General features: G+C 37.6%; 4 protein-coding genes across 9 annotated transcripts; all 4 read right to left on the reverse strand.

Moving 5' to 3' along the window:
• Positions 1–5,488: 5,488 nt before the first annotated feature.
• Positions 5,489–7,777, reverse strand: LOC129347284 (DELTA-sagatoxin-Srs1a-like). The gene is made up of 3 exons (XM_055005396.1): positions 7,667–7,777; positions 7,220–7,298; positions 5,489–6,225 (listed from the first exon to the last, which is right to left on the reverse strand). The coding sequence occupies exons 2-3, from the start codon at positions 7,291–7,293 to the stop codon at positions 5,766–5,768; spliced, it is 534 nt and encodes a 177-aa protein (XP_054861371.1). The 5' UTR covers positions 7,294–7,298; positions 7,667–7,777; the 3' UTR covers positions 5,489–5,765.
• Positions 7,778–8,422: 645 nt separating this feature from the next.
• On the reverse strand, positions 8,423–14,516 carry LOC111582746 (DELTA-sagatoxin-Srs1a-like). Of its 2 annotated transcripts, XR_008599837.1 has the most exons (3): positions 12,352–14,516; positions 11,234–11,312; positions 8,423–10,154 (listed from the first exon to the last, which is right to left on the reverse strand). XR_008599837.1 is itself a non-coding variant. In XM_055005417.1 (2 exons), exons 1-2 carry the CDS (start codon positions 11,305–11,307, stop codon positions 9,734–9,736), a joined length of 495 nt encoding a protein of 164 aa, XP_054861392.1. In that variant the 5' UTR covers positions 11,308–11,909; the 3' UTR covers positions 8,423–9,733. The 2 variants fall into 2 exon arrangements, 1 of the variants encoding a protein (XP_054861392.1); XM_055005417.1 differs by lacking the exon at positions 12,352–14,516 and having other exon boundaries at positions 11,234–11,909.
• Positions 14,517–19,542: 5,026 nt separating this feature from the next.
• Positions 19,543–44,284, reverse strand: mvp (major vault protein). Of its 5 annotated transcripts, XM_055005042.1 has the most exons (18): positions 44,130–44,284; positions 41,153–41,377; positions 40,880–41,075; positions 39,955–40,078; positions 38,066–38,197; positions 36,776–36,870; positions 35,843–36,079; positions 33,187–33,312; positions 27,657–27,869; positions 26,865–27,100; positions 26,588–26,785; positions 26,325–26,469; positions 24,599–24,810; positions 23,427–23,543; positions 22,374–22,500; positions 21,896–22,084; positions 20,185–20,330; positions 19,543–19,962 (listed from the first exon to the last, which is right to left on the reverse strand). In XM_055005042.1, the coding sequence occupies exons 2-17, from the start codon at positions 41,311–41,313 to the stop codon at positions 20,211–20,213; spliced, it is 2,628 nt and encodes an 875-aa protein (XP_054861017.1). In that variant the 5' UTR covers positions 41,314–41,377; positions 44,130–44,284; the 3' UTR covers positions 19,543–19,962; positions 20,185–20,210. The 5 variants fall into 5 exon arrangements, with proteins under 5 accessions (XP_054861017.1, XP_054861020.1, XP_054861016.1 ...); XM_055005045.1 differs by having other exon boundaries at positions 19,543–20,330; positions 27,657–27,866; XM_055005041.1 differs by having other exon boundaries at positions 19,543–20,330.
• Positions 44,285–46,401: 2,117 nt separating this feature from the next.
• Positions 46,402–110,870, reverse strand: LOC111579305 (caskin-2-like). The gene is given in 22 exon segments (XM_023286546.3): positions 46,402–48,505; positions 49,854–50,124; positions 50,940–51,489; positions 51,491–52,620; positions 52,709–52,847; positions 52,939–53,040; positions 53,296–53,406; positions 54,452–54,549; positions 54,834–54,900; positions 55,921–56,051; positions 61,187–61,360; positions 62,558–62,675; positions 65,585–65,679; positions 67,242–67,350; positions 68,582–68,690; positions 70,773–70,903; positions 73,046–73,141; positions 73,956–74,101; positions 75,047–75,144; positions 87,951–88,002; positions 104,946–105,255; positions 110,554–110,870. Coding segments are annotated over 21 exon segments (3,918 nt in total). The 5' UTR covers positions 105,040–105,255; positions 110,554–110,870; the 3' UTR covers positions 46,402–48,408.
• Between the last annotated feature and the right edge of the window lie 3,845 nt (positions 110,871–114,715).

Raw genomic sequence — 114,715 nt, forward strand, 5'->3', positions numbered from 1 at the left:
CAATATTTTCATAATTATAAACACGATTTTGTCATTTTGTGTCCCTTTGTGATGACTTTTGTTTTTTTAAATCAAATTTTGGCCATTTTGCATCTTAACTTTGCTGTTTTGTGCCTTTTGTTGGGTTATTTTAAACATTTTTGTGGTTGTTTTTTGTTGCACTTTAGTTGTTTTGTATCTCTGGTTGTTTCTTGCACCATTCTGTTCTCTTTGTTAATGTTTTGAGTCTCTTGTGGTTATTTTTTTGTCGAAATTTTGATGAGACATCAGCATCAATACCAAAGTTTCACAGTAAATTTATCTGAAATATTTCCTGTTGTTTAAACAAAACCCAACAAGCTGTTTTTTATTTGCATGTGGAAAGTCTGTTATGAATAAAGCTGTACTTTTGTATTGAGGATTATTGTGCATGTTTAAGCTGCTGTAAAACAGAAATAAAGGAATCTCTCAGCTCACCTGGTGTCACCTACAGAGTATCTGCTGCCACCTACTGACTGACATCTCACTCAGCAACAATCCTTCATCAGGATCCTGCAGTGTACATCTACCTGGCTAAATCACATATTACAGTTTTTCTCAGTCGCTTTGGTACGTTTCTCGAATCATCCTCGACATTTGCAAAACAGTAAGTGCATTTCTCAAAATAATTTGTACAAATAGCAAAACACCATGAATTACCTGCAAAAGCCAGTCTCTTGCTCAAAATACTTAGTTTATCAAGTAAATATCTGTGTCAGTGAACATGTCAGTGGCATCAGAATAAGTCCTTGTGTCATTGTGTGTAGATAAGAGTCAAATTGTTTAGTCATGTTGTCGTTATAAATGTTCTCTGGAGGGATGTTCTGATGTAAACTATGGCTGAAGTTTTGATGACAATGATTGTAAATTGTAAATTACACCTTAGTGAATGTGGGAGATTGATTGCAAGAGACTGGACAAGATTCACATTTATGCTTTTACTCTTGTAATCAGTTGACAGACCATGTTATTGCGATACAGAAAGGAAAACAGCTCTGCATAGCTCAAAGAAAAGACAAAAGTAGAAATGTGAACATAGGACAGTCTCCTTAAGGAAAACTGTACATGCAGTGCTGTAGGAATTACAGTACAGTCTTCCTACACCTCCTGACGTTCCTGTCTGTTGGACCACAAATTCTCATCCATGTCACAAATATCTTCTCTTGTGTCTTTGAGTGATTTCAGAAAACTCTAAACCTTCACATATTTCCCTTCGTAGAAAAAGTCAAGTCAAGATTCACATGGGAGCAATTTACCAATTCAGGGCAGATTTAGAAAAAAGTCTAATGGCAATGCATAGAAATATCCTTGACATATTATGACAACTTGTTCAACCATTTTGCATGTAAAGACTTATGCGATGAACTAATGCCTAAATGTTGTGGAGGGTGAGACTCTTCAACAGAGACCCATTACAATATATTTTGATCAACATGACATAAGCAGCTGATAATGTAGGAAACAGCAGAGAATTGTACACAATCATTTGCATGGATGTACCAAAGCATTTGCAACTTGTTCAAAGAAATGAGAAATTGATTGTAGATGTGCACAAGTGACACAATGATGTGAAGATTGAACAAGTAGTTTTGAGAATTTCAATTCTGATCTGAGAAATGTACCAAAGCGACTGAGAGAAACTGTAATTCTCTGTGTCGGAGTTCTGCCCTTCAGCTGAAATACTCATTTCTTTATATGGACATTTGTAGAGACATCTTTCAAATTTCACATCAATAAATAAAATACTTTCTGAGCTGAACATTTTCCCTTAGGGACTCTGACTCCAGATTTTTAGATGGCCACCATTGGCTCTCCTGAGCCGCCACCCTTTGGTAGATCTTATTTTTAGTTCCACCATGGTGTCTAGCCACCGTCCTCACCACTTCTCCTGCAAGAACTGGTGGGGGACCTGGTTTCATCGCCGACAAACCAGCCCTGGGGCAGGTAGTACTGGGTTACAGGTTACCAGTAGCAGGTCCATTTGGACCTGACCTGACTTCATCTTAACTGGTGGAGACATGAATTCTGCCCTCTATTAGAAAATCCTCCAGAAGAATATCCACCATTAGTTCATGAGCTACAGCTCAACACTAATGGAACCAAAGAACACAAGCAAGTCCACCTCTGAGTGGCTCAAAAAGAACTAAATGAACATTTTGGAGTGGCTAAGTCAAAGTCTGGACTTCAATCCAATTGAGATCCTGTGACACCTTAAAAGGCCGCTCATGTTCTAAAACCATGCAATGTGGTCGAATTAAAATTGTTCTGCAGAGAAGAGTGGACCAATATTACTCCATGGTGATGTAAAAGATGGATCACAAGCTGTAACAAACAAAGGTTCAGGGGGGAATTACTTTTTCACAGGGGTGATAGAGGTTTTCAATAAATCTTTGTTAAATCATAATTTAAAAACTGCATTTTGTATTTTGTTTTTTCTGTATAATATTAAATAAATATAAATATTAGCTTTATAGTGTTGAGAAATATGCAAAGAAAAAGACAAATGCATTTTCACAGCACTGTAAAAATGTTTTTGCAATTTGTGAACAAACTATTAATTTTTATTTCAAATTTTTGGCTTTTCCGCTAAATTCACAGAAGACTTTGTGGCTCATGTGCTGCAGATTTTATTTCTGTGTTTTGATCAGTGCCAGACATTTTTTGTAACTCTTCAGTTGCATTTGAGCTTACTGTGTAAAAGTCTCAGTCAGACTCTCATCAGTAGCAAGGTTGTGTAATGGTAACTACAGTTTACTAGTTTGCACCTAAAATATCCTGATTTCACCACCTCCAACCCACTCTACAATAACACCCCAGCATTAACTTCAAATTTTGTTTACTCCCTGCGCCCTCAAACAATGAAAATAAAAACACATCTTAATGCATTGTTTCTCTGATTCCACAACTTTGGATGAAATGACATTAAGAGAACTGAATTTACGCTAACAATCTGCTAGTGGTAACTTGATGTTGCTAACTGAACCCAGCATTACAGCCTGATCTGATTTGATATCTTCTATTTCTGCATATTTGTCACACTGAAATGTTTCAGATCATCAAACTAATTTTAACCCAAGATAACACAAAATGCAGTTTTCAAATCATGATTTTATTTACTGAAGGAAAAATATTCCAATAATAATCCAGTTCATTTTGCTCTATGTGAAAAAGTAATCACCCCTTTAGCTATCAATCTACCAAATTATTTTATCAGTTGGGTCCAGTTTCACCAGCAACGCACACATTTGATCACTGCAAAGAAACAAAGAAGGTAAAGAAGAAAAAAAACACACAAAGAGGAATCGAACAAAATAAATCCCAAAACCTATGATGGTACTGAGACCTCCACAAATCTGGGTTTTCAAAGAATAAATACATATAACGTGACGACTACTGGATCAGGTCATTGTAAAAATCATGCAGAACACATTTGACTAGCCGGCTGACAATTAGTGACAAACTTCTATAAAATCAATAAATCTATTGATATTCTTGATGTGAGACTAAAAAGAATCTAAGAGCTTTTGGTTTGTCTTGTTATTCAAGTTTTCCAATATTGTGTTGCCTTTAACTAGAGCTGCACAATTATTGAATTAGTCGTCAACTCTTTAGGTATCAACTTTTAATAATCAATTATTTGGGGACAAAATATCAACAGATGCAACATTTCTCTAAGGAAAAAAGCAACTACACCTTTGTTGTTGTTGTTGTTCTTTGTATTTTTTTTTACAGTTTTTGAACGTTACAGTATTCCACAAGTGTTTTTTTAAATATATTTTTTGTAGCATTCTTGCTGCCCTTTTTTAAGATTTATCTAACATCACATTACAGTCTATCAAATCCTCAGAAAACCTATTCAGACATCGTTAGCTTGATCTGCTGCTGACCTCTTAGTGGTAGAAGAGTGTCAAGAACCATTTGGGGCTCATCATTGTCATGTTTCCTTATCATCATTCTTATCACTATCCTGCCAAGGAACGCGGTGGAGTTATGTGACGATATCGGCGTACGTGGATCCTTCCTTCCTTCTGCTAGCAACATTACTCAAAAACAGACAAATGGATTTGGATGGCACAAGGCACAAGGACCATCGCATTTTGGCAGTGATGCGGCTTGAAGATTGGATCCACGGATTTGTTAAAGATTTCCCATAGCGAGATAGCAGCACAGTGTCACTGTAACCATGACAACAAGTCAACATGACAACAAGCTATGCCAGTTGCCTGCTGACGATCACATGATTGTGATCCTGCTACTGATTTATCCGTTGGAAATGATACAAGAAACAATTGATTAAATTGTGAGGGTGTTTCTGAGTTTTCCTTCCATCTTTACGTGAATTTTCGGACTTTCCGGCTGCTTCTTCGTCATGTCAAGAAACCGCTTCTTAGATAAACACTTCCTGTGCCGTGGAAATGGTGCCAAAAATAAGAGCCTGTAACTTTAAAAACATGGCGTGAACGGTTATTTTAACACTAGCAAAACAAAGCCTTGCAAAAAGTGATGAACTGATCAACAGTAGTTGGGTAAAGGTAATTGATTAAATAGTCAACTAAAAACATTATATAGCTAAAAGTGAACAATTAAATGATTAGGACAACTAACTAGTAGTTCAACGTAAAAAATGTAAGGACTAGAATTGTAATGTAATGAACTGTAATAGCTAGAAGTAATATATAGCTAAAAATAATTGCTTAAGTGATTAGCAAAAAATAAATGAAGAACTATTTATTACTTTCAGTTAAGTATCCTTTAGTGTTAACTAATTATTTATTACAACAACTAAACCATTTGCTATATTTAATTAACAATTTATGATCATTTTTGTTGTTGTCATTGCTAGTGTTGTTACACAGTTACAATAAACTAAAGAATACAGGGTTAAAAATAAGTAAATCAAACATTGTAAATTTCAGGTGTAAAGAGTCAGTGAGGCTGACTTTTAACTCACAACGTCCTGGAGGAACCCCTTTGAGCCAATAAGGGTTCCTCCAGGATAGCTTCCTCTCAGAATCTAGATTTTAAAGGTTCCTCCAGGAACCTCCCAAGTGAGCAGGATTCTCTGAAAATCCCCAGAGTTCCTAAAAGCTCCCCTGATCATAAGAGAGTATGTAGAGTGTACCAGTCTTTACTCTCAAAGTCTTGATCTTGCCTTACCTTTGATACTCTCAGGTCTTGTTCTGAACTCAGTCTCAAGCTCTCAGAGTCCCGGTCTTGTCTCAGTTTTGGTACACTCTGATTTTGGTCCTACCTTAGTAAACTTTGGTCCAGGTCTTGTCACAGTCTCAGTACTCTCTGGTCCTGGTCCTGTCTTAGTCTTGCTACTCTCTGGTCCTGGTCTTGTCTCAGTATGTTCTGGCCCTAGTTTTGCCTTAGTCTTGGTACACTCTGGTCTTGGTTGTGACTTGCGTCTCAGTTTTATACATTCTGACCACAACACTACAGTAAATGAAGCATGGAGGCAGCAGGGTTCCAGTCATACATATATTTATTATCCAGCAAACAATCAGTTCATGTTTCATTTTCAGTGATTATTGATCTGGTTGATATTCTATTAGAAGACAAGTTTATCAGGAGCATGTAGCAGTGGAGAGAAAGACATCTTTCTGGGGAGGTTCAGACCAAACCCAGGACAAAAAATAGGATAAAGTCAATGTCTGTTAATTAAAACACAACAAACTGCACACTTTAATGACTACATGTCTGATTCTAGACAGAAAGATGTGACTCATACTTTGGTTAAATGTTTAAAACTCTGAAACATCCTGTATCATCAGCGTCTGATGATACCCATTTCTGCTGCTGATGCTGACATTAAGCTCGGGCTCACAAGTGTCTGTCATGTTGGCTGAGATGGTCAGACCATCTCTCTCGTGAATCAGATTAGAACCAGCACCACCTCTGACAAACTCTGTCCCTATGTTGTAATACATTTTTTCATACAGACTGTGATCACAGAGTTGTTTCCTGTCAAAGAGTCCCACTGCGTAAAGGTTAGAGTAGAAGTCGAAGTTGTAAGGATTGGAGAACATGACAGCCATCTTCTTGTCGACTCTCTTTGTAGATTCATTGTAGAGGTCGTAGGTGAAGACACCCACAGATCCACAGGCTGTGTCATGAGTCTTTATGAACAAAGCAGAGCCGCTTTCCGATGGTCCAACTGTTGATGGTAAAGCATCTCGACAGCGTCCACTGTAAACGTACACTCTGTCAGAGAAACATGAGACACCTCTGAATATACAGATTCACGTTTGGAACCAGGCAGCATCGTGGCCCAGTGGGTCCACCGTCACCTCACAGCTAGAAGGTCCTGGTTTAAATGTGGTTCTGGGATCTTTCTGTGTGGGATTTGCATGTTCTCCCTGCTGGGTTCCCTCTGGATTCTCTAGCTTCCTCCCACAGTCCAAAAACATGCTGAGGTTAACTGGTAACTTCAAATTGTCCATAGGTGTGAATGTGAGTGTGATTGTTTGTCTCTATATGTAGCCCTGTGATTGACTGGAAACATGTCCAGGGTGTCCCCTGTCTTCACCCTAAGGCAGCTTTGATAGCCCCCATCCCCCATCCATGGATGGATAATATAATATAATGTCCATCCATCCATCCATCCATCATCTATACACCGCTTAATCCTCACTAGGGTCATGGGGGGGGGGGCTGGAGTCTATCCCAGCTGACTCAGGTGAAGGCAGGGGACACCTTAGACAGGTCGCCAGTCTGTCACAGGGCTACATATAAAGACAAACAATCACTCTCACATTCACACCTACGGGCAATTTAGAATAATCAATTAACCTCAGCATATTTTTGGACTGTGGGAGGAAGCCGGAGTACCTGGAAAAAACCCACGCATGCACAGGGAGAACATGCAAACTCCATGCAGAAAGATCGCGGGAAAGCCGGGACGCGAACCAGGGATCTTCTCGCTGCAAGGCGAAAGTGCTAACCACTACACCACTGTGCAGCCCTATAATATAATATAATATAATATAATATAATATAATATAATATAATATAATATAATATAATATAATATAATATAATATAATATAATATAATATAATATAATATAATATAATATAAAACCTTCAGAATAAAAGCCATCCAACCACTTAAACAGTCAAAACTAATTACTTTGATTTTGTATTACACAAAGATTATATTCATTGTGAACATGAACAGATCTCAGGTTTGCACTCACATGGGGCTACAAAGTACGTAGTTGTTGCTTTTATTGTGAATTTGAACTGCACACTGGCGGTGTGTATTTCCCATGATGCCTGCAAACAACAGAACACAGATCAGTTACACAACTGAAATCAGCTTCTCTGATCTGATGTCTGAAACTCTGTAAGTTGAAACATAAGCAGAGAAGTGTTGAAATTAAGTCATCCATGGAAACACAACAAATTCAAAGAACTTACCCTATATATATGTGTGTGTGTGTGTGTGTGTGTGTGTGTGTGTGTGTGTGTGTGTGTGTGTGTGTGTGTGTGTGTGTGTGTGTGTGTGTGTGTGTGTGTGTGTGTGTGTGTGTGTTTATATACATTATTAAAAACACATTAAAAATAAATGATGATAAATTAAAACACAATGTTTTTTAAAATTACTTTTTGCAGTTAGAATCAGGGAAACAGATCAAACTTACAGCAGTGATGAGATGAATCCAGCAGCAGCACTGATCAGGATGAAGAATCCACTGAGTGACCAGAGCAGCTCGTATTTATAGACTCACTGAGCAGCTGATGGATCTGCACAACAAACTAAATAAAGCAACAGAAAGTGAAAGTATGAAGCTGAGATTAAAGTCTAAAGTCTTCGGGTTACTATCTGTGCTCTGTATTCAAACAGTGAAATAAAAAGAGAATTTGCAGTTTATCTGCAGTAATGTCTGCTGACAAACTGGAAACATGGTTTAAGAAATGTTTGCTAATCTATTAAATCTGTAGAAAAGAAATGAGAAAATAGGTCTGACTGTAAATTCTAAACTCATCAAGGATTGTTATTAAAAAACAGCTACAGAAATGATCCATATCGGTGATTCTGCTGCTGAAAAACGATCTTCTGAATGATTGTCTTTATCAACGTTCAGTTTATTTATATATATATATATATATATATATATATATATATATATATATATATATATATATATATATATACATATTCAATTTTTTTTTATTTTCTTCATTGTAGATTAATACTGAAGATTAACACCATTTTGTTTACAACATAATTCCATATGTTTTCTTTTATAGTTTTGATGTCTTCAGTATTCATCTACAATGTATAAAATAATGAAATAAAAACCAGTGAATGAGTTCCATTAAATATCAGCTGTTTCCAGCTAGAATAGTCATGTACCACATTAACAATGTCTAGAGTGTGGTTCTGATCAATTTAATGTTATCCTCATCGAAAAAAGAAATGCTTTACTTTCAAAGATGAGGCCAGTTCAAAGTGACCCCAAACTTTCGAATGGTAGTGTGTGTGTGCGTGTCTGTGTCTATATATATATATATATATATATGTATAGATAGATAGATAGATAGATAGATAGATAGATAGATATTTATATGTATGTATATGTGTGTGTGTGTGTGTTTGTGTGTGTGCGTGTGTGTGTGTGTTTATATATACTATTAAAAACACATTACAAATAAATGATGAGAAATTAAAATGGAGCAATTCGTATTTATAGACTCAATGAGCAGCTGCTGGATCTGCACAACAAACTAAATAAAGCAACAGAAAGTGAAAGTATGAAGCTGAGATTAAAGTCTGAAGTCCTTGGGTTACTGTCTGTGTTCTGTATTCAAACCTCAGTGAAACAAAACAGACAATCTGCAGTATCAAAGGCAGCACTCAAATCCAGCAGAATCAGGAGTGATACTTAACCAGAATCAGTATTCAGCTTAATGTCATTTAACAATTTGACCAGTGCTGTCTCAGTGCTGTGATGTGGTCTGAAGCCTGACGGAAATCTATAAAAGTTGTTAAGCTGGTTAAATACAACTTGTTAAATAATCTTGGATATAAAAGATAGGTTGATAGAGACAGGTCTGTAGTTGTTCATCACGGAGGCGTCCAGAGTCCTCCTTTTTAGGAGGGGCTTAATGGCAGCTACCTTCAGTGACTCGGGAAAAGTGCCTGATGTCAGTGAGCTGTTAACTATTAGTAGGAGATCACTTTTAACTGAGGAAAACACTTTCTTTAAGAAGTCAGTTTGAAACAGGATTACTCCCAATACATATCACATATTCAGAACAATTACTCAGAATTAATAGAACATTTCGACTGGTTCCTTATAATTAACTGTATTTGTGCAGCACTTTCTAAAAGCAACTTTATAAAGTTCTTAACAGGTAAAAAAAAAAAACACTATTATATTTATTACTTTCAGTTAAGTATTCATTAGTGTTAACTAATTATTTATTACAAACATTGATTATTGATCTGGTTGATATTCTATTAGAAGACAAGTTTATCAGGAGCATGTAGCAGTGGAGAGAAAGACATCTTTCTGGGGAGGTTCAGACCAAACCCAGAACAAAAGACAGGATAAAGTCAATGTCTGTTAATTAAAACACAGCAAACTGCACACTTTAATGAAAGATGTGAATCATACTTTGGTTAAATGTTTAAAACTCTAAAACATCCTGTATCATCACCAGCAGCTTCTGAGAAAGGAAAAGATGAAGCACGTTTCCTTCCGTTAGCCGTCTATGCTGCTGATGCTAACATCCAGATCAGGCTCGTAAGTGTCAGTCATGTTGGCTGAGATGATCAGACCATCTCTTTTGTAAGTCAGACTATAACCAGCACCACGTCTTACAAACTCTGTCCCTGTGTCGTAATACATTTTAGAAAACAGACTGTGATCACAGAGTTGTTTCTTGTCAAAGAGTCCCACTGCGTAAAGGTTAGAGTTGATGTTGAAGTCATAAGGATTGGAGAACATGACAGCCATCTTCTTTTCGTGTCTCTTTGTAGATTCATTGTAGAGGTCGTAGGTGAAGACACCCACAGATCCACAGGCTGTGTCATGAGTCTTTATGAACAAAGCAGAGCCGTGCAGAGATGGTCCAATTGTTGATGGTAAAGTATTTAGACAGCGTCCACTGTCAAGGAACACCCTGTCAGAGAAACATGAGACACCTCTGAATAAACAGATTCACTTTTGGAACCAGGCAGCATCGTGGCCCAGTGGGTCCACCGTCACCTCACAGCTAGAAGGTCCTGGTTTAAATCTGGTTCTGGGATCTTTCTGCATGGGGTTTGTATGTTCTCCCTGCTGGGTTCCCTCCAGGTTCTCTAGCTTCCTCCCATAGTCCAAAAACATGCTGAGGTTAATTGGTGATTCTAAATTGTCCGCTGGTATGAATGTGAGTGTGATTGTTTGTCTCTCTTTGTAGCCCTGTGATGGACTGATGACCTGTCCAGGATGTCCCTTGTCTTCACCCTAAGACTCCAGCCCCCTGATACCCTACAGAGGATAAAGCATGTATACAGTGGATATAAAAAGTCTACAAACCCTTGTTAAAATGCCAGGTTTTTGTGATGTAAAAAAAAATGAGACCAAGATAAATAATTTCAGAACTTTTTCCACCTTTAATGTGACCGATAACCTGTACAGCTCAATTAGAAAACAAATTTGGGAAAAGTATTAGTTTAAGGGTGTACATATATATGCAAACATATTATTTTACTTTTTTCAGTTTGTTTTCTAATTGAGTTGTACAGGTTATAGGTGACATTAAAGGTGGAAAAGGCTCTGAAATGATTCATCTTGGTCTCATTTATCGACATGACAAAAACCTGGCATTTTAACAGGGGTGTGCAGACTTTTTAAATCTATTGTAGATAATGGATGAACTTTAGGAACCTTTTCCACTCAGACATCATCAGACTAAATATTACTGGATGTAACGGTAGTTCTGTCAAGGAAAACGAACAATGTAGGTTTGATATGTCAGACTGCAATCAGAGGGAAACTGCAGGCATCAAATGGGATCAAGTAAACTGTACATTCTATTACACTGTACTATATCACTTTATATTGTTATATATATAAAATAATCAAAAGTGTGATTGTTAAATCTTCAGAATAAAAGCCATCCAACCACTTAAACAGTAAAAAATAATTACTTTGATTCTGTATTACACAAAGATTATATTCACTGTGAACATGAACAGATCTCAGGTTTACACTCACATGGGGCTACAAAGTATGTAGTTTTTGCTGTCATTGTGAATTTGAACTGCACACTGGCGGTGTGTATTTCCCATGATGCCTGCAAACAACAGAACACAGATCAGTCACACAATGTCTGACAACTGGAAACAGGGTTTAAAAAATGTTTGCTAATCTATTAAATCTGCAGGAAAGAAATGAGAAAATAGGTCTGAGGTCATTTAGAGACAGAAAACTGATTATTTCTGTAAATTCTAAACTCATCAAGTATCAGGATCATTATTTAAAAACAGCAACAGAAATAATCCATATCTGTGATTATGCTGCTGAAAAATGATCTTCTGACAGATTGTCTATAACAAAGTTCATTTATTTGCTCCCTCTAGAACTCCCATCACAACAATAAACCTCAGTGTGACGCCTGATCAGCTCCTCTGTTAACCCTTTAATGTGCAGTATGGGTCAGGAAATACCTATTTTCCATTGGATTTGGCTCATTGTTGACTCATGTTGCGCATCAAAGGGTTAATATGTTTGTGCATCTCTATAAAAAAAAAATTAAGTCCACAGCCAAGTTTTAACCAAGTCCAAAGCTAAATTCAAAACCAAGTCTAAACACAGTCCACAAACAGGACTAAATTCAGTCTAAAATGAATTTCAAAACCATGTCCAAGTCCAGTCTAAAAACAATCCAAAATTAAATTCAAATCCAGATCTCAACCCAGTCCAAGCCCAATCCAGATTAAGCCCAACTGAAACTAAACCCAGTCTAAACCTTGTCAGAACTAGTCCCAAACCAATCCAAAGCTAAGCCTAAAAAAACAGGTCTAAATCCAGTGAAATTTTCAAAGTTTAAACACCTTTCAAACTCCTTGGTGTGTTTTTCTGTCACTTGAAGCCTCAATAACAACCTGAAAACATTTTATGAAACCTCTGATTCAGCCTGAATATTGTTATTTATGTCCTCACAGAGTCTCTGCAGATGTTTATCACTTTATATTAAAGATTTGTTTGTGTTACTGATGCTGAAAATACAGTAACTTTACATTTTCAGCATCAATGATCAAACTTGAAATTCACTGAAATATCCTGAAGCAGCTGTGAAACAAACAAACTAGAACAGTGTGATTGAATCTTACCTGTTCTGCAGCGTCACAGATGAGTCTGAGGAGAAAACAGAGTCTGAAGCTCAGCGGTCAGTTTTTATCCAGACGCTGTATCCTGTTTATCATTGAATGCTGGTGGAAGAGAAACTACAGAAAGCACCGTGGTGATCACGGGGACGTCGAAAGAAGAAGTCAGTTGTGCAAATGAAAACACCAGCTCACCCCATCATGGTCCCCCAGTCAGCCCTAACTATAAGCTTTGTCAAAAAGGAAGGTTTTAAGCCTGGTCTTAAAAATAGAGAGGGTGTCCGCCTCCCGAACCCAAACTGGGAGCTGGTTCCACAGGAGAGGTGCCTGATAACTGAAGGCTCTGCCTCCCATTCTACTTTTAGAGATTCTAGGAACAACAAGTAAGCCTGCAGTCTGAGAGCGAAGAGTTCTGCTAGGGTAATATGGTACTATCAGGTCTTTAAGATATGATGGAGATTGGTTGTTAAGAGCTTTATATGTCAGAAGAAGGATTTTGAATTCTATTCTAGATTTAACAGGAAGCCAATGAAGAGAATCCAATATAGGAGAAATATGATCTCTCTTGCTAACTCCCGTCAGTACTCTGGCTGCAGCATTTTGGATCAGCTGTAGATGTTTCAGAGAGCTATTGGGACAACCTGATAATAAGGAATTACAGTAGTCAAGCCTAGAAGTAACAAATGCATGGACTAGTTTTTCTGCATCATTCTGAGGCAGGATGTTCCTGATTTTCACAATATTTTTCAGGAGAAAAAGGAAGTCCTACAGATTTGTTTTATGTGTGAGTTAAAGGACATGTCCTGGTCAAAAATAACACCGAGGTTCCTCACAGTAGTACTGGAGGCCAATGTAATGCCATCCAGAGTAACTATATGCTTTGAAAGCAATTTTCTAAGATGTTTGGGGCCAAACACAATGACTTCAGTCTTGTCTGAATTTAGTAGTAAGAAATTATAGGTCATCCAGGTCTTTATGTCCTTAAGACAATCTTGCAGTCTAGCTAGCTGATTAGTTTCATCTGGCTTCATAGATAAATACAACTGAGTGTCGTCAGCATAACAATGGAAATTAATACAGTGCTTCCTAATAATATTGCCTAAAGGCAAATAAAGGCAAAACCCAGTTCAAGCCCAATCCAGATTAAGCCCACAACTGAAACTAAACCCAGTCCAAACCTTGTCAGAACTAGTCCAAAACCAATCCAAAGCTAAGCCTAAAAAATCAGGTCTAAACCCAATCAGGTTTTTAAAAATGTAAACACCTTTCAAACTTCTTGGTGTGTTTTTCTGTCATCTGAAGCCTCAATAACAACCTGAAAACATTTTATGAAACCTCTAATTCAGCCTGAATATTGTTATTTATGCCCTCACAGAGTCTCTGCAGACATTTATCACTTCATATTAAAGATTTGTTTGTGTTACTGATGCTGAAAATAACTGTATGTTTTCAGAATCAATGATGAAACTTGAATTACACTGAAATATCCTGAAGCAGCTGTGAAACAAACAAACTATAACAGTGTGATTGAATCTTCCCGGGTTTGCAGAGTCACAGATGAGTCTGAGGAGAAAACAGTGTGAAGCTCAGCGTTCAGTTTTCTCTGTTAGGGTATTCTGTGATATCGAAAGAAGAATCAGGAGGCAAACTCAGAGACACTCTGGAGACTCAGACGGCTGAGTCATTCTCTGTTTAGGAGAAACAGGGGTCAAGGGCGACATTCTGCAGAACAAATCACTGAATGCTGGTGAAAGAGAAACTACAGAAAGCACCGTGGTGATCACTGGGATTTCCAACAGATTACCTCACACATCTGAAAGCAAAAGTTTGGTGTTTGGGTTTAGTTTTTATCACCATCACCGCTCAAGAATATTAAACTTTATGAGAACAAAATCAGCCTCATGTGTTGTTGAATTTAACATTTAGACAAAATGGAAGCAGCCTGTAGCTCTGCACAGCTGAATACAGTGATATATGAAAACAAGAATATAAAAGTAGTCAACACTCCACAACTCATTCAAAAACAGCTCTAAACCCAGTCCAAGCCCAACCCAATCCCAGCCAAAAAACAGTCAGAATCAGTTCACAACTGAGTCTTGTCCAGTCTAAAACCAACCCCAAACTAATAATGCCAAAACCAAGTTGTAGCAAAACTTGGTCCACAACCAAGTCCAAACAAAGTCCAAAAATAGGTCTAAACCCAGTCTAAATCCTTGTATTCACCAATCCAAAACCAATTCTACAATCAGGTTCAAACCCAGCCCAAACTAAGTCTGCAAGCAAGCCCAACCCCAGTCCAAACCCAACTCAATCCCAATACAACACCAGTCAGAACCAGGCCAAAACCAATACAAAACTTGGTCCACAACCAAGTTGTACCACACCCAGTCCAAACAAAGTCTAAAAACACATCTAAACTCAGTCTAAAATCTTGTCTTAATCAGTCCAAATCTATTTACACAACCAGGTAAAAACCCAGTTTAAACCCAGCCCAATCCCAGTTGAACACACATATATATATACACATATACATATATATATGTGTGTGTGTGTGTGTACACACACACATATATATATACATATACATACATACATACAAACATATACTATTAAAAATACATTAAAAATAAATGGTGATAAATTAAACAATTTTGCATTTAGAATCAACGTACAGATCAAACTTACAGCAGTGATGAGATGATTCCAGCAGCACTGATCAGGAATGAAGATCCACTAAGCAGCTGCTGGATCAGCAAAACAAACTAAACAAAGCAACAGAACTTGACATTAAGTTTTCAGAGTTACTGCACTATTTGAAGTTGACTTTGTGTTTTCAAACATACTTCCGTCTTCAGGTAATAACACTGAAGATCTTATGAAAATATCAAGACAATGACAAGAAACTCTCAACTCTTCAGTTACATTTGAGCTTACTGTGTAGAAAGGTCAGCTGGAAGTAATGAATAACTAGAATGCTATTGGTTCAGGCAAAGGAATTTATTGCTCAGTGGCAAATTGAACATAAAAGTGGTCAAACATAGAAACACAAGACTGGTGGATGTAGCCAAATTAAAGAACAAAATAAAACCAAAGGAAAGCTAACAGTATCTAAATCTAGCTAACACAAACAAAACAACTATTCTCTATAGCCAAACATAAATACAGTAGCAACAGCTTCCACAAGTAACAGAAACTAATACAAGTAGTGCACAGAACTAATGAAGCAAAACTGGTGCATTCCACAAGAAGAACATGATACCAGCAGTGAAACGTGGTGGTGTGATGGTGATGAATGCAGCTGCTCCAAAACGTCTTTCACCATCCTCCCATCACAGCAACTGACTTCTGTCTGATCAGCCAAATTACAAAAAATGACTCAAAATTGGTCCAAAATGTCCCAAGTTCATCTAGAATCAGTTGGAAATGTCCACTAAAGAAGAGTGAAAAAGTACTGAAAGGCTGGTTTAATTTAAAAAAAAAAAAAAAAAAAAAAAACTACAAAGACATGTCAGAGAAATTTTATTGTCTTTTTGGAAAATAAAGGCACATTTTAATTTGATGCAGCATCACAGGATTATAGTACAAACCACAGAATCTGACATATATTTCAGATACCAATTATCTCAAGAGTTTTTAATCAAAGTTTCTGAACAATTTACTATTATATCACAGATATTCCCTGATATGTCCTGGCAAATATATTTAACTGTATTTAAATGAGCAAAACAATAAAAAACAACATGATGCTACAGATATTTTGTCATTAATTTACAGAAAATGTATATATTATCCATTTTTTAATTGTTATTTACAGATTTTTTTTTCTTGTTCAATTACAGATGATAACTACAGCATTAAAATCACGGGAAAAAAGTTTTAATTTACATGTTCATTGCAAAAACAAAACAAATCAGGCCTAAAATGTAAATAATGTTCACATCAGAGCAAAACAACAAAATCTGTATTTTTACAAACGGTAATTTGTTCTTGTATGACTACAAAATTAAACTGCATTTAAATGAGCTGTTTTCACAAATTCTACAGTGTTTTTAAAATATATTTTCGGGTACATTTGCTGCCAGATTTTCACTGTTTTTACTGTATATACTTTTATTTTAATAGTAAAATGAGGCTAAGCAGATGTGATTAAAATCTAATAATTAATGTGTGTCAACATCACTGTCAACTATTTAAAATGCACTGTACATACTAAAATAAACCTTCATTCTTCAACTTCCTGCATTAGGAGGAGTAAGAGATTAAGTCCACTAATGCAAAAATATAGCTTAGACCTTACGTTATTGTTAATTACAGAAGTTAACCTAACTAGTATAAAAATTAAGGCTAAGGTCCTAGAAGAATATTAATTATAGAGCTTAACTCAATAATTCAGAGTGAAACTTTTGATCCTACAAAAATACGCATGAAAACCCAACAAATCCATGTGTCGCCTATGAGCCATCTTGGTTTTTATTTAAGGCTTGGGTAGCTCCACAACCTCCAAAAGATGTAGAAAACCTGCAATCTCTAAATGTCAGTAAATATATGGTAGATGAGCTGTAGTACCTGTTTTTTCAACCAGGTGGAGCCACTTATTGCTTAATACCATAGAGACCAGCGGAGGCATCACTCAGACTGCAGTTCATGTTGGCAAGCAGAGAGCATTGTGGGGGTTTAGCTAGCGATGGGGACCATGATAAAGACTTTTGTAATGCTACATGACCTCCAGCTAGTGCTAATGTGCTAAATCAAACCAAGAATAGCGCTCTTGCTTATGTGAAACCTGCCTCTGTGACCTGTATCATGTCTGTGACTTAAAACAATATCAGTACAGGAAAATAAGCAATGGGGCACCATGACAAAGAATAATAGTGAAAATGTTAGTGTGGAGCTCTGTAAGAAGATAAAATGTGACATTTTATATCTGAAACATCAAAGGTCAACTTCTTTCTTTGTGACTGAGGCTTGAATTAGTAAAAGAAACTCGATAGTAAAATCTCTACTAGACATGGAATCTAAAAACAAACTAAATGTACTATTATTTAACACTGCATTTCTTTCTTCATTACTACTGGATTTCAGCAGCATGTTTTAGATGTTTAAGAAGTCCAAAGAATCTCTTCATAGTTTTGTTTATTTTCAGAGACTTACAGAAATTCCAGATGTTTCTTCATCAGAATGCTGAACATATTTAGTAGATAATCAGCTCAGGAACAGAAATCAAGAGTTAATTCTTCCTTTTTACAATCTGCAGATGAAGAGCACAAAGATTTGAATGTTAAATCAAAACTCAGAATCGTAACATTTTGTAAAACATTTTTCTGTTTTTTCAGCACCATGACTCAGGAACAGATGCTTTTGTATAAAAAAAAAAAAAAAAAAAAAAAAAATCTTCTCAATTCTGATGAATTTTCTGAAGAAGAAAACTAAGATGAAAAATAGTTTTTGATGACAAAACTATAACTGACTAAAAAGTAACATTTAAAAACAAGAATCAAAACTAGTCAAAACTTAATCCAAAACTAACTCCAGGCCCAGCAGAAACAAAGTTCAACAACAGGTTTAAACCCAGTCTAAAACTAAGTCCAAACAGAATCTAAAACCAACCCATAATCAGAACTAGTCAGAATCAGTTCAAAACCATTCCAAAGTGAAGTCTAAAACCAAATCTGAATTCATTCCAAACCCAACCCAATCCCAGACCAAGAACAAGTCCAAACCTGGTCCAATCCAAAACTGATTCAAAAATCAAGTGTCTACCAGTTCACAACCTGTCAGAACCAGTGTAAAACCAAGTCACAACTAAGAAATTGAGCCCACAGTCAAGTTTTAATCCACAAACAGGACTAAACTCAGTCTAAAATGAATTTAAAAACCATGTCCAAATCCAGTCTAAAAACAATCCAAAATTAAATTCAAATCCAGATCTCAACCCAGTCCAAACCCAATCCAGATTAAGCCCACAACTGAAACTAAACCCAGTCTAAACCTTGTCAGAACTAGTCCCAAACCAATCCAAAGCTAAGCCTAAAAAAACAGGTCGAAACCCAGTCAGATTTTTTAAAATTTGAACACCTTTCAAACTCCTTGGTGTTTTTCTGTCATCTGAAGCCTCGATAACAACCTGAAAACATTTTATTAAATCTCTGATTCAGCCTGAATATTGTTGTTTATGTCCTCACAGAGTCTCTGCAGACATTTATCACTTCATATTAAAGATTTGTTTGTGTTACTGATGCTGAGTCAAGGATGAAACTTGAATCTCACTGAAATATCCTGAAGCAGCTGTGAAACAAACTAGAACAGTGTGATTGAATCTTACCTGTTCACAGGTGAGTCTGAGGAGAAAACAGAGTCTGAAGCTCAGCGTTCAGTTTTTATCCTGTTTATCGCTGAATGCTGGTGAAAGAGAAACTACAGAAAGCACCGTGGTGATCACCGGGATTTCCAACAGATAACCTCACACATCTGAAAGCAAAAGTTTGGTGTTTGGGTTTAGTTTTTATCACATCACAGGACAGGAATATTAAACTTTATGAGAACAAAATCAGCATCATGTGTTGTTTAATTTAACATTTAGACAAAATGGAAGCAGCCTGTAGCTCTGCACAGCTGAATACTGTGATATATGAAAACAAGAATATAAAAGTAGTCAACACTCCACAATTCATTCAAAAACAGCTCTAAACAGCCCAACCTAGATTAATACGTAAACCTAGTGCACAAATAGTCCAAACTGGTCCAGAACCAGTCTTCAAGTGGATCCATTCAATCATTCTGACCCACTATAAACTATTCCGTATGAGTCTTCAGCACATTTCATGAGTTTTACTTCTATATATTGAACCACTAAAATGTCTTAGTGTACATTCTGCAAAACTTCAAGCTCTGAAAATACATAAAATTCTCTAAAATCAACCAAAACATCTCACAGAACTTAGCTTCGGGTCTGAAACAACAAATAAATAAACTGTAACAAGTAGCATATTTCCTGAATTTCAAAATCAATCAGATTTAAAAAAAAAAAAAAAGAAAAGCAGAAAATTGTCACATTTCAGGAGCTTGAAAGTGACTTAAATAATGAAGTTTTTGTAATTTTTTTCCTATAATAAAACACATTTTAGAAGCTTTGTATGTGATCTGTGCAGAAATCTTAATTTGTAAAGCTGCCAGATAAATAAAAACACTCCAGGGACGTAGAATTATGTCAGATTTTTAATAGCGCTTCAAAGAGATGTCAGTGTGAAAAGAGCAGCAGCAGCACTTTAAAGGACGTCAGTTCTTCATGTAGGAACAGTCAGACTCCCGTTTAGACTTCATTACCACAGACAGGAAAAGGTTTAACATGTAAACACGACTTTCGCCTTTTTATTTCACGTTTTAGTGCAAAGCAGAGACAGAAACCTTTGGAGGAAAACAGCATTATCGGTTAGAGGCACAAGAATCCTTCAGAGATCCAAAAGTAAACCTCGGAAACTCATTTCTTCAGAAATATTAGTGTTCATTCAGGTATTTCAGATGATCCGAATAATGAAAAAATGACAGTAAAATCTCAAAATCAAAGATGAAAATGACTGAAAACGGGGTTTTACTTGTGGATTTTTGCCTTTCATTGACCTGCAAAGAAAATAAAACAGGATCAGACTCTTTAACTGTTCAGTAAAAACATCATTTCCTTTTTAACAGTTATAAAAAACTAAACCTGCTTTTAGTTCCGACACTGAAATAAGTGAATGAAGGGATGATTCATGCAGGATTCTTTCATTTACTTGGTCTACATTCAGAGTTTGTGCATGAACGTCGATGCTTTTAAAGTCAGAGAAACGAGTGGAGGTTTACTTCTGGATGTTTCTCCTCAGTGCTGCTCACTGGCCCTGAGCCGGCAGCGCCCCCAGCAGGCCGTTAGCGGTGGTGAACAGGTTGATGGGCGACGAGCCGTCAGTGATGAGAGTCGACTTCAGACCGAGAGCCTGAAGCATCTTCAGCTGCAGAACAAAAGAAACAAGATCAGAATAAAGTTCTGCACGAAGTCGAGAACTGTTTTACATAACTGGTGCTCTTTGTACTTTGTATTGGAGAGAAAAATGATTACGTTTACTTAAAAATGTTTGTCTACAACCTGTTTGTCTATAAATGTTAAAATATTAGCTTATGTTCATTAGCATTTAATCTGTTGACCATAGTTTCAATTATTTGATCAGAAAACATTTAAAACTTTAGCTCACAGTTTGACAAAACTCCTAAAGATTCAATTAGAAACTCTAAAAACAAAAATCTCTTTGGGTTTTGGACACTAAAGATGATCAATTAGGTTTCTTATTGATTTTCTGACAATAACTTCTGGACTGTTTACATACATTTCCAATTAAACAGTCAAAACAAATAACCCTGTAGGTCTTAACATTCATATTAACCCTCCTGTTGTCCTCATTTACAGGCACCAAAAAATATTGTTTCCTTGTCTGAAAAAAATCCAAAAATTCAGCAAAAAAAATCCCCCAAATTTATGAAAATTCGAAAAACCTTCAGGAAGAAAATTCCAATAATTCTTTAAAAGTTTCCCTGAAAAGTTTTATTTAAAAAAAATTAAAAATCCCCCAAATTTGGCAAGAAAATTCTGGTAAATATTTTTCAAAAAATGATTAAAAATTTTCCAAAAAAAATTCTAAAAATATCTAAAGTGATTCCATATATATTAGTAAAACTTCTAATATTTTCTTTAAGAACATTCACAAAAAAATCCAGCGAATTTCACTGGATTTTGGTTGATTTTTATGTGAATGTTCCTAAGAAACATTTTTAACATTTCTTTATTTCCACTAAGAAGTGTTCAAAGATTTCCCAAAAATGTTGAAAATGTGGACATCAGAAGTTTCACTGTGAAAATATATTATTTTTCCACATTTTCAGACTTTAAAACGGGTCAATTTGACCCACAGGACAACACAAGGGTTAAATTTTATAGGTCCATTTCTAATATTATTTATCTACTAGAAAGCACTTCTATGTCAACTATGGCTGCTTTAAATGTTCTGTATAAAAACAGTAACTTCTCTTGTTTTAACAGAAATAGTTAATGTGAATATTGTGCCACTAACATGATGTTCTGTTAAAACAGCATTTTGCTGTTTGTTTTTGTAAATAATAATAACTATAATCCTACATAACAGCAGTAATGTAGCATGTTTTTAAATCATGTGCAGCATATACACTTAAAATGTATTAATTATTAAAAGTATTTTAACTTTCTAATCTCAGATCTTCAGAAAAGTAGAACAAACTGTAAGCTTTGTACTAAAATCATCAAATACGCTGAGTGGCGGCTACTTCCTTTCTGCATTTCTTTATTTTTTTGTTCTTATTTTCTCCACTTACCTTTCAGGAAAAGGTACACTTATGGATGTTCAGCTGTGAGATCAGTTAAAAGCCTTTTGCTGTTTTTTTTACTTGTAAATTTCCTCGGTGAGGGATCAGTAAAGTTCATCTGATCTTAAAACTACAGTCCTTTCTAAACGGTGATGTCGTGATGACGTCAGCGATGATGTCGTACCTGCAGCTCTGGTCCGGCTCTGGCGATCTCCTTCAGGGTGTCGCTGCCCAGACTCTCCATCAGCTGACTGAATTTCTGACTCTCGATCTGAGCCAGCTTCTCCTGCTTCTCCACCTCCAGCCGGTCCATCTCCTTCTTGTAGCTCAACTCCTGCTCGCGAGCCTTCATCAGCCGCTGAAGCTCCGCCTCCTAAAGACGCACAGGTTTAATCTGCAGGTAGGAAACTACAAACGGCAGAAAAGTCTCCGATTCTGTGACAGAAAACTGAAGATCTTTGGACTAAACAAGACATTTCAGGAAACTATGATCCACATTTGTCACCATTTTCTGATATTTTAGACCAAACAGCTGATTGATACATTCAGAAAATAATTAAATTTACATGATCGATCAAACCAAACTCCATTTGAAAATGTTCAGCTGAGGTCTTTTTGGTGCACCTGAACTCTGTAAACTAGTTTCTCTGCCTTTAACGTACCGCCTCGATCCTCTGAGCTTCTGTCTTCAGTTTGGCCTCATTAACTGCAGCTTCCCCCTGAATTCGAGCCGCTTCGGCCCGAGACTGAGCCTCGGCCTTCGCAGCTCCGGTGCTTTCAACGGCAGCACTGAAACACAGGCGGTCAGACGGTTAGATGGAAGATTTATACAGAAAACAAAAGAACTCAGTCAACATGCTGAGAAGCTGCGTATCAAGAGCGACTACATGCTTTTAAACGCACATTTAAAGCCCTTATTCACGCTTTTTAAACTCCTTATGAAGCATCCAGACTGTTGAACACAGCTGCACTTAAACATCTTCAGCAGCTTCACATACCTTTACAAAAATATAAACTTCTTCTTATAGTTTAGCATCATTTTCAAATGTTCTGTGTTCTTCAGTGTCTTTCAAAGAAGAAATATCAAGAAATGTTTTAACTGAGTGATTCAAACAGTTTCTGGTCACAAAAAAAAACATTACTTTTGATCCTACAAACCCCAAAATCATGAAAATTAAACCTTTTATCAGCCAGAAACTGAGAAAACACAAAGAATCATTAGATTTTTAACTTTCGGCTGCTCCTTGAATGCATCATTTGCAGTAACATCAGGAGAATTCAGCTCAAATCTAAGCTTAAAATTGTAATTTTTCATTGAACGATGTCATTTTAAAATCTGCCAGAAACAGACCATTTGCTCTGACCATAATAAAAACATAAAAATAGTAGTAAAAATGAAAAATTCTGAGTTGCTCAGTGCAACAGTGAAGTTACGACTGATTCAGCTGTGACCAACAGTCAGGTGACAAAATGTTCTGAGAGTTTTCAGGAGAAGAGGAGATGAGAATGGAAGCAAATTAAAATTGTTAACAGTTGAACATCTACAGAATGTGGAGGAAAAAAACATGTTTTTGACTCCAGGTTTTTATATTTTTGATAAATTAAATAATGAAAGTAATTTATTCGTTGCAGCAATTTTCCAGTCCACCGAGTCCCACAGTCCTTCCAGTCCTTCCAGTCCTCCCAGTCCTCCCAGTCCTCCCAGTCCCCTTCACCTGAGGGCCTCCAGCTCCAGCAGCTCCTTCCTGGCTCTCTCGGCTTCGGCCTGGTCGGTGATCCTCTGCCTCTCCAGTTTCCCCCGGGCCTCCTGCTCTAAACGCTCAGCTTCGTGTCTGAAATCAAATGAAACCTGTTGAACATCGTAGTCAGTAACACAGACTGACATTTCTGTTCTGTTTACTAAAGTCTAAAAATCAGAGCGTGGAGTTTGGAGTTTTGGCTCGACTGAGCTGGACGTGTTGAAAGTAAGGAAGAAGTAACTGAGCGATGTTTTTAACTGAATAAATACATAAAAATGTCCGTTAAAAAGCTGCAATCACAGAATTTAGATTTTTTTTTTTATTTAAAAAGTGACGTAAACTGATAAAGCCATTGTCAAAATAGTTGCCGATTCATTGAGTAGTCAACTACCGATCGATTAATTGATTAATCGTTGGAAGTGAGGTAAAAAAATTGCAAGTAAGAAAAAAGACACATCATCAACACGTCAGACGAGGCTTCTACGGAAGACTGCAGAAATGGTCAGCAAGCTAATTGGTTGGTTAAAAAGAAACGCTAATCTAATATAAAAAGATGACAAAATGAACATAATAGATCTCTTGCAAGTCAAAAGCAATTTGCAAAAAGAAACTAAACGGTATCTGATGTCCGAGGTGTAGGTATGTTTTCTGGTGGTATTTTGCCAACAATTAACTGCAAATCTGTTTTACTCTCATAATCAGCCATGACACCCAACAGATTAATGATTTTATCTGAATTTGTTGCTAAATGTCAATCAGCTAGTTCTGCATTATTTTTAGCAATGAACTGATCCAATGGTTGGTCTGATGAATATCGTCAATTTTAATTCATTTAATTTTTTTCCACTTCCAACTGAAGGATTTTTGCAGGAAGTGAGGTCAAAAACTTGATCAAGTTGTCGTCAGAGATGAAGGAAAATCAATGTCAAAGTGATTTCTGCTAAAAGAGGCAAAACTAGCTTCTGATGCCAAAGTTGTAGTTACTTGTTCCACAGAGGAACATTACGTTTGGTGATATTTGGTTAAACTTGTCAACATTTTGGCAATTATACGTCAACAGACTCTAAGACGGGTATAAACATTTGCATTTTAAAGGCACTTTTCTGCAGTGACATCCAGATGTTTGTAATCTGAAGCCGGCGTCGTACCGAGCGGCCGCCTCCTGGGAGTTGGTGGTGATCTCGATGGCCAGCTGGACGCTCTTCTGCAGAGCGTCTCGAGTCCTCTGGTCGACTGGTTCCACTGACTGGATGTCCACGCTGCTGATCACCAGGTTGTTTTGGCCGAAGCGAAGACTCGGACGCATCACCAGCTTCTCATCAAAGCCGAACACCGCCGAGCAGATGATCCGGTTCGAGTTCTGGAGACGAGAAACTCCTGATGAGGTTCTGTCACTTTAAGTTGATTTTTAAGCTGTGTTGGAGAAGTTTCACTTAGTCCTTTGAAGTTTGCTGTAGTGGGGTGTTTATTGGTATTCTGGCATACGGTGGGCTGACCAACACAGAGCATGAGTCTGTGAAGGTAATCTGTCTTAGAACATTTGCAGAAGACACAATTTATAGTGATGGTCAGAGGGTAGGGAGGGGCCGTATGTAAATACAAGGGTGAATAGTGGTTAATTTGGGTATGGTTGCTAATCAGCAACAGAGAGTAATACAACAAAGAACAAAAGGTGGTTGAATCAAGGGGTCTGGCAGACAACAAAAGGTAAGAGGGGGTTCTGGCACACAGTAACAAAAAAGATCAAAGAATTGTGGATAACTGTGGGAAATGGAATGGAGAAGTGACATTAGAAAGTATCTTTAGCAAAAAGTGTGCTATTTTCTTCATCAGCTGAAACATTTGTTCTGTTAAAGGACAGATTCTACTTGTAGTTGCTTTGTTGTAGTTCTGTATTTGTTTTATATCTACCTGCTCGAGGACAACAGTTAGCTACATGCTAACTGTAAGTACTTTGAATTGTGCGCTGTTCCTGCAAAAATACTATTTTTGTCAACATCTTTAAATCCAACACGCAAAGCTTTTTAGTTTCTGACGGACAAAAAGGTAACAAGAAATGCATTCATAGAGCGCAGTATTCCCCCAAGGCTGCCCAGTCATATGATTTCTGAAAGATAAGTCCTGATAAGTCATAGCTACAGTGATGCCGTGCCGCTATCTCACAATGATACAGAAATCTTAAACAAATCCGTAGATCCAGACTATAAGCCGCATCACTGCCAAAATCTAATCAGTTGGTCCTTGGGTCATTCTTGACCTTCCCTGAGAATTTCATCCAAATCCGTTATTCCGTTTTTGAGTAACGTTGCTAAGAGAAAGACAGAAACATATGCTGATTGTCACATAACTCCTCCTTGGTGGAGTAAAAATCTCAACACTAAACAAGTTGGAAGCAGCACCTACTAAGTACTTTTCTCTTGAGATTATTGAAACATTGATAAGCCCAAAAGTTTTGCAGATTAATTTGGTGCCAGTTGTCATTTTTAGAGAACAAACTCACACATTTTCATCCATTTAAGAAACCCAAGACAGAAATCCAACTGACCAAACCATTGTGAGATTTTCTGCTTGTTCTGTTTCTTTTTCTAAGTAAATTGAAAATCGTTCTGGGTTTTGAACAAAAAGACGTACAAGAAATACGGCTGCTGGAATAACAGAATATTAATCATCATATTGGATTCTCACAACCAAATGAACACAATAAACTGATGTCAAGATGACTGTGAGGCGTTTAGGAAACACCTGCAAATAGTTGCACACACCAATGTGCAGAAAGTCTTTCAAGAACTTTGGTAAATTCTTCTACTGATGCAAGTGAGGTGTTTAGGAATATCGGTAAATCGTAGTGTCTACAGATGCGTGTGAGACACGAACCTTGTGGAAATCGTCAAACTGCACGGACGCGACGGCTCCACGGATCCTCGAAGCGATGGCTTTACAGGCGTCGCCCACAAAGTCTGGAACCGAGAACAGAGCTGCAGCATCGGCAGGATCGGCCCGAGACTTCACCTCAAAGTGCCTGAAGAAGGAGGAGAAGATGGAAGAAGAAGAAGAACTTATTGCATTGATCGTCTTCAGTTGAATCCTTTTTCCTGCTGTGTTCCTCAGTGTTAAATGAAGTCAGCTCTGGGAGTTACCAGTTGTACGAGAGCTGCAGCTTCAGTCTGGCGTGGTCGGCCGTCTCGATGGTGATGATGTCGGTGAAGAAGTCAGGTCCCAGCAGGAGGCAGACGGCCTTGATGACGTTGGCTCTCTTGGGTTTGTCTCCGGACAGCGACAGCACGGTGAACTGCTCATCGGGCCCCAGCATCACCATCTCTGGTCCGAACACCACCCTGCAGGACGACACCACCACTGGGTCAGCCGGTTTGTTTAAACCCTCACCCTCCACACCTCCATGGCCAGAAGTCCCACCTGGCTTTCTTCTCGCGGTAGTCGTACACCTGGACGGCGGCGTTGTGGGGAACCCTGTAGGACACCACCTTGGTCTTGTCTCTCAGTTCGGGCTCCACCGGGACCCTGCGGTCCGAGCGGTCGGCCAGAGGGTCGATGCGAGACGTCAACAAGGCCTCGACCTTCGCAGGAAGCTCCTTCTGCCACAACTCCTCGTCCTGAGTCAGCATGTAGGTGTGACCGATCACCGCTCGCACCTGGCAGTAGGACAGCGTTAGTTCAAACTACTGAGTTTTTGTTCTTTCGTTTTTACTTTTGAAGCAACTATAACATTGTAGCTCACCCAGTTAATTCTAAATGGTCACACTCGGCTAATGAATGCTAAATACTATTATTACATATACACCACTACAGCTGAGAGGCCATATTGGAAATAATCTCAACTTTATTCAGTATCAGAGCTCATTACGCCTCACAGAAGTCTTTGTCATGGTGCCCTTTTACAAGTTAAACCCCCACAGTGCTCACAGAAAGTGATAGCAACGGTTTCTCTACCGGCGCTCTACAGAAGTGGAGTTAGGTCCAGTAAATATGATTTGTTTTTTTTCTACTATGAGCTCACATCAAGGTTAAACTGCTGGATTCATCATGGTTTCCTTTACTAGCTAAAACCCCCTCTGCTTGCCAACATGCAAACGCTACTTCCTGATCGCTACAGTATTAAACAGTAAGATAGCAGTGAAGGTGCTAAAAGGTGCTAAAAGTACAACAAACCAGCGGTATGTCCCTCTAAGAAGAGCCTTGTACTCGTACCTTTCCGGTCTTGATGTCCCGGACGTAGATGCCCTCGTTCTCGTCCAGCGGGATGGCCTGCCGCCTCAGCACCACCTCCACCGCTGCCGGGGGAACGTACTCGATGGGTCCTCGCAGCATCCAGCGGTCTCCGGGGCGACGCAGGACGCCGCTCCTCCGGGAGCGCTTGGCCCTCTCCTCCTGCTGGGCCTCCTCATCCTCCTCTTCCTCCTGCTGGCAGAGAGAGCGTTGGAGAGAGAGGAGGAGGACGGAGAGAAGGGTTAACGTGGTGATGCATCGGAGTGGTGGAGGAGGGAGAGGAGGAGAAGGAGGAGGAGGAGAAGGAGGACAGGGGGATGGAGGGAGACACTGAGTTAAATAAAAACCATCAACAGAAAATACAGTGGTGACGAAATGAAAGGGTGGACGATGTGGGGACGAAGGATGACGGGTAGAGAAGAAGAAAAAGAAGAAGAAGAAGAGTGGGGGTAAGATGGCTTAGCCAGGTTAGGAGGGAAGATGGGGAAGTGAAGGACACAAACCAGTTTTATCTAGACTTCATTCAGACCAGTGCTGGAAAATAACTAAGTACATTTAAAGGCATTTATCAGATCAATAGTAGACAACTTCCCCTGACAACGGTGTCAGGTGTTTACTTTAATCACATCATAACAACTCTAGATAATCAAATTCAGCTAATAAATGTTAAATATACATAATAAATGTTGGCCTGCAGCAGTATTAACGCGTCTAGGGAAGGATGTCAGGACTGCATTGTAAGTATCTGATAAGTGGTGTTACCAAGGGGTAGTCAGACTCAGCTAATAAATGTTAGACACATTAAATAAATGTTTGTTTCTGTTGTGTTAAGCTGTCTGGGGAAGGACGTCAGGACTGCATTTACTCCCCCTTCATCTTTAATCCAACGCCCACAATATATCCTTTCATTTCTATGCAAATGACACACAGATATACCTTCCACTGAGACCTGCTGATCCAGGCTAATGTCTCAATGACATTAACCGTTGGATGGCTCAAAACCTTCTTCAACTAAACAAGTCTGAGGTATTACTTTTCAACCCTCACCGCCAATAACCTCGGTCCATTATCCACCAACGTAAAGCTCGTTGCCAGAAACTTTGGCGTTTTATTTGACCCAGATCTCCATTTTGCTCCCCACATTAAAAAAGTTATCCAGTTTTGCTTCCTCTGAATCAGAACAATCTCCCAGATAAAAATCGATGCGCTCACACCCAGACCTGGAAGAACTTGTACTCAGCTTCTCACGTCTCGATCGTTGTAATTCCCTTCTTTCTGGCATTTCCTGTACAGCTCATCTGTCACCTGAACTTGTCCGAATCGCAGCAGCTAGGCTAGACGACATCACATCCCACCTATCCTGGCTTCCTTCTGCTGGCTCCCTGTTCGTTTTACAATGGATTTTAGGATTTTACTGATCACTTTTAAAGCTTGTCAGGGTCTCGGTTCAAGCTACATTTGCAATCTGTTGACCCCTTACGAGCCTTAGATCTTCAGGTGGATCCTTCTGGTTGTTCCAAATCCAAGACTTAAATCTAAGGATGACTGAATTTTCTCCATCAGGACTTCGACTTTGGAACAACCTGCCTGAAGTGGTGAGACTCAGAGTCTTTAACTTCTTTTAAATCACATCTGAAAACCCACTACTGTAGACTTGCTTTTATGTGAAGTTTAGTTTTAGCTCTAATTAGTTTTAGTGTTTTATTCTGTCTAATGTCCTGTTGATTTCATGTGTTCCCTCGTTTCATTTTAATTTTAGCTGCGTGGTTCTTTGGTGTGATGTCGTCTCTCTAAAGTTTTAATTCTCAATTTTTGACTTTTAATTTTAACCCTCAATCTTGTCCTTTAATTTTCAAACTGCTTAGTGTTGTTTGATTTGCGTGCTAATCTAGCTAATTATTAATTTAATTCATTGTCATTTTTACTATTTATTTTAATTGACTGCTCTGTCTCCTATTGTCTGTTTGCATGTTTTAACTGTCAAAGCACTTTGTGAACGTTGTTCTTAAGGGTGCTATATAAATAAAGTTGTTATTATTATCATTATAAGCGTCTGATAAATGGTGTCTGCAGCTATTATTCTGAAAACTGAACAACAGAGCTGTCATTGTGATTGGTCAGAATGATGTTTTATGAATCTGTGATGTTAATTCCAGCTGCTAAATTCTAAAACTGCAGCTAAACGTGACATTGCAAACACTGAGGACAAGATGGTGAAACCAATTCTATTTCTGCTGCTGGGTGGAAAGCAATGATCTTAATGATGTTTGACCCTTGATTTGTAAATGAATTAATTCCTCTGCACACCTGTGGACACACCTGTGACCTCAGTGCTGCTGTTTCAAGGTGTTTCTGCTACAAACCAGCCTGATAAGCTGCAGGTGTGGTTTCACCTTTACTCCTGAACGTCCAGACACACCTGCAGCCTCATGCCAGCTTTTATTGACCTGCTGGTGGTCTTTCAGCGCAACACGCCTCCATGAAAAGGCAGCGTTTGCTTTTCTAATCTGTCCTCTGTGATGGACCGGTTGCACAGGACGATCTTTACACAAACAGCAGCTCCTCCTTGGACTTCATTCCTGACTGGTTCAGTGGCTTCATTCAGAGAACCTGAAAAACTGTTCTACAGAGCCGCAAAAAAAAAAAAAAAAATCAACTCCGCCCATCAGCCGTAGAAAGATGTTTCCCCATGCTGAATGTATCTCCAACAACTTGCTGCTCTGTTCACTGTGTCTTAGCCATGCTGCATTTATTTCATTTCGTTACATTTACCTCTCAGTCTCATCTAGTCCTTTTGTGTCTCACTTTTACTGTCATTTTGTCTTGTTTTTGTCATTTTTTGTCATATTAGGGTTGTTTTAGGTCTGTTTTTAGCCGCTTGTATTTTTTGTATCTTATTATAGTAATTTTTTGTTGTTTTATGTCTCATTTTAGTTGTTTTTTTGTATCGCGTTTGTGTCATTTTGTGCCTCGTTTTTGTGGCTTTGTGTCTCATTTGTTGGTTTTTTTTGGTCATTTTTTGTCTCATTTGTGTAATTTTGTGTCTCATTTTAGTCATTTTTGACTTGCTGCTCTGTTCACTGTTTTTGAGCCATGCTCCATTTATTTAATTTTGTTATATTCAACTCTCAGTCTAGTCCTTTTGTGTTTCAGTGTTACTGTCATTTTCTCTTGTTTTTTGCCATGTGTGTGTTTTTTTTTGTCTTGTTATTGTCATTTTTTGTTTTATTTGGGTTGTTTTAGGTCTTTTTTAGCCATTTGTATTTTTTTGTGTCCTATTGGAGAAATTTTTTTGTTGTTTTAGGTCTCATTTTTTTGTTGGTTTGTGTCTCATTTGTTGCTTTTTTGTCATTCTTTGTCTCATTTGTGTACTTTTGTGTCTTGTTTTAGTCATTTTCATCTTGTTTGGGTAATTTTGTGTCTCATTTTAGTCATTTTTGTCATTCTGTGTCTCATTTTGTTAATTTAATGCATCTGTGACAGTTTTGTGTCTCTTTGTGGTCATTTCGTCTTCACATACTATATTGCTTTAGGTCTGTTTTTAGCTGTTTAATGGCTCATTTGTATTTTTTGTGTCTTATTAGAGTCATTTTCCTTGTTCTAAGTCCATTTTGTGTCATTTTGTATCTCCTTTGTTATTCGGTGTCTCATTTTTGTTGCTTCGTGTTTCATTTGTTGCTTTTTTGTCATTCTTTATCTTGTTTGGGTAATTTTGTGAGTTGTTTTAGTCATTTTTGTTGTTTTGTGTCTCATTTTGTTCATTTAATGCTTCTTCGTGACAGTTTTGTGACACTTTTCTATCTCCATGTTTTCTCTCCAGACCTTTTCTCGCTACTCTACAGATGTTTCTCTATGCTGAATGTATCTTCAACAACTTGCTGCTGTGTTCACTGTTATTGTACCGAAAACAACTAAGAGTAGAACTGACAAACTGTTAGGAAGCTGCAGCAGGTTTCTGGTTTAATCTAAATGGAAGCTGTGTGGGTGTTGGTTTTAGGTGCAGCAGAACAAAGGGCATGAAGGAAGATAACAAAAAAAATCAGGTCAGTCAACAAAGTGTGGCTTCTTCAGGAAATCACATGCTGCAGACATAAACCACATAAATGCACAAATCTGAAACCACGAGCAGCAAATCGAACTTGAACCAACCTCTGAGCAGTTTCTGTCTCGTTTTTTCTCAGCAACATAAAGTCCTGAACCTCTATGGAAACAGAACCATCATGACTTCTTCCGTTATTCATGTTACAAAGATTAAAAACCAGGAACCAACAGTTGTTACCAACCCTGTAACTATCGTCTCCATATTCTGTAAATATTTAACTAGTTTTACAGCCACTATAAACTGTAATTCAGGTTCTCTCCTCTCCAGTGTTGCTGTGGCTCATTATTGTCTTTCAATGTCCCGTTTTGATCAGTTTATTTGGTCTTGGTCGTTTTTGAGACGATTTTGTCCATTTTTGTGGTCATTTTGTGTCTTGTTTTTCTCCATCTGTGTCCTGTTTTGGACAGTTTATGTCTCATTGTGTTCATCTAATGTGTACATATTGAACTATCTATCTAAAGATGTTTCCCCATGCTTAATGTATCTTCAACAACCTGCTGCTCTGTTCACTGTTTCTGAGCCATGCTGCATTTATTTCATTTTGTTATATTTACCTCTCAGTCCCTCTTGTTGTCTTGTGTTTTAATTTTATGTCTTGTTTTTTTCAGTTTTTCATGTTTTTGTAATTTTGTGTCTCATTTGTGTCTGGTTTTGTTCATTTAATGCATCTTTGTGACAGTTCTGTCTCTCTTTGTGGTCATTTTGACTCCACATACTACAGATGTTTTTGTATCTCCATGTTTCCTCTTCTGACTTTTAGAAAGATGTTTCTCCATGCTGAATGTATCTTCAGTAACTTGCTGCTCTGTTCACTGTTTCTGAGCCATGCTGCATTTATTTATGCAACTAAAGTGACTTTCCTGAAATAGCTCATGAATTTAAAGCTGCATTTAATTATTATTCCCGAAGGAACTGTAGGTCACTCATGAGATTTTCAAGGATGTCCAGAAAGCTGAAAATCTGGAGATTTTTTTCTGTTTTTACAGTTTCTCTAATAAATTATGTAATTTCTGCAAATTTATTTAAATAATGGACTCTTAATGTTTGTTTTTAGTTTGTTTTCTTTTTTATTTTATTCATTATTCTATGTATTTTTTAAATCAAGTCAAATTAAATTTTATTTATTTTTCGTCTTTTAAATGTGCAATGGGATACAATGGCATGTTGTACAATTTCATGTTCTTTTGTTTTGCTAAAATGCAAAAACCAATAAAACTCTGTGTAAAAAAAAAAAACAAAAAAAAAAACCTTCTGTCATTTCTGTGATTTTTTAGGTCAACATGTCTTTTAATCTAAGGTCACTGCTGACATTCGGTGCTGCAGGTTTATGAGACATTCGTGCCGTTTTCAACTATTTACCCTCCAGGAACAATGAAGAGTAAATGTGGAGGTTTGTGTGGAGATTCTCACCTCCTGGGTGTCATTGAACGCCTCGACGGCTCGCAGCACCAAACCCTCCTCCTCCGACAGAACGTAGACGTCCTGGATGCCGTGTTCAAGACGCTCGCCAGGCTGCAGGAAAAATGAGCGCTCGCCCTGACGGAGGGAAGAAGAAGAAGAAGTTAGCTCACAAAGGACCAAGACTTTAAAGAAAAAAGTAGCTGTCTGAGCAGAAAAGACAAGTTTTATTGGAACTATTATTAAAAGCAACAAAACACAATCTCACTCTCAAACTCTGCTGTAAACTTGGTTTGGCTTCATTTTATCTATAAACAGTCAGAAACCCATTATATTTATGCGCCATTCAGTCAAATCTGAATGTTGGTTTTATTTTTGACATCATTATTGATCTAAACAATATTAATTTATAATTTGTTCAGAAGTGAAAGTTAATGTTAGTTCTGAGCCCCGTGATGCTAATAAAGCTAAAGGAGTTGATTAAAAATTAGTTGCGGGAATTTAGAAGTAGTGTATTGCACATTTTTATTTAAAAAGTACTGCTACATGAACAAAAATGCAATCACATTTGGTTTGCAAACACTTTAAACAAATAAAGTGCTTTTTAACAGCAGTGTTCTCTTTAAACAGTAGCGGTTAAAATATTTATTGTGAATCTCAACCTAATATTAATGTAATCAAATTAGTGGTGGGACAAGATAAAGAAAAATCAAATTTATTGTAGGCTTTGTAATTAATCACCATTAGTCACATTTTTGTCAAATTGTAATACTTGACACAATAAGTAAAGTTTTTCCACTTAAATGAATTTGGGTTGACGACTGAATTGATGAATAAACAGATGCTTGAAAATAAACAACAAAAATGTTTCTTTCATTTATATTTATCTGCATTTTTCATCTGTCTACTACATTCACAGGTTACTGCAAACTCTACGTGCAATTATACAATACAATACAATACAATACAATACAATACAATACAATACAATACAATACAATACAATACAATACAATACAATACAATACAATACAACACCTTTATTAATCCCCGAAGGGAAATTCAATTGTTTGGTCTCATGTGTTTACTTTAGAATTAAATAGTCTGATTGCTGATGGCAGGAAAGATTTCCTGAATCTTTCTGTCCTGCAGTGCAGAGATAAGAGCCGTCCACCGATGTTTTGTTGTTCACTGAGGCAGATATGAAGTGGATGATCCATGTTTTTCAGAATGGCCTCCATCTTTCTAAGTGCCTGTCTCTCCTCCTCATCCTCTAATGAGTTCAATCTGATTCCAACCACAGAACCAGCATTTTTAATCAGTTTGTTCAAACGCCTTGCATCCTTGTTTTTCATACTGCCTCCCCAGCAGACTGCAGCATAAAACAGAACACTTGCTACCACAGACTGATAAAACATCTGCAGCATCTTACTGCAGATGTCTAATGATTGAAGTCTTTTGAGGCAAAAAAGTCGGCTCTGACCCTTTTTGTAGATGAAGTCTATGTTTTTAGACCAGTCTAACTTATTATCATGGTGGACACCTAAATATTTATATGATGTCACCACCTCCATGTCCACAAGTGTTCACTGGCTGAAAAGGGGGTTTGGATCTGTGGAAATCTGTGATCATTTCCTTTGTCTTTGAGGCGTTGAGTAGCCGGCAGTTTTTGTGACTCCAGTCACTGAAGGCATTTATCAGATCCCTGTATTCAGCTTCATGTCCATTTCTGATACATACCACGATAGCAGTGTCATCAGAGTATTTCTGGATGTGACAGGGCTCAGTGCTGTATTTGAAGTCTGATGTATACAGTGTGAACAGGAATGGAGCCAGGACTGTTCCTTGTGGAGCCCCAGTACTGCTCATTAATGTCCCAGAAACACAGTTCCTCAGCCTGACAAACTGTGGCCTTCCTGTCAGGTAACCTATGATCCAAGAAACACAGGAAGGATCCACTCCCATCTCTGTGAGCTTGTCTTTGAGTATGGTGGGCTGGATGGAGTTGGATGCATTTGAAAAATCAGAGAACATGATTCTCACATAAACTCCAGGTTCCTCCAGATGAGACAGGACACAGTGAAGCATGAAGAGGATGGAATCATCATCCAATGTGTTCTTTGTATGCAAACTGCAGGGAATTGAGTTTGTCTTTGACTTCAAGCCTCAGTAGGCGTAGAATCAGCCGCTCCAGATTTTTCATGATGTGTGAGGTGAGGGCAATAGGTCTGTAGTCATTTACTTCAGCCGGTATTTGATTTTTGCGTATATTTATTACATATTAATTTTTTTTTGATTCTAGTGATTATATTCAACATTTTAAGACTTGTTGTAAATTCAAGCACTTTGAATGTCTTCTAAAGTGTTCTACTATGGCTACACCATTAGCAGGACAGTCGTAGCTAACGTTAGCTCTGGTGCTAACAGCAACATGTTTTACATTGAGGTGATGCCGTCGGCTTGAAGTGCTGCAGTGATCAGAAAACTCTTTGTTGAACAATCTGCACACAACCACAATTTAAGTTTTGTAAAAGCAAACTTTCCACCAACAAGCTCAATTGAATGACCCTCGTGTGTTTTTTCTGTCTATAATGTGGCTGATGGATTGGTTCTGATGAGTGACGAGTTTTTCCATTTTTAAATGATCCAGCAGGTTTGACGGTCTCACCTTCACCACCCTCTTCTGGCCCAGCTGAGGCTTCCCGTTGGGTCCGACCGGGTCCAGGATGACGCAGTACTGCCGGCTGCTCAGCGTGGTCACGTCCACCACCCCGACCACCTCCTCGGCCACCGACGGGATGTGCGCCTCGCGGTCGGCCATGGTGACCAGCCACTCCTCCCCCGTACGCCGGTCACGTCCGCCGGCGTCCTTGAAGGGCCGCAGGGCGCGAACGTGCAGCGCTTTCTGAGGAAACAGGAAGTGAAGGTAAATAAACTACAAATATGTCTGCTGCTGCCACTCAGGAACCAAAACTAAACCCTAAAATGAATATAGCAGCTTAAAACCAACAAATATGTAAAATGTGACTGTTATAGAGCTGCTGTTGTTCTGCAATAAATAAAAATGTCTGAGTTTATTACAGCCGAGTGTCTCGTGGACATAAAAACTGTTTTCACCTTGAATTTATGCGGTTAAATGTTAAATTGAATCAGATTTTTATTTTCTCCCCTAAAAGATAGGTATTACTTTGTCATATTTTCATGCAGATGCACAATTTATGATGTTTGTTAACTCAGTTTCATTCAGATTAACAAATTATTAATGTCTCCAAGTGTTTTTTCAGCTGAAGCATCAACCATCAACAGTGGTCAACTATCTTGCAGTTTTAAAGCTTCTTCAATGTGAATATTTTCTGGTTTCTTTCCTCCTCTCTGACAACAAACTGAAGATCTTTGGACAAAACAAGACATTTGAGGAAGCTAATTAATTAATCCAGAAAATAATCAACAATGAAAACAAGAGTTAGTTGCTGCTGTGGCGTTGAAAGAAGAAAACTGACCTCGAGATGTTGAAATTAAAAGAAAACCTAAAAAGTGAGATGATAAAACACAGCGTCAGATTTAACTTTACAATCTCTGAAAACAGGAAGTTGTGAGTCACCTTGTCGGTCAGGATGAAGGCGTTGACGATGTCGATGACCTCCTCATGGGCGCCTGGCAGGTAAGCTCCCACCTTACTGACCAGCCACTCCTCACCTGGACACACAGGGCAGCAGGTTCAGCCACATCTAACCTCTAATGTCAGGAAAAGACTTATGCTGCTATTAGAGGAACGACACAAAATGCAGAAGTTGTGATATAGAGTTTAAAAAAATCCATTTCTTGTAGTGCTGTCATTCATTTTAAATTGGAATCACAAAATTCCTGGTTGCCATCAAACGCAACACGTGATGCAGATTTTTTCATTAACTGCTTGAACACAAAATGTGGCAAAAAACACTCAACTTTAACCAACTACTCATCTGTGATTCTGTTGGAAAACCACCAAATCTCAGCTTAAAATCGACACAGAATCACTTTTCTGTACGTGACACTTAAAAATTGGCCAAAAATAAAATGTTTGCTTGAACGAGATTTACCCTTTGATGCACAGTGTGGGTCAGGAGATACACACTTTCCATTGGAATTGGGTCACTATTGATCCATGTTGCGCATCAAAGGGTTAAAATCTACCTAGTGGACCGATATAAGCACAGCTCAGAAACAGTGAACAGAGGAGAGGAAACATGGAGATAGAAAAAATATCTACAGTATGTGGAGACAAAATGACCACAAAGAGACACAAAACTGTCACGACGAAGCATTCAATGAACAAAATGAGACACAAAACAACAAAAATGACAAAAACAAGACACAAAAGTACACAAAAGAGACAAAAAAATGACAGAAACTAGACATAAAATTACACAAACAAGACAAAGAATAACCAACAAAACCCCAAAAATGAGACATAAAATGACAAACGAGATACAAAATGAGACACAAACCAACAAAAATGAGACATAAAACAACAAAAAATTACCCAAGTAAGACACAGAACAGTACAAATAAGTCATTAAACAGCTAAAAACAGACCTAAAACAACATAGGTACAACACAAAAATGACAAAAACATGATTAAAAAAAACACACACACAATGGCCATAAACAAGAGGAAATGACAGTAAAAGTGAAACACAAAACAACAAGACAACAAGTGCGACTGAGAGGTAAATATAATGAAATGAAATAAATGCAGCATGGCTCAGAAACAGTGAACAGAGCAGCAAGTTGTTGGAGATACATTCAGCATGGTGAAACATCTTTAGAGTAGAGAGAACAAGTCTGGAGAGGTTCTAAACTATTCTGAATATATTTATTTATGTGTTTCTGTGGTGTGTTCAGGTGTTACCCGTCACCCGGCGGACTCCTCCTCGGTCTTGACCCTCCTTGCGAGCTCTCAGTCGGATGGCCTGGTTCTCCCGGATCACCGTGGCCTTGATGGTCTCCAGAACCACCACCTCCTTACGGGGGATGTAGGTCCCTGAAACAACACGGCTGAAAGTCACAAATATGAAAAAGCCACAAAATGTGAGCGGGTCAATATATAAATGTGGGACTTTTTGTATCATAGTTGACATTTTTGCTGTTTTCAGGTCTAAAATCAACATGGCCACCTATAACCAAACACCACATGGCATTTTTACAGAAGGATTCTTCTAAATATTCTTTATAAAATAAAGATATTGTGGTAAACCTGTTGACGTGATAAATCCACACTTGACTCACACACTACTTTATATTAAATAACTCAGAAAGCCTTGGAGTCTGGCCAGTCTTTTCTTCAGGAGGAAATGACATCATGTGGAGCAGGTCATGTGATCTGGAATTAACACACTCCCTGGAGAGGTATTTTTGTAATGGGGAACTTAGTTGAAAGTGATTTCTGGGACACAAATACAACTAGTTATTTTCCATATAAACTTTGATATATTGCCAAAAAAGAAATATCTGTCGTGATTATCTCAAGTTAATAATAAGAACACAATCAAAACTATTTTTGAATGAGCTCATTTTATTATTGTTTAGCTAATTAGAAGGTGGTTGTTATTGAATTCAGACTGTTGTTTAGTTGACATTTTAGTGATATCCAGTCATTTTTAACTAATAGGTGACTGTTTTCATAATAAATAATTATGGAATTTGTAAAGACATGATCATAATGAACATAAAAACATTATTTTTTTTGACTTTTAATAAAAATGTATGCAAGATATATCCCATGGACTTCAAAAGTTCCTCAATTATATACTGACCCAAACTAAAGTCATGAAAGAAGACAAACAACGTCATGAAGCCTCCAAGATGCAAACAAGTACAGTCTCTGTTTTTATTTAGAGCAGAAACTAAACTGCTGGAAAAACCTGAAGGGGATGCAGCAGATTTAAGCTCATTTATCAGGAACAAACTCAAATTCAGGACCATGTTTGGATCAACTTTCTGATCAAGTGTTTTAAAAACAATCTGAGTCAGTTGGATGTCATTAACTACCACAGAAGTCTTTGTCATGGTGCCCGTTGCTAGATAAACTCCCACAATGCTCTCTGCTTCCCAACATGAGTGACGTCTCCTCTGGTCTCTACAGTATTAAACAGTAAGAAGCTCCCTGGAGGAACAACCAGGTACTACAGCTGATAGTTTTTCACCATGCATGATCATCTTCTTTTTTCTGCCTCATCGGTTAATATATTTTTAACGGATTTAATTATCAACAGCATTTAAATGATTAACAGTTAATCAATGGCATCAACATTTAATAGTTCAAGGCTCTCAAATGTAAGATTTTACACCTTTTCTTGGTCTGACTTCATTGTAAATGTGATATTTTGTAGTTTTGAACTAGTATCAAGTAAAATCAAAGAAATCTAAAGGCAAATTCATGCCATCTGCATGTCTGTAACAGCCAGGTACTGGAGCTAATCTACAACTGTGAAAAGCCCTACATAAGTATCATTATTATGACTACAACAATAACGCATTTACTGACACGCATGACCTTCTTCTTTTTCTTTATCAGTTAATATATTTTTAATCAATTAAATTATTAATGATAAAAATGATTAATCAGAATGTTTGCATTGAACCTGATCCCTTTAGTATCCATGATAATCAATTATTTATTCTACTGGTCATGTTTAAAACTTAACTACACTCTACTGACAGTGTTATCGGACCATGTGCCAAACTAACATTTTTCTGTAGTGATTTTAATAATTTAGTAATTTGTAAATGTAAACCTACCTGGACCCTCAAACAGCCACTCATCTCCAGCCACCCTCTTCTGTCCGCCGTCCTCCTCAAAGTCCAGCAGAGCCTGAAGACGCAGCGCCGTGTCCGGATAGACGATCTGCAGCGCCGTTACGTCCTGAGACAAAACACCGAGCGTCACAAATCTGACCGACAACACACTGAAGACTTCTCTAACATGAAACAACTTCAGCCTTTTGGGTAAATAAAACACAAAGAGACAAAACACAACCAAAAAAAGACAAAATACAACCAAAAAAAGACAACATTTGACCACAAAGAGACAAAATATAAACAATGAAACAAAATACAATCCCAAAGACAGAAAAACAAAACACAGAGATCCAATACAACAACAAAAAAGACACAAAAATGACCACAAAGACACAAAAACAAAGCACAAGGACGCAATACTACCACAAAAAAGACAACAAATGACCACAAAGACACAATACGAAACCACAAAGACACAAAAACAAAACACAAAGACACAACGCAACCAAAAAAAGACAAAAAATGATGAGTGAGACAAAATACAACCAAAAAGACACAAAAACAAAACACAGTCGCAATATAACCACAAAAAAGACAAAAAATAACCACAAAGACTCAAAAACAAAACACAAAGATGCAACACAACCACAAAAGAGACAAAAGTGATCACAAAGACACAAAATACTGTCAAAAAACACAAAAAAACCCCAAAAACATAAGCAAGCAAATCTCAACCCTAAGAAACAAACTATGACCACAAATACACAAAAAACAACCACAGCACTCAAACATTTCTCTGACGTTAAGTTCATTCTTCGATTTAACCACAAACAAAATTCAACCACAAAGAGAGAAAACACAACTCAGCTACAAAGAGACGAAGTCAAAGAGGCTGTTAGATGATCAACAAAGTTTGACTCCAGACCTGCTGGATCTCCTCTCCGGGGTAGAGGGGAAACGGGTCCTGGGTCAGCCGGATCTCCAGGTCGGCATGGCGGAGCTTCGCCTGCCCCGATTGGTCGAAGAGGACCTGGCCGTTGTCGTCACGGGCAACCGGGTTGGCGATTACACAGTAGTGACGAGGCGGCACCATGATCATTCGCACCGGCGAGAAGAGCACTCTGGGAAATAAAAGTGAAACCTGGGTTTATATTCTGAGCCCGACTCAGTAAAAGCTGCTGTAAGACCCGGTTCTGACCTCTCGTTGTCCTGCCGGATGTAGGTCAGCGGTCCGATCTCCACTCGGGCGATGTTGGTGTTCTGGTCCAGAACGTGGATGTAGTGGTGAGGTGGGATCCGGATGATGGACCCGTCCACCATCTCCATCTCCGGGCCTCGGTTTCCTCCCTTCTTAGACATGATCACAGTGAAATCCTGCAGAGAAACTGTCAGTCGCAGATCAGCAGGAATCAATCCAGAGAACCTACAACAAATACACAAAGATGAAAAAAACCTACAAACACACAAAACCCCCCACAAAATGCAGCAACAAAGATTCAAAAAAGACAACCACAAAGTTGAATAAAACAACCGCAGCGATAAAAACAACCATAAAAAGAATAAAATACAAACAAAGACGCAAAAATAACCACATAAAATGCAATACACATCCACTGGGAACCAAAAACGAGCACAAAAAGACAAAATATAATCAGAAGACCAAGGATGCTACAAACAATGTCCACTTAGAGGCAAAATAAGACAACCAGGACACAAAAGCAACCACAGTAAGCGACCCAAAAATGACCACAAATATACAAAAAAAAACTATAACAAAGAGACTAAATACCACAATAATGATGCAAAAAACCAAGATGCTGAAAAACGATCAAAATCCCAGTGAATACAAACACTGCACTTTGTAAAAAAGACCGCATAAAGACAAAACAGAACAACAAAGATGCAAAAAACAACCATAGATGCCAGTAAGCGACAAATACACAAAAAACGGTTGCAAAGAGACAAAAATACAATGATAAGAAGACAACTAAAAAGATGCAAAAAATGATCAAAGACATCAGCAGCTGCCCAAAAAATGCAAAACACAACCATTAGGTAACAACACCGAAAAGATTAAGTACAAAGTACAACAACAAAGATCCAAACAACCACCACAGACACAAAATACAACAACAAAGATGAATAAAACAACCACAGAGATAAAAACAACCATAAAAAGGCTAAAATACAAACAAAGATGCAAAAATAACCACATAAACTACAAGAAAACACAAACAAAACAACCAGAGAGCTGCAATACACATCCATTAGGAAGCAAAAATGACCACAAAATAGACAAAATATAATCACAAAATCAAAGATGCTTAAAAAAAGACCATTTAAAGACAAGAAAAGACAACCAGGACCCAAAAAAAGGTAAGTAAGTGACCAAAATGACAATATATAAAAAAATTAGAACAAACAGACTAAATGCAACAATAACCACCCAAAAAATGATCAAAATCACAATGAATGATGGTAAAAATCCAAACAACAACAAAGAACAACCACAAAGACACAAAACACTACACTAAGAAAGCCCACAAAGACAAAATAGGACCACAAAGACCCAAAAAACAACCATAGATACAAGTCAGCGATAACAAACGCACAAAAAACGGTTACAAAGAGACAAAATACAACAATAAGGAGATTAAAAACAACCACAAAGATGCAAAAAAATGATTAAAGTCACAAACAACCGCCTAAAAAAAGGAAAACACAACCATTAGGAAACAAAACAGAAAAAATCTGACCACGAAGATGCAAAAAAAAGGATCAAAAACGACAACAATGATCCAAACAAACAACCACACAGACACAAAAACAACTGCAAAGATGCAAAAAAAAGAGACCAAACATGACCAGAAATACACAAAATGTAACATAACAGATGCAAAAAAAACACCACAAAGAGACGAAATATCAACAATGAAACAAAACACAACCACAAAAAAGACAAATAACAACCACAAAGACACAAAACACTACACTTTGTAAAAAAAACGCATAAAGACAAAAAAGGACAAGACCCAAAGAACAACCATAGATGCAAGTAAGCGACAACAAATACACAAAAAACAGTTACAAAGAGACAAAATACAATGATAAGGAGTTTAAAAACAACCACAGAGATGCAAAAAATGATCAAAGACACAAACAACCGCCTTAAAAATGCATAACACAACCATTAGGTAGCAAAACAGAAAAAATGAAGTACAAAGTATGACAACAAAGATCCAAACAACAACCACAGAAACAAAAAAAGCCCCAAAGATGCAAAAAAGAGACCAAACATGACCAGAAATACACAAAATGTGACCAAACAGATGCAAAAAAACACCACAAAGAGACATAACACGACTAAACAAAGCAACATTTTATTGACAGATCAGTGAACTGAAACTAAATCAGATATTTTCAGGAATAAAAACATTTCGTCTGATCTTTAAAAAAGACTCTGCAGGAAAAACTGCTTTTACTCTGCTGTGAGTTCATGTTCCAAACAGGAAGTAGAGTCAGGTGTGTCTCTACCTGCAGAGTCCAAAGTCAACAACATGATCGGTTTATCACCTGATTGACGGATGAACAAGAAGATCATTGATCAGAGTCACACAGTAAATTATCTGAGGAGGAAAACTGGTCAAACTTCTCCTTCACGGACAGAAAATGTTGCTGATTCATGCAGCAGGAATCTGAGGAGGCTCCTCCCTGTTCCATGATGAGCTGTTCTGGAGGAAAACCCCAGAGCTCAGGACCAGAAACTAAACAGCAGAATAAACAAAACCAGTAGGAAGACTGGAACCAGTAGGAGGACCAGCTCCACACCAGATTCCCCTCAGAAACTGTTCGTTTTAAAGCCCTGTCAGTGCTGGTGACTGCAGACAGCAGCTGGAGACTGATTCAATTATTTCTGGGTTCAGATGAGGACATCAGCAGACAGCAAAAAACACACACCAAACTTTTATTAAAGTTGACATTTGGTCAAGTAAAAACTCATAAAAGTGAATCAAATGTGAGCCGAATTAAAATTCATATTGTGTTTGTTCAGAAATCATCTTCACTAATTTTCTATGGAGCAGATTTTATTCCTGATTTATGCATAAGTCTTAAATTGGCAGATTTACGAGCGGAGTTCTGCTGAGGCCGCAGCGGGCTGCAGCTGCGGATCTTACCTGGTCCCAGTGCGGCTCGACGGGCAGCAACAGCTCGGTGTCCGCTCCGGAGAAAGCCGCTGGGACTTTATACAAACCGTGACAAAGAGCAGAGCTGAACGGTAAGTGAGGGGGAGGAACCGTCTGATCCCGGAACAAGCACCGATCACGTGGTTTACCGAGTGTTACTGCTGCAGTGGTGCTGCGTCACAGTGGTCACCTGACCAGGTGGCAAATATATACATATATAGTTATATATATATACACTACCAGTGAAAGGTTTGGACACGCCTTCTCATTCAATGGTTGCTCTTTATTTTTACTACTTTCTACACTGTAGATTCTCACTGAAGGCATCAAATCTATGAATGAACACGTATGAAATTATGTAGTAAACAAACAATTGTGAAATAACTCTATTATGCCTCAGAAATCACAAGTTAACAGCACCTCAGATTAGAGCCCAGATAAATGCCACACGGAGTTCTAGTAGCAGACACATCTCTACATCAACTGTTCAGAGGAGACTGAACCAATCAGGCCTTTATGGTCAAACAGCTGCTAAGAAACCACTAGTAAGGAAAAGCAACAAGCAGAAGAGATTAGTTTGAGCCAAGAAACACCAGGAATGGACATTAGACCAGTGGAAATCTGTGCTTTGGTCTGATGAGTCCAGATTTGAGATCTTTGGTTCCAGAAAAGGTGAGCAGATGGTCTCTACATGCATGGTTCCCACTGTGAAGCATGGAGGAGGAGGTGTGATGGTGTTGGAGTACTTTGCTGGTGACAGTTGGGGATTTATTCCAAATTGAAGGCACACTGAACCAGCATGGCTACCACAGCATCCTGCAGCAACATGCCATCCCATCCAGTTTGCATTTAGTTGGACCATCATTTATTTTTCAACAGGACAATGACCCCAAACACACCTCCAGGCTGTGGAAGGACTATCTGACCAAGAAGGAGAGTGATGGAGTGCTGTGTCAGATGACCTGAACTCCACAGTCACCTGACCTAAACCCAATCCAGATGGTCTGGGATGAGATGGACCACAGAGTGAAGGCAAAAGGACCAACAAGTGCTCAGCATCTCTGGAACTCCTTCAAGACTGTTGGAAAACCATTTCAGGTGACTACCTCATGAAGCTCATCCAGAGAATACCAAGAGTGTCCAAAGCAGTAATCAAAGGGTGGCTATTTTGAAGACTAAAATATAAAACACGTTTTGACTCATTTCGCACTTTGTAGTTTACTACATAATTCCATATGTGTTCATTCATTGTTTTGATGCATTCAGTGAGAATCTACAATGTAAGTAGTCATGGAAATACAGAAAAAACATTAAATGAGAAGGTGTGTCTAAACTTTTGACTGGCAGTGTACACACACACACACACACACATATATATATATATATATATATATATATATCTCATGGGTGAATACCTTAGCTCTGTCATGTTCCCCGGGCCACACCTGAGCTGTTTTTGTGGTGTGTTGGGATTCATTGTTCTGTTGAGGGTAGCAACTGACACCAAGGACTGCTGTTGTCATGGGGGTTGGGGTGGTTTCTTGACCTGCAATGTTTCATTGGGTGGTACATGTCAAACATCCACTTGAATGTCAGGACTCAAGGTTTCCCAACAGAACGTTGCATTTTGATAAGATGATCGATATTATTCACTTCACTGTCAGTGGTCATAATGTGGCTGATTGGTGTTGATGTGTATTTTCAACTAACAGCATATATCTGAGTGTGGTCAAATTGAACAGTAACACAGAACAAGAACAAATTACTTCAGTTTTTAAAAATACTGATTCTTGATGTGGACATTACTTACAGTTTGTTCCTTTTTTTTAACTGGTAGCATGTTAGTTATACCTTTTTTAAAAACTAGATGTGTAATTTAACAAAATAGGTAAAATAAACTTCACTGTTTACACTTACAACACTTAAATATGTAAATAAAAGTGTATTATTATTATTACTATGTAATATATAATAATAATCATAGCTATTTCCTCTAAGGTTTGTTCCATGCTGTGACTTTACTGCAATTCCCAGATATGACCTCAGTCATGGCGCCCTCTGCTGGACAACACACATGTTCATCCCATTTTTCTGTGTTTTAACTTTATTTTTAATCCAGCAGCTCAGTAAATGTTCTTCTTACAGTATATTAAACCATTTTTGTCTGTGTTTAACGTTATAACTCTGCTTGATTTGGTGACAAACAGAGTCCTTTCAACCACAAACACATTGTGAAAATCAGAAACCTCACTGACACAGACACTGCAGGGTTACCAGTCTTTATCACAAACATGTTCAGGAGGAGCTTTATCATGCTAAATACAGAGATTCATCCACACGCTGCAGGCTGAACACAAACATCATCTCATGAACGTCAACAAGAAACACGTTTTAAAGGAAACATCTGAAAATATCTGAGGAGAATCTGTACAGGCCTTTGGTTGAGTATGTGCTCCTGTATATACCTCTAGTGTACAATATACATATTTAGATAACGCTAATTTAAATACTAATTTGACTAAAATGAATATCAAAAAATAATATGTATGTAAGCGTCATGCTGAACATGCTTCTCTTCCCTTTTGTAGAAATTTTACAGGTTTTGTTGTAGCTTCATAAACACATATGAGTAGAAAAGGTCAGTCCTCGACAACACAAACAGAAACCTACACGTGGTTGAAATCGCTCGGTATAAAATAGATTTCTTTAAATATTACAAAGGTAAAATTTGAAATGGTCAGATGCCGAGAATAATGAGCCAAAGAGGAAATTAAGTCGTCCAGATTTTGTTCCAGCAACAAGAAAACAGTAAAAAGTGATAATTAAAAGGTATTCTGACACCTTTAACCAAAAGTTTCGTCAAAAATGCATAAAATTAAATATTTTGACCACCTGAGAGCAGCAGAAACAAGTCAAAGTAGAGAACACAACACTGACGATATTGTTTATGAATCTTTATCTGATCTTTACTCTCTTTTTGCTCTGTTTTTGGTCTCCACCTGCTCCTGGGGAAACATCTGGCTCTTACCTGGAAACACTGAACCAGAAAGGAATTGTTCTTTAAAACAAAACTAGGAGTTAAAAGAGGCTAGAAAAGTTCCAGAGAGCTGTGGATGACAAGTTATTGCTTAAAAATGCACAAATTGATGCGTTTTTGGCCTCTTGAGGGCAGCAAGAACAAGCTGAAGTAGTAAATATGACACTGACAGCAACCAATCTTCACTCTCTTTTAGCTCTGTTTTTGTTCCCCACCAGCTCTAGGGGTGACTATCCAACTGTTCAGGTGCTTTATAAAAACACTTAGCTGGAACCAGTTTTAAAAATTGTCAACTTCTTTCCAAAACTACTGAGTAACTCATCTTTCTCAACACTAAATCCAGGTCGTCTAATAACAGTACTGCTGCTCAGTTTAAAAATTATTGCTCCCTTAATAAAACGTAAAGGCTCATAAAAGGCCTGAAACTCACAGGAAGCTGCTGGTAGTGTTTCAACAGGCCTGCCATGCTAGCACAATGTAGCTAAAGGAGCTAACACGAGCTTGTGTGTGGACCAGTCGGCATTTTGGTACGAGGTAGTGTGGCAAGTTTTCAGAGTGTGAACGCAGACAACCCTGATCTCTTGGTCCAGAAGGTCCTGATTCTAATTTTAAAAGATGTCGACAACCAGAAGCTGCAACTTTCATCCTAAAATCAACATCTTCTTTAACTGAGGTCACAACAAGTGACACCAACTAGGATTGAGCTCTGTAGTAGATCCTCATTTATCAGGAACACTTGACTTCCTCACTAAGATAGAAAAAAAACCCTCTGTGAGATTGTTGAGATTGTTTTGAGGCCGCTGGAACAGAAGCTGGACTGTAGGTGGCAGCAGGACTTCGGCTCTAAATATATATTATAATATAAAAACATAAAACTTCATGTTACAATATTAGTGTTTGACAGTAATATGATAATCTGCTCAGGAGTTTCTCTTCACAGTGGACCGCTCCAACATTTGTGTCCTTGTTTGGTTCGTGTTCGACAGCTAAAATTTTGCGCTGCATCGACTTGGAAACCAGATTCAGCTGCCAGTTAGAAATGTGAGCGAAGGACCTGGTTTGCATTGAGGAAGCACGCTGGACATTAAGTGCTGGTGTTCAGGCGAGTGTTTGACTGCAGCTCCTCCGACTGTGCAGGTTGAAACACTGATGGGGAAAACCCTCCATTAATCCCCTTTTTTTCTTTCCATTCCTGAGGTTGAAGGTGGATAATGTTTATCTCATGGGATGTCTTCAGTCCAACATCGCGTCCAGCTGGTCGGCGAGGTCGTCGAACATGTTGCCGATGTCATCCAGGATGGTCCCTGCAGACTTTACTGTGCTCACGCTGCTAAACGATGAGACACAAGAAACATAAATTACACACAATTCGAAAATATGAACAGAATGCAAATCCAAGAGGAGATTTTGGCCTGGAGGTGGTGCTGCACAATCAGGATGTATCCTCTGGGTACACTAGCCAGCAGGAATAATGGACAGGAAGACCTAGTTTTTCACACCAGTCCTCCCATTGATATGTCGCACTCGATCCTATTTAAGGTCCAAACATAGACCTTGGAATGGCCCCCGCAAACCCTGGGCTGGGGTCATCTGTAACCCACCCTAGGGGTCATGAATACAAACACAAACTCAAATTTGAGATATGGTTGATATCTTGAATTCCTCTCAGAATTTGCATTCGCAGATGACATCACCCTCCTGGAAAACACTCTCAGTGAAGCACAAGACCTTCTGCATCAGGTAGAGCGAGAAACAAGACTGATTGGACTCTTCCTGAATACTGGACAGACGAAGTTCATGCACCTTAACCCAACATCTGAAGAGACACTGCATGCATTAGATGGGGTAGAAATCGAAAAAGTTGACGATTTCCTTTATCTTGGAGGCCACACCAACATAGCACATGATATAGAAACAAAAAAACTGGTAAAGCTTGGGGAGCATTAAACTCTCTGTCAAAAGTATGGGTATCTCCTATTAAAACAACCAAAATGAGAGTATTCTAGGCATCAGTGGAATCCGTCTTACTCTATGGATCTGACTCCTGGTCACTATCGAAGTCTCTCAAAAAGAATTGATGGGATTTATACCAGAATGCTACGGATGGTACAAAACATCTCCTGGAAATCGCACCTCACCAACAAGTCGCTACATGGTCCACATGCACGCTTGTCAACCATCACTAGTCATCGTAGACTAGCCCTGGATGGACATGTGGTGAGACACAACGAAGCAGCTGGTTGAGGACTGTTATGGAACCCTGATGCTGTCAGAAGGGTTGGCAGACCGAGCACAACATTAAGGAAGGTGCTAGAAGAAGACACTGGTCTGGAAGGCAAAGAACTTTTGACTGCAATGTTGGACAAAATGAGCTGGATGAAGAATTTTATTCATGTCACCGATTCCGTCGGATGCAATTGACTGATTGACTGATAGCTTATGGATATATATATATTATTTTTAAGATATTTTTTGGGGCTTTTTTCAGCTTTATTGATAGGACAGCAGTGAGAAAGAGACAGGAAAGTGGGGAGAAGAATAGGGGAACGAACTGTATTCAAATTCAAACTCATGACCGCTGCGTTGAGGACTATAGCCCCTGTTTATCGGTCGCCCACACAACTTGTTGAGCTACTGGGGTTCCCATCTCATGGACATTTTGATCATTTTGGTCTCACCCTTCAGAGCTGTCATCCAGGCTCAGTTTGCTTTCGACGGCCATCAGAGCTGCAGCCAGGGATGTGCTGGTCTGATCCAGTCTCTGCTGGACCACCTCCGACTCCTCATGCAGATGACCCAGACCCACGACGCACACCTGAGGTCTCGCCGCTGCCAGAGAGGGGCTCTGAGGGGCCGAAGCTGAAGCTGGGGGTCTGTGGGCGGGTGAGGACGGAGAGGCGAAGGCCACGCTTTGAACCACACTGATGGTCACAGTAGGAGATGAGGGTCCTACAGAAGGAGAATATAGACAATATGTAAATGTCAGCCAGGGTCAAGTCTTAAATCAAGTCCAGCAACATCCAAAAAACAACTACATCCTAAATTAAAAACAGGACATTCTAAACTAAGACTGCCAAGTTCCAAACCAGGATCACCAAGTCCCAAACCAAGACAAGCAAGTCCCATCCAAGATAAGAAACCCCCTACCCAAGTCAAGTAGGTCTTCTTATGTCCCAAACCAAGACTGTAAAGTCCCAAAGCAAGACCAGCAAGTAGTAAGTTAAGATGATCAGTCCGAATCCTAGACCAGCAAGTCCTAAAACCAAGACTGGCAAATCCCAAAGACAAGCAAAAGCCCAATTCAAGACTAGAGAGTTCCAAACCAAAACAGCCAAGTCCTAAACCAAGACCAGCAAGTCCTAAACCAAGACCAGTAAGGCCTAAGCCAGGACAAGCAAGTCCCTAGTCATACGCAACAAGTACAGATTCATGAGCAACGAATCAACAGCAGACTGGGTCCAAATGTAGATAAACAAGTCCCAAGTCAGAAACAACAGTTAAAGTTCCTACTCTGGGTCAGAAACTCCCTATAAAAGTTGAAATTCAAAACCAAGAAGAACAATTTTTTCAAGACCATGTCACAGTCATGTCCAAGTCAAGGCAACGTTTCCCAAGACAAAAGCAACAAATAACCTCCTTCCAAGTCAAGAGTCCGGTCAAAAGCAATCAGTCCGTAGTCACCAAAAAAGGCAAATTTACAGTTTTTTCTATTTTACAGTGACATACAGTATTTACGGTATAATTGTAAGATGCGAGTATCTTACTCTGTGCAGCCAGCAGACTGTGGCGGACAGGTTTCGGGGCAACAGCAGGTTTGGGGGAAAGTGGAGGTTTGATGGGTGACCCTGTAGCTGGACTGGATGGCCTCTCCAGACTGGCCTCACTGATCCTCAAACTGACCTCCTCCTGGCTCTGGGATGGAGGCCTGCTGCGGCCAGACCCAGACCCGGTGCCCTCTCTGCAGGGGGAGCCCTCACCCTGCTCTTTGTCTTTGGGTTTGTGTCGTCGCTTCACCGTGTCCGACTCCTTCAGGTTAAACTCTGGTACATCCAGGTTCTTGTCTTCTTGTTTGTCGGGAGGCTCCAGCACGGCCTCAGCCCTGGGCGGACCCGGAGCCTTGGGCCTCTGTTTGATGGTCAGGTTGCCTTCCTCGGCAAAGGGGATGCACTCACTGGAGCTGTTCTGAGGGGACGAGGAGCCTTCCAGTCCACGACCTTTAGAATCTTCTTCCTCCGAGTCGGACTTCACCCCTCGGTCCAACTCGGTGCTGCTGCATGTCTGGGTGGGAACACACTCGCTCTGCACCCTCCTCCTCAGCCCCTACCGCCTCTCTGGGCTCTGCAGAGCTGAAGGAATGAGGTTCCTGCTGGACGAGGTCTGGTTTATGTCCTGGGGAGTTGTTCCCCTCAGTGCCACTTTCCAGAGAAGCTGCGATGCTCCTCACACTCCCAGGACTGTCAGTTACCACGCCGCCAGAGGACGATGTGGTGCTACTGTCGCTCAGCTCGCCACTGGTGGTGCTGCTTACTGAGCTCAGTCTCTTTGGAGGAGGAGGTGGGGGACCTTTTTTCCGGGCGCGCACTGCAAACGACTGACTGCGTCCCACGTTGCCGTTCTTCTCTGGGCTGGACTGCAATCGAGCCAGCTGGCTGCGGCCAGGCTTGCGGGTCAAAGTGGCATAGGACGGCACGTTTCCAGGAGGAACTGCAAGCTCCTCGTCATCCTCCTCAGGCTCTCCGTCTGACAGAGCATAGCGAGTCATGTTCTGTGTGCGTTTCTTGGGTGGTGTCAAGGTCATGGTGTGGTTCTCTGACCTGTGAGATGAGCGGAGGTCTGTGGAGCCACAGTGAGAATGCAGGTAGCTGAAACCCTTCAGAGCTGGGGAACCATGAGGGGAGTTGCCACGAGATCCAGACAGCTTGGGCTTGGCTGGGATGGCTGGATATTTGAACACGGTGGCCGTACCAAGAGGCACCTGTTTGGGCAGTGGCTGCTGATGCAGGGGTCTCTGGTCCCAGCCCTCAGGAAGGTTCCTCTCTTTAGCAGGACTGCCTTCCAGGCTCTCCTGGGACCAGCTGTGGGGGTTAATGGAGGCTGTAGGAGGGTCCTGGGAGCGACCGGAGCCTCTGGATCGAGTGTCGATGCTCTCCTGGCTCTGAGACATCCCCACTGCATTCTTGATGGCCAGACCTTCCTCGCAGCCGCTGTAGTGGCTCGACATGGCCGTCTGCAGCTCGGCGCTCAGTTCGCTGTCCTGGAAAGTCAGCATCTTTGGCGTGTGAGGTGAAGAACATTCACCACCAGAGTCAGGTGGCTCAATGGCGACCAGGTGGAGGGCTCCGGGGCCTTTGCGTCGTAGCGTGCCCTGACCTGATTCAGCCTGAAGGATAGCCCTCTGGATGTCACACAGCTTCTTCACCGCCAACATCAGCTTTTTCTGGTGGCCTGGAGGGAAAATTCAACCATCAGACCAAACAACATAAGAGTTGTTCAGAAAATGGTAAAGAAATATCAAGTTCTCACATGTCCTTACCCAGCTTGGTGATGCCAATCTCCTGCAGATCCTCCCATGTGAGGTCTTTGACGATGCTGATGGAGTCGTAGCCGTTCTCTGCGAGTTTCTTGTGGTACTGTGGGAGTCCGATGGCACTGAGCCACTCGCCGAGATCAGACTAAGGGACAAGGACATGAATCAGTTCAGATGGAAGTCAGTATGCTCATCATTCATGCAGCAGCAGATGCATAAACAGCTGTGAGTCTTACTGGGATGTACTCTGGCAGCCACTCAGGGATGTTCAGGTTGTTGATCTCAATAGAGATCTTCTTGCGGTGTCCTGGTTTGGTCACACCAATAGCAGTCAGATCCTGAGCACACAATAAGACACCAGAGAGTCAGGGAGCGCATGAACTGCAGGATAAGACAACTCCACTGGACCCAAATTCATTATGAAATCCAAATTAGGTAACATGTTATTTCAAGGTACAGACTGGCTTTTGATCAGGTCAAAATTTTGAGCATCATATGCTGATGGCAAATGTCTTTCAGTCAGTGTGACTGAATTCAATTCCAGTACTCCTGTATGTTAATACACCACCAGTGTGTGATGACTGTTTGTTCACCTCAGGAGTCATTCTGCTGATGGTCGGTACATCATATCCGGCATTCAGGAAGTTCCCGATGTACTGCTCCAACTGGAACTCGCTGAGCCACTGATAGATGGCTTCTGCATCCTAAAACACACAAGTACCACAAATTTATTACTGATTTCAGCTGCGTCTTTTCAGGTTGTTTTCCTTTCCTACTTGTTGTATGTTTTTATGGTGTGATTCCTCTCTGACTAGTTAAAAACTTATCTGGATTTGGGCTGAGTTTCCAATTGTTGTAGCTGTTATCAGTTCAATTATTTGGAGTCTTTACTGATTGAAAACTGTGATGAAAGGAGATTTGGATGCCTAAATGTTTCAGAATGCATTTGTCCTAATTCACAAAAAAAAGACTTAAATTCTCTAGAAATAAATATGGAACACAACCTGATTAAAGTAGAAAATAACCTGGTTACAGTGATTTAATTTGCTGCTAATGTGAGCTGTTTTTGTTGATTTGGAATTCATTTAAGCTGGACAGACCAGAGGTGGAGTCACAACCAATGGATTGATTAAAGGGTCAGTTTGATTACCGTCCACCAAGACTCTTCTTGGTTGAATACTAACTTCATTTACAGACAGTTTGTTTCAATTCTAAGCTCTTGGAGACTCGTTGCATTTTTATGCAAATCAACACTTCTTGACGTTAGGTCTTCTGGGAGCTTGTTTTTTTTTGAAGGTCAAAATCTCCACCTTCAGACTACTTTCACTGACTCAATCGAACAATTCAATGATTTTAGTGTTAAGAGTTCAAACTGATAAAGATCTGAGCATATTTTAAGACAAATCTAAGTTTCTAGATTGGATTTAAAGAAAGATTTTCTTCAGGTTGACCGCAGCCCTGGGACAAACATGCTTTGCTTATGGAGTTGTCTGAGAATATCTGAGCTGAGCTGTTGTCACACATAAATAAAGGGATGAGTGAAATATCGAAGGATTTGTAAAGAATTGAGGTAGTTTCTATCAGGGCCAGTACCTAAAAACAGTTGTGGATGTAGGAAGTTGTTGAATGAGCCGTTTTTTTCTGACAAGGAAGTAGACACTAGTAGTTTTACATTTACATCTTCTTCCCAACTCAGTGTGTGAATGTAAATTACTGAGATGCAAAACAAGAACACCGGGTTGGCTTTACCTTCCCCTCCAGCAGCTGCTGAGGACGAACAAACTGCTGGGAGAAGCTTTGCTCTGCAGGCCTCTGAACCGTCACCGTCGGCCTCCGTGGAGTCCCACCTGAGAGTAAAAAACACTCCAAAGTAAGAAATATTTCCCTCAAATATCCGATTTTAAGACGTGTGATCGGAAATATAGCTGAGACACAGTTGGAGATGATTGAAGTCCTATATTGTATAAAATATCTAACATGAGACACGTTTTTCTGTGTGTATCCAAACTCTACGACCAACAGTGGAGTAAACACAGGACTGTATTACTGTCTGAAAGTTTCCACATACACTCTGGTTTTCCCTCATTTCACACAGTGTTTACTGATACGATCTGAAGGATCCTGAACGCACCTGCAGGATGATCGGGCTGTTTGTTGAGGTCCGCTGAGTGTCCTGCATCGACAGCAGGGGGCGCCGCCTGCACACGAAACAAAAACAGTGAGTTCACAGGTTTTAACTGAGGAGCAGAAGAAGAAAGAAGCCATACAGCATCATTTAAGGTATTTAAAATAGAAGCCACTTAGACATGTAGAAGATAACATTAAGGAAAAGTATAACTTTAAAGTTGAAAATTTCAGAAAATAAGGGGAAATTTCAGCCATTTTATGTGTTATTTGAGCAAAACGCTGCATGAATTAGCTGGGCCAATATACAATTGAGGGACTTTTGAAGTCCATGGGATATATCTTGCATATATTTTTATTAAAAGTCAAAAAACTAGGGCACCCATATAACTCAACGCGTTAAGCGTGCGACCCATGTACAGGGGCTGGTCCCCGACGCAATGGTCCGGGTTCGATTCCCGCTCGCGGCCCTTTGCTGCATGTCTTCCCCCAACTCTTGTCCCGTTTCCTGTCTCTCTCTCACTAAGCTTAAAAAAGGCCAAAAAAAATTTTCAAAAAAACTAATGTTTTTATGTTCATTATGATCGCATCTTTACAAATTCCATAATTATAATGAAAACAATCACTTAATAAAAAATGACTGGATACCTCTAAAATGTCAACTAAATAACTGTCCCAATTTAATAACAACCACCTTCTAATTAGCTAAACAATAATAAAATGAATTTATTCGAGAATAGTTTTGATTGTGTTCTTTTTATTAGGTTGAGATAATCATGACAGATATTTCTTTTTTGGCAATGTATCAAATTTCGCTGGATTTTGGTTGATTTTTTTGTGAATGTTCCTGAGAAACATTTTTAACATTTCTTTTTTTACATCAAAAAATGTTCAAAGATTTCCCAGAAATGTTGAAAATGTGGACATCAGAAGTTTCACTGTGAAAATATATATTTTTTTCCACATTTTCAAACTTTAAAACGGGTCAATTTTGACCCGCAGGACGACACGAGGGTTAAGTGTGTAAAGTGTAAAGTGTATTAAGTGTCTTAAGCAGATTAATTTGATTCTGTTCTAGCCTGGACTGACCCTACCTTGTTGTCATGGTGACCGGTGTTGTGATGGAGTCCGTTGGCGGCGTGGTTGCTCTCGGTGCTCTGGCCGCTGCCGGCGCTCCGAGTGCTGCCGACGCTGCCGGTGCTGCCGACGCTGTTCCTGTCTCCGGCTGCAAACGAAAAACACAAAGATAAAAATCCCGACACGTCATGAAACGACACGTGAGCGGAGAGGATCGGCGTCGGGAGCAACAAGCCTGCAGGAGCTCAGGTGTGACGACGGGATGCAGAGGAGCAGCTGCAGGTGAGTCCGACCAGGTAGCTGGAGCAGGATTTTAAAGGACGGGGGGAGGTGGCAGCAGCAGGACTAAAGTCTTCTAACCCTCATGTGACCAATTTTGTGTCGTTTTCATGTTCAAATGTTTTGATAAGCTTGGCTGTGTTAATGCATGTGACATCACTTTTGGTAAAGGAATGTGTTTTTTGTGGGAATTTTGACATTTTAACCCTTTAAAAATCAATAAAGTTTCCCAAAAGAACTTAAAGACAAAACTGTCTCTGTCAAACCTGCTATTTTTGATCTCACTGCCATCACAACATGAATAAGTATTTGGTAGCTATAGTTAAAATAACATTAATATAAAATATTTGATGACAATTTTTCGTCAAGGTCCACGTGAGTTTTGAATAATCTGACACTCCATGTTGTTGCTCATCATTAACATATTAAAGGTTGTGATACTAAAGAAAAATCCACCTACCATTTACTATAGCAAATATACACATTTTTTGTGTTTTTAAAAAATAATAACTGTGGTATTATGTAAACAGTCTAGCATTTCAAGGTTTAAAATCCTGAAAATTAATGAAGTTTTAGTAGCTATGATCGGGACTGATGTTATTTTAAAATATGACTCAGTAAAAGTGGGAAATAATATTAATATATAATATTTTTATAACAGCTTTTTGACTAAGACATTTTTTTCTTTCGGGTTCTGAATGTGTTTTGTAAAAATCTGACATAAAAACACATAATAATGCATCACACAAAGTTGCTGCTAATCAGCGATACATTTCAGACTGTGCTAATAACAAAATTCCAGATAGAACTTATTATATATTAATATATAAAGGGTTTATGGCAGTTTTTTGGTGAGGATATTTTTGTCTTTAGGGTCGTCTGTGTAACATTTTTGACATCTGAGGTTGAGGTGAGACTTTCTAAAGAGCACTCTTGCAGACTGTTACCTTTCAGATTTTCCAAAAAGCTGGTGGAAAATTAATTTTTAGACAGATCCTGCACTGAAAACTGTCTTTAAAGTCTCAGTTAATGTAAAAACTCCTCACTGCAGCTGTGATCAACCTGTCAGGTTCAGTAGATTATTACTGATCTGCTTTCATTGATCAGTGCAAGAAATATGCACAAAATCTCCTCAAACTTCCTGCATAATAGAAGACTGTAAAACATGACAAAACACCCTGTGAATCTAGAATGAACGCCATAGTCTCTATCTGAAATAGAACAGGGATGAGCTGGTGTCGCCCTCTGGTGGCAGCAGTGAGGAGAACAGGGATTACTGGTAGCTCTGACCGCGAGTTCAGCCTGAAGCAGATTGTTTGGACCCGACACACCAAGACGACTCACCTGTGACCAGGTGACTAGTTTTATTCAGCTCCTGTAATATGTGGGCTTTGTTTACAGACACCTGTGTGATGTCACCTTACACACCTGGAAGCTCACTAACAGGTGAGTTTGTGTTTTTAACTTCATCGTGAGGCGACAAGGAAATGTGAAGTAGTGTAAGGCGACGAGATAATGTGATATGAAATGATATGAAACGACTTGAGACAATGTGTCGTGACTTGAGATAATATAAAGAAAAGTGAGATAATATGAAGTAAAATGACTAGAGATAATGTGACGAGGTAATGTGAAGCGACTTGAGATAATGTAAATCAACATCAGATAACACAGCAACATAAGACAATATGAAGCGAAATGAGATAATATGGAGTGAAACAACTTGAGATAATGGAATTATATGTGAAGCAACTTGAGATAACGAGAAGCAATTTGAATGTGAAGTGAATTGGAATAATGTGATGAGATAATGTGAAGTGACTTCAGATAATACAAATCAACATTAAATAACACACAGCAACATGAGATAATGGGAAGCGACTTGAGATAATATGAAGCAAAATGAGATAATATGATGTGAAACAATTTCAGATAATGTTGTGATTAGATAATGTGAAGTGACTGAGATAAGCGGTTTGAAATAATGTGAATCGACTTGAGATGATGCTGTGACGAGATAATGTGAAGCAACTTGAGATCATGTAAATTAACATTAGATAACAGCAACTTGAGACAATGTGAAGCGACTTGAAATAATGAGATATTCAGATAGTGTGAAGCAACATCAAATAATGAGATACTCACATGTGAAAAATGTGAAATGTGATTAAAGATAATGTGAAGTGACTAGAGATAAAGTAAAGCAAAATGAGATCATATGAAGTGAAATGACTTGAGACAAACTTGTGATTAGATAATGTGAAGCAACATGAAATAATAGGATGCAATGTAAGATAATGTGAAGCAACTACTTCAATGTGAAGTGACATGAGATAAATCAACATCAGATAACACACAGCAATATGAAATAATGTGAAGCGACTAGAGATAAAGTGAAGCAAAACAAGATAATATGATGTGAAATGACTTGATAATGTTATAATTACATAATGTGAAGTGACTTGAAATCAAGAGAAGCAACATGAGATAATGTGAAGCGATTTGAGATATATTGAAGCGACTAGAGATAAAGTGAAGAAAAATGAGATAATATGACATGAAATGACTTAAGATATATTTAGATAATATGAAGTGACATGAGGTAATGTGAAGCAACTTGAAATAATTTTGTGATGAGATAATATTAAGCAAAATGTGATAATATGAAGTGAAATGACTTGAGATATTATATTTGGATAGACTAGAGACAAAGTGAAGAAAAATGAGATAATATGATGTGAAATGATTTGAGATATTTAGATAATGTGAAGTGACATGAGGTAATGTGAAGCAACTTGAAATAATGTTGTGATGAGATAATATTAAGCAAAATGAGATCATATGAAGTGAAATGACTAGAGATAATGTGACCAGATAATCTGAAGCAATATAGGGTAATGTAAAGTGACTTGAGATAAAGTAAAGCGACATGAAATAAAGCGAAGCAATGTGAGACAACACGAAGCGATTTGTGATAATGAGAAGCAACATGGGATAATGTTAAGTGACTTGACATACTGTGAAGTGACCTGAAGCGACTAGAGATAGTTTGCAGCGACAACATATAATTTTAGTGACATGGAACGATGTGAAGCGACACAAGAAAACTTGAGATAATGTGATTTGACAGGAGGTGAAATGAGATGACAGCAGAAGAAGTGAGGTGATATGAGGTGATATGAGATGAACTGAGGCGACCGGAGGCGACCCGTCATCCCGCCTATCGGACAGTATTTCCGTTTCGGTCTTGGTGTGTGGGGTCCGATGCAGAGCGTTTGCGGGCAGTGATGCAGCCGGGAGGAGAAGCCGACGTTCGGACTCTTACCATGACACGAGTCCCTGAGAACCCAGATGTCCTCGAAGGGACACCCGGACTGAGACCGGCGGCTCGGAGACAAACCTATCAGACACAAAGACTCGGATGGACTTGGTTCTGTCAAGGGGAAGCCTGACTGAGGAGGTGAGTCGTGTTAAGGTCACATGGTAGGGAGGATCTCTGAACTGAGATAGAAACACCTTTGATCTTCATGCAGTTTAGTGAGAATCCTCCTGTTGAAGTGTTAGAGATAAAATCACACCTGTGCAGATCAGCTACCTGCTTTTATTTCACATGAACATGTTGGCTCCTTCATGACCTTGACGTAGTGGGGAAAGGTGTTACCCCTCTTAATATTCATATTTATTTACTAAAATCAAACCAAAGGCCCAGTTACTCAGGAAAGCAAAGTCGACCTGCATGTCTTTGCAAAAATGTTTGGATGTAGAAGTTCTTAGATATATTGAGGACTTACTGCAAACCTCTGGAAAACTTCTAAACTGACCGTTGCTGATCTTAATGAAGACTGATTCAGCAGCTTATTCCTGGCCTTAAACGTTTTTAGAAACACATTTTGATGAACTGTTTTCGTAATCTAGGAACTTCGTTTCCACACAGCTCTGTGTTTGTATACAAATCAACCAGAACTCTGTTTATTCCGATGAGAACCTCTGTGATCTCCGATGTGACTGCAAAACTCAGTCCGTCTCGAGTAAGTTGAAAAATGAACTTTTGTGGTGGATTTACAAAGAGGCCGGACTGTGTGGAAAAAGAAGTTGGAAATGAGACAGCTAACAGGCTAAAAGGCTACTGAGTTGTTTGACCGTGTTGGCAGTCATATTGTTTAAATGTGAAACTACAAAAGAAGCTGGTTTAGCTAGTTTAACACATTCTAGCTGTGCAACACAGATACTACAGAGGTTCATACTAGGAATAGGAACTAAATATTTTCCTGAATTACATGGAAACAAGGTGCGATTCAGCGTAATGGTTCGTGGCCATTTGATCCGTCGCTACAGCGATGCCCATTCATTGCTAGCGTCGCGGTGCGTTATAAGTGATGAGGTATCGTTGCGTCTGTGATTTTATCTGTGTAGTTTCTCTCTGTGACTTTAACGGTGTTGTTAGTTTCTTTCTGTATTTTTAGCTGTGCAGTTAGCTTCTTTCTGTGATTTAGCTGTGTGGTTAGTTTCTTTCTATGATTCTCTCTGTGTAGTTAGCTTCATTTTGTGATTTAGCTGTGTAGTTATCTTCATTTTGTGATTTTAGATGTGTAGTTAGCTTCTTTCCATGACTTTACCTGTGTAGTTAGCTTTGTATATGACATTAGCTCTGTAGTTAGCTATTTTCATTAACTTTGGCTGTGAAGTTACAAGTTCTGGACCAGATAAAAACATAAGGGGGAGTTTCACATAAATATCGAAAATCATGGAGGTTCTCATAGGAATGAATGGAATTCTGGTTGATTCGTACACGAAGAAAGTTGTTTAGATTATGAAAACAGGTTGAGTGGCTTCCAGACGCCCCTGATTTGTATAAAGTAGCCGAGACCTTTAATTTATGTGGACCAGACAGCGTGATGCTACCAGAATGCACTCTTAGACAGTACATGGTCGGCGTTGATCCGGCACAGCGACCCTCTACCTGGACTGATCTGCAGGTGTTAGTGTTACCTGAGTGTGTTATACCTGAGCAGGTAGTGAGGCCGTTGGCCAGCGGCAGCACCAGGTGGGTGGGGGGGGCGTACAGGGCATAGGAGTCGTCGGTCTGGGGGGCGGAGCTGAGGCTGGAGGTCAGGGGGGCTCTGGAGGGCAGCTGCTGGCGCTGGGTGGGCAGGGAGGCGTGGCGGGACAGGGCGCCCCCTACAGGGCGAGACGGGGAGCAGCAGGAGGAGGAGCAGGTTATCAGGCTGGAGGTTAGAGGTGGAGGTCAGTGGTTATGTGATGGATGGATGGATGGATGGATGGATGGATGGATGGATGGATGGATGGATGCAGGAGGAGCAGGAGGACGGACTGAAGGCAGGAGGTTAGTCTGAGGTACTGAGGAACGAAATAAACTGAACATAACGATGTCCAGAGCACTCAACTAAATCTGCATTTTTTTTCTGGTTCTCTTTCTGTATCTTAACAAGCACAGCAACGGCTTCACTTTCATCTCCAAACTTTGATCCTTAATAAAGTTAGCAGATACAGAACATGCTGGTATCTGCAGTAACTTTATTAAGGATCAAAGTTTTAGCTTCCTGCTATGAATATGAGTTTCAGGCCCTTGAAGTGCATAGAGCTGGGTGTAAGGTATTAAAAATTGTCCAAAATGATTAAGAAATGTCTTAAAATATGTCCAAAAAGACTCCAAAATTAGTTTAAAATGGCAAAAATATGTTGAAAATCACTTAAAACCTGACCAGACTGACTCAAAAATGTCTAAAATCACAAACAAAAACTCAAAAATGATTTAAAATTTGTCCAAAATGTATGAAAAACATGTCTAAAATGACTTGAAGTGTGTCCATAATTATTTTAATTTGTCCAAAATGACAGGAAATGTCTAAAATGAAACAAACAATAGCTCAATATTACAAGAAGCTGTTCCAAAAGGTTTAAAACTGTCTAAAATGATGGCCCAACATGACTAAAAGATGACCCATAATCTGTCCAGAATGATTTTAAAATGTCCAAAAAGACTCAAAAATATCTTAGCTATCAAAAATTGCTGAAAAAAAGAAATAAAATGACACAAATTCTCAAGTGTTCAATGTCATGTGTCTATCTGCTGCACTGATGAAGATCTGAGGCTCAGAAATGATGGAAAAAGTCCATTAAAAAGTGATAAATCTGGACCCACCTCTATGGACTTGAAGGACCTGTAGGTCTGGAAATATTCATAGTATGAAGGTAGAACTTTGATCATTAATAAAGTTACTGTTGATACAGAACCAGCTGATTGTGACTGATTTTGTGTTTCGAGCTAATCAAACATCTTCCAGGACTCTGTGGAGGTGAACATTTATCCTGGAGAGTCAACATCTGATGCTTCGTGGTGTTTCATAAACTGACCATTCCTCCGGCTGATGACCTCCACGATGGACGGAGGGAAGAAGCCGACTCGGTCCATCCCTCTCTGGCTGTCGTGGATGTGGCCTTTCCAGCGGCCGTCCACGTGCTGCTCCATCACCTGCAGGGGGCGACATACCGGAGTTTTAATGTTAAAAGACAATCATAAACATGCTTTAAACGTGTAAAAATCAAAGAGTTAGTTGAGGTTTTAGCAGCAGAAGAACTGAAATATAGATTTTACAGCTGCACATGGAGATTGTGTGTTTGTCTGGTCGATTAAACAACAGTTTCTGATAATCAATCAATAGTCTGTAATGACTTTAAAGAAATGATAGAAAATATTCCAGCATCTTAATTAATCATTTAGCTGATACAAGTAAAATAACAGTGAAGTCCTCATAACTGATTAGTGCCTAGGTTTTATAGTTTTGTTGTTTTTTTTTTCTTTTTTCTAAAGACCACAATATTAATTACATTGGGCATGTCTCCTGTTTAACTTCTAGAATCAGTGGGTTACGGAATTAAACATAGAATCTTGTGTATTGTTGTTCAGTATTTTGATCCAAGCAGCAGAAAAGCTGAAATCTCAATATTTTTACACTTTAAATAGCTGCTTATTTTTAACTGATGATCTGTTTGGTTGGTACAGTGCAGGAGTTTAACCTTTTAACGACTGCAGCTGCACTAAATAAAAACAACACAGTTTTCTGTTTGAATAATCAAACAATAATCAATAATAATTCCAGCTGTACTTGATAAAACATGTCTTTCGGTGGAAATTTTACATCTTTGTGTTGATTTTATGCATTTTTGTGGTGATTTCCTCTTTATTTGTGGTGATTTTACAACTTTTTGTGGTAATTTTACGTCTTTATGTGTTGATTTTGTGTGTTTTTGTGGGAATTTCCTCTTTATTTGTGGTGATTTTGTGCATTTTTTGTCACTATTTTGAGTCTGTGTGGTAATTTTACGTCTTTATGTGCTGATTTTGTTTGTTTCTGTGCTAATTTCTTCTTTATTTGTGGTGATATTGTGCATTTTTGGCACTATTTTGAGTGTTTGTGGTAATTTTACATCTTTATATGTTGATTTTGTGTGTTTTTGTGGTGATTTTACAATTTTTTGTGGTAATTTTACATCTTTTTACTGATTTTCTGTGTTTTTGTGGTGATTTTGTATCCACTCTCAAACGTACGTCATTTTGGATAAAAGTGTCCGCTAAATGAAACTGTAGAATTGTAGTAGCAAAATAACTTCTACCCAAAGATGTTTGTATAAACAACTGATTTATTATTTTTTTAAAATAAATAATCAAAATATTAAATAGTTACTGGCACCAAATTCTAATGTCAAAGTGTGTTTTTAATGTCTTCTGTGATTGTAAAATGATTATTTTGGGGTTGTTTGGAAAGAAATTAAGAGCTTCTATTGTAAAAAATCCAGGAAATACATTCACTATTTCCTTAATTTCAGACTAATGATCAGCAGGTAAGTAGGTATTGATGGTTTAAGACATATTTATGCTTACTAATGGACAGAATTCTTCAACATGAAAGAAGCCTGAACATGTTTCTTTAATTATCTGTTCATCCGTTGACTATTTTCTTATATATATTAAATACTGGACATTACATTAAATAAAGTCATTAGACAAATAAAATCAAATCCGTATCTGGTGTATTCTGTCATGGTGACATTTCTACATCACTATTAGAGGTGAAAGTTTGGATTTTTCCACTGTTTATACAAGAGAAGACGAGTTTCATGTTTAACACGAGTCTCAACACGAAGCTGTGATGATTCACTGATTTACAGTCTGTGGTTAAACGCTGGTTCACGGTCGAATACAACATGAGTTATGTTTCACTGTCAGCACAAGTCTGAGCTGCAGCGTTAACAGAGAGATTTAGGGAAGGATTTTACCACATTTTAGTTTCAATGAAACATCACAGAAAGTAAAAGACAGATTTTATTAAATATAAGCAGCAGCAGGATCCACATAAAAGACGACTGCACACAATTACACAACAGCAGAGACTTCACTGGGTTTGTTTTGTGTATTTTTATGGTCATTTTCTGTTTATTTGCAGTCATGTTGCATCTCTTTGTGGTCGTTTTGCAACTCTTTGTGGTCATTTTGTTTATCTCTGAGGTCATTTTCTGTTTATTTGCAATTATTTTGAGTCTCTGCTGTTGTTTTGCATCTCTTTGTGGTTGTTTTGTGAGTCTTCGTGGTTGTTTTGTGTCTCTTTGTGGTCATTTTGTGTCTCTGCAGTCATTTTCATCTGTGGTTATTTCACATCTTTCTGTAATTGTTCTTTGTGTCATTGTGATAGTTTCATATTTATTTGTGTCCATTTTGTGTCTTTTTTGATCATTTTCTGTTTATTTGCAGTAATTTTGTGTCTCTGCAGTTGTTTTACATCTCTATGATTGTTTCATGTGTCACTGTGGCTGTTATGTGTGTGTTTGTGGTCATTTTGTGGTTGTTTTGCATCATTTTGCAGTCATTTTCTGCCTGGTTGTTTTTTTATTATCATTATTATTCATTATTGGCAAGTCATTAATCTAACCTGTTTTGTTTTTATGGACATATTAGTTAGAAATAGATGTGAAATCGTAGGACAAAGTGAATGACGGTGTCTGTTTCTTTCTGTGATGTTTTTGGAACCAAACTGATGCTAGTACAACAGTTTAGACGTGTTTGGTGTTTAAAAAACGTTAAATGTTGAGTTTATTCAGATGTGAAGTAGAAACATTCAGATTAATAGAAAAGAGAGTAGGTCTAAAAGGTTCAGATGGAAATATAGGACAAAGCTCTGCTGGACTTCAGCTGCGTCTGAACTGAGGTTCAGTTCATCATTTCTTTAACATTATATAACAGCAGAGACCAGGTGCTATCCAGGGTCTAAAAATCTGAAATATTATCCCTTCCACCCAATGAAGCTTCAGGTTTGGTAGAAAACGTTCCATGAAACCGAAATATAAATGCACTCTGGTTCGAGTTGACACAGTCTGATGTCTCACCATGATGACGTCTCCGGCTCGGATGTTCAGGGCCGTTGGATCGTGGAGGTTCCAGTAATCCTTCAGAGCTCTGACCTGCAGAACACCCGTCGCATCTGAACAGGAAACAGAATTTATTTTAAAACTGTTTTCTTTCAATTACAAGAAACAACCTCATAGTCACAAACATATTCATACATATATGTATTATTTAATATTTTAGCTTCTTTCTTTAGCTTTCTTTAGCTGTAGTTAGCTTCTCTCTGTGGCATTAGCTGTGTAGTTAGCATCTTTCTATGACTTCAGCTGTGTAGATAGTTTCTGTGACTTTAACTCTGTTGTTAGCATTTTTCTATGACTTTAGCTGTGTAGTTAGCTTCTCTCTGTGGCATTAGCTGTGTAGTTAGCTTTTGTCTCGAATTTTAGCTGTAAAACTATCTATTATCTGTATCTTTAACGGTGTAGTTAGCTCTTTTTCTGACTTTAGCTGTGTAGTTAGCGCTTTTCTTTAAATTAAGCTGTGTAGTTAGCTGTCTTTGTGTGACTTTAGCAGTAAAGCTATTTCTTATCTATGTCTTTAACAGTGCAGTTAGCATCTTTCTATGATATTAGCTTCGTAGTTAGCTCTTTACACCTACAACTGGCTGTTTATCTGTGACATCAGCAGTATAGTTAGCTCTTCCTGTGACTTTAGCTGTACACATTTACACACATTAAATTACAGATTTTCTTTATACAGTAAGTCTGAATATGAACACCACTTTCTGACAATGACTCCTCAATGCGTCACATTTTTTAGATGCCAAAATGACTGTTGCGTGACTCAACAGCTGCAAGTGTCTGAGCATCCATTATACAGGAGTGAACAAGGGCCGATTTCAGACACGTTATGTAAAATTGGAAAAGGCCTGACTTGTCCACTTAAAGAGAGCAGAAATACAGCCTTATTTTTGAACATTCTGACTTGACTTTATGCATTTCAACGTCCTGATTATGACTTTCTATGCTTCTACAAGCAGCCAAAGAGGACATAAGGACACGATAACAGAATAAAAATACAAAAGGCAGAGCTGGAGAACACAGTAAGTAAACACAGATATTCCCTGTGATGAAACAGAAGCTGAATAGACTCTGCAGACTCTCCCAGACTGCAGCCGCCAACACCACACATCAATAATTAATCCAGAGCGCGTGGCGGCTCAGCGTGTTCAACTTATTCATCTGCGCTCTGCACAAGTAAACAAGATAGGAAAGTCTCCATCCATGTTTAAATCACGACCGCTCATTATTCCCTCAGTCTGTTCCCACAGGAACTTCAAAAGGCTGCAGGATTACAGAGCCTGCAGCAGCTCACATACTGTATATACAGCGCCGCTAAATTTGAGCCCCAATCTGCTCTTTGAAGCTGTGAGAGCCGACAGATAAGACTTTAACGTTACGTAACCCCAAATTTAAACACAGCTGCTGCTGGAGTTACAGCTTATAGAGTCAGGTGAACCTCAGAGGAAGGACAAGAACTTATCAAACTGCCAAAAGTTTAAAGATAAAAGTCAGAGTAACACTACACAGCTCCTTCATCTTAACTTCCTCCTTGACAGTGAGCTGGAGTTTATCTGTGAATGTTTTATCACAGCGTGAACAAAACTAAACTGGCAGAAAATGAAGTTTTTCTTGTGACCTCGCAGCAGCTGCTTGATGTCCTTGCTGGCGTGCGACGTGGTGAACTGGTTCACGATGTCCAGCGCCGTCTGGTTGTAGGTGTTTCTGATGTTCACGTCCACTCCGGCCTGGATGACGACAACAACAACAACGACAACAACAATGACAATCTGTCTTCAGACTCCAGTTTAGTCCTTACAGACTCAGCCGTTAAATTCATCTATATTATCATCAACTAATTTATTCTAAAAAAAACTCCACACACACAATGTGCTAATTCAAACAAAACAGCAATGATTTGGGCAATGTTAGTCTAAAACACTAGCATCTGTGCTACACTAAATGAATATGGCGTTAGCTGATATGTTTGCCAAAAAACCAAAGTTTGCTGCTACAGACGACTAAACAAAATAACTTTAGCCTCTATTTTAGGCTAAATAAAGACAAAGTTAGCCACTAAGTTTGCCTAACAAGATCGTGTCAGCCACTGGATTAACCTAAATGACATAATGTTAGTTTCTTTAGTAGTCTAAACGTGATAAAGTTAGCCTCTATGTCAGACTAAAAAAGATAATATTTGTCGTAACATTAGCCTAAACAACTTAAATGTTAGATAATGTTGTCCACAAAGTTTCTCTAAAAAAATGACAACGCTAGCCACTGCGTACTACATTTGCCGCAAAAAAGATCATTTTAGTAAGTATCTCGCCTAGCTGCTGCAACAGCCCAAACTAGATAATGTTCAACAAAGTAAGGTTAGCTGTTGTGCTTGCATAGACAGGATAATGTTAGCAGTTATTTTCAAAAGCGAAAAGCAAAACTAGAGACTGTTGATACTGTGATGACTTAGGGAAAGAAATTTAGAGGTTAGTAATAATATCAACCCCCATTAGCCTAAACAACATAACATTAGCTACTCCATTAGCCTAAGCAACATAATGTTAGCTACTCTATTAGTCTAAACACATAATGTTAGCTACTCCATTAGCCTAAACAACATAACATTAGCTACTCCATTAGCCTAAACAACACAACATTAGCTACTACATTAGCCTAAACAACAAAACATTCGCAAATACATTAGCCTAAACAATATAATGCTAGCTACTCCATTATGCTACGCCAAACAAGATCAGATCAGTCGCTATTTTAGCCAACACAAATACAGGAAAAACAAATAGAGCTCCGTTTTTTAAATTTCTGTATCAAAGTTAAGAAGTCGATGTTTTTGACTGTATTAAAGGTCTTTTTTTTTTTATTTCTAAGTATCAGTACACGTCTTAACACCTCGATACGTCTCCAGCCCTGATGAACACGTCGAACCTCCACACTGCTTGACTTATTTTGAACTGAACTCACATCCAGCAGCAGTCGGACCACTTCGGTTTTTCCGTACAACGAAGCTTCATGAAGCGCTGTTCCAGACTTGGTGGTTTTGTTAATGTCGATGCCGGCCTTCAGCAGCAACCTGAAAGAAACAACAACAAATAAAGAGAAACACATCATCAAGGGAAACTGAACAGAAACACAGGAGCCACATCTGAATTTTGGTCTTACTTCAGGTCCGTTTATATCATGTTTCTGTTGTTTTTTCTAAATAAAAGAAGCAAATTTGAGACTTTTTATTCATTTTGAGGTCAGATTTACTTGTTTTTTTGCAGAAGTCACTGGTTCAGAATATTCTGTGTTGCTTCTTGTTGGGGGGTTTTGTGGTGAATGATGCAACCTACCATTTTCTCTGATAATATTTATTTATTCCCTGTAGATGCAGCTTAGGCTTTAATCCTCTGTTTGATGCTGAATCATTTCTCATGTAAACATCACAGATCATCACTAATCACTTCAACTTGTAATGTAATTCACAAGTTATCCAAAGAAAACTATTTTTTATCGACATATATTCAACATTTTCTTGTTGATGATTAATTAAACAAGAGTTTTCAGAAATCTTTTGGGCCTATAAACATTTATAAATTTCACATAGTAATACCTCTGAGAGCTGCATTTTTATGATACAGACCTTTGTAACTTGTTTCACATGAAAACAAAGTGTTGTACACTGAAACTCTGCTTCATTTAAATGTGTCTCAGTTATTACCCATAAAGCAGCCAGTTAGGTGCATTCCCATTCAGAAACCGTCTGTGGGAATGTAAAGCACGACAATAATGCTGCACACTGAACCAGCTCCACAGTTCATATTGGGTTACAGACCACAGACCACAGCAGCCCTGCCCTCTATTTCTACATCTGCAGCCTCCGACCATCAACCACATGGACTTCTGCAGAGTTCACCAACATTTTAAACAACAGGGAGACATCACTTCCTTCTTTACAGTCCACTCACCAAATTATAAAAGATATCAGTAAAAACAACAATGATGATAAGTCAATGGGTCTTAAACTTGTGGTGAAATTAATGTATTAGATGTGGACACATATTGGTTGTAGGTACGTATACATCTGAACACACTTATTACTGTCACATTGTTTAATATGATGTTTCTTGTGTTAATGTTTTATTACTATGTTATTTTATTGTTATATCCTAAAATTAGACTGATTTAGCAGGAAACACCTTGTTGAGGCTAATGTAGCAGCTAACAAGATCGTTTTAGGTAAACTTGTGGCTAACATTGTCTTGGTGGCTTATATTATGTTATTTAGGGGCAAAAGTAACAGCTGAAAATCTTTTTTGAATACTAACTCAGCAACTACGATTAAGTTGTGTAGGCTGACTAGGAGCTAACATCACCTGACTGAGACTGGTTTAGCATTTAACATTACCATACAGGCTATGTAGCAGCTAAAATTAGCTTTTTTAGGCAAAATTAGTGGCCATAACATTATTTTGTTAAGGCTAATCCAGCAGCAAACACGTTGTTTAGGCAAGAGTTGCAGCTAATTTTATGTTCTTTAAGGAAACATATTGGCTGACTATCTTTTTTAAAGCTAACTTAGCAGCTAAGATAATCTTGTTTAGGTTAATGTAGCAGCTAACAATCTTATTCGGACTAACGTAGCAGCTAAAATCTCATTTAGACTAATGTTGCAACTAACATTATCTAGTTTAGACTAGCTGCTAAAATTATCTTGTGGCTAATGTAACTTCTAACATTATCTTGTTTAGACTAATGTAGCTGCTAGCATTATCTTATTTAGAGTAAATTAGCTGCTAACATTATCTTGTTTAGACTAATGTAGCTGCTAGCATTGTCTTATTTAGAGTAAATTAGCTGCTAACAGTATCTAGTTTAGACTAATGTAGCTGCTAACATTATCTTGTGGCTAATGTAGCTTCTAACATTATCTTGTTTAGACTAATGTAGCTGCTAGCATTGTCTTATTTAGAGTAAATTAGCTGCTAACAGTATCTAGTTTAGACTAATGTAGCTGCTAACATTATCTTGTGGCTAATGTAACTTCTAACATTATCTTGCTTAGACTAATGTAGCTGCTAACTTTATGTTTTTATACAAAGAGAATTGTCCTTTAAAGGTTTTGCAGGTTTGCACGAGGAGCTGTAGGAAGTTAAATGTGACGTTTTCTCACCGTATGATGTCTTTGTGTCCGTTGCGAGCGGCCAGGTGAAGAGGTGTCGTGAAGGCCGAGTCCGTCGGTTCCTTCCTCTCTCCTTCCAACAGCGCCACCACCATGTTACTGCTCAGCAGCAGCTGGGCCACCTGGAGACACCAGAACACATGGTTTTACATTAAGTAATGGATTTCAATCAGTCAGATAGAAAAACATCTACAGCATAAGGAGACAAAACAACCACAAAGACACACAAAATGACACAAAGTAGACAAAAATAAGACACAAAACAAGACAAATGAAACACAAAACAGCAAATACAAGACAAAAATGACTAAAAGCATTGTCCCAAAATGTCCCAAAATGACACAAACTACAATAAACAACTAACTACAGTGTGTGGAGACGACATTATTTAAAGTGGCTTAAGATCTGTTGGCAAAATGTTGGACGTGTTGATTTTACATTTTTTCTAAAATAAATGACACTTATTTTCTGATTTCCATCATTCTATCTGAGTCCTACTGACAGAAAACATTTCTTTTTCTCTCTCCTTCTTCATGTTTTCACTTCAGAGTTCATACGGTTAAAATGTCCCACAACTTTACTAGAGCTGAATCTGACATCTTCAAATTGCCGTGTAAATTCTCTCTCATGTTGTTTTATTGCATGTTGTCTGAACCTTCTCTAACTAGGAAAAGATGTCGCTAACCTCAGTGAAATACGTAAAACTAAAGAGGAGACATTCGGAGGGCAACAGGAAGCATGATCAATCTATGCACAGCAATATAAAGCTGGTTAAAAATCATGTTGACTTTGGTTAAAACCACCAGAACTCCATCTATGCAGTTGGTGGAAACACAGAGTTCCTCTCAATGTTCATTGTTCCCTGAGGAAAGTCCCTACAGAGGACAAAATGGAGTCAAACTGAAGTTGTGGCAGCAGACAGCTGCTGCAGGTGATATGAGATAAAACCTCAGAGACCCTGAACTCTGAACGAATCCAGATGTTTGGCTCATTTTAAGGAAACCACCCTCAGCTCTGAAACATGACGTCTGTCTGAATGAACTCAATGTGATGTATTTTACAGTAAACACTGTTTCAGTTTGACTGCTGCAGAACAACCAGACACGTTTCAGGTTTACAGGGTAAAAAAAAAAAAGATTAAAATGTTCATTTATGCCTTTATTTCTGTCTGTTGAGCTGAAAACATGGGGTGGTGGTGACATCTGAAAACAGCATCCTGGTTTGTGATTTCAAGTGATGCAAAGTTTCACGAAGCAGCAGCAGTTGAGAGTTATATTTCTGGAGATACTGAACCCTGAAAATGGCTTCACACCCTGTAAAAATGTTTATTTTACATATTTTCCCTGTTTGTTAAATTATAGAAAATAACTAGTAAAATCCCAGATGTTCAGGATCAATGCTGCATCTACTAAATACTGACTGCAAGGAGATGAATATTTGTGGAATCACTTTACATTTTTATCATTATTTGATAAATTATTGTCAAAAAAAATAATTAAATGGATCATGACTAATTGCTGAAAAGCAATGAAAGGGGAAAACTTCCAAGAGGTTGAATTCTTTTTATAGGCTGAGATGACAGCAGCAAAAAAAGCAAAACTGAAAACAGCAAGAAAACCGACACAGTAAATCTGTAAAAAAAACATATATATATTTAAAAATGACACAGCACAGGACAACAACCTATATCTAAGATAAAATCAAGACATAGTACTAAAATTCTGAGATCACTATGAGCAACTGAAAGACTTTTCTGAATAGTGATCACAAAACACAGAAGGAAAAGATGATGTTTCTGGAGGAACCAATCAAAGAAGACACAAACAAATGATTAAATTAGATCTATAAATCACAGAAAATCATGAACACGTGAGGAAATCTCAGCAAAAATGAAGTAAAGAAGTCTGTTCAGTTTTCTTCAGGAACTAAATCACGTTGTAGTTTAGAATCAGACGTAGCTTCAGGGATTTTCTCTGACTTTAGTTTGTGGACTAACTTTAAGGGATTCTTGGTATTTAACCAAGATTTGGAGAGAACCTTAAACATTTACTGAGCGTATTAAGGAAACCTTAAGGAGAAGAATTTCATGGCATTTTGAGCAAATTATGACAAACTGAAGATAGAAAAAGAAGGAGAAACTAGAAACATGCATCTGAATATGTAAGTGTTAAAAAATGAGTCCTGAACACCAAACTGTAGAGTTTAGAATAACTTTCTCCTCTCTACTGGTCCACAAAGAAATGAATAAAATGACTAATGCTCACCTTGACTCGTCCAAACTCGCAGGCCAGATCCAGAGGAGTCTTCTTGGCCTTGTTGACCAGACAGGGATTGGACTGATGCTGCAGCAACATCTCCGACTGAAAACCACAAACAGAGATGCAACTTTTAACCAGAAGATACACAGGCAATCAGATAGTTGTCTCATTTAGCCTGCCAGTTCTGCAGTGGAGAATGATCCAATTCTGTAATTTTGTAGTGCAGAATAGTCTGACTGCACATCACTATCATTCTGTAATTCTGTAGTGTAGAATGGTCTACCTGCACCTCACTAACACTCTGCAATAATGAATAATGTAGCATAGAATGGTCTGATTGCACCTTACTATTATTCTGTAATAACGTAGTGTAGAATGGTCTGAGTGTACATCACTATCATTCTGTAATTCTGAAGTGCAGAATGGTCTGACTGCACCTCACAATCATTTTGTATTTCTGTAGGTCTGACTGCATCACATTACATTATACATAGAATGATTGTGGGGTGCAGTCAGACCATTCTGCACTTCAGAATTACAGAATGATAGTGATGTACACTACACAGCTTCAAATTCTCAGTGGGGGGTTTCTGTCATAGTTCACCTACATTCATCTTAATCCGGCCTTAAAAACATCCGACAACAGAAGGAGTCAAATCTGACGGGAGGATTAAAAACAAAACCTCTGAGTTTCATCTGTCAGAACATCCACAGAAACAGGGTCACCAATAATCACCCCAAATCTACAACAAACCCAGCTCTGATCTATCCACAGCAGGTTTCTGGCACTGAGGATGGAGAAATTAATTTTTTAACAAAGATTTGCTGAACAGAGTTTCATTTATTGAGCACAATAGATTATTTATGTTACTATAAGGGTACAAATACCAGAAAGAAAGCAGTAAATGTTACTCACCACCTCGAAGTGTCCGTACTGAGCAGCCAGATGAAGCGGGATGTGACCATCCAGAGAGACTCCGTTCACCGAAGCTCCAGACCGAAGCAGCATCAGGACAGATTCAGCTTTTCCCTGCCAGGCGGCGTAATGCAGCGGACGCATTCCTGCAACAAACACACCGGTGAAGTCAGGACAGACTGCAAATATGATGCAGAGGAGATAAAGTGACAAAGGCCATGTTTATCATCACAGTGTTCCTCCAGAAAAGGCCTTCTGGAGGAAAGTTCTGTGGTCAGATGGAACAAAAATTGAGCAGAAATATGTTTGGAGGAGAGAAGGTGAGGCCTTTAACCTGAAGAACACCAAACCTACCATCAAGCATGGTGGTGGCAGTATCATGCTCTGTGGAACTGGAGCTTTACACAAAGTAAATGGAATAATGAAGAAGGAGGATTACCTCCATATTCTTCAGGAAAACCTAAAATCATCAGCAGAAGGTTCATCTTGGACACAGTTGGATGTTACAACAAGACAATGAGCCCAAACACAAATCAGACGTGGTAAAGAAATGGTTCAATCAGGCTAGAATGAAGGTTTTAGACTGGTCTCCCCAAAGTAATGACTTAAACCCATCAAGAACCTGAAGAAACAAGTCTGAGTCAGAAAGACAACAAATTTACTTGAACTGCACCAATTCTGTCCAGAGGAGTCAAAAATAAACCAGAAGCTTGTCGACAGAAACCAGAAGAACCGAAGTGAGGAGAAAATGGACAACAGACACCAAAAACGTGTCCAAAGTTACTTGAAACCTGCATAACATGGCTCAAAATTTGGTCCAAATTGACTCAAAAATATTCCAAAATGACTCCAAATGTGTTCAAAATCATTTAAAAATTGTCAAAATTGGTGTAGGGTTAGGGTTGAACTAAGCTGTTAAGCTTCTCAGGTCACAAAAAAAATAATTTTGTACAGTCATCCATAATATGTGGAACTTTTAACTTCAGCAGAACCAAGTAAACGATGTTGGAGAACCAAACTAGCTTCAAACTGACAGTCCAGCGGTATAAAACCGTCTCTAACGGTGATAATAAAGATAACTATTGACTCACCGTTGCTGTCCTTGATGTCCACAGTGGCCTGAGCCTCCAGCAGCGCTGACAGCAGCTCGCTGGTTCCTGTGAGGGCGGCATGGTGCAGCGCCGAGAACCTACAGTGGTCGAAAACACACAAACACACCAATCAAATCATCTGTATTTAAAGCAGCTTCACCACAGAAGAAGAAGTTGGAGGAAGTTTTATCTACAGCCTGGTGAGTTAAACACAAAGTTTCACAACCAGAAGAACAATAATAACATGGATTTATTTATTCACTAACAGTGTTTACTTCATTAACAAAGAACAAGACAACAAGTTTTTCTAACTTAAACCAGCCGACAGGTAACCACGGTGATAAATGCTAATGCTAATGCTAGGTGAGACAGAATAACACCTATAACTGTGGCGATCGAACTTAAACGTGGCTGCAAGACTAAAATATGCATCAATCTCATATAATGTTGACACCTCTTTTGTGGAGCTAAACAATGAGAATAAATGTAGACAAAAAAAAAGAACTTAAATGTGGCGACAGCTTCAGCCTCAGAATGCTTAGAAGATCTAAAAATAGTGCAAAATGACCAAAAATGTGGCAAAAATTACTCAAAAATCTTTCAAAATGGCTCCAAGTTTACTCAAAAGTTGTTCAAAATGATTCAAACTTTGTCCAAAATGATTCAAACTTTGTTCAAAATGACTCAAACTTTGCAATCTTGCACAGAACAGATTTAGCAGAAATAAACTGAAATTGATTAAGCAGTGTGTAGATAATGGATGGACAGAAACTGTTTAATGTGACTTTAAAGCTCCACATGTTCTGCATCAGAGGCTCTAAAACTACACGTCACAGGAAATAAAAGCTTCAACCAGAAACCAGATCGTCGGAATAAAACGTGAATCAGCCTCAGTCTGTCTGGACTCGCTGCTGTTTGAACAAAGCCGAGGCAGGATTCAGGTTATTATGTTTCTGTGAGTCAGACATGAGGACCTGCAGCTACAGGTAACCTGGAAACACCTGGAAACACCCAAAAACACCCAAAAACACCTGGAGAATGCAGTCTAACTCTCCTGTCTGAGGCTGCATCCACACACTTTTTAACTAAATAAACTGATTTAAATCTAGTTAAACTGTAATTTTACAGTTAATTGTCTTAAAAGAACAAATATTTGTAAAAATGCTGATTTTTGACGTGGACGTTAAGATTTTCTAACTACGCGTAAATTTATGATTTTTTTCAGTGATTTTACAGCAAATTATCTATAATAAGAGATCAAAATTTTTGTTCTAGATATTCAAGACAGTCTAAGCTATCTCAAAATGTGTCCAAAATGATCCCAGAGTTGTCAATTTCTATAAAAATTCCCCCAAAATGTGTCCAAAACTAGAAAAAAAAATGTCAAAAATGACTACAAATTTGGACACAATGGCTAAAATTTTGTTTAAAAATACTCAAAATATGTCCAAGATGACTCTAAGTTCTCCAAACTGCGTATAAATGGATACAAAATTGGTTGAAAATGGCCAAAAGAAAACTAAATTAAAATGGCTAAATTCTGCACAGTGATTCAAAATTGTCCAAAATAACACAAACATGTCAAAAATTACCCAAAGACTATTAAAAAAAGACAAGAAATAATCAAGAATAACTCAAAATCTGTCCAAAATGATAAAATAAAATCATCCAAAATGATTCAAGAGACCAAAATTAGTCCACTGAGACAAAGAAATAATCCAAAATAATTCAGAATGTGTCAACTGCAACCTTCCAAATTAGCCAGAAATGGTCAGAAAGTCTCAAATGGTATCCAGCAAAAACAAAAATGAGTCTAGAAAGACAAAATACTATCAAAAACTACAATTGTTTACAAATTTATTCTAAAAATTGTCTGAAGTTACTCATAAAATTGTTCTATGCTAATTTAAAAAGGTCCAAAATGACCTAAACATGTAAAAAAAAAAAAATACACAAAAATGGACAAAAACAAAGAAAAATGTCAAAAAAGAAGAAAAATCCCAAAACAACTCAAACTTTGTTCAAAATGACTCAGCTTCAGGGATGTCCAAGAACATAAAATGAAAATAAGGTGTTTAATACTTGAATGTAGCATCTGAGTAAATCTGCTTTCCACAGTCGGTGAATCGTGTTAATATTTGAAAGACAAAATACTATCAAAAATTAAATTTATTTACAAATTTACTTTAAAAATTGTCATCTGAAGTTACTCATAAAATTGCTCTATGTTCATTAAAAAAGGTTCAAAATCACTTAAACGTGTAAAAAAAAATTACCCACAAATTGTCAAAAACAAAGATTTTTTTCTGTAATTGAACAGAATGTGTAAATTGTTCAGTAAATAACAGTTGTAGAAAAGGAATATAATCAGGTCCAGACTCTTTCCCAGTTTTCTGAGACTAAATGCTGAATTCTGTTCTGCAGTAAATCCACGTTATTCTGTTTTCTTTGAGCTTCGACACGTGTTCAGGATGAAGCAGTGAGGAGGAAACGCCGCTGAAGGCCACATGCGATGCTTCACTACGTCCAGGAACAAAGACTCTGGAGGTTTTAGTGCTGCTCTGTTGCATAACGTGAGCGAATCCATTCATGTGGCCGCCGGCGGCTGCAGCAGTAATGGACCACCAGAGAGGAGGTCAGCGGGAGGAAGACCAAGACGCTGCTTCATCCTGATCGATAAAAAAGCTTCACGTGAAGACACCTGATCAATACCAGCTGATCTTCTCCAGCAACTTTATTAATGATCAAAGTTCTATTCATACTGTGAATATTTCCAGAGTTCCGTGTCCTTTAAATACATAGAGGTGTGTCCAGATTTATCACATTTTAATGAACTTTTTCCATCATTTCTAAGCCTCAGAACTTCATATTCAACTGTAAGAAATTCATACTTTAACTGTAGATTTTTTGTACAATTTACTGGTATTTTACAATGTTTTAAGTTTTATTAAATAAAGATAATAACAACTAAAAAATACAGAAAATATATAAGTACATAAAACAAAATCAAAGGGCCAAGACTCTACATAACGTCCACATCAATAGTCTGCTTCTTTACAACAATGACTGTAAATTTGTGCAACTTTCACCTCAATTAGGATGATTTCTGAGTCATTTTGGGTTCAATTTTTCACAAGTTTTATGAAGGTTTTGAGTCATTTTTAACAAAACATGTTATTTTGGACAAAGCTTCACTCATTTTGTACAAGTTCTGAGTCATTTCGAAGAGATTGTTGTGATTTTCTGACAACTTTCAAGTCATTTTGGACAATTTCTGAGTCATTCTGGGTTAAATTTTTCACTAGTTTATCAAAGTTTTGAGTCACTTTGACAAAACATGTTATTTTGGACAAAGCTTCACTCATTTTGTACAAGTTCTGAGTCATTTTAGAAAGATTTTTGTGATTTTCAGACAATTTTCAAGTCATTTTGGAATGATTTCTGAGTCATTTTGGACTCAATTTTTCACTAATTTTATCAAGGTTTTGAGTCATTTTTGACACAACATGTTATTTTGGACAAAACTTCACTCGTTTTGTACAACTTCTGAGTCATTTAGGAAAGAATTTTGTGATTTTCAATGAAATTTTTCTCATGTTTGGACTATTTGTCACATAAACTAGATAGATAGATAGATAGATAGACAGACAGACAGACAGACAGACAGACAGACAGACAGACAGACAGACCAATGTGACCAGGACTAGTTGAAATATGTACAAAATGGCAAAAAATTTTGAAAATCCCTCAGATATTGTCCAACATGACAGAAATTTGGTCCAAAACAACTCAAATACTGTCCAAAATGCATGAAAAACTGTTCAAAATCATGCAAAAATCATCCAAAATAACAAAAATCATGCCTGATTTCCATCATTAGAAGACATTTCTGAGTCCTGTCTCTGTCTTCATGTCGTTCTGTTTCCATTTTTACCTTCAGAAAACCTCTGAGTGGACATGAACCACTGCAGACTGCTTATGCTTAATGCTTCAGTTTTTCAAGTTTCAAGTCATTTCAAAAGATTTTAGTCATTCTGGGCAATTTCTGAGCCACCTTGGACAATCATTTGTCTTTTTCTGCAGTTTCAAGTCAATTTGATCACATTTTCCCCACATTTCTGTGATTATGAACAATTCTGGAGTCATTTTGGACGATTTTCCCCTCATGTTAAAGATCTGAAGAAGCAGTAAAGTTCTGATAAACACAAACAGAGCCATAAAAGGAGTCACTCTAAAACATCACAGCTTCAGTTTTCACATTCACAGCATTGTTTTTACGAGATAAGCTGGAATAAACTTGTTGCTCTCAACGTTTACAGTCAGAGTTCAGTTCTGCTGGTTTGTTTTTCCCTCCAACTGTTTTTAGACTTCAGTAAAAATACTCAGTGGAAGCAGCCGGCTGCCTAAAAACACACCACATGATCAGAATGGTTTCAGCTTCATTCCTGCTCGGATCTCCATAGAAACAAACATAAACCAGCAGGAGACGTCAAAAAAGAACAGAAAGAATGTCCAATATGAGTGAAAAAGTGCCAAAATCTAAGGAAAGTGCCCGATATATGTGAAAAAGTGCCCATAATGAACTAAAAGGTGTCCAAAAACACTCAAAACTTGACTAAACCGAGCGAAAATGTGTCCGAAATGGATGAAAAAGGGTCCAAAATCCCTCAGCAGTTGACCACAATGACTAAAAGCCTGTCCAAAATGAGTGAGAGTCCAAATTGAAGGAAAGTGTCCAAAATCTGTGAAAAGCATGTCAAATACGTATGGAAGGGTGTCCAAAAAAATTAAAAACGATCGCAAAATGACTCAAAACCCGTCCAGAGTTTGTGAAAACCTGTCCATAATGAGTAAAAAGTGTCCAAAATCTGAAAATGTGTCCACAATGAATAAAAAGGTGTCCAAAAACACTCAAAACTTGACTACAGTAAGTGAAAGGGTGTCCAAAATGAAGGAAAGTGTCCAAAATCTGTGAAAAGATGTCCATAATGAATTAAAAGGTGTCCAAACACACTCAGAACTTGACTAAAACAAGTGAAAATGTGTCCAAAATGGATGAAAAAATGTCTGAAATCCCTCAAAAGTTGATCACAATTATTCAAAACCTGTCCATAATGAGGGAAAATTACTGTCTAAAATTAGTGGAAAAGTGTTCATAATGAAGGAAAGTGTCCAAAACCTGTGAAAAACATGTCTGAAATGAATGGAAGGGTTTCCAAAAACACTTACAACAAGTGCAAAATGACTCAAAATCTGTCCAAAGTTTGTGAAAACCTGTCCATAATGAGCAAAAAGGGTCCAGAATGACTCAAAACCTGCTCAAGATGAATGAAGAGTCCAAAATCTGTGAAAAAGTAGCAGAAGGATCCATCAACCTGAACACTGAGATGATTCATCTAAAAACTATCTGAGCCCCCAGGAAACTTCTTCAGTTCTGGCAGATCAGAGCCGAATTCTTTCTGTTTGGTGAAACAACACCTCAGGTCATGTTCTTCATATCAGACGCTGTTTCAACAAGTCAAACAGAAAACAGAAACTTAACTTTATCTGCAGCTGATCAGGGTCCAAATGTGACACTTGATCAGCTCATACTTCAATGTAACAATACAAAATGTCTCCGAAATGACTCAAAAATGGTCAAATCTACTCAAGATCTTCCCGTAATGATTGAAAATGTGTCCAAAACTACGTAAAAATGTTCAAAAATGACAAAAGGTGCGAACGCAATGTCTCAATTTTGTTTTACGTTCCTCAAAATGGTCCAAGATGACTCTAACTTCTCCAAATTGGATGTAAATGGACACAAAATTTGTTGAGAAGTGACCAATAAATACCTAAAATGACTTTACAGTGGTGATAATCACACAGATTCAGTCCAAACTATGTCAATACATGTCCAAAATGACTCAAATTGCATCTAAAACTACATAAAAATGTTCAAAAATTGCTAAAGATTTGGCCACAGTGACAATGACAGAAATTTGTTCAAATTGAGTCGACAACTCTGAAGTCCCCGATGTGTTTAAATGGACTCAAAATTTGTGCAAATTACAAAAGAAGAGTTTAAAATTTTTGCTCTAGACATTCTAGACAGTCTAAGATATCTCAAAAAGTGTCCAAAATGACCCAAAAAGTTGCCAGATTCAATCAAAATTCCCCCAAAATGTGTCCAAAACTAGGCAAGCATTTTAAAAAATGACTAAAATTTTGGCCGCAATGTCTAAAATTTGTCTAAAATTATTCAAAACGTGTCCAAGATGTCTCTCAGTTCTCCAAATTGGGTGTAAATGGACACAAAATTTGTTGAAAATGACCAAAAAAATGGCTAAATTCTCCATAGTGATTCAAAATTGTCCAAAATAACATAAACATGTCAAAAATTACCCAAAGATTATTTTAAAAAAGACAAAAAATAATCAAGAACAACTCAAAATCTGTCCAAAATGACTCAAAAGACCATTTTGGTCCATTGAGACAAAGAAATAATCAAACATGACTCAAAACGTGTCAACTACACCCTTCCAAATTACTCAGAAATGGTCAAAAAGTCTCCAATGGTATCCAGCAAAAACAAAAATGAGCCTAGAAAGACAAGCTATCATCAAAAAACACATTTCTTTACAAATTTACTTTAACAATTTTTCGAAGTTCTGCATAAATTGTTCTATATTAATTTTTAAAAAGGTTCAAAATAACCTAAACGTAAAAAATTATCCAAAAATTGTCAAAAACTAAGAAAATTTGTCAGAAAAGAAAAAAATCCAAAAACAACTCAAAGCGTAATACCTGAATAAATGTACTTTCCACTGTCGGTGAATCGTGTTAAGATTTGAATTCTGTTCAATAACTGCAATAAAGTTTGTGACATTTTGCTGCTGTGAACTTTAACTTCTTTATAATGAGACAAAATAATTCAGTTTAAAAAGACAAAACATCAGAGCAGACATCTGTGATTTTTCAGAGGCGTCTGTCAGCCGCATGAAGTCATCAGGCTCTTTGTAAACACTCCTGACCTCTGACCGCTGACCTCTCAGACTCTCTTTGAGCTTTTGTTCCTGCCTAGACGCCGAGAAGCTGTTTGATGAACTCTAAATGACTGAAAAACTGCAAACACACAAGGAGACTCAAGACCTGTATAGAATGTCAGAAGATTTCACAATAACGCATCCAAAGTGACTCCAAATAGTCCAGGATGGACCAAAATCAAAAGAAGAAACCAGCAAAATTACCCAAACTGGTATTTAACTATTCAGAACCTGCCCTAAACTGACCAAACTGATAAAATTATCGTCAAAATGACTCAAAAATATTCCTAAACAAATACAACTTGTGCAAAACACCTCAGAAAGTGACCAAAATTACTTAAAGTGTGTCCAAAACAAGAACAACTTCTCCAAAATTATTTTAAAACAGTCAAACACAAAGAAAACTTGTGTAGAATTACTCAGAACTTGACCAAATGTGTTCAAAAAATTGCCCAAATTGATTTTACATTTGTCCAGAATGGCTCAAAAATGATGTAAAACAAATAAAATGAGCAAATTGACAAAAACTAGCTCAAAATGATTCAAAATTTGTTAAAAATTACCAAAAAAAAAATGCACAACACGTTGCAAAAAATTTTCTCAAAATGATTGTAAATGTGTCCGAAAATGCTTAAAAAGTGACCAAAATGACAAAACCGTGGTTAAGTGTCTCAGAATTTGTCCAAAAAGCATCTTTAAAATGACCCAAAATAGACCAAAGTGAAAAACAAAATGTTCAGAATGAGATCATCTGAACAAACTGATTCTAAATTTGTTTAAAACTATTTAAAATTGTTCAAAATGAGAAAAAAATAAAGCTGTGCAAAATTACTCAGAACTAATCAATGACTTAAAAATTACTTAAAATTTGTTTAAATGACTTCAATGGGTCCAAATGAATCTGAAATTTGTCCGAAATGAATAAAAAATTATCCTAAACAAAGAAAATTTGTGCAAACTTACACAGAACATGACCAATTTTTTAAAAATGTGTCCACATTGATTCCAAATCTGTCACATTACTCAAAAATGGTGCAAAACACATAGAATGTGAGCAAAATTGCAACAAAAAATCATCCAAAATTGCTTAAAAAGTGACCAAAATGACAAAACCATGGGTAAAATTCTCATAATTTGTCCAAAATTAAATTTAAAAATGGTCCTAAACAAACAAAACTTTTGAAAAATTACATAGAACGTAACCAATTTTTCAAAAATTTGTCCAAACTGACTCAAAAATAGTTTAAAAGAAAATAAAATGTGAGCAGAAAGACACATATGATAAAACTGCTCTGAGAATAAGAAACAATAAAACAAAAAATTCAAATTTGTCCAAAAGAAGAACAACTCGCCCAAATGTTTCAAAATTTTCCAAAATAAAGAAAACTTGTATAAAATGACTCCGATCTTGACCAAAATGTTTTTAAAAATTGCACAAATTGATTTTGTTTGAGCAAAATAATAGAAATTTGCTGGGAATTATTCTAAATTTGCCCAAAAATAACAAAAAAATTTGCTAAAAATTACATTACATTAAAATGGTCCACAATGATAAAAAAAAAAACTTTTCTAAAATGACTCGGATTTACTGTAAAAGCAAATGAAAGGAGACAGTGAGAAGACAAAAAACAGCTTGTGCTGAAGGTTTAACTAAAGAGACTCTGAGAGGCAGCTTTGATTTAAGTCCAGCTGTTTTTACAGGTTTTTTTTGTTTGTTTGTTTGTTTTGAGTGTTAACAGCGTCGGTTCAGATTTCTTCACTCACCCATCACAGTCCTGGAAGTTGACGTTGAGCCTCTTTGTGGAGCCGAGCAGCTCTGAAAAACAAAAACACCAAAACACAAAGTTAAAGTCTGAAGTTTGCAGCAGAATCAATCCAGAAACAGTCAGAACCAACAGCTGATCAACACTCAGCCGCTGAGGCTCATGGGTACTGTAGTCCTCAGAGACAGGGAGCAGTCTATTTACTCTGTAAAAACTGGTTTAAAGACTTCACATGTGACCATTTAATATAGGTGTACCCACAAACACAATTACTTTGCGCTGAGCACAGGCATGTGTTAAGCACGTGTACATTATGTACGAATACTAAATCACATGACCTAAATATGTAGCGGGTGGCGGGAATTGATGGGACTCAGAAACTACAATTTAATCAATTGTTCCTTGTATCATTTCCAACGGATAAGTCCTGATAAGTCCACAACGGTGGATTTGTAGTAGGATCAAAATCATGTATGCACTTGTTGTCATGGTTACAGTGACGCCGTGCCGCTATCTCACAATGATGTAGAAACTTTAACAAATCCGTGGATCCAGACTATAAGCCACTTGGTCCTTGTGTAATTTCTGACCTTCCCTGAAAATTTCATCCAAATCCGTCAGTCCGCTTTTGAGTAATGTTGTGCAAAGACAGACGGACAAACAAACCGTCGATCGTCACATAACGCCGCTGCGTTCCTTGGCGGAGTAACAACAGTTTAACAGCTGAAGTAATTGGTGGATTCATGGACTTGAAACTCACCAGCAGGTTTAAGAATCATTTTGTTTTTAAAAGTTAAACCAATAATCAGTCAGAACCTGTAAAAACAGAAAGAATCAGCAGGTTTTCAACTTTACAACGGTCCTTGAATGTATCATGTAAGATGCACTGTTCTGTAAGAAGATTTAAACAGATCTAAACTTAAAATTGTTCTATTTCATTAAAGTCACTTCATTATGTCTCATTTTTAAATTTGGCAAAAATGCACTGAATGAATTTATCCAAGATGAATCAAACTTTGCCCACAATGGCTCAAAACTTGTCCAAGATTTTACAAAATGTGTCAAAAAGTACTCAAAATTTGTCCAAAATGACCTAAACTTAGTCTAAAATGTCTTAAAGTTCATCCAGAAATGCTTAAAATTTGCTTAAAATTAATCAGAATGTGTCCAGAATGACAAAAAAAAACTGCAGAAAAAACCTCCAAATTGGTCCAAAATTACTTAAAACATGTCTGAAATGACTCAAAATCTATCAAAAAGGATTTACCTTTTGTCCAAAATGATTAAATATTTTGTAAAATGACTCAAAAAATGACAGAATGGCTTACAAATAGTGCAAAATTACTAAATCACTCAAACTTTGTTCAAAATGATTTAAACATTGCACAAAATAACTAAAAATTTGGCTAAAGTAACTAAAGATTTGTTCAAAATGACTAAAATGTGCTCAAACTGAGTGAAAATGGCTCAACAATAGTACAAAATTAGCTTGAAATGACCCAAAACATTGTTCAAAATTATTTAAAATTTGCACAAAATCAAGAACATTTGCTTAAAATAATTCAAATTTTGGACAAAAAGGTTTTAAAAATGACTGAAAATTTGCCCAAAATATGATTAAAATGAATCCAAATCTGTTCCAAATGACTCAAAATTGGTCCAACTGTCTGCCAGAAGACATTTCTGATTTCTGAGATGGTAGGAAACTGTTCAGAGGGTTAAAGGAGAAATAAATTCCTGTTATTCCTGTTAAAGAATAAGAATCAGGTTCCCTGTTTTGATGTTTTCTTCTCTCAGTGATGCTGCTGGATAAATTCACTCTGAGGAGAAGAAGCTTCACTTTGTTGTTTTTACTGCATCGTTTAAAAAAAACTGTTCTGAGAGTAAGAATCAGGTCAGAGCAGCTTGTTACAGGTTTATCAGATTTATTTATCAGGTTCTACTGAAGGTTCGGTGTCGCAGGTTAAACTTTGGTCAGCAGAGACTTCAGACCAGACAGCGACTTCTTTAAAGGGATCCTGTTTGAAGATCTCGGCTGCTCCTCCGGGAAACACAGCGGAGCTTTGATAATGACCTGGATTCTATAATTAATGGAATAAATCAGCAGCAGTGAAACAGACTCCGCTGCTGAATTCTGCACAGATTCTGATTCAGAAACAAATTTGATCTGATGCTTAAATCCTGATGAACCCTCTGAACTCTGAGCCTTTTCTGGACATTTTGATGTTTTGTCTTTAAAAAGACAAAACATCAGAGCAGACATTTGTGATTTTTCAGAGCCGTCTGTCAGCCACATGAAGTCATCAGGCTCTTTGTAAACACTCCTGACCTCTGACCGCTGACCTCTCAGACTCTCTTTGAGCTTTTGTTCCTGCCTAGACGCCGAGAAGCTGTTTGATGAACTCTAAATGACTGAAAAACTGCAAACACACAAGGAGACTCAAGACCTGTATAGAATGTCAGAAGATTTGACAATAACGCATCCAAAGTGACTCCAAATAGTCCAGGATGGACCAAAATCAAAAGAAGAAACCAGCAAAATTACCCAAACTGGTATTTAATTATTCAGAACCTGCCCTAAACTGACCAAACTGATAAAATTATCGTCAAAATGACTCAAAAATATTCCTAAACAAATACAACTTGTGCAAAACACCTCAGAAAGTGACCAAAATTACTTAAAGTGTGTCCAAAACAAGAACAACTTCTCCAAAATTATTTTAAAACAGTCAAACACAAAGAAAACTTGTGTAGAATTACTCAGAACTTGACCAAATGTGTTCAAAAAATTGCCCAAATTGATTTTACATTTGTCCAGAATGGCTCAAAAATGATGTAAAACAAATAAAATGAGCAAATTGACAAAAACTAGCTCAAAATGATTCAAAATTTGTTAAAAATGACCAAAAAAAAAATGCACAACACGTTGCAAAAAATTTTCTCAAAATGATTGTAAATGTGTCCGAAAATGCTTAAAAAGTGACCAAAATGACAAAACCGTGGTTAAGTGTCTCAGAATTTGTCCAAAAAGCATCTTTAAAATGACCCAAAATAGACCAAAGTGAAAAACAAAATGTTCAGAATGAGATCATCTGAACAAACTGATTCTAAATTTGTTTAAAACTATTTAAAATTGTTCAAAATGAGAAAAAAATAAAGCTGTGCAAAATTACTCAGAACTAATCAATGACTTAAAAATTACTTAAAATTTGTTTAAATGACTTCAATGGGTCCAAATGAATCTGAAATTTGTCCGAAATGAATAAAAAATTATCCTAAACAAAGAAAATTTGTGCAAACTTACACAGAACATGACCAATTTTTAAAAAATGTGTCCACATTGATTCCAAATCTGTCACATTACTCAAAAATGGTGCAAAACACATAGAATGTGAGCAAAATTGCAACAAAAAATCATCCAAAATTGCTTAAAAAGTGACCAAAATGACAAAACCATGGCTAAAATTCTCATAATTTGTCCAAAATTAAATTTAAAAATGGTCCTAAACAAACAAAACTTTTGAAAAATTACATAGAACGTAACCAATTTTTCAAAAATTTGTCCAAACTGACTCAAAAATAGTTTAAAAGAAAATAAAATGTGAGCAGAAAGACACATATGATAAAACTGCTCTGAGAATAAGAAACAATAAAATGAAACAATAAAACAAAAAATTCAAATTTGTCCAAAAGAAGAACAACTCGCCCAAATGTTTCAAAATTTTCCAAAATAAAGAAAACTTGTATAAAATGACTCCGATCTTGACCAAAATGTTTTTAAAAATTGCACAAATTGATTTTGTTTGAGCAAAATAATAGAAATTTGCTGGGAATCATTCTAAATTTGCCCAAAAATAACAAAAAAATTTGCTAAAAATTACATTACATTAAAATGGTCCACAATGATAAAAAAAAACTTTTCTAAAATGACTCGGATTTACTGTAAAAGCAAATGAAAGGAGACAGTGAGAAGACAAAAAACAGCTTGTGCTGAAGGTTTAACTAAAGAGACTCTGAGAGGCAGCTTTGATTTAAGTCCAGCTGTTTTTACAGGTTTTTTTTGTTTGTTTGTTTGTTTTGAGTGTTAACAGCGTCGGTTCAGATTTCTTCACTCACCCATCACAGTCCTGGAAGTTGACGTTGAGCCTCTTTGTGGAGCCGAGCAGCTCTGAAAAACAAAAACACCAAAACACAAAGTTAAAGTCTGAAGTTTGCAGCAGAATCAATCCAGAAACAGTCAGAACCAACAGCTGATCAACACTCAGCCGCTGAGGCTCATGGGTACTGTAGTCCTCAGAGACAGGGAGCAGTCTATTTACTCTGTAAAAACTGGTTTAAAGACTTCACATGTGACCATTTAATATAGGTGTACCCACAAACACAATTACTTTGCGCTGAGCACAGGCATGTGTTAAGCACGTGTACATTATGTACGAATACTAAATCACATGACCTAAATATGTAGCGGGTGGCGGGAATTGATGGGACTCAGAAACTACAATTTAATCAATTGTTCCTTGTATCATTTCCAACGGATAAGTCCTGATAAGTCCACAACGGTGGATTTGTAGTAGGATCAAAATCATGTATGCACTTGTTGTCATGGTTACAGTGACGCCGTGCCGCTATCTCACAATGATGTAGAAACTTTAACAAATCCGTGGATCCAGACTATAAGCCACTTGGTCCTTGTGTAATTTCTGACCTTCCCTGAAAATTTCATCCAAATCCGTCAGTCCGCTTTTGAGTAATGTTGTGCAAAGACAGACGGACAAACAAACCGTCGATCGTCACATAACGCCGCTGCGTTCCTTGGCGGAGTAACAACAGTTTAACAGCTGAAGTAATTGGTGGATTCATGGACTTGAAACTCACCAGCAGGTTTAAGAATCATTTTGTTTTTAAAAGTTAAACCAATAATCAGTCAGAACCTGTAAAAACAGAAAGAATCAGCAGGTTTTCAACTTTACAACGGTCCTTGAATGTATCATGTAAGATGCACTGTTCTGTAAGAAGATTTAAACAGATCTAAACTTAAAATTGTTCTATTTCATTAAAGTCACTTCATTATGTCTCATTTTTAAATTTGGCAAAAATGCACTGAATGAATTTATCCAAGATGAATCAAACTTTGCCCACAATGGCTCAAAACTTGTCCAAGATTTTACAAAATGTGTCAAAAAGTACTCAAAATTTGTCCAAAATGACCTAAACTTAGTCTAAAATGTCTTAAAGTTCATCCAGAAATGCTTAAAATTTGCTTAAAATTAATCAGAATGTGTCCAGAATGACAAAAAAAAACTGCAGAAAAAACCTCCAAATTGGTCCAAAATTACTTAAAACATGTCTGAAATGACTCAAAATCTATCAAAAAGGATTTACCTTTTGTCCAAAATGATTAAATATTTTGTAAAATGACTCAAAAAATGACAGAATGGCTTACAAATAGTGCAAAATTACTAAATCACTCAAACTTTGTTCAAAATGATTTAAACATTGCACAAAATAACTAAAAATTTGGCTAAAGTAACTAAAGATTTGTTCAAAATGACTAAAATGTGCTCAAACTGAGTGAAAATGGCTCAACAATAGTACAAAATTAGCTTGAAATGACCCAAAACATTGTTCAAAATTATTTAAAATTTGCACAAAATCAAGAACATTTGCTTAAAATAATTCAAATTTTGGACAAAAAGGTTTTAAAAATGACTGAAAATTTGCCCAAAATATGATTAAAATGAATCCAAATCTGTTCCAAATGACTCAAAATTGGTCCAACTGTCTGCCAGAAGACATTTCTGATTTCTGAGATGGTAGGAAACTGTTCAGAGGGTTAAAGGAGAAATAAATTCCTGTTATTCCTGTTAAAGAATAAGAATCAGGTTCCCTGTTTTGATGTTTTCTTCTCTCAGTGATGCTGCTGGATAAATTCACTCTGAGGAGAAGAAGCTTCACTTTGTTGTTTTTACTGCATCGTTTAAAAAAAACTGTTCTGAGAGTAAGAATCAGGTCAGAGCAGCTTGTTACAGGTTTATCAGATTTATTTATCAGGTTCTACTGAAGGTTCGGTGTCGCAGGTTAAACTTTGGTCAGCAGAGACTTCAGACCAGACAGCGACTTCTTTAAAGGGATCCTGTTTGAAGATCTCGGCTGCTCCTCCGGGAAACACAGCGGAGCTTTGATAATGACCTGGATTCTATAATTAATGGAATAAATCAGCAGCAGTGAAACAGACTCCGCTGCTGAATTCTGCACAGATTCTGATTCAGAAACAAATTTGATCTGATGCTTAAATCCTGATGAACCCTCTGAACTCTGAGCCTTTTCTGGACATTTTTCTTCACTATGGACTCATTTGTAACGGTGATGTCACGAAGGACTTAAAATCTGTTCAAAATGACAACACCTTGCCTGAAATGACTCTAAATTTGCTCCAAATTACTCAAAACAACTCCGCAATGACAAAAACATGTCAAATATGACAAAAACCTTGTCCAAAGGGACATTTTAAACTTGTACATGACTCAAAATCTGTCAGACACAACTCAGGAAGTGTCCAAAATGACAAAAAGATTACAAATTGGCTCTAAATTTGTCCAAACTGAAATCAATTTGTCCAAAATGACTCAAAAAAGGTGAAAAAAAAGAAAAAGATTCAGACTTTGTCCAAAATATCTCAAAAGTTGTCCACACACAGACAGCCACTAATCAAGAATTACATGAAGGGTCTTTCTTTAACATAGTGGATCGCCACACAAGCCAAGTCTCCTGCAACTATACAGAAGGATGATACTCCTCACTTGTGGGTTTCTTTTCTTTGCACTATTTTGTATCACTGTACCATTTGTCCAGAATCAGTTAAAATCTGACAAAAATGGTAAAAACCTGTACAAATTGGATCTAATTTTTCCTCAGTTGGTTACTTTTTCACTGCAATACAAAGTCCTGCATCTCAACACGTCAACACTTAGTCTAAATATCTAAAAACTGGAACCTTGTCTGGTCAAACTTTCCACACATCAGATTCTACTGATGTTTGAGCCTCAAAAGTTGGTGAAATGTCATCCAAAGACTGTATTTTAGTAGAAATACTGACGATCCATCCATAGATATACACTCACAGGAACTTTATGGGGACACTACACCAGCCTGGATCGAACATTCTGCTCTTTATTCTATCTTCAACATCCAATAATTATTCATTATTGACTATTTTGGGAGAATTTTTCATCAACTTGGAGAACCTTTATCGTATGTTGAACACATTTTGAGTCACTTTCAACAGATTTCAAATCAGAACAACAAAAAACTGGAACCGTAGCTCATACTATTTGCACACATCAGATTCTACGAATGCTAGAGCCTCAAAAATTGGTGAAATGTCGACCAAAGACTGTATTTTAGTAGAAATATGGATCCATCCATATATATACACTTACAGGAACTTTACCGGCCTAGTCTGAAGATTTCTTTGACTTTTTTCCATTTTCAAGGTCCAGTAATTACTCTGTTGGATCCATTCAGTCATTCTGATCTAATGAAACTATTCTGTCTGTTCTCACCACATTTCATAGTTGATAGTTTGGACATATTGAACCTCTAACATGTCTTCACAGGTTGCTTCAGGTCTAGAAAAAGATGAAATTCTCAAAATTCAGCCAAACTATTTTACTGAACTTAGCTTTGAGTCCCAAAAGACAAACAACAGCAACATGTTTCCTGAATTCACTAAAAGCTCAGCAGCACTTTCAACCAGAACTCTTTCAGCTGTTGGATCTACAACGACCTGCAGGTTCTGGACCAGGAGACAGTATCCATAACCAGAACCATGCAGCGGTGGATGATCCAATGTCCATCCGACCCCCAGCAGTAGACTCTTCATCTGCTGCACATTTGTTGGGTTATTTTTACGGCTGTTTATGGAGCGAGGCAGAGCTGCAGCCTCCTCCAGCTCCTGCAGCCGATTCTTTTTATAATTTCAGCTGAGAGAAAGTTTGACGAATCCGCCGCCACAAAAATGCAGCGAGACGACGACAACGACGAGGTTTTCTGCAGGAGTCTGCAAATCTGAGAGTCCTGGTCTGGGTTCAGGTTCAAGCAGCCTGAAAGTGAATCCGCCATAAAAACACTAAAATTAGCCAACCGCTGCCAGAATCAAGCTGTGATTATACGTCTGCAGGCGACGCCTCGCACGACTTTCAGTTCCAAAGTGTTGAAGAGACGAATGGCGAAAACTGAAAACTCTTTCTTTGAGGAAACTGTTTCTTTCAGGAACAAACTCAACACAACAGTCAGAAACAGCATATCCCATGAACTCTGTCAAATATGTTCATTATGTCTCTGAAATCATTCAAAAGGATCCAGAAATGGTTCAAAACAGCTGAACATTATCCAAATGATTTTAAAATGGTCAAAGTGATTTAAACTTTCTCGAACATGACTCAAAATGTCTCAGAAACTGTCCAAACTGATTCAACATGGTTCAAAATGAGACCAAAACAATGAAAATGACACAAAGTTGATCAAAATTACTAAAATTTTACAATAAAATGATTTTTAAAAGGTTGAAATGACCCAGATATTTATGCAATCCACTCGAGTTTTGTCCAAAATCACTACAAATAGTTCATAATGGCTCAAAATCGTCTAGCATGACTGAAAATTTTTCGAAAAAGACTCAAAACGTGTCCTAAATTTCTCAGAAATTACCCAAAAGGAGTTTAAAAAATAATTCAAACTTGGTGCCCCTGTTAGCTCCTGTTAGCTCCGGTTGGCCTCTGTTAGCCCTGTGGTTGGATGTATTCATTAACTATCTTCCCCTGTTAGCTTCTGTTAGCCTCTGTTAGCCCTATGGTTGGATGTATTCATTAATTATCTTCCCCTGATAGCTCCTGGTAGCTTCTGTTAGCTCTGTGGTTCGATGTATTCATTAACTATCTTCCCCCGCTAGCTCCTGTTAGCCTCTGTTAGCCTCTGTTAGCTCCCGTTAGCCCTGTGGTTGGATGTATTCGTTAACTATCTTTCCCTGTTAGCTCCTGTTAGGCTCTGTTAGCCCAGTGGCCTGATGTATTCATTAACTATCTTCCCCTGCTAGCTCCTGTTAGCCTCTGTTAGCCTCTATTAGCTCCCTTTAGCCCTGTGGTTGGATGTATTCATTAACTATCTTCCCCTGCTAGCTCCTGTTAGCCTCTGTTAGCCCGATGGTTGGACGTATTCATTAACTATCTTCCCCTGTTAGCTCCTGTTAGCCTCTGTTAGCCTCTATTAGCTCCCTTTAGCCCTGTGGTTGGATGTATTCATTAACTATCTTCCTCTGCTAGCTCCTGTTAGCCTCTGTTAGCCCGATGGTTGGACGTATTCATTAACTATCTTCCCCTGTTAGCTCCTGTTAGCCTCTGTTAGCCCGATGGTTGGATGTATTCATTAACTATCTTCCCCTGTTAGCTCCTGTTAGCCTCTGTTAGCCCTATGGTTGGATGTATTCATGAGCTATCTTCCCCTGTTAGCCTCTGTTAGCCTTATGGTTGGATGTATTCATAAACTATCTTCCCCTGTTAGCTCCTGTTAGCCTCTGTTAGCCCTGTGGTTCAATGTATCCATTAAGGACTGTCCCCTTTTAGCCCCCTGGACCCCGAGCAGCGTTTCCCAGCAGAATGTGAAGCTTCCAGCTGGATCAACACTGAAACCTTCTCCTTTTTACAATCTGTTGACTCCGAGCAAACACAACATTCTAACAGTCAAAGTGAAAAAACAACCTGCAGCTGATTCTGTTCTCATTCACATCTGCATGTTCATCAGTAAGTTGAAGTCATAATTAATTACATTATTCTGGCTGTTGTTGGCAGAATACATGCAGGTTTCAGCAGCAATGTGTCAATGACTGTTTAATAAACAGATCCAACTGACTGCTGCTTTGTTTTTCTTTGTTCTGTGTTAATTTGATTATATACACCGTAAAATAAAAAACAGTAATATTCAGGCACCAAAAGCTACTGTAAAATAACAGAAAATACCCATCTTATTAAAATACAGAAACTGTCTACAGTTAAAATACAGTTTCTAGCCATTATTTTAACTGATGTATTTGGGTTTTTAATGTTTATTGAAGGATATTTACATGTGTAAAAAAAAAAAAAAAAGTATGTAGAGATATGCTTAAAGTCTATGGTTAAACTATTAGCTCTCAAGCTAACCTAGTTATCCAAAGTGACATATTTGAGAGTAGATACAACACAAGCAAGGCTCTAGTCAGGAGAAAACAACCTGGATAAGAGTAACAAACCAAGTTCAAGTATTAGCCGGTGCTAGCTGCTGTTAGCTTTCATTAGCCCCTATTAGCTCCTGCTAATTCCTATTAGCCCCTGCAAGCTGCTGCTTACTCCCATTAGCTCTTATTAGATATCATTAGCCCATGGTAGTTTGCAAAGGTTCATGTTAATCCCCATTAGCTCCTATTAGCTCCTGTTAGCTCCCTTTAGCTTCCATTAATGACTGTTAGGTCCTGTTAGCTCCCATTAGCTTATGTTATCTCATTAGCACCATTAAGCTCCTGTTAGTTCCTATTAGCTCGTAGTAGTTACACTTAGCCCCTGCTAGCTCATTAGCTCGCTTTAGCTTCTGTTAGCTCATCAGCTCCCATCAGCTCCTCTAAACTGTAAATTTAATGAATCGACCTTTAAGACAAACGTAAAATCAGCGCTACTAAACACTTAAGATTATAATTACAGTAATAAATTGTTAATGTTGTTTATTTATAACTTTATTATACAATAAAAAGCGTTATTGCCCCCACCATGAGGCAGTTTCAAACTGAAGCTGCATCTCCAGCTATTGTTCAGAGTTCAGGATGGAGTTTGTTCTTCCTCTCTGGACTAAATCTCCACATATTGTTCTTCAGGAAGTGACCTCAGCTCACTTCCTGTGTTCATAATGGACTCTTCCCCCCAGACGGACCTCCATCATTCAACTCCACCCTCCGGCTTCAAAATTCCACTTACACCAACAGAGATAAGATGAGGAAGAAACCACAGAGAGCTTTACTGCTGCAAAAACACCAAAATATACAACCAGAACGACCTAATATGTCTCAAAAATGAACTAAAACATGTCCACAGTGACTTAAAATGTCCAAAATGACTGAATATTTGTACAAAGTGACCTCAAATCTGTCCAAACTTACTTAAAAATTGCCAAAAATGCTCACATTTTCCAAGAATTACTTATAATTGACAAAAATTACACATTGTTGTCCAAAATGGCTTCATATTTGATTAAAATTATCTAATTTTACAAAAAAATACTTCATATATGTCTAAAATTAAATTGATTTGTCCACAACAGCAAAGATTTTCCTGAAATGAGAAGAACTAGCTAAAAAGACCATCTGTCTAAAATGTTGTTTTTTAAAGAGCTTGTCTAAAATGTTGTTTTTTGAAAAATCTCTGCATAAAATATTGTTGATCCTTTGACTACTTTTACTTAAAAGCCCAACCAGGGATGGGAGTTGCAAATTAGCGCAATGCTACACACTCTATATGTAATGCATCAGTTCTTCTGTGTTCTTGCATGGTCCCTGATCAAATAAATGAATAAAATAAAATAAATGGAATATTGTTTTTTAAAGAACCTCTGTCAAAAATGTTGTTTCTTTAAAGAGTTTCTGGCTAAAATGTAGTTTTTTAAAGAACCTCTGTCTAAAATGCTGTTTTTTAAAGAGCTTCTGCCTAAAATTCTGTTTTTTAAAGAGCTTCTGTCTAAAATGTTGTTTTTTAAGGAGCTTCTGTCTAAAATGTTGTTTTTTAAATAACCTCTGTCTAAAGTGTTGTTTTTTTTTAAGGAGCTTCCGTAAGAAAGGTTCTTAGTGGATCTAAATATTTGTGGTTCCAGTTAGAACAGTCGATGAATTCCTCTCCAGGCTGCTTCCCTGTTTGAGCTGAAACTAGAGTCGAGTTGCAAATCGAAGGTGCTGCTTCACATTCCACCGCCATGACATCATCGCTGCCGTTCTGCCGGACAATAGCTGCTCCGAGTTGGAGGAAGGGGAGAATGAAAGTCTCAGCTGAGCCTTGCCCTGCAGATCTGGACTCTTTCTCAGGAAAACAACTTTTCCTTTTGCTTTCAGCAGCTCACCACCGTCCTGACCCAAATTACTGAGCTGTGAATTCCTCTCAGCGCCGCCGTCCAAATGTTCTTCAGAGTTACAATCAGAGCTCAGAGTCAGACAGACGGACTCTGAACAGCACAGAAAGAGCATCTGCAGTCTGGTTTTAACACAGAAAACAGAAATAGGACTCAAAACTGTCCTGAGTGTCTTCAAATATCCCTCAGAATGTGAAGAATTTGCATAAAAATACTGAAAATGTGTCTAAAAATACTGAAAATGTGTCTAAAATGACAAGAACTTGCCAAAAATTACCCAAAACTGTCCAAAACTACTTCAAATATCCCCCAAAATGTAAAAAAATTTGTCTAAACATTACTCAAAATGTGTCGAAAATTATTTGAAATTTGCCTAAAATTATATAATACTTGACTAAAATGGCAAGAATTTGCCAAAAAAAATGCCAAAAATGCCAAAATTACTCTAAAATTTGCCTACAATAACATAATTGTTAGAAATGACAAGAATTTATGTAAAATTATTTGAAATTTGCCTAAAATTATATAATACTTGTCTAAAATGGCAAGAATTTGCCAAAAAAAATGCCAAAAATGCCAAAATTACTCTAAAATTTGCCTACAATAACATAATTGTTAGAAATGACAAGAATTTATGTAAAATTATTTGAAATTTGCCCAAAATGACAACAATTTGTCCAAAATGACTTCATGTTTTCAAAAATTTTCAAAATGCCCAAAATTTTTTACAAAAGTCACTGAAAATTTTGTCCAAAATAACAACAGTTTGCCAAAAAAAGACTCAAAATGTGTCCAAAATGACATAGAATTTGCCTAGAACAACATATTTGTCAAAAAATGACAAGAATTTAACCAGAAATTAGACAAAATGTGCCTAATTTACTTAGAATTTGTCTAAAATTACATATTATTTGTCTAAAATGACAAGAATTTGTCCAAAAATTACTCAGCATTTGTCTAAAATGACTCAAGACTTGCCTAAAAGAACATATTTGTCAAAAATGACAAATATATGTCCAAAATTACTTTGTTTTTGTTGTAATGACTCAAAATTTTCCAAAATGCCCTAAAATGGAACTAAATTGCTTAAAATTTGACCAAAATAACAGGAATTTCCCCCCAAAAAATGGATTAAAATTGTCCAAAATGACTTAAAAATATGCCCAAAATGTCAAGAATTTGTCTAAAAACTACACAAAATGTGTCTAAAATGACTGAAAATTTGCCTAAAATGACACGAGACTTGTTGAAAATTAGAAGAATTTATTCAAAGTTACTTAAAACTTGATCAAAATGCCTTAGCATTTGTCATAATGACTCAAAATTGGTCCAAAATGAGTTAAAATTGTGTCAAATTTAGTTTAGTTTATTTTTCACTGTAAAGCTCTTTGAGTTATTTAGTTTGCTGCATAGAAAAACAGTGACTCGACCTTTTCCAGGTAAATTAAAGGTAAAACAGCAGAACTTGTTTCTGTAAACCTGAAGCTCCATCACTGTTTATGGACACAACTGAGGAAGTGATGCGTGCAGTGACATCACCGCCACTCGGTCATGTGACCTCTGACAGACTGAAAGAATCACAAAAGATTCAGTTACATAACAGGAGGACACACGATAATACTACACAATAATACAACAGTACAACATAATACTACAGTTCTTATCCTCCAGCTGCAGTCCTCCTGGTCTCGTTTTCATTCCAGAGCCAAAAACAGAAACGTCAGCTCACAGCTTCATTATCCTGCAGGATGTTTGTGTGAAAACAGGAATCACAGCTTCAGTTCGGTCTCATTTCAGCCTCAGTTCAGCCTCAGTTCAGCCTCAGTTCAGCCTCAGTTCAGCCTCAGTTCAGCCTCAGTTCAGCAGAACGTCCCACTGAAATGTAATCCTAACTGCTTAATTAGTGCATTGAATCAGAAAAGAGACCCAGAAGACAGAACATTCTTGGAGGCCTTTATAGTGACTCAAAAGTTGCCCAAAATGGCAAAAGAAATGCCCAAATAGGCTAAAAGGTAGTCCAAAATAACTTTACCTTTGTCAGAAATGACTCAAACTTTGTTCAAAATGACTCAAACTTTATCCAAAATGATTGAAATTTTGTTCAAAAATGACTCAAACTTTGTTCAAAATGACTGAAATTTTATCCACAATGACTCAAACTTTGTTCAAAATGATTCAAACTTTATCCAAAATAACTCAAATTTTATCCAAAATGACTCAAACTTTCTCATACATGACTTAAAGTTTGTTCAAAATGATATAAACTTTCTCATAAATGACTGGAACTTAGTTCAAAATGATTCAGACTTTCTTCAGAATAACTCAAATTTTGTTCAAAGTGACTTAAACTTTGTCCAAATGACTCAAACTTTGTTCATAATGACTCAAACTTTATCCAAAATTACTCAAATTTCATTCAAAATGACTAAAATTTTATCCAAAATGACTCAAATTTCATTCAAAATGATTCAGACTTTCTTCAAAATGACTCAAGCTTCATCCAAAATGACTCAAACTTTGCCCCACACTACATATACACATATAAAATGCTATTTTCAGCATTTAAAGGACAGAAATGTCTTCATTTCCAGATTGCAGTGGAGAAAACTCTGAGCTGCTCCTTTCAGAGGTTTGACTCTTTCCGGTCGGTTTGTTCGGCGGGTCGATTAAACTTTCAGCAGTGAACAGACAAACAGCAGCAGAACTCATTATCCGGTTTACAGCTGCAGCAGGAACTTCTCCAACACTCGGGAAGAACAAACAGAGTTTATGTGCTCAGAGAGTCGAGGGATTCCTGCAGGAAACCGAAGCAGCAGCACAAAGACGAAGAGAAGGAAGCGTTCAGTTCACATTTAGAGATGTTTACAGGTAACAGACGCACCTGGAGCACCAAACCTGACAGCTTTGTGGTTTTATTACAGACGGATTGAACAATAACAGGCAGGAGATCGCCTATAAACACATCCTGGTCTGGTTTGTTTGTCCAAAACTGATCAAAATCTTAATATCTGCAGCTACCGAGTCCCAATTTGACACTATTTTCTCAGACAATACAGACTTAAAGTGAAAATTTATGTTTAAATAGTAATTTTTCAAGCAGATTTTTCACATTTTGTCAAAATACTATAATAATAATCAACAGCTTACTTTAACATATTTGCCAAAAATGACAAGAATTTAACCAAAATCACTTGAAATTTTCCCAAAATGACTTCATATTTGGTGCAATGGCTCAATTTTTTTCAAAATACCCAAAAATTTGACTAAAATCACTCAAAATTTGTCCAAAACAGCAAGAATTTGCCAAAGAAAAAACTAAAAATGTGTCCAAAATGACACATAATTTGCCTAGAACAACATATTTGTCAAGAAAATGACAAGAATTTGCCCAAAACTTACTCGGAATGTGTCTAAACAAAATTAAAAATCCCAAAATAAAAATGCAAAATCTGACAAAGAGGTTGGCAAGAAAAAAAATACATTAAAAAATTGTAAAAACTGTGTAAATATCAGCAAATATCTGTAAAGTAAAGATATTTTGATCAGGTTTAAATACAGTTACAATAATTTTACAGTTACACATTATAAAAGAGCAAATTAGTATCACTGCAAAAGAAATTTTAAAAATACTGCTTACAAATTGCAATTTTTTTGAGCAAGTTACTCTCATTTTTACAGATTTTCCTCTTTTTTATTAATTTGCAGATAAAATCTATTGAAATCACAGAAAAAGAGTTAATTTTACGTGAACCCTAAAAAAATGGACAAAACTGTAAAAAAAATAATAATCTGGAAATATTAATTTATTATTTAAAATGTTTAACATACAATTACACCATTTTTACTGTTTTTAAATCAGCATAAATATCAGTATTTTATTGTTTCCTTTAACTTGAAAGAAAAAATATGTATATTAATGAAGAATGTTTTATATATATATATATATATATATATATATATATATATATATATATATATATATATATATATATATATATATATATATATATATATATATATATATATATATATAAAACATATTAACATATATATTTAAGTGTTATTTTACAGATTTCACTTGTTTGGTTAAATTACACACAACATACAGTAAATAAAATATTAAATACAATTAATAATTTACAAATACACTGTAAAAACACTGTAAATAATAATGTCCATATCAAAAACATTTTTTGTTGTTGTTTTTAAAGCATATTTAAATAACATATTCTGCTTAAAAAAGCTTTAAAATCGTTATTTTACAGATATTTGTTATTATTTTCAGAATTTTTACAGATTTTTTTTCCATTGTGTGAGAATTATCACGTTTATAAGATTTATCCACTATCATGGAGCTGTAAACATAAACCTGTGATTATTTGATTTAAGAGAATCTAAACAAATACCGTGTAAAAAAACAAAACAAAACTGTAAATAATGTCCATGCGTAAAATCTGTATTTTTATAAACAGTCATTCATATTTTACAATGCTTGACCATTAAATTACACTATTTTTCAACAAAAAAATATATTCTACTGATTTTTGTTCTTTGAAAGAAAATGTATGTATTTAAGGAATTTTTAACTGTTATTTTACAGATTTTCCCAGTTGTGTTAAATTATAGATCATATATAGTAAATATAATAATTATGATAAAGTACAGAAAAAATTATTAATTAACATGTTGATGATTAAAAAAAACAATATCAAACTGTATCAAAATAGGGTAAAAAAAAATCTGATTTTAGTTTTGAATGTTTTTAGAGATTTTTTTTCTTCAATATGTGAGAATATTCATGACTTTAAGATTTTTCAGCTGCTATTAGAAAACTGGGCTGTTTTCATTTCACAGAATATGAGCAGAAAACTGTAAATAACGTCCACATCACAGCCTTGTTTTAAGACAGAAGCTTATTTTTGCTCTTTAAAGTGAAAGCTTCCTCTTGTGCACAGCATCAATCATGAAAATCAGTTTGATAAAGTTCAACTGTGAGACTCGCAGAGCAGAAAATCTGAAGCAGAGCTGGAGGAGAAACGTTTAGAGACCCAAACTCATGAATAAACCATGAAGGTTTTGTTGATGAGCTCCAACACAGACGAGGACAAACAGCTTCACGTGTTTCTGGTTTGTGGGTGAAACGTCTGAAAGCCTCCAGAGTCTGAGTTGGCTTCAGGAGATTTTAAACTCAGAAATAAGTAAAGAAGACGAGCTTTCATGATGCAAAGTTCAGACGTCTAAAATCTGACCTGTTGCTTCAGCTTTCCTAAAGTTTATGTTTGTGTCGTGCGTGCAGTGAACTTCCCTGATCAGCTGACAGACATTAATCTCACACTGCAGCTCTTCTTTATCTCCTCTGTGACTAATGCCGTGGCCTCTTCGCCTGACAGTCGGGTTTTGTTTTCTGTTCTGGTGACCAAGAAAAGGCCCCACAAAGAGCCTCCAGGGGCCAGAAGGAGGTCAGTCTTTATCGGGCTGATAACCTGTCAGGAGGTCGGTCACACTGGAAACACTCACAGACCAACGAGAGGTTTTAGAAGTACTTTAACACCCGGACTGATGATCTGAGCTGCTGTGGAGGACGAACAGTGAAGATATAAAGTGTTCACCTCAAACGGAACTCTTTCATTGCTTTTCAATTTAGAATTAAGGTCAATTTAATTTGGCTTTTTGACAGGAATTTATTAAAGAAAGTCAAAGTGAAAACAGATTTCTATGAAACAATGTTAGATAATTACTGCATCAGGTTGTCCTCCAGGATTTCTCTAGACTTTGCTGCATGAATTTACCCTCTACCTTTACAAGCCTTCCAGGACCTGCTGCTGAGAAACATCATGATACTGCCACCACCATGCTTCACATAACGATGCCGTCGCCACCATGCTTCACATCCTGATCTTGCCACCTCCATGCTTCACATCATGATGCCACCACCACCATGAGCACCACCAAAAGCTCCATTTTGGTCCCCTCAGACCAAAGAACCTTCTTCTAGTTGTAGTCAGAGAGTTGGTGGCCTCCCTCACTAGTCTCTTTCTTGCTCGGTCTCTCAGTTATAGAGGACGTCCTGTTCTAGTCAGATTTACTCATGTTCTCATGATTCACTTAACTGTTGATTTCTAGCACCAACTGGCTGCAGCTGAGTTCCATTAGTCACATTAAAGGGGTGAATTTTAAGACATTACAATCTTCTTTTAGAAATTCCTTCAAAGAGCCAAAACAAATTTACATGAAACTGCTTGGGACCAGAAAAAAACAACAACTAAAAACTGTCTTTCAGCTGATGAACAAAACACTCTTTTGATATTTTGAGATTTTTTTGTTCTGTATTTGTGACCCAGACTCCAGACATCTGGTGCTCCGGTATCACCCAGATCTCCCAGATGGTCGCGGCCAGGATTAACCGGACTTATATCACTGTGGGTGGGTGGTGTCCGGCTCTGTTGGTCTGATGCTATTTACAATTAAACCCAGTAATCCCATCATTTACTTTCTGTGAGAAAAATTTGTTTCAGCAACTTTGCACAACAAAAAAGAGGATCAAATAAAGACAGGCTTTTATTAGAAAGTCACTAATGTATTTCCACACAGCTGCAAAACTCATCTTAAACAAACAATAAAACTAGAACTATTCTCCTTAAATTGACCCATAATAGATAGAAGTAATGTTAACACAATCCATTTAAACATATGATAGTATATTATCACACTATTATGTAGTTATATATAGTTTATATACAGCTTTATTCTTTCTTATTGTGTTTTTCTAGCTGGACATATTTACATTTCACCCAAAAATCAATCTATCTATCTATCTATCTATCTATCTATCTATCTATCTATCTATCTATCTATCTATCTATCTATCTATCTATCTATCTATCTATCTATCTATTTATTTATTTTCATTTTTAGATCTGTCAGGATCATATTCAAGACAGCTGAAAGCTTAAAATTCTGATTATTGAATTCTGATCATAAAGACTGGCAGCAGTGATTATTGATTATGGCTGCCTGATTTTATAATCTGTCTTATCTCAAATATTTTCCTCAAAAATATGAGCTTAAGTATCAATTCAGTTTGATTTTATTTCTATTTCCAATTAAAATAATGATATTACTTATTTAAATACAGTACAGTAAATAAATTAGGGTTCATTTTAAAAAAAATATTTTATATAAATGTTATAGTTTTTTCTGTGCTTCACTATTATTATTTTATTTCCTACATATTATTTGAAATTTAACAAAACAGGGAAAATCTGTAGAGTAACAGTTACCATTTTTCAGTTCTTTAAATACATAATTGTTTCAAATAACAGCAAATTTCAGTAAAATAATAACCTTCCTGCTGAGTCAAATACAGTGAAAAACTGTGAAATTTGCTGGTTTTTAAAGAACAAATTGTAGATTTTTTGATATGGATGTTATTTATAGTTTTTACCAGTTTTTTAGAGTTAACATGAAAATGAACACCTTTCCCACCAACTTAAAAACACGGCAATTCTGTAAATTGCTCAAAAAATTAGTTAAAAACTGTTTAAAATTGTTTTACAGTGCAGGCAGGTTCTGAAATGTTGTTTATTTTGTGAATAAACATATTTAAGTTGTAAAAGAGGAGACGAGTGTGATATTAGACAACTTGACATGTATGTATTTATTTACCACAACAGGGTGATACAAGCAGAGGGTTGCATTCTGGGTATTGTTTTAGCCTTCATGTTGCTAAGCTAACTGGTTTCTTCATGCATATTTATGTGTTTTACAGTCTGTACGCTCAAAGAGATGAAAACATTCATCTGCCGACATCAAAAGCAGAGTGCCGTCAGGATCGTGTTTAATTTGGGTCAGAACCGCTTCACACTTTCATCAACACCTTCACATCCCACATAAAGCCGTTAAATATTCATCAGAACCATCAGCATCCCACAGCAGGAGACTAAACACAGCACAAAGCTTGTTTCAGTGAGTCGACACCTCTGAGGTTTCAGTCTGCACAGAAATCATCTGCAGGTTTCACTGCAAAACACCAGACAGCTTCATTCAGGGTTTAAACTCACAAAACTGTAAAATGGTCCACGAATCCAGAGTCTCCTCTAAATTTTAAGTTCAGAAACGAAAGTGAAACCATCATTTCTGAGCAGTAACTCAATAGAGAGCCATGATGTTAGACTAAACAAATACCATTAGCCAAAACAAGATAATGTTACTCCAGACAAAATAATGCTAGCTTCTATGTTAGCATAAATAATATAACATAGCCACTGTTAGCCAAAACAAGATCATATTATACTACACAAGTTATCTTAGTCCTGACAAGATCATGTTAGCCGCTATGTTAGCCTAATCAAGATAACATTCACCTAAACAACATAAGGTTAGCCACTATGTTAGGCTAAACAAGATAACATTCACTTGAACAACATAATACTAGCTGCTATGTTAGGCTAAACAAGATAACATTCACCTAAACAACTTAATGTTAGTCGCTATGTTAGGCTAAACAAGATAACATTCACTTCAACAACATAATGCTAGCTGCTATGTTAGCCTAAACAAGATAACATTCACCTAAACAACTTAATGTTAGCCGCTATGTTAGGCTAAACAAGACAACATTCACTTGAACAACATGAATGTCAGTCGCTATGTTAGCCTAAACAAGATAACATTAGCCGAAACCAGATAAGATATTAGGATGAACAATGTAATGGTAGTCCATATAAGGCATTGTTAGTCATTATGTTAATCTCAACAAGAGAAAATTTGCCAAAAAAAAAATAATACTGCTACTTTCTAGTCAGAAGTAGCAGCAACAAGCCTAACCAGCTAACCTTGGCAGTTTACCCGCACAACACCTTCATTAGTTTAATCCAGCATCCTGAACCAGGACAGAACTTAAACACGAGGCTACCCGGCATCATGTTTCTGTCAGGTGAAGCAGAAACCAGCAGCAGAACAAGGTGAACTTACTGTTGCGGTTGGTCTTCAGCTTGGACAGCAGCTTCTGGGTGGACAGCAGGTCTCCGCTCTTCACCGCCTGCAGTAGGTCCTGCTCCTTACCCATAATCCTCAAGTTCAAACCAGCGTTGATGGAAACCTGCCTCCTCCTCAGAGCCTCATGATGAGCTCCAGACACCTGTCTCAGGTGTGACTCTCCACGTCCTCCCTCTGATGCTCAGCTGACAGCCAGGAAAATAAAAGTTCCTCTGAGCTGGAGATGAAAAACTGCTCTTCAGTCAGTGATGTCCAGGGTCAGGAGGATGTGGTTCACACTGAACGCCTGAGAGAGAAAAGAAAGCAGGAAAACAGATCAGCTCAGTGGAATCAGAGCAGCTCTGCAGCCTGAAGAAGCTCTTAGATCAGATCTGACAGCTGCACGATTAATCAATCACTTCAGGCCAGAGGCAGCAACTCTGAGTTTCAAAGCAACACGCAATTATATTGAAACGAACTGTGGCAGGAATGGACACAATAATCCCTGTTTGGTCCAGAGAAAAGAACACATACAAAACCTTAAACTGAGTCACTTCTCTTTTTTGATCCTGTGTGGGTCTCAATCAGTCTGAACATCTTTATAAACTGTTCAAACTCTGTCGGGTTCCACACCGATCATGAGTGAACAGAACTTCACACTAATTCAAAGTCTCAGTTCTCTTCAGACTGCATCACGTTGTACTCCAGGACAACTTTATATCATGATGCTGCCACCACCATGCTTCACATCATGATGCTGCCACCACCGTGCTTCACATCATGATGCTGCCACCACCATGCTTCACATCATGATGCTGCCACCACCATGCTTCACATCATGATGCTGCCACCACCATGCTTCACATCATGATGCTGTCACCACCATGCTTCACATCATGATGCTGCCACCACCATGCTTCACATCATGATGCTGCCACCACCGTGCTTCACATCATGATGCTGCCACCACCATGCTTCACATCATGATGCTGTCACCACCATGCTTCACATCATGATGCTGCCACCACCATGCTTCACATCATGATGCTGCCACCACCATGCTTCACATCATGATGCTGCCACCACCATGCTTCACATCATGATGCTGCCACCACCATGCTTCACATCATGATGCTGCCACCACCGTGCTTCACATCATGATGCTGCCACCACCGTGCTTCACATCATGATGCTGCCACCACCGTGCTTCACATCATGATGCTGCCACCACCATGCTTCTCATCATGATGCTGCCACCACCATGCTTCACATCATGATGCTGCCACCATCGTGCTTCACATCATGATGCTGCCACCGCCATGCTTCACATCATGATGCTGCCACCACCATGCTTCACATCATGATGCTGCCACCACCATGCTTCACATCATGATGCTGCCACCACCGTGCTTCACATCATGATGCTGCCACCACCATGCTTCACATCATGATGCTGCCACCACCATGCTTCACGTCATGATGCTGCCATGATCATGCTTCACATCATGATACTGCCACCACCATGCTTCTCATCATGATGCTGCCACCACCATGCTTCACATCATGATGCTGCCACCACCATGCTTCACATCATGATGCTGCCACCACCGTGCTTCAAATCATGATGCTGTCACCACCATGCTGCCCATCTCAGCTGCTGAAGCTTGGAACTCCTTCAGAGGAGTCATAGGTGTCTTGGGGATCCAGATCAGATCCAGCAATCAGCATTTTTCCAGTCACTTGTATGTCATAAATTAATAAATTAAATCAAAGATATCTGGAGAATCAATGGATTACATTTGTCAGTTTAAAATCCATAATTAATACCACTGTGGGGGCTGAGCTGTCTTTCAAGCCGAAATTCCAACATCTGCTTGTTAAATCCTCTAAGATGAGACGATTTGACGCTTTTATTTGTCTGATCTGATTGTAAACTGAAGGTTTTGGGTGTTTGCGAAACAACAGCAGGACTTTCTCAAAGTTTTCTGATATTTTAATCAGAGGTAAATGGAGAAAACAGTGGAAATAATTAGTATTTGCAGGCTTGAAATATGCAGTGAATCCACTTAAACAAGGTTTATGTTGTTCTTCATGCGACACCTCACCTGTCGTAGGTGAGATCAGAGCTGCTAATTACAGTTCAGTAAACCTCTGCTGAGACAGAATGTCCTGTACAGAAGGCAGAAAGTGCCATAATTCGCGAGTCATAACAAAACGCTGCTTTTCAGGCTGGATTATCTTTTGGGGCTTTTAAAAGTGTAATAAGTAGCATTGTAACTGACGTTTTTTTGACTAAATGCCATAAAAAACAGCACTTTGTTAGCTTTTTAAGCTGTCAAAAGCTAACAAAGGTCTATTTTTTTATTGTACAGCACTGAACTTCATGTTTTGGGCTTCCGACTGTGTCAAAATCAGTTTTATGCCAATTTTTAGTGGCAAAAAAATCAGCATTGTAATTAGAAATAAAACCACTTTTTTGCCTTTTCTGACACTGAAAAAAGTGTCATTGTCTTTAGAGCGTCATAAAAAGAGGCATTTTTTCAGTTTTTGCTGGTGTAGAGGTGGCGTTTGTTGGATATGACAGTATAAAAGCAACGCTGTGTAAGTTTTAAACAGCATGAATGGAATTATTATAAGTGGAGTGCTGTAAAAAGTAGAATTTTGCCAGGTTCTGACAGCATAGAAAAACTGCATTTTAATGACAGCACCATAAAAAGTGACGGTTTTCTGGATTTCAATGCTGTAAAAGGTCCCACTTTAACGGCTCTTGCAAAAAATTGCACTTTTTTGCCTTTGGCTGTGTAAAACACTTAGGAATTGTAATGGTGTAAAACAGAGGGGAATTTTGGCACTTTTGATTTTGACGCTGTAAAAAGAAGGACATTTACAGCTTTCGATGTTGCAATAAAACATGTTGGAAATAAAGCATCACAAAAAGCTGCACTTTTTCAGCTTTTAATTAGGTTAGCAGTGGCACTTTTTCAGTTCCAACACCATAATTAGTGCCATTTATTCCAGGTTTCTCAGAGCACCATAAAAAGTGTTGCTAAAATTAATGTCAATTAAAGTCAATGTAAACGTCAGAAGAAATGACGCTAGCTTCTGACGATGTAAAAACAACTTAGTAAAACCTTCAGTTCAGTCACGATTCGATGATGAAACTCGTTTTGGGGTTTTAACAGTATAATTAATGCACTTTTTCATGTCGCAAAAAGCAGTGATGTAATTAAAGCTGTACTTTTTCAGCATATAACTGGGTGAAAGGCAATGTTTTGTTTTAAACACAAGTCTAAACAGCAGTGAATTATGGCCCACTGTAGTTTCCGTAGTTCTGAACTACTTTTCACACCAAACTGGAGGTTGTCGCAGCAGCAATCACCTGATGGTGGCGCTCTGCTGCCCTCGGGCTCTCTGATAAATCACTCGAAGACACTTAAACTCTTCCAGCTCAGCGATCAGCGGTTCAGAGCTTCGTCTCTGCTCCAGTTTCCTGCGGAGTTCAGCAGGAAAACTCTGTTTCCATATAAACTCTGAGCTGCTCTGCTTCCCTGCCTGTCCGTTACATAACCGGCAGTAAAGCAGAGCTGTCAGCCCCATTTCCAGCCATCACGTCCTCCTCTCTCCTCCCTCCGGCCTTTTTTATTCTCGTTGCTTTCATGACGGGACGAACAATGAACATAAATCTCAGAGTGACACTGCAGAGCTTCACAGTGGAGATGAATAAATCAGTTTATTACCCACAAACAACAATCACTGACGTTTATTACGCCCAAGTTAAGTAAGTCTGCGACAAGTACGTTAGCATTTTAGCTCACAGCGTCACAAAAGGACCAAAAACATCAAGGTTAACCACAATATCATTACAGAAAGACCAAAACATACCCAACAAAACCAAATTAACAACAAAAACAACCCAAAAACACACTAACTGATGACAATATTACACAGAAAGAACAAAACAATAAAGTAATTTACTAGAAAATTACACAAAATAACTAGAAAACATCAAAATGAACTACAAAGATACATGTAAAGACCAAGATACAACCAACACAACCACGTTAACACAAAAGATGGCACCAACAAAACATTAAGTCACTACAAAAACACAAAAAGACACAAACAACATAAGTAAATACAAAGTGACCAAAAAACCTAACTACAAAAATGCAAAAGATATACCAAGACAACCACATTAACAATGAAAATGACCCCAACAACATACTAACTTTCTATAAACGTACACTACAACACAAAGATACATGCAAAAAATCAACATTAGTGTGAAAAATTACCCAGAAAAACCAACGAAAACTACAAAAACACCAAAAAAAATACAAAACAACAACAAAAAGACCAAAAAGCACAACAAAATAACTATAAAAACATACTCAAGAAGACCAAGAAAAACTAAAAATGGCAGAAATAACAAAGTAGTACAATAAATACACAAATAAACAACAACAAAAATGCATAAAATAGTCCCCAAAACACAAAAATTAACCAGAAAAATACATAAAATGACCAAAGACATTAAAATTAACTACAACAATACACATTAAGGCCAAGAAACAGCCAACACAACCACATCAACACCAACAACACAGTAATTTATTAGAATCTCACACAGAAACAACAAAGTCATTAACGAGAAAAATACACAAAATGACCAAGAAACACCTAAATTAACTATAAAAATACACTCAATGGCCAAAAACACCCAAATGGACGACACCAACCACAAAAACACAAAAAACGACCAAAAAAATTACTCAAATTAACTAGAAAATACAGAAAACATCAACAAGCCTTAAAATGAGCCAAAAAAACACAATAATGCTCTAATAAACTCGAACAACAAACTACTTACCAACAATTAACAAAAAAATAACTAAAACACTAACACAAAAATGAGGGGGAAAAACAAAAACAACCACATAGAAATCACAAAAATAGCGAATAAACACAGAAACAGCCAGAAGAACACCGATCATTCCAGGGTGTCTAATTACCAAAAGTCTGATCTGCTTCAATATACGCCCTTTTCTCTGATATACAGATTTTTCGTGCCAAACTCCGTTTAAAATATGGCAATTTTATACAACTACGCTCACAAACCACGTAAAACTACTATATAAGACATGATTCGAAACTTTTCTGCAAGAATGAGATTTACTCTTTAATTCGGCGACACTTTCAGTTTCACTTTCTGCTAACAAACAAAAATTATCTGTATTAAATCAGCACATTATGCATACATGTACATAGAAAACACTGCGGGATACATGTACAGCTTACTGAAATAAACTTGCTCTTGGTGGTCGGAAAAGTGCGCCGAATTGAAGAGTGGTTCCCAAAGATTAATAAAGTTTTTATTGTTTTAAATAGAAGGTACATTTTCGCTGAGTTACTTCAAATTAAAGACACTGTGAATGGAGTTCTGCGAGCCGCTCGTCCCGCAGCGGAGAGAGCGGCGTTACGCGGCCGGATTCTGGTATGTAAACACACCGACGACCTTCGGACCGAAGTTACTTCATGTGTTCACAAAGTCCGTTTTCAGTCGTTCACAGCCGATAAAATGCAAATAATTTTAATCCGGACTCACCTTCTATCATGGAGCTGCTCACAAACTTTTTCTCCGCTCACTTTTACCGGATCACGGCGGCAGTTTGTCGGAGGAAAAGTAACGTTATTCCCGGTGTGAATATTCCAGAAAATCCCGTTTACATCCGTATGAAGGAGCTTCCGGTAGCATAGAAATACACTTTAATCCAAACACACAACGAACACGACGATTAAAGGAGAATAATTCTGACTTTGGTACTTTCCTGGAGCCTCGGCGGCTCCACGGTGCTCCGTGTTTTCCGTCCGCTCCCTGAATGCCCGATTCCGCCTCCTTCTGTCTCCTTCTGCCGCTGAGCCGCCGGAGCTTCGGACGGTACGGGAGGCCCGCAGTGCCACAATTCACCGCTGGAAAAATCAAAACGCAACTTTTTACAGTGCTCCTTCAATTCTGTCAAAGCACCCAAAAAATGCTTTTTGTAGCATTCTGATTACAACGCCACTTTGTCAAAATGTGCAAATGGAGCTCTAGCAAAACACAGTTTTTTTTATATCCTCAAAAGTTGAAAAAACGTATAGGTTATATTGGTGATCTAACTTAACAATGCTTTTTAGGCTTTCAAAGCTGGCATAATTTTGCTTTTTTTGTCATCAAAAGCCAATAAAGTGTTGCATTTTACTGCATTTTAATTAAAATGTAGTCAAAAATATGAAAAAGCAGCACTTGTGTCTGTCTAACTACAGCACTGCTTGTAATGGACTAAAATCTGACATAATGCTACTTTTTAAGTCATCAAACACTTTCATAAAACCATTTTTGATGCAAAATAGTAATAAAAAAATTACAATTTTGAAAAAAAAGTACCACATTTTTAGTAGTGTAACTACAGCTGTGTTTTCTTTGCAAAGAAAACACAAATGAAGGCTCTGTTTCTTGTGGCACTCTAAGTACAATGGTGGCTTTTATGCCATGAAAAGTAAAAAAAAAAAAAAAATTTATTTCGATCTAATTACATTACCACTTTTTAACCCCAAGTCAAGAAATTTATCACCTTTTTTTGCCAAAAACACGACTTCTTCCCACGTTCTAACTGCAACATCTTTTTACATCCAAATTTGTCATAATGCTGCGTTTTATGCCAATAAAAGCCCCCAAAAATCTGCTTTTTGCAGCATTCTATTTAAAACATCACTTTTAATGCTGTCAAAACGCAGAAATGTCTCTTTTTATGGTGTATAACTACAACATTGGTTTTCATATTCTGAAAATTTTTTTTGAAATTTAATCAATTTTTTTTAAAGTACACATTTTTATGCCAGCCTTATAACATCACCACTATTTAAGTCCTTTAAATTAAATCACTTTTTGCCAAAAAGTGCCACATTCTAACTACAATAATGCTTTTTAAATCATCAAAATCTGTCATAATGCTGCATTTTATGCCCACAAACAAAAAAAAATTATTGATAAAAGCAGCATTTTGATTTCATTCATGTGCAAAATACAACTAACTACGGCACTTTCTACTTTCCATAACACATCAAGTTACCATAGTTGCATGGCAGAAACAGCTGAAGAGACTTTCAAAATAAACTTCTGGACGCAATATCTGCCTTTTCCATAAAAGGTTGCGCATTTTTAATCAGCTGCCTGGTGTTCTGAAGATTGTATTTCAAAAATACACACACACACACACACACACACACACACACACACACACACACACACACACACACACACACACACACACACATATATATATATATATATATATATATATATATATATATATATATATGTATGTATATTGCCCCTCTCCTCTCTATGCCCCATCCAGAGACACCCACTATACCCCGCTGTGACTATGGTTGTGAACTGGACTTTGCATTGTTGCATTAATCAAAACATCACTTAAATAACTGTCTGTAGGCTCCCTCTGTGTGTTGATTTGCCCTCTATATGCTGCAGTGCCACTGTTACTGTTTATTACATTTGCACCTACACTGAATCATTTATTGTATATTATTGTGAATATTGTCCTAATTTTACACAGTGGGTGTTTATGAGACTTGGAGAAGAGTCTTGCACCATTTTTGCACTTTATTGCATCATTTGCTCTGCAGTGTATGAATTCTCTGAACAAAATTCCATTGTTATAGATGAGATATTGTTAGATTTTTTTATTTTCAATGACAGAAATTGAAATGAATTAAAACAGCCAAAATGCAACAGAAAATATCCCACATTTCATCCACACATCAGTTTTCATTTGTTGTGTTTGAGGCTCCATAGTTGAGCTGTTTGATGGAGTTCTGCCCTCTGGTGGCTGCAGCAGGAATCACAGCTGAATGTCTGTTCACTCCTCAGCTGTTTGATCCATCAAAGCAACTTTGGCATCTGTTCACAAACTCTGATCAGTGTTCCTGCCAAGTCTAGATTCATATTACATTTTGAGTGTTTTATTACTGAGAAGGGTGAGTCGAAACTGTCAAAATGGGACAAAAAATGAATGTAAAAAGATAAAAAGACGACTTGTATCTACCTCATTGCCATAATGCACCTACTTTGTTCATGTGTATTTGCACTAGTATGTTACTCAGTTGTGTTTTTTGTCTTTTTTCTTTCTTTTCATTTTATTTTTATTCTTATGTTACTTGCTCTACATTTGTGTATATATTTATCCCTATTTCCTTATTTATGTTACTTATCTCTAATTTCTTGTTTTTTTCTCAATTTCTTTCATCATTGTTGCACTGCCTGCTCTACATGCCTTTTTAAATTACCCCCGGGAACAAATAAAGTTTTCTGAATCTGAATCACAAAAGCAACCATGAAGATTTAAAAATAACAATTAAAAATTGTATGTGCTTAAACATTTTTTGTGACCACAAATACAATTTTTTAAAATCTTTTTTCAAAATCTGGGAGATTTATGTCATAATATTTCAGCATCCTAACCAGTGGCGTGCACAAACATTTTGGGGGGCAGGTGCTCAGTGGAATAAAAGGGCACTTTGTGCGGCGTGTAGAACCACTGGCTGCCTTAATATAACAGTGTGAGATTTGAAAAAAATAACAAAATCAGGAACACATTTTCTGTAACAGCATTTATTTTAACATCTTAATAACACACAAAGGGTCAATAAAACATTGTGACAATTGGTAAATTAAAAGAGATTGACAATATCAAGACTGATTCCTGACATTAGGCTACAACAAGGCAGAAAGCTACTTTTTCTTTTTGTCATTTAGCAAATAAGTCACAGCAAGTGTTGCCTCTACCTAATGTAGGCTAATAATAAACCTACACAAACTAAATATTCAGTTACAGTATACTGATCCTATGCTGTGCCAATTCACCAAATAACACTGGTTGTGTGGTCATCCTCGTCACGTTATGTTGATTAATTGATTATTGTTATGGGTGGCGTTGAGCTTGTTAAGCAGGCAGGCAGTTGGCTAATTTAGGCACAGTTGTTTAGCGCTGCATGAGACAGGCTACTTCACAACAGAGACAAATAAATGCACTATGTGGCAACTGAGGCTGATGAACAACACACTGGATTCATTTACGTGTTACCTGGTTGGTGGCTGCAGTCTATATGGGCTGTGCAGCTGCTGCCACACGTGTCATGTTCACGTTACGAGATGGGATGGGGCGAGTCGCGGCACAGCATGGCACGGGTCATGTGTGTGTGCCTCTGTGTGTGTTTAATGTTTGAAAAAAAAAAATTGAGACGCGGAGGGCACCTGCTTGATATTGAGGGCAAGGGGCAGGTGTTCTAGCACCACCTGGTGTCTGTCTGTGCACGCCACTGATCCTAACCTTAATATGTGATTTTACCAGGTAGATGTGCATAACATTGCAGGATCCTGATGAAGGATTGTTGCTGAGTGAGATGTCACCCAGCAGGTGGCAGCAGAGACTCTGTAGGTGACATCAGGTGAACTGAGACATTCCTTTATTTCTGTTTTACAGCTGTTAAAACATGCATGACTGTATAGCATCAGTTACCATGGGAATCCAGCTGTATAGCATCAGTTACCATGGAGATCTAGCAGGTTAAAAGAGACACAGTCATGATGCTGAGACTCTAACGTCAGACTCAACTTACCTGCTGACTCCCTGATCTGGCTTCATCGTTCGGCTGTAGATCCTGAACCCCATCAGTCGTCTACGTCGCCTCACAGAGCCCCAGTCCTC

This window comes from Amphiprion ocellaris, chromosome 19, assembly GCF_022539595.1.
Source record: "Amphiprion ocellaris isolate individual 3 ecotype Okinawa chromosome 19, ASM2253959v1, whole genome shotgun sequence".
NCBI lineage: Eukaryota > Metazoa > Chordata > Actinopteri > Pomacentridae > Amphiprion > Amphiprion ocellaris.

Bases quoted from the DNA above. Each gene is read 5' to 3' on its own strand.
- LOC129347284 (XM_055005396.1), bottom strand. From the start codon at position 7,293: ATGGGAAATACACACCGCCAGTGTGCAGTTCAAATTCACAATAAAAGC. The intron at 6,226-7,219 runs GTGAGTGCAAAC...TTTCTCTGACAG, and splicing joins TACGTACTTTGTAGCCCCAT to AGTGTACGTTTACAGTGGAC.
- mvp (XM_055005042.1), bottom strand. From the start codon at position 41,313: ATGTCTAAGAAGGGAGGAAACCGAGGCCCGGAGATGGAGATGGTGGAC. The intron at 40,079-40,879 runs GTCTGGAGTCAA...GTTTTGTCTCAG, and splicing joins CCGGAGAGGAGATCCAGCAG to GACGTAACGGCGCTGCAGAT. The intron at 22,085-22,373 runs GTACGTTAAAGG...GTGCGTCTTTAG, and splicing joins AAGCTCAGAGGATCGAGGCG to GAGGCGGAGCTTCAGCGGCT.
- LOC111582746 (XM_055005417.1), bottom strand. From the start codon at position 11,307: ATGGGAAATACACACCGCCAGTGTGCAGTTCAAATTCACAATGACAGC. The intron at 10,155-11,233 runs GTGAGTGTAAAC...TTTCTCTGACAG, and splicing joins TACATACTTTGTAGCCCCAT to GGTGTTCCTTGACAGTGGAC.